Source organism: Anoplopoma fimbria, chromosome 8 (assembly GCF_027596085.1).
Source record: "Anoplopoma fimbria isolate UVic2021 breed Golden Eagle Sablefish chromosome 8, Afim_UVic_2022, whole genome shotgun sequence".
Classification (NCBI taxonomy): Eukaryota; Metazoa; Chordata; class Actinopteri; order Perciformes; family Anoplopomatidae; genus Anoplopoma; species Anoplopoma fimbria.
In genome coordinates this window covers 3,586,017-3,720,065 of record NC_072456.1, presented here as the reverse complement: position 1 = coordinate 3,720,065, position 134,049 = coordinate 3,586,017, and the positions used below count along the sequence as shown (strand labels likewise).

Here is a 134,049-nt window from a genome sequence, read left to right as displayed (position 1 = left end):
CCAGGAAAATAGCATGTATTTACCATATAGGACAAACATGAAAAACTGCCTCAATGTGGCCGAAAATAGTAAAAATAAAGCAAGGTAAACACCTAATATAATAGAATGATTTTATGCTGTAATGTCTGTGAGATCAAACTTTGGGGTTTTAATGAGTTTCAATGGGGACATTTTTGCTTCTGAGTGTCTGTATTTTTGCCTACAATGTTTATAAGACTTATTATAGGAGCTAAGGTTCAACTTCCAAAAATCTAAACAAAAGAAATTTTAAAAACAACTCACAACTCACAGCTCCATGCATTAACAGAACCAAACTAATAAACAAATCAAACACTTCAAAAGCCCCAAATGTTCTTGACCCATGAGTATCACAAGGGTCAAGAACAGCAACATTACTTTCCTCTCACTCCCCCCTCCATCACCATAGCGTCACCCATGCCTTGCTCTCTTCACATCCCCAACCCCCCGACCCATCTAACCCAGACACCCCCTGTGCGGCCTCGGCCCAAATCCCCCTACAGCCTTAAAACTCTCTCCTCCAAATCTCCTTCCTCCCAGCACTCTCCCTCTCCGCCCCCAATCACCGAAAAACTCCACTTCCATCGTGAACTTTTACATTTTCTGATTTCATAATATCCGTCTCAGAAAATAAGCATTAATAGTATTTTTTTATGACTTTGGTTAGTGGTCGATAGAGATGTGTAAGTGTGTTTGCTGCTACTTGCTTACATCCATTGTGAACCAGTGTAAGCATTTGTGTTTTACTGCGTGTGTGTGTGTGTGTGTGTGTGTGTGTGTGTGTGTGTGTGTACCAGTGTTTACATGACACATCCAGTGTATCAGTGTGTCAATCCCTCAGCTAAGCCTCTAGCTCTGCAGGGGTTCACTCCTTATTTAGGTCATCAGATGGTAAAAGAGTTAAACTCCTGTGGATTGGTCCACAGACTGTAAAAGACAAGAGTGGTTTCCACTCCAACAACCGGTCTGTCTGCGTGGCCTCAATCCTGCCCTCACATACAGGAGGTGGTGTCCTTCATGACCACACTGTTTATTGTACAAGGTTGTGTACATACAGTCAGGTCCATAAATATTTGGACATTGACACAATTTTCATCATTTTGGCTCTGTACACAACCACAATGGATTTGAAAAGACACAATCAAGATGTGCTTTGAGTGCAGACGTTCAGCTCTAATTTGATGGTATTTACATCCAAATCAGGTGAACACTGTAGCAATTACAACAAATTATATACATGGTCCCCCCTTTTGAAGGGACCAAAAGTAATTGGACAATTGGCTGATCAGCTGTTCCATGGCCAGGTGTGTGTTATTCCCTCATTGTTTCATTAACAAGGAGCAGATAAAAGGTCTAGAGTTAATTTCAAGTGTGGGATTTGCATTTGGAATCTGTTGCTTTCAATTCTCAATATGAAGTCCAAAGAGCTGTCGCTATCAGTGAAGCAAGCCATCATTAGGCTGAAGAATCAAAACAAACCCCTCAGAGAGATCGCAAAAACATTAGGTGTGGCCAAATCAACTGTTTGGTACATTCTTAAAAAGAAAGAAAGCACTGGTGAGCTCAGCAACACCAAAAGACCCGGAAGACCAAGGAAAACAACTGTGGTTGATGACCGAAGAATTCTTTACCAGGTGAAGAAAACCCCTTCACAACAGTTGGCCAGATCAAGAACACTCTCCAGGAGGTAGGCGTATCTGTGTCAAAGTCAACAATCAAGAGAAGACTTCACCAGAGTAAATACAGAGGGTTCACCACAAGGTGTAAACCATTGGTGAGCCTCAAAAACAGGAAGACCAGATTAGAGTTTGCCAAATAATATCTAAAAAAGCCTGTACAGTTCTGGAACAACATCCTATGGACAGATGAGACAAAGATCAACTTGTACCAGAATGATGGAAAGAGAAGAGTTTGGAGAAGGGAAGGAACTGCTCATGATCCAAAGCATACCACCTCATCAGTGAAGCATGGTGGTGGTAGTGTTATGGCGTGGGCATGTATGGCTGCCAATGGAACTGGTCCCCTCGTATTTATTAATGATGTGACATGTGATATTATCTGCTCATATTCAGCCAAATGCTTCAAAACTCATTGGACGGCGCTTCACAGTGCAGATGGACAATGACCCGAAGCATACTGCAAACGCAACCAAAGACTTTATCAAGGCAAAGAAGTGGAATGTTCTGCAATGGCCAAGTCAATCACCTGACATAAATCAAATTGAGCATGCATTTCACTTGCTGAAGACAAAGCTGAAGGGAAACTGCCCGAGGAACAAGCAGGAACTGAAGACAGTGTCAGTAGAGGCCTGGCAGAGCATCACCAGGGATGAAACCCAGCGTCTGGTGATGTCTATGGGTTCCAGACTTCAGGCTGTCATTGACTGCAAAGGATTTGCAACCAAATATTAAAAGTGACAATTTGATTTATGATTATGTTACTTTGTCCAATTACTTTTGGTCCCTTCAAAAGGGGGGGCCATGTATATAAGTTGTTGTAATTGCTACAGTGTTCACCTGATTTGGATGTAAATACCCTCAAATTAAAGCTGAACGTCTGCAATCAAAGCACATCTTGATTGTGTCATTTCAAATCCATTGTGGTTGTGTACAGAGCCAAAATGATGAAAATTGTGTCAATGTCCAAATATTTATGGACCTGACTGTATCTCTATCTCGACCAGTGATGCATCATTGTTAGCAGCCTAATAATGCCATATACAATAATGATATATCAGCAGCGGGGGCATTTTTGCATGAATAATAATTTGCTTTGATAGTAAAGTAAGCTGATAATACTGTCACTGAAGTATGCATGACTTTTACTTGTAATGAAGTGTTTGTACATCGTGGTATTGGTAATTTTACCAAAGCAAAAAATCAAACTATTTCTTCCACCGCTGTCCTTAATGACTGGATGTGTAAATTAGCAACTGAGTAGTTGACAAGCTCTCAGCTAAAAAGGTGATGATTTGTCAATGTTGTATTAACAAATGGTCTCTTTGTCTCAAGTAGATCAAATAATTCAGTTATTGCAGTGTCAAAGTGGGGAGCAAAGATCAGACAATATACAGAATTTCAAAGTAAAGGTTACATAAATGTTGAATGACTAAATAAATGCACTTCTAGAAAGGAGCCACAGTGGCAACAAAAACATGTGAAGAACATTACACAGCTGGTATTTATGAGAGAATCTCCATTGAAACTCAGAAAACAGTAGATAGCAATGTGCACCTTGATAAGAATATTTCATGGCAATAGTAATTTCATTGTTACTTTCATGTTTGATTTGAATTTCTTTGAGAGAGCATTTCGTCTATTTCATTTCAGTTTTATTACATTGTTAATCATCTGTAAGGCACTGGGAATTGCATTAACCTGTATGAAAGGGGCTAAACAAATACATTTTGATTAATTTAATAAATTAACCCGTTGAAAGGAGAATAAAACCTGGACCCAATCAGTGAAATAAAAGTAAAACGATGTCAATGCTTGTCAATCATTATTTTCTTTGCATTTCTGTTTGCTTAACACCAAGACATGATTTCAGCCTAAGTAGTTCTGTTGCATCACTACATGAGGGTCTGAATTCTGATCCTTTTAAGATTTTTCATTTTCAGCCCCTTTACAGTGTGTCTGGATTTCCCACAGTCCTAAAAATGTATGGGTTTTTTTTTATACCCAGTTAAAGTGTAGGGTGTAAACACTGGCCCCTATTAATTTATCAAGCTTCCAGGAACGCACAATGACACATGGTTAACAACCTAACGCAACAACATTACCCAACAACCTAACGCAACAACATTACCCAACAACCTAACGCAACAACATTACCCAACAACCTAACCCAACAACCTAACCCAACAACCTAACGCAACAACATTACCCAACAACCTAACCCAACAACCTAACCCAACAACCTAACCCAACAACCTAACACAACAACCTAACGCAACAACATTACCCAACAACCTAACCCAACAACCTAACCCAACAACCTAACGCAACAACATTACCCAACAACAACAACCTAACACAACAACAACACAACATTACCCAACAACCTAACCCAACAACCTAACGCAACAACATTACCCAACAACCTAACCCAACAACCTAACCCAACAAAGGAACTCAACAACATAACCGGACAACATAAACGGAAATGTAACGCAACCACGTATCACAAAAATGTGACGCAAAAACGTGAAGCAAAAATGCAACGCAACAACGCAACGCAACAACGTAACAACCCAATGCAACAACAACATAGGGCAACAACGCAATGCAACAACGTTTGTACCGTAAATGAACAACAACTGCCCCGAGTAACTTTCTTACGTAACATTATGTAACAAGCGTAACGTTGTTAAGTTAAAGTTTACTTTTGCTTCCACTCTGGACACAAACAGAGGTCTCTTTTCTTCCGTAACAAATGTAACAATGTTAAATGTAAAGTTAACGTTTACTTTTGATTTAAAATGGAAGACAAACAGCGATCTACTGGGTGTTAGTCCTGTGTTTGTTTGAATCATCCACCCGCCCTCAGTGGACTGTCTCGCTTGTTATATTGTTATTACACAACATAACTTTTAAACCACCTAACTCTTAGCTTGCAATAACAGTCGCTCCATATACTATGTCACTTGCTCTGACCAAATGCAAAAACGTTGACATTCAACGTGTCGTTCATCTGCAGGAAGGTACAATGGCAGCTTTTTTTTCTGGTGACTGGGCTTGAAGAGAACCTTTAAACAGTTATAGACATGGACTGTATATGGAGCAGAGAGACAATGTGATAACACGTGTTGATGCCAAACATACAGCAGGTAGTTTAGTCAGTATAAAAGAAGGCCACCAAAGCCGTTCCCGCAGTCTTATGAGACTATTAAAACCAATCCAATTACACAAAGCACAAATATGAAAATCTGGAAAAAGGGAAATTATAAGTGGATAACAACATATTTTGTAACTTTGCTATTGCAGTGGCTGTGTGAAGGGTAATGATCTCCCTATTGATCCATCACCTTGATCCAGACTGAAATATCGTCCACATCTATAAGATGAATTACCATGAAATCACACACAGTAAATCATGGATTAAGAGAATGAATCCTACCGACTCCTCCAAGTCAAATCCAGCTATTGGATGGATTGTCGTGAATTTTGGTGCAAACATTCGTGTTTCGCTCAGAATGATTAGAAACAACTGTCATCCAATCTTTTGCACACTCGGGGGTGCATTGATGGTCCCCCAAGTGTGATGGTCAGAGATTCTGGTGTATTATGAGGAGCAGGCTACATAAGTCTGGTGTCTTAAAGTAGGAATACTTACTTTGTCTAACTGATCTTCCATTACTTTCACTTTTATACAGATAATTAGAGGGAGGATCCCTAGAGAGGGGAACAGTGATGAGAGGAATGGAATGGAGTGAGAGGGAGGAATGATACAGCGAAAGATAAGCAAGAGAGAGGCGTGAGGATGGATGCTGTGACTGATTGAGTTTGGGCGAGACAGAAACAAAGATGCTGATGATAGAAAGAGAGAGAGAGATAGATGATACAGGCAGGGTATTACATAACACTCTGTCAGACCAGGAGAGAAGGAGGGAGGGAACAGGAGAAGGGTGGACGGGAGGATAAATGGAGGAGAGGACAGGCGGTGACGCAGTCCGTGAATGAAGAGAAAACCACCCCGACTCCCCTCTGCATGGACGTGATAAAGATGACGGCCACGCCCTCTGGTTTGAGTCATCGGGAGCTGCCGCTACAGACGGCTAGGAGAAGAAGTCAGACATGGCTCGGTTTAGAAAGCAGCTGAGAATGAATATGCAGTTCACAACAGGACTGGGTTAACTTATCAGTCCAGAGGGTTGATTTTAGAGTCTTTATTTTACATGAAGGTACCTGAGATTTATGATAACTTTATTGAAGGAGACCGGATGAAGTCAAAAACGGCAATCAGTACTTCAATACAAGATATATTCATCAATATCTTGAACACCAGAACTAAAAATGAGCTGACCCCACTCCGCTTTATGTCATTACCATTTTAAAGCTGCACAAATCAATCTTCATGTTAACAATGGAGGAGATGACTGATGTAAAGGAGGTCAACACGCGGATGATTATCACCCATAACGCAGGTCCCCTCGGCTCTGCGGTGCCTCAGCTATCTACCCGCTAGCTGCCAAAACCACAGCTAGCTTACTGTGATTAGATGTACTGGTTTGTCTGGGATTTCCCCCTGTTGAAGCCGAGAGTCCCAAGTTCAGACAAATGTCTATAAAACACTCCTAACATTCCCTAGCAAATTGTCCCTGTTTTCCCGAAATTAAATTAACAATAGCGATATGACACTTGTTTTTAGTGCTTACATCGTTAATCATTACATTACATTACATTACATTACAGTCATTTAGCAGACGCTTTTATCCAAAGCGACTTACAGGAAGTGTATTCAACATAGGTATTCAAGAGAACTACTAGTCACCAGAAGTCATAAGTGCATCTCCTTTCTTAAACAAGCATCTTAAAGCATAAACCAGAGCAAAAGTATAGTGCAGAGGCAAATTACTACGAAAACAATAATTGCAACAGACTAATACGAATACAATAAGTGCTACAAACTACTACGAATAGGATAAGTGCAGTAAACGAATACGAATTCAATAAGTGCAGCGAACTGATACGAATACAATAAGTGCAGCGAACTGATACGAATACAATAAGTGCTACGAGGAAGGCTCAGGGTAGTACTTCATCATGTACTTCATCATGTTGTGTTCCACTCACACTGTTACATAAACCTGATTAAATTATAAAAATGGCACCATGTGTCTGAAAGCAACACTGATTTGTCCGGGTTTGTGTCAATTAAATGAATGTGTCGATGTCAAGGCTGTTGCTATGACACTTGTAGCTTTACACACCAGGTTCCTTTTTTAATGCAATTAATTTGCACATCAATGGCATGTCAATTTGATTTTACGTAATTTGTTTACAGTGCAAAGTGTTATTCTTTACAGCACAAGGCTGATTAGCTTTTGCGCCCCGAATAAAGGCATCTATCACGCTGTGCAGAACAGACATTCAATACATACACTGTAGTGTACAGCAACACGGTTACTCTTTAGTGTGAACCGAGAAGCCAAACTTTGTTTCTACTTCAAGACTTGACAAAAGGCAGACCAGATCCACTGCTTTCGTTCTAACCTTTCACAATAAAAGCCCTGGACATTTACACTGCGTAATTGTTTAAAAGAGGTAACTCAAATTTACTCTGAGCATTTTGCTAAAAGGAAACTCAATTAAAGAGCTTAGTATAGCTTTAGGCTACAAAACAATCGACTTCAGACAGACTGTCAGACGGTGCTCTGAGTCAACCGGATCCTGGTGAAACAACTAGAACTTTTTATTCAACAAGTGTTGCAGCTGTTGAAAAATTCTTATTTCTGTCAGTATGAACAGTTTTGATGCAAAATATTTGCAGGCCAGTATATAGTGTGTCACCCAAATCACAACACTGCCATTCATTTTGGTATTTCAAATGACTGCGCAATACTGTCAGTCAGTCAAAACCCGAGCAGCATGTATAGTAAATGTATAGCTGCTGTATCTTACAACTTTATTTTCAGACTCAGATATTAAACTACTGCATGGGTATTCACATTAACGTAGTACAAAGCAAGTCGTGACTTGCCGCCAACTGCAACTCATTCCCCATATCAGCTCCAAATTTGATTTTCCTCTGCGACACCCTAAACTTTTTTTTTACCTCAATTTAATATATTTAATTTGATGAGTTATGTTCAGATAAGGTTGGGACATTGTGGTGCACCATGATGGACAGATTCATTCAGACCAGAGGCATCCAGAGGTGCTAAGAAATCAGCAGAAGAGGATCAGAACAGTTATTAAGGTGAAAGTTGAAATCACCACCGATCAAATGAGATTGGAGTTTGTCATCACTGTGGGGATTGATTCATTTTACTATAAAAAGAGGATAAGATGAATTTTCTGTATTTGCTCACTGTGATGCTGTGCTTGTGTACTGTAGACAGTATGTGATGTTGAAGAGATTATAAACAAACCCACCAAATCAAATGGGAGCAATAATCCCAAATAATCCTATAGAAACCTCTGCCTTCCTCACAGCCAGACAGTCATCTCGCTAGCTAGCTCCATCAGCCTGCAACTCTGATACAGTCATACAGTCAGTCAGTCAGCCAACCAGCTGCACCAGTTCAGTTTGTTCTATGAATATACGTTATGAAGCAACAAACTGATCACTGGAAGAGGTACAACCGTTCATAACGATGAGTTTTGATGAAAAAATATTACAAAAACTGTTTATTATTTTGAAGGCCCATTTATGGATAGGCATTTTAAATAAGCGATAGATGTGATATGTTGCATGCTATACCCTTGTCATATAAAAATGCACTTTAAATAGAAAATGATAAAATGAAACTCATGATATACCTACACAAAATAATTTTATATTTGTCCTTTAAATCTTAACTAAGTGTTATTTTTTGGGGTTTGAGTGTGCAAGCTGACTCACCTATCAGCTACTTGTTTCCATGTACTATTTGGTCAACACATGTCCAAAACCTTCATCCCAGTTGCAAAATTGACTCATTCCAATCCAGCTTTTCGCGCTACTTTTATGCTAGCACTGCTGCCGCTAAAGGTGCAACGTGTAATGGCTGGCCATGTGCCAAACAAACCCCTGCATTTTTACCTCCTCTTCTGGTTCCATACAATCTAAATGTACAAAAGAAAAATACTAACGAACAGCGAGGGAAAAATACGCAAAATTAGACTCATGCCGTCTGCCTATAGTTGACGTTAGCATCACTGTGTTTACTGTGACAATAACTGTGGACTGTATGATCTGTGTACGTTTTGAGAGTTTGTTCACTGGATTAAATCTAAAGTGGCAGAAACGGAAAAAGAACAACCCCACAGTGCAGGATCAGATCCCCTACACTGTGGTTTGCGCTCGCTGAATTTGAGTTGCTAGCTGCTAATTTAAGGTCGTTGTCTCAGAGCTGCCAACTGCCGTCCCCCCAGTTTATTTGTTTTTTGGTGGCAGGGGGTATGAAACAGAAAATATGTTTTCTCGTTTCTGCCACTTTAGATTTTAATCCAATGTGGTATATTTTCAGGTCTTGCACAATACAGCGAAGGCCCCACGTGTCTTTGTTTTAGATAAGAAGTAGATGTGCAGGACACCAGGGTCCAACGGGCAAAATGTGTAGAATGAGGGGCCCCATACATGATCTGGACTTCAGCCCAAATGTGAATAACATGTACTCTATATAAGGTGGGGTGAGAGCACGAAAAGTAGGACTCTCACATTCGACTCGAGACCTCCGGGCGCTCTAGATGTCCGTCATGACATGTGTTGCTTGTTTGTAATAAACTTCATTATACCAGCAAGAACAGTGTCCGCGGAGCATCCTTTCTCATCACTTCAACAGCACTGTCGCATGAAAGATACGACACCAACAATCAGAACTTTACCTTCAATGTGATTGACAAGCCCTCTGGGCAGCTCTACATCTTTGTCCTCTCATGTTGGACTGAGGACTGGATGCTAAAGTGTCTCACTATCGACTTTTGAGGTATAAGTGGACGGGTCGGGGCTAGCTGGTTAGCATGCTCATTTCAGTAGATATCTCTGTAAAACAATACACAGACGTCTTTAAAATAAAGTCAACACTGTAACCTCTTCACATTCCGTTGATAATGCTAGATCATTTATTGAATGTTTTAAACTAAAATTCTGACCTGATGTTACACATTGCACCTTTAATCCTCAATTCTTGCCTAATGCATTTCACATTATCTATATTTAACTCAGCCCAAATCCAACTGTAGATAATGGCTTCTTTTGCAATGTACATGTTTGAATACCTGCTTGATGTTTTCATTGTACATAGCATTCATGCTCTTCTGATTCTCTACCAACTATAAATATTATGGTGATATTAATGGCACATTTCATTTCATTGCACTGATTCTTACTGGTTGCAAAGACAAACAATTTTTAACATTTTTAACTGATCTATTTATATAATTCCACTAAGAAAACCTTGTTTTTTTGTATATAATATGGAAGTGGTAGACTTGAACCAGCTTTATAAATAATTATTCTCTAGAATGTTTGTGCTCACAAATAAACTTGGGCCATACTCAGCCTTTCATGAACACCAGTGCCCTAATATGTCACAGGCTTCATTAAATAATGGTCCTTAAAATGCGAGGAAACAATTAAAAATGAAAGCTAAAATTAAAGTTTTACATACAAAGTTGCAAAGATTTTTAATCAGGTAATAGCTTATGGTGCAAATGACAAAAACTATGAATAAATATATTGAGATATTTAGAGTCACAGCAGGTGAAAGAATGCTCACTTTTAGTATTTTGAACTACCCCTAAACCCTTCTGCTGAGTGCATCGTCGCCACTCAGTTGATTGGCAAGATTATATAAAAGACACACCTGGCAGAGTAGGTAAATTTGTACTAAAGTACTACATTGGTGTTTTAAAAAAAATATCGTTTTATATGTATTCGTCTGTTTTGGTCTAGAGTCCATTTGGAAATAACATGTCATTCCTGGATTTACCTCTATACACTGTGTACATGTGTTTATAGAAAGACATGAACAAAACAAATAAAAGCTTCATATTTACGGCGGTTCGTGAAGGCAGCAGCATCCCCGATGCCTGCAGATTCACATCAGAAGGTTTCTTCTTTCTCTTTGCTCCGGGCTACCTGATTGGCTGACCCGTCTGGGAAGAGGGCGGGGCTTGCATCTGATTCCTGGCACCAGTCTCTGCTCTGCAAGCAACGAAAGGTGGACAGATCTTCACCTTCACACACGCCGACTGTCTCTCTCTCTCACACACACACACAAACAAACAGAGATACGAGCAGTAAACGGGACACATCGAAACGGTGAGTAAAGTGTCTTATTTTACAATGTATACCGTTTTTTTGACATGTCATTGCTCCGTTATCGTCGTTTAGCCGACTGCGCCATCCCCTACTGAATGAACGATGAAATTCACGTCATATTCACCGCGTTATTTAGCTCTACCGCCGCTGCGGCAGTGATATGGGCTTAACCTACTTTAGCTTATTAGCTTATTTTATGGGGGACAGGACGCTGTGGTGTACGGTGGAGGATAGTGGGCGTGTGAAGGGGGGGACCTCTGTCTCATGCGGAGCTCCGTGGGTTCGAGTCTCTTTGTTATGGTGGTGCCGCAGTCGGGATGGTACACCCCTCCTGCTGGAAACACCACCAGGCTATAGTAATCCAAAGATGTTCCAGTGATATCCCTACGCGGGCTCATAGTACTCCTCGGTACTCATTAATGAGTGTATAGTGACCTCATTTCATCTAATGCTATTTTAGACTTTGCCTCTTTAAACTTAGTAGTCCTATGTATATCTTTGGTGCTATTTCTGCTCTTTAACATTTACTACAGGAGTGTAGTTTTCTCAAAAAGCAGCAGGTGCAGCTCCACAGCTTGGCCTCCTTGTTATATAAAGGCCTTTTTTTTCCCTCTCCTGATGTTACACATCCTTGCACCAGTTTATGGTAGAGTCTGTGATTTTCTATAGGGAGTAAGCCTGCCATTATACAATAATACCCCCCCACCCCCATACACGTACACACACACTCTACACAGCTACAGACACACACACACACACACACACACACACACACACTGCATCCTCTGTCTCTGTGCGGATTAGTACACATTGTTCTATCGATGCCCATGTCTTTCTCTCTCCGGGTGCTTCTGTTTTTGGTCTTTTTAGTCGGTCTAACGTGTTAAAATTCAGTGCCTGGGGTTTTGAGGATGACTAATGCATCGTAAACTCATTAATAAATGGGCCACCATGCACGAAACGCGCCGTGGGAATGCTGTTGGTGTAGGGACATCTTAATTCTCCCCTTAAAGTAGACGTGGCCCTAGTTTGAGTAGACATCGCAGTGTCTGCTCTTTGACTGCTTGTTGTAAGACTCTACAAATAGGGATGCAGCGATACCGATATCGGGGCCGATACTGACTCAAATAGCTGGATCGGATATCGTTGACAATAGGCCTATCTATTCAGTCCAATTCTTTGTTTTTTTTTTACTGGTATTTTTTCCTGATTATGTTGCTTCATTAAAAAGCACTTGAATTGTTATTCCTGTTAATTCTAAAGATTTTTTTACCAAGACGCAGGTTCACAATTTTTTTTATATTTAGTAGTGAATACAAAAATGTATACTTTTGTATTATATCTGTTGCATTTAGTTTTAAAAAGTTAGGAAAGCAGTGTCAAGTAAAGCCTAATGCTGATTTACGCCTTAAAAGAATGATCCAAGTCACTTCCACAAAGTGAAGCTTACAGCTTATTAATTAAAAACTGGAATCAGCCGATATCTGCTATGTGAAATCTAAACCCAAGAAACATTACATTACATTACATTACATTACATTACAGTCATTTAGCAGACGCTTTTATCCAAAGCGACTTACAGGAAGTGTATTCAACATAGGTATTCAAGAGAACTACTAGTCACCAGAAGTCATAAGTGCATCTCCTTTCTTAAACAAGCATCTTAAAGCATAAACCAGAGCAAAAGTATAGTGCAGAGGCAAATTACTACGAAAACAATAATTGCAACAGACTAATACGAATATAATAAGTGCTACAAACTACTACGAATAGGATAAGTGCAGTAAACGAATACGAATTCAATAAGTGCAGCGAACTGATACGAATACAGTAAGTGCAACAACTAATACGAATGCAATAAGTGCTACGAGGAAGGCTCAGGGTAGTACTTCTTGAAGAGGTGAGTTTTCAGCCTGCGCCTAAAGATGGGCAGCGACTCTGCTGTCCTGACGTCAGTGGGGAGTTCATTCCACCACTGAGGGGCCAGGACGGAAAAAAGCTGTGACCGGGTGGATCGGCCGCAGGGACCTCTGAGCGACGGGGCAACCAATCGCCCCGAGGCAGCAGAGCGAAGTGGTCGGGCGGGGGTGTAGGGCTTGACCAAGGCCTGGAGATAGGAAGGAGCTGTTCCTTTCACTGCCCTGTAGGCTAGCACCAGAGTCTTAAACTGGATGCGAGCTCTTACAGGGAGCCAGTGTAGAGAACGGAGAAGGGAAGTTGTGTGAGAGAACTTGGGGCGATTGAACACCAGACGTGCTGCAGCTTTCTGGACAAGCTCCAGGGGTCTGATGGCCGACGCCGGGGCTCCGCAAGTAGTGAGTTGGCTGCGTCGTTAATTAAAATGGACATATTCTGGAGTCCTGTGCCTCATCTTATAAGGTAATTTTATCCTGACACCTTTGGTTTGTTTGGAAAGTTTAGAATTTGTGGGTCAGGGGACAATGCTTGGCAGGTAGTAGATCAGGTTGGTTACTAATGGTAGGGTTGTCGGTTCATATCCCCAGCTACTACAACACGTCCAAGTGTCCTTGAGCAAGAGACTAAACTCACTGTGATAGGCCCTTTTTCACTGAAGATATTTTGACTTGTCACAGTAGAGAAAGAACTGGTGTAAATAACGAAATAACTATGGCAGAATTCCATTTAACTGTTTTGATTTCAGGTGCCTAGGTAATGTGCGTGCTGGCTCACTGTCACACTGACGTTGACTCTTTATTAGAGCGGCGCCTTCGTTAGTGTAATAAGTAACACCTGTGCATTTCCTACTATGACAAGTCTGCTTTGAGAAAGGCCTGTTGTTCCCAATGTATTGTTGTGTGGGAAAATAGTTGTATCATGTAGTCTAGAAAACATGAGAAAATAGAGGAAAATGCCCATCATCTGTGATTCCCTTTAATTTCCGAAAAACACTCCATAACACACGAATATTCAACTTTAGGAGTGTCCCCTCTTCCTTACTCAAATCTTAGCAGCAGTCCCTCTCAAACAGCATATATTTTATGGGAGATATCTTTGTGACAGATCAGTGGTAGACAGGCTTGTGAGAAAGACAGACAGACAGACAAGAATAAAAAAGAGAGGGAAATATATTATTAACAGAATGATGTGGTAATAAATGAACTTGGGGACAAAGAATTTACATAAATTCCATTACAGTGACAGGTTCAGATATGCAGAAGGACTTACAATGCATGGACAAGAAGAAAAAGGTTTCCTTTCATTTATTACTAACATAGCAAGATGCAAGAGGAAACAATATTTTACAATACCATTTGAATGAGTAAGAAGGGATATAAAGAAATGCTAGTTGCATTGTGTTTATCATAATGGTAACCGTGCTAGAGATTATTAAGTATTTGCGATGACGAATGAAGGCGCTAAATTTGAAATTCAGAGCATATCAATTATCTCAGCTAACGGTGCTAACAGTGCTAACAATTGGGGGGGCTGAAGGTGGGTGCTACGATTTGGCCTCAGCTAAGTCGTGGTTATTGTCGGTAATCATCGCAGTGCAGAGCAGCGACCATTAGCTAGCCAGTGGGGCACGCTCACAAAAGGCTATGTTGACGAAGAACGAGGAAACCCGGATTACAACACACACTGAGGGAGAGATATTTCATTTTCTGCCCGGGTAGATAGGGGTGGGTGATATATCAATATTATATCAATGTTGTCTTAGATTTTGGATATCGTGATATGACACAGGTGTCGTCTTTTCCTAGTTTTTAAGGCTGCATTACAGTAAAGTGATGTAATTTTCTGAATGTACCAGATTATTCTATCTGAATTATTATCTGCATTTGATGATATCAGATTACTGATGATTATTTATCAAAAATCGCATTGTGTCAATATTTTGTGAAAGTACCAATGGCCAACCCTACAATATTGTTGCTCAAATATAATGTGATATTTGATTTAATGTCCTAAAACATCAAATCAAATTAAATACATTACTCCAATACAACTTCACATAGCAAATGGTTGTTTGCTGCTCTATGTTGTGAGTATCATATAGAGAACGAGGCTGATCTTTGCTGAGACTACAAGCAGGCAGCTAGATGGATTATCAGAGATGTTCTAATGCATGGTTGATGTAATGATGATGCCATGATTTCTGCTTTAGAGATTGATGGGATTACGTACAATCCCTCCCAGATTACCAGCCAAGCAGGCAGGAAGTCAGGCTAGCAGTCCATCCAACCAGGTATGCTCAACATATTCAGTCCACTCGCCAGAGCAGTCGGCCATTCAGACACTTAGGTCACCAATGAAACAGACACTAACCACTCATCCAACCAGTCAAACAGTCACGGAAGAATTCATTTTACAACATAAAAATGACGGTTAATTTAAAAGGAAATATGTCGGCTCTACAGTCAGTCAGGATGTCAACATAGTCAGTGAAATGACCATGGTGGTGGCATTTAATGTTTACAAGTAGGACGTGTGTATGGACGGGTCAAACACAGGACTTTCACCGGGCATTCATGTCCCATTTAAAAACCTAAAAATGTCAACGCTGACTTATTTAAATAACGCACGCTGCAAAAATGATTTCAACCCAAAACTTTTCTTTCCTAAACCTAACCAAGGAGCTTTGTTGCCAGAACATTAATTGTTGGTGGTAGCGCGTCATTTTACACATTACACTCCACCACCATGTTAAGAGGAAAAGGCGATTTCATGTATAGATCAGGTTGTATCTAATAGTGATGGAGTCCCCCAGGTATTCTCTATGCCATGATAGTACTTACTACTGTAAAATGTAAGATTACAGAACACCTTGGGGGTCAAAGCATGAAGTTGTCTTTTAGTGTTTCTGAGAGATATATGAAGGAGCTCCAGCCATAAGGAGATCTTCCTCTAACAGTGAAAAAACGTTTTTTTTTTATAACCTACAGTGAGGAGGAACAGGACAGATGGGAATTAAAGGGATGAAGATTTTTAATTGATATATATAAAGAACTATATATACAGCTTGCTCAGCCCCTAGTCTCACTGTTATAGAATAACTGGCACAGTTTGAATTAAGGCAGTAAAGTTAAGTTAAGGTGTTGATCATTCCAACATAACAGTGATCATTAAACTCACTTGAGAGCAAAATTAAGAGGCTAGATCTAGGAAGAACTTTGTGCTATAGTAAACAATTTAATCATAAACCCATTGGTTGTTTGGATGTGAATGGTGATCACACGGTGGAAAAAGTCACAAAGCATACGAGTAAAGGAGATGGGGTCTGTGTTTCAAGACCAACATCGTTTGCAGACCACGCACTGGTCAGTCCGCCCCGTTAGCAAATCGTGCCACACGTTCAGTACTTTTAATGTGCAGGAGTAGCTTGTATTCATTATTGATGACCCTGGAGGATTATGTAAGATATGAGCTATCTGTTAGAAGCCATTTTTATTGCCACACTAGGATGTACGGGATGAAATCCTTACGAACGTTTACTGGGTCTGATAGACTAAATCATCACTGGAAGAAAAATCAAAGCAGCATTCAAACACTCCGAAGGGGCGTCTGCCTGCAAACGGACCAGCTGACTGAGAAAGGACACATTCTGTCTACAGTGTGGGGTGTTCTCCCTCCTTTATCGTATTTGCAGACAGCGCTCTTGTTGAATGGCGAATTCACTTTTTTCAGATAGCCGAACTAGAACAGGCTCCTGCTTCAGTTGTGGTTGCCATGGTGATCTTGCCCTGGTAAGAGTAAATCACCTTTGTGAAAATGAAAAGGCCGCTCACAAAGTTCACTCACTACCCCGCTGATCTTTCTGGACCAGACAGAATGTAGCATTAACAGAAACCTCTGCACCGACTCAATCCAAACAACAAAGCGGTTTCTGGGACGGCCACGTTTCAGGTTTGGGCTTTAACTAGACACAGTATGCAGAAATACACTTGGGACTTGGGCCGTTGATGTTGGATGGGCCTCATACTCTCTGTGAGTAAACAGCAAAATAAAATGTGGCACCTTAAGTTGCTAAAAATAGGTTAGAAAACGGTTCTGAATATGTTTTTTTTAATGTTTACTTTGTCAAGCTTCTATATTTCTCTTTTTGCAAAGAATCAACCATAAGATAGGAGGAGAAACTTGCATACTGAACCAAAGTTATGACATCACTTCCGGGCTATCAGAAGCTCTATTAGGGATGGGATTCATGAACTGGTTCCTGTTAAGACCTGATTCCTATCTTCCTTGGAATCGCATGCCTCCGTGACGATCACTCAAACATTGTGCATGCAAAATGATGTAACGGCCCCCGAATGTATATAAGAAGTGGATGTAGCACCGTGGCGTCACCAGTTGGTTTGTGGACTGCTGTTTTGAAGCCTTGAGTTCTGCATTTTAGCCGTCACCGTCTTGGTTTGGAAACCATGGCCATCTTGGCTTTTTGACACAAGAGGATGGAGCTAGTCACAAGAGGGTGGAGCTAGTCACAAGAGGGTGGAGCTAGTCCAATCAAATGCTGAGTAAGGCATTGGGGAGAACAAAAAGTTACAATTAACTTTCATGAACTGAAAACACACTGTGAAAGGGTTAAAGTTCTAAGACGAAAACATGGATGACTCCCAGACGGGACAACACTCTGGTAGCGACCTGTCAATCACAAGGTAGCTCCACCCTAGAGCATACTCTGCTTTATGGTCTGTTTGACTCTAAATGGACCATCATTTACTAAATGAACATCATGCTGTATTGAAGAAGACTTGAAATTACAGATTGAGAACATAAAGTCATGTAATACAGTGAGAAGTAGGGTCATTTTAGACTTCTATACAATCTGACCCCTGAGTAGTCGCCCCCTGATGGTCAATAGAAAGAATGCTAGTTAAGGCATTTCATTTCATTGGCTTTTCTTTTCAGAACCAGAGGTTGCCGCCTGGTAACGCCAGAGCCATGGCAGAGAGAAAAAACACATATAAACCATATAGGGTTTATACGCGGTGACACTTAACCCTCTACGGTACTTGCAGGAACTGGTGTTTGTTGAAGGCCACTAAACCAGAAATATAAAAGAAAAATCAAATGAAGTAAAGAACAATAGTAAAAAGTTTCTTTTTTATACGAGATCCATGTCTAAAGGGATGTCTATCTTTGAGGCAAATACTGACATAGATATTGGGCAGGTATAAAAATGGGATAACGATACACAGGACATACCAAGCAACGTACAACTTACAAAGTTTGATGAAAAGTATGATTTATCAGACGAGATCATTTGTGAATGTGACTAAATTAGGTTTTCTTCTGGAACAAAGGGTTCTGGTTTCACTTGGGCTTTCTATAAACACTGTAGGACTGGAAGGAGTGAAGTAAATAGTAGCATTCATTTGTGGTAAGCATTTCAAACAAATAAGTACTAAACACATCCTTCACAGTACCATTGTTGACTATAAGGGTAGCCCTGACTATGCTAGAGATGCAGTGATGAGATCAAACAGAGAGTTCAGAGGAAACGGCAAAAGGTTGTTCTCTCCTGCTGAGGGAGGGGGCTAAGATTCCGATCAGACCTGACATCATACGGTACAGTAGAGATGTCATCATCCTTTTCCAGCCACCGTCCATCGGCTTGTGTTTGTGATATGAAACAAGCAAAGGTCTCCTCCGTCCTGCTGATAGCAGCCGCTGAGATTCAGATCAGACCTGAGTGAGGGGAGGATAAGTACAAAATGTCCCCCGTCCGTCGGCTGTCTTTAATGCATTAAAACATCGGACCCTGTGCACAGGACAGCAGCTAGCGTTCAGGACTTCAGCTTTGGGTTCAGAGCAGTTTATTTCGTTACTATTCTTTTGAGTTTGAAAGATTATTTTTGGGGCATTTTGCACCTTATTTTGACAGTGACAGTGGAGTGAGACAGGAAACGTTACTCTTGTGTACCTTTTTATATTAAAACAATGTGGATTAACCATGTTTTCTCAGATTAAATTTCTGCTTTTGGTGTGTACACTTCCATCTAAACTGTTCTGTGTGTAGTTTACTGAACCACAGCAAGCTACCAGAATCTCAACACCTGTACTGGAAAGAGTGGTTTCAGATATGTAGTAATTTACACCAAGGGCCTCCAATCAAAATTCGAAGGGGTCCATTTCGAGAAAAATGTTTATAAAGCAAAGCTCCTGTGTCTAACTTTTGTTACGATTAAGTGCCATATTGAAGATAGATCGTTTATTTTCTTTGCCTACGGATCAGATTTGAGCGGTTATGCTGCTTTCAATTATGGTTACAGGTTTGGAACATACGAGACACACTGGTTTTAAACTGCCATGGGAAAATGATTTTCTCTGACTCGCCAGTCAAAGTGTCATCATTCTCAATCATTTATCGCGGCCCGCCTATTAGTGACCTCTGGAAAGTTTGGCAGAACAATTACAAGCACATTACTTGCACTTACTTTTTTTTTATTATTTTTTTACAACTAATCAACTCAATGGATGTGAAATAAATGTTGAGAAAACCTGACAGATTCATTGCTGTTAGCTGTATTTACAATGTATGAAAAGTTGAAATGGCACAAAATAATGAGGTTTTATTGTTTTTATTGTAATATTTTTATTTGGTTTTATGGTACCTTCACTGGGGAAAGTCTACCAGTATATGTACAGTATTCGGTAGCATTGTATAGTATGTATATCGTATAATTAAACTAGATTGAGGGCATTGTAAACGTATGGTGTCTGCTTCCTATTAGTAACTTTTTACGTGGAACATTTTTGAACCAGTTCTAACTCCGTATCGAGTCGGTGTTCCACATATTCAAAAGTCCTAATACAGTGCTTGATGTTTGACAAACCACCAGTTATACATGACTATAAAGATTTACAGTCAGGAGCAAAGTGCGCCTAGTGTTACCTTTTAAATTGTAGGTCTTGCCCCAGGAAACGTTGAGCAAAGGAAGTTGACTTATTACATTTCCTTTCCAAAGGACACATACAGCCTTGAGCTGCTTCCATCTGCTTCTTTTCGTGTCCTTTCTTGTGTCCTTTGTCTCTGCTCCCACTCTCTCCTTTGCATAAATAAACCATGCCAAGTGCTTTTGCTTTTGAAACTGTTGCAGTGTGGCGAGCTGGGAGAGAGAGTAAAAAGTCCTGCATTCAAGGTCTGACTTCACTGAAATTTACTTAAAGTACTAAAAGTAACAGTACTCATTGTGCTGAGTGGCCCATTCAGAATAATGTATATTTTTCGATTGGATTGTGTTATTGATGCATTAAGTGTTCATCACTTTAATACTTACCTCTGAGATGTAGTGGAGCAGAAATATAAATTAGCAGGACATGTATTAGTAGGCCTTTACTGTTAAACAGGAAGTGTTGACTGTGCTGTTAAAGGTTTACTTACTTATATAGATACATAGATATACACACATATACTACTACTACTACGACTGGTGCAACGCATTATAAAACTCACAGTTTGGATTGTAGCACAGTGATCTGTGAGTCAGCAGAAAAGAAAAAAGGAGGCAAATATGACTTTAAGAGATCCCTGATCACGTTTCTTATGCCGCTGATGCTAATTGCAGATCATTGATGATCCATATTGGCAGATACAGATCCCATGCTGTTTGATTATAGCAGCTGGTCCACAAGGCTCCAGACCTTCTTTTTTTTTTGCCACCAAACCAAACATAATTTCAACTGCTCTGAAGTCAGTGAACCATCAAAAATTCTAAATGTTATTATTAATGTGAATAAATAATATCATTTATAAAACCACACAATGCAAATGATAAGGAAATAAGGATTGTATTTTTTTTTGATTAAAACAAAACTTTATTTGTTAATTAGTAGTTTTAATGATGTATTATAAGGTGCTTAGAGCGAGTGTGAACAAGTGATAATTTATCTCTAATATCTATTTATGTTGTTGTGAAAACATCTCATCAAACAACTGGATTTATTCAAGTGTCTCACCAACACTACATTTTATGAGATTACATGTGAACACATCCTGATAACGTTTTAATTAACCTTCGCCCAATACTCCTTTTCACTGAACAGAGTCTGAACGCATCATAATGTAACTGAAGCGAACCTTCGCTCGTTAGCCATTAGCGCTGCTGCTAAAGTTACTAGCTCTTCTTCTGTCAATTTAAGCACAGATTGATTGTTTACAAAGTAACATGATCAGAGATCAGAGACTAGAAAAGCTTAAATGATGTCCTGAGCACATATTTTACTGAATATTGGTGGATATTGATCATCAGCAACACTTTATTTCACACTGTGATGGTTAAGGTTAAACTGTGTTATTGATCCGCGGTTTACACCTGTGTGGAACCATGAGGGGGGATCCGCACCGAAAAATGGTCCTTTACACCATTAATATGTACTTTTCCTAAAAATATATTTTTTTGTTTTTGTGAAATACATTTCATTAAAAGCTTGGTAAAAGCAAGCTGCTCAGTGAACAGAAGATAGCTAACCAAAAACCCAATGACTCTGAGACAACAGAACCAGAATTTAGGGCTCTGCGATAATTCAATATGATCATTTTTTGTCTTCTTATTAAAACATGTCATGATGAAATCATCTAACGAGATGCATGATCATGTCATCGGAATTAAATAACAAGCACATACTAACTCAAGTTTCTCAGAAAATCTGAATTGTTAAGATTTATTGGAACACCCCAAGGTAGTTAAATTTAACCATGAAATCGGATCACTGTATTTGTGGGCTCGAATGTAAAATATTTATTACATTTTTTCAAAAATAGTTTACTTAAATTTGTTATTTTTTGCACTGAAGGTTTTAATTAAATGAGAATTGGCTTCACCACGTGGTTACTTTATACAAACTATTCATTGACTAACCAGGGTATATGCCATATGTAGTTATCGTGATGCCATATCGCCCAGCCCTACTGGAAGTGCAAAAATGCCAACTCATTTCCAGGTTTTGGGACTTGCACTTCAGAAACTAAACAACATATAAATATATTACCAATCTGAAAAAAATCTAAATGTGTTATCCTTTAACCTCATTCCAATAAGAACACAAGATCACACTCAGACACTTGAAGTTCAGTGTAAACACAATCAGAGGAAGTGGAGAGGTGAAAAGATATGGTATCATTTACAGCAGATCCTGAACTGTTTGGTCTCCTTGACTAAGCGTTGTCTCTCATGTCGTCTCTTCCCTTGATCACCTCTTACTTTGAAAACACAGCACAGGACACAAACACAGCACAGAGCCACATTTGACAGATTTATGCAGTTAGTCATCGGTCTGTTGAGTAAGCCAACTGCCTGCACCTTTCTCTCATGTACCCAAGCCATGTTTAAGTGTGTGTGTGTGTGTGTGTGTGTGTGTGTGTGTGTGTGTGTGTGTGTGTGTGTGTGTGTGTGTGTGTGTGTGTGTGTGTGTGGATAGGTCGACACAGTATGTTGTCAGCAGTAATTTAAACTGCCGCTCATCAGAGACATGCTGTGTATCTGTGTGTCTGAGTTTGTGCCCGTCAGGAAGGAGACAGCGAGAAGCTGCTGAGTCACCATGGCAACTGGGCCGGGCAGCCATGACAGGGTTTTGTTAACACGTTAGATGTCTGAGTTACAGCCTTGGTGGTGCATTTACTTTTAGTTTCCCTTTGTCCTTAATGTTAAGTCACATAGAAGGATATTTTTCTCATGTCCATATAATCTATTTCAATCCTCTAATCAGAGAGAATCCCTGCCGTCAGTGTCGTATCTTTGTTATAAAAAGACAAAAAAAAGAGATAAGAGTACTTCTCCTGCATGCTTCTAGCCACAGATTTAAACAGATTTGACTGACGCAACTGAAACTTTCAGAGAGGACATTTGTGAGCTTGCTAATGGACTCCCAGACACATCTCCGCTGTCTAGACTGTTAGCTTCTAACCCAATCAGGCCACTCATTCGTCCTCTGGCGTCTGCTGGCGTTAGGGTTAGGGTTAGTCATCGTAAAGTTTGCCATTTTATTTTTAAATGTGTTAAAAATGTTTGATCCCAGCTTAATTACACATCCAGCAGTCACATAGCAACGTTACCATTCATTCATTTGCCGACTGGTTACATTTTCTTACACCTATTTTCCTTAATAAACTAATTGTAAAACTACAGTACACCTTCTGAATTCAAGATTCTCTTTTTCACCAAAGTTGGAAAACACACTCCATTCAAGAGTCGTCTTAGGCTCGTTTGGAGCTAGTTTGGTAAATGGACTTGTACTTGTATAACGTTTTTCTAGTCTTCCGACCACTTAAAGTGCTTTAACACTACATGTCATCATTCACCCAGTGACATCAATTCATACACTGATGGCAGGGGCTACTATGCAAGGACTAACTAACAAGGGCCAGTCACCCCATATCAGACGTTTTGTCCAACCACATTAGAAACATGTTTATAGTAGTTTCAAATAGCCTCTCTGGAGGACTGAGTGAAAAGCCTACTGTCAGAAAGCGACGGGGTCATGATATAGCCGATTGCATTCGGTTGTTAATTAAATGAAAAAGGAGCGCTGCAGAGCCTAAGCTGTTTTCTCACCTCTTGAAATGTGGCCAATCACTGCCCCCTTCAGTCCACTACTTCCTGTCCTTTTAGCTCTGTTATTGGTCTCCACCGTTCTCAAAAGAATATGTCTCTTTAGCTGCTAAATGCTCTGCTGTCTGTTCACCAGCTTAGAAATTTGATATATTGGTAAAATAAAAGCAGCTTGTCCATATTTTGTAATGAAATCTGTTAATTACCTCCCCAGTAAGAATTTTTAAAGTATACAAAACTAAACACTCACCAGCACCCATATGTGTTGTTACAAACCCATAAATATATATAGCTATCACACCTCCGGGTAGTTTTCCTTGTGTTTTTCATCCAGTTTGGCATCACCCATGACCTTATTACAGGGCACACACATTATGCTCCATCTGATACGTGTCCAGTGTCAGCAGGTTTACATGGAAGGGCTCAGCACTCAGTCTTTAAAGTTGCAGTGCAGCTGGTTTTAGAGGTGAGTGGGTAAACTTCTACATATAGTCTTTCAGCTAAAGTGTTAAGATATTGTTTTACCCACTGAGGTGGAGCTCCAACTCACACTTTGGGACTGTTCATAAAACATGACCTTTTTGAACTTTTAAAGTGATAGCTCTGTAAATCAGTACAATTAAGTGATAATGTAAGAGATAAAAATACTTTGAAGTACAGACTTTTGTTTGAATTTCTTCAGGTTTGCAGCTAGTACTATTGTCCCTCCACTACTGCAGAAGTTACAGTTCATTTATAATAAAATGCAGTAAATCTTGTGACGCAGCTTGCATTATATTTAGTTATGGGAATCTGCTCAGTATTGAGTTATGTCCTGCCTGAAGTAACATGATGATGAACGTTTGGAGTGACAATGATTACGTTTACATGCACAAAATATTCCGTTTTTTGCCCTTATTCCAAAAAAAGACAATAGTCCTTCTAATGTGTTTACTTGCCTAATGCAGATAATATTCTACTAATATTGTTGTTTACTTGCAGCCATGCATACTGGTATTAACGTTAAATGCCGGTTGTAAAAGTTCTCTGCCGTGGGGGGGGACATTTTTGACCTTGCAAACACAGCCTCCCTCTTTCATTTCTTCCACCTTCTTGAAAATGTCGTCGTTGCCATATTTGTTCATATCCAAAAACCTGCTGATATCCAAGTCCTTCATTATGTTTAAAAGAAGATGTGTTTCTCCTTCTGACCAGAAATGTGGGCTTTTCATTTGAGCATGCATCTGTACCTCATCCAATATAGATGCATTGTCCAAATATATCTATTATCATGTCCAAAGCATGCTCCTAACAGCAGAATCAAATCTGCACATGCCACATGTCTTATCCGGAAAGGCTACATTGAGAATATCCAAAGAATGAATGATGTTTACATGACCTATATCAAATGAAAAAATATTGTTTCAGTCAGAATAAGAATAGAATACTGGTGTCCATGTAAACGTAGTCAATGTCGTCAGGCAAAACTCACCCATCACTCTAAACTGTTTTTTATTGGTCAAATAGAGTTTACCTTCATTTTTAGGCCAAAATCTTTATGCTGCTCAGATGAGAATAGATCAGATAAACAGTAAGCCACCTTAAGAGACGACCCTCATGATACAGAGTAGAACAAATAACTCCTTGTGATAACATAGTTACTTCAGTGCAAGTGCTAGTGATTATCCCCGGCTACAATTTGACTTTGTTCTTCCTCTTGATGCCATTTATTTTTAGATGACAAGAACACAAACGCACCATGTTATTCTCTCCCACTCTCTCTCTCTCTCTCGCTGTTCTCCTGTCTTGAGTCTCTCTACCCCTTCAACTGTGCCTGAACCCTCCTCCAGCAGGCTGGACCACAAAACCCGAAAGCTGCCGTGTCAGCCACTCGCTGTCCTTCAGTGAATTCAGAGCTGCATTTATCATGTGTACACTGAGCTGGCAAAAGTCACCGGCCGTATACATGATACAAGCCTCGTAAACATCTAGCAGGAAACCAAGATGCTACGTCGAGAGAAAAAAAAAGTGTGTTTTCTAAACTAATCAGAGATTTATGGTTTGATTCCATGGATGCAGGAGGGGGGAGCGGCTCTCCATTCACTGCTGTTACATCATCGGCACAGACTCCATTTATATCGGACTGTGACTCATCACTGTGGCTCAGCTGTAAAGCCAACTTGTATCATACCATGGAGCAAAATCGACCTGAGCCCTGATTTCTTCTTGTATTACTGTCTTCAATCATTCAGAAATGTCGGATCAGTCAACGGAGGTCCTTTGACCTGCTCAATGGCACATTGGCAGTAGTTGAAACTGGTGTGGACAGACAAGTCCCATTCAAGACCCATTCATGCGAACAGAGTCATTCTTATGTAGCGAGTACGAGTGATATAAAGGTACAGTGCGTGTAATGCACTAGGGGGATCCAGAGGCGGATATGGAATATAAGATTATGACATATATTTTCTTTAGTGGCAAAACACCTGGAACTAAGAATTGTTGCGTTTTCGCTTAGAATGAACTGTTTATATCTACGTACGGAGCAGGTTCTCTTCACGGAGCCGGCCGTCATGTTTCTAAAGTAGCCCAGAACGGACAAACCAAACACCGGCTCTGGATAGGGCCATCCACGTTCTCCTACAGACTTGGCAACAATAAGAAATAATAATAAAAACACAGCAAAAAAAACACATTAGACACTGTTTAAAATCAGACTTGATAATATGCAATATTATTAAAAACCATAACATTACAAAGCACTACATTAAAGCCAGACTGAATAAATGGATTTTTGTTTCTGTTTCAAAACATCTTCAGCTACTCTCAGGTTGGAACATAATGGGTAAGAGCAGCATCACCAAATGCTTTTGTTTTTGTTCTGCTTTGTGGAGCAGCTGAAAGAGAAGAGGATCTGAGGGGCCTTTCTGAGTCATAAACCGAAAGCATTTCTGGTGCAAGGTCATGTCGTGCCTTAAAAAACAATACATAAAAGAAAAATCAATACCAAAACTAACAGGTACCCGCTGTCCAGTTTTAAAAATAGGCCTAATATGTGCTCTCCTCTTGGTCTTAGGTAATACTTGGGGGGTAGAATTTTGAAATGATGCGAGAACGTCAAATCCTACACAGAGTTTGTGGCATCGGCCAATTTTCTCTTACGTATGAACAAACGTCATATAAAGAATGTATAATAATCTAACTGGAACGTCCTACATATCTTTGACATTATTTTCCCTGTAATGTAAAAAAAAAAGGTTGTAACTTCAGTCAGTTTTGGACAAAATAATCACAACAGTTGCTACTAACTCTACAGCACAGTGAGGGGGGACTGGGGTGGGGGTTGGGTGCCGGGGGATGGAGCTTAATTTAGGTGACGGTTCATCTTCTCTCACACACGCATGAGCACATAAATATGATCACCCAAATCTCTTGTATTTTCATGGAACAGTTATGTGTTTGATGTCCTGCCAATCTCTGGCCATTGCATGTGTGTGTGTGTGTGTGTGTGTGTGTGTGTGTGTGTGTGTGTGTGTGTGTGTGTGTGTGTGTGTGTGTGTGTGTGTGTGTGTGTGTGTGATGAGATGATTATGTAGCAGAAGGCTGGGTTCAGAGAGGGAGAGGTGGCGGTAGCTGGAGCAGGGGATTGTGGGTGCAGATATAGTTTTTTAATCCCTCAGAGTGCAACAGCTGTATGTACTCAACAACCCTCATCATCATCATCGTCATCATCATCCCTCGACCGTTTTCCTCTACACTAGTTACATGGTAGAATAATAAATTCAAAGTTGCGTTGCTTTCTTTGATGCTGGTTTGGCCATAGTGACATATCTGCTTTAAAGCTGCATTAATGCATTTATTTTGTCCACTTAGGGGCAGTGAAAAACCTGAAAACCCAACATTAATAGATTATTGTCTTATGAAATTATAACATTTTTACAGCTAATGTTTTAGCAAAACAAATTCCCGCTACAGCAGGTGTAAAGGAACATAATCTTTCATTTGGAGTTTTGCTTCTGGCCACCTGGCAAACGTTATTTAAACATTTTAACACGTCTTCATACCTTTACAACTGAAGAAGTCTTTTGCCAATGAAACCCCCAAAACCACATAGTTGAAGACTGGCAAATACCAGTGTGCACTTTTCTCAGATTTAAACACGTGGTTAACGTTGGGCTGCTGTGGCGTAGTGGAGAGCAAGGTAGTTCTCCAATCAGAGGGTCGGTGGTTCGATACCCAGCTTCGGCAGTCGATGTGTCCTTGGGCAAGACGCTTAACCCCAAGTTGCTCCTGAAGGCTTGCCATCGGTGTGGACTGGATGATGAATGTTAGTTAGAGTCTGATGGTGGCACCTTGCATGGTAGCCTGTCATCAGTGTGTGAATGGGTGAATGATGTGTAATATACTACTGACTGTAAGTCGCTTTGGATAAAAGCGTCTGCTAAATGACTGTAATGTAAATGTAATGTTGTGAATTGAAACAAAAGTACTTGGTTAAGTTTAGGAAACAACCATGGTTTGGGTTCAAATATATGTTTGTTACGTAACTTAGGCGACACATGTCAGTTACGTAAATGACGCAAGCTGGGTATGTTAAATACGTTAACTTATGTAGGTGAGATAAAGTTAGTCATGTTTCACAAGGGACACAGACGCTGGTCTCCTAGGTGAAAGTCCTGTCTTTATTTGGATAGCAAAGTAAGCAGCAAAGTAGCATGTACTGTTCCAGGTTGCACAGGCTTTGCAGTTTATATGTTTTTTGTCCATTTCAAAGACGCCGTGATACTTGGCCTCCCAAGACTTCACAAATGCTCCTTTTGTTTTGCGTTCAGGTGCATCTGGTACTCGCGCACCAAGGCATGTGCAGCGTTGTCTGGTTCTGTACCAGCAATATTTTAATATCACTAATGCAACAAATATTTAAAAAGAGACTTATTTTTGGTTGAACATTTGGCTGTTTAGTGTCATGTTGAAAGTAGTTGCAACTGATGACAACCAAAGGCCACCAAGTGGTTGCCAATTACTCAAAAGGGTTGCCAAAAGAAACCTGGCAGTTGAGCCCTGGTATGTGATGTAAGGTAAGTAAAGTTACGTGCATTACTTAAATGAGGTACGTTATGTACTTCATTTAAGTAAGTAAACTGTGTTACAAATATACATATAAGGACTTAAAAAATCCTCCAAAATCTCTCATAAATCGAAAATTAAGGTCATTCAACGTTCCAGTGATACTGGGACTAATGAGAGGCAGAGTGGGTGAGAGAAAACAAAGAGCACCAGCTCCAGGCCACTCCGGCTTATGAAACCTCTCCAATGGAGCGATGAATATTGCAGAATAATACGCTGAGAGGGCAATAGAGGTTGGGAAGCCTCTATTTTGGATTGGTTCATTTTTGGAACTGGAGCTACGGAATTATTGAATGCATTGTGAGAGTGTGTGTGTCGGAGAGAGAAAGCGCTGTGGGATTACAAGAGGAAATGTGTGTGGTAGAGCATTTCAGTTAGTAGAATTTGTAGGGGAATATACCGGAGAGAAACATTAGACAAAATCAGAGACAATAAAATAAAGTCATTAGAGAGAAACGACAGATGGAAACAGAGAACAAGACTGTTAAAGAGGTTAAACACAATGTGAAAGTGTGTGTGCGTGTGTGTGTGTGTTGTGTCCGCTGTACTGTGTCCCTCCCCTGAAACAATGGCCTACAGTTCCACTCAAGGCCCGCTAGCTCTCTACTGTATGTCCCCATACTGGCTGCTGGCCACAGTGTGTGTGTGTGTGTGTGTGTGTGTATTTGTAGCTGTGTGTGTGTGTGTGTACTTGTACATGTATCTTTGTGAGGACCAATTTGAGTTTTAGACCGTCAGATTAGGACTGCAACTACTGATCATTTTCATTGTCTATTAATCCGTTTATTTCAAAAATTCATTGGTTGTTAGGTCTATAAAATATCAGAAAATTAAAAAAAAGAAAATGCCAGTAATGTCAGTTAAATGTCAGGCATTTAGTTGTGATGGTTAAGGTTAGGGTAAGGAGCTAGGGAATGCATTATGTCAATGAGTGTCCTCACAAAGATAGAAGTACTGGGAATGTGTATGTGTGTGTGTGTGGTACAGTTGCAAGACAACAAGAGCTTGTTTGCTGGTTGGCTGGATGGAGGGAACAACAGAAACAGAGGACAGGGAGAAAGAGGAGTTTGTTCAGGGGTCATGCTGTCTTAGTGTTGGGACATCGTTTATCTTTTTGACATTTAGCAGATTAAGTGAAAGGTGAATCCCACCCATACTCCATCTAAAAGGTTGACAGAATCTATCTAAGTTGATTTAGTTGTTGTTTTGATTTAGTTTAGTTTTTATTTATGTGTTTGTTTTGGATCTCTGTAGATAAAGTTAAGTGTATCTTCTGTTTATTTCCATTTTGGAAACACTAAACGCATCACAGAAGTGTTCCAATACCATTTAAACACCAGGCCGTCCACTCACTTAGGAAGAAGTCATCCGCATTCTTAGGTTAGCCGGCAATATTTGGCCTTAACTTACTTTGGGTTTTTGGATTCAAGAAGCTGACTCACTTTTTAATGGGATGGATCACTATGGTAACCAATACTTTTTTTAGTTAGTGTTTTTAATTCAGTCATCACACACAATACAATGTATACAGCCTATATATAATATAGTATACAATATAACTGAAAAGGCATAGGCAGAAGCATTAAGCTTATATATGCCTATCCTACCATCAATCAAGCCACCCTCAAGAAATCAAAATATAAAATAAAGAAAAGAAAATATATATTTCATTCAGACTTGTAACCCTCAAAAATAGTTTCATAAACTGTCCTTTTGAAAACCAAAAAAAAGAGTTACACATTCTTACATTTATATTAGAATTGTTCCATACCCCAACAATAGAAATGAATCTTCTTTTAATCCCTTTTTTAGCTTTTTGAACAGTAAACTTACAAACATCTCTCAAATCATATTTACACTCGTGTATTGAAAACAACCTTTGTACACAGTCTGGCAGTGACTTTGTTTTAGCTCCGAACATTGTTTACATTATTTTATAATATACCAAATTCACAAGCTATTTCACAAGCTATTTATGAATTTCCCACAAATGTCTGATTCGCTAAAATTATAAAGTGATGAAAGTTTGAATACAAATGGATTTAAACTGGAACTTGACTGGTTAGCGGAGGCATACACCCCCGAGGCCGTAAATCTATATTTCTATTTTTCCCAATGCAACGAGACAGTCCTTTAATACGTCTCTCTGGCTTTATTAGCAAGAAAAACCCTACAGCTAACACACACTCGAAGTGTATGGCACACATGAAAACACTGGCACCCATTGTTTTCTCGTCAGTCCACAAACTGGTGACATCTGGACGCCTGACATCGGCTAGTCAATGAGGATACATTTATTTCCTTGAAAAGCTAACGGGTATTATTGTAGAAAAAAAAGAATTAAGTAATCGTTTTCTTGACACTCAATGGGTTTATGGTGGCTTCTTTGAATTACTTATTTAGAGGCCATTGTTTACTCACCTTTGTGGTGTTAAACAGCTGCTGTAGCACAATGATGGGGGGGCCTAGAAGACACAGGACAACACAGCACACTCATTGTATTTTCCAGGCATACTTTAGTATCTTTAGTAGAGAAAGTACAACATACACAAAGAGTTTTGTTTTCAGTTTGTCTCTTTTTCTAATAAATAAAAAGAAGGAAAAAAGGGACTAAACTGACGTTACATTTTTAAAAAATTGTATCCGCAATTAATTTCACTTCTACTTAATCTTTCTACAGTTTACGACTTTATTTAGGACACGCAGGCAATAAGACTGTGAAGCCAATAAAAAGCAATAATATGCGAAGAATAGTAAATGCAATCGCACCTCTCCTTTGTCCCCCCAGCAACAGGACTATGGACCTGAGCCTGCGAGACGCTCTGGGTGGGGGCGGAGGTGGGGTCCCAGGCGGGGCCCCCGCTGAGGCCCTGCTGAAGAGAGACTTTGTTGCCTCGCTGGAGAAGGAAAGCTACGATGACAAGGTGGGAGAGACTGTCTCCAAGAGCGACTACCGACCCTTACTGGACGGAAAGGACACCAAGAGCGGTAAGTCCCCGTGAGCGAGAGAGGCTTTTATCAAACGTGATGTTGACCCCTGTAGGGAAGTTTCTCTTCTCTGGAGGAAATTAGAGTTCAGATGGCTGGTAGGCATTTCACATAATGGATATTTTTACATCACTGGACATGAATTGAGGTCGTCTGGGTGAAATTGTAAAGTTTCAAGATGGTAAACTGGCTGCAACAGACCATGTCACAGCAGTGTCTTTTAAAGGACCATACCGGTGTTTTTTTCATGTTTAAGCCAAAAAAACACTCTGTTTTCACCACCCATCTTTAAATTTAGTGCTTCAACCGTCAAAACACACATCTGCTTTCATGTTTCAATGTAATTATGATTCAAACATTCTGGTGGAGATGTACGTTTCTTCTGTGTAGTTCTGTGTCGGATCAGCTAGCAGGAGAAAAGTCCCCCTAAGAGTGGGTCTGGTTGGACAGACTCTTGCTCCGTGTAGCACGCCATGCATCTGGCCAAAACGTTCTAGCTAGGAGGGAAGAACGACTCTGTCAACTAAAATATGCGAGAGTGCCGAAAGTCGTATGGTTTGTCAAACATGTCGGTTCCTCCAGGACTGACAACCCGTTTAGCTGCTGCTATAGCTAGCGTTAGCTTCCTCAATATACAACTTGTAGGGCAATTAGATTAGAATGATGACATAATGTGCTCTAAAGATTGACATACATTCTGACACTATATTAGACCCTTCACAACTATATGGCTAAAAGCTAGCTACCTGTCTGAAAAGGTTAGAATGTGATCATATTATCGAGAGAAAGATCATCCCTATTGTTGGTGTTCTCTGAAAAAAACAAAAAAACTTTCTTTTCAAACATTTTGACAGTGAGTGGTGTTACTTTATCTTCAAAACCATCTTTGGCTAATGAGAATGCACGAGTACGAGCACCAATTTAGTTTGTGAATTTCAATGTTCCAATATCGGAACCCATCGGCTATCGGTCTGACGGCGTTTTAGCCTCTGGGTCCTCTTCCTTGCGCCAGGTCATTGTTACCAGTCTGATAAGCTATTGTCAGACATTAGCCTGATGGGTTCCAAGACTTCATTTCCACCAATGTGTTCCGCCTCTTCTGCTCTCAACACGGACTGTTTATCTGCATGTAACCAAAGCCAGCTGAAACATGATTGGTCAGCAGCCCACTAGACTACATTACTAAAGACAAAATGACTAAACTGAAGTCATCTACAGCTGGCTAGGGTTGACAGTTTAAAGCTGCCAATCAACTATCACCAATGCATCCATTTTACAGCTTGATTTTATTTGTGGTTTAAAATGAAACTTCAGTTCTACTGTCAGAGAATGGCAGTCTCTCTCTGATGATCTTCATGTTAACAATTATTATAATGCATTCATTTATGTTCATTTTAACATGCCCTGCTTTTAGAAAGCATTTTACTTTTGTTTAAAAGACATGATGTGTTAATAATGAATGTTGTTTTCTAAAGTAGGTTACTGCATATTGAAACATGTTTTAGCCTTTGGCTTAATTCAAGTGGTTGAAATGAAAAGATCATGGTGATTTCAATAGTAGTTATAGTCATTAGTAGTCCACTAATGATCACAGACTTCTTTTTTTTGGTTAGTATCACTGCCTAAAATGCAGACGCTTCAAGCTCCTCAGATTCTACTCTCCATAACAGTGTGTGTGTGTGTGTGTGTGTGTGTGTGTGTGTGTGTGTGTGTGTGTGTGTGTGTGTGTGTGTGTGTGTGTGTGTGTGTGTGTGTGTGTGTGTGTGTGTGTGCTTGGTAGATTAAGTGCACTTTTGCCAACCCTGTCTCGACTTAAATTAGCTGACTGTCTTTGTCTGTCTTGTTCTCTTTATTTTTCCTGCAGTTTTTTCGTTTCTTTTAGGCCTCATCCTGACTCATTATATCTCTATTTCTTTTACTCTATTTATTTTTTATTTTTTTGCTTTCTCTCTCTTTTGTCGTCTCTGTTCCAACCGTCCTCTCGGCCCTTCTCTGTCCCTGTCATTGTTCTGCTGTGTCAGCCTGGAGACAGTGCTGTATTAGCATCATTACCATCAACCAACACACACACACGCACAATAATCAGCCAGTGGCACAGCCTGGTCCAGTGAGCTGAATGGAAACCTGTCTATCCTGTCAGTGTTTGAAACGCAACGGTCCAGAGCTGTAGGGAACCAGAGTTTGTCAACAAACTTTAATTCATGGCACTTATGGGCTTGTTTGGAGATGTGAGACTCCTGACAGACAGAATAAAAAAAATGAATGGTCAACCTTTTAAGAAGCCGCGATATATTGACTTTCAGTCCCTTTTATGGGTCAAGATCAGGCGGCAACATCCGTTCTGAAAAGTAAAGCCAATGTGTAAGTGCCTTAAACTTGCATTCTTTCTAATGGCCATAAGGGGGCGACTCCTCTGGTTGTAAACTAAGTCTGGCTGTACAGAGGTCTATGAGAGAATGACACTCCTTCTCACTTAATTTATCAGTAAACATTGTAAACATGAGTTTATGGTCTCAGTTTCTAGTTTCAAGTCTTCTTCAATACAGCATGATGTTCATTTAGTAAATTATGGTCCCATTTAGAGTCAAATAGAACATAAAGAGGAGTATGCTTTAGGGCTAGCAGTACACAGCGTCTCTACGTCACCCCTCCGCAGACCAAATATGGTCACTTTCGTTCATTGGTTGCATTAAACCAAGATGGCAACTGCCAAAATGCCGAACTCAAGGCTTCAAAACGGCAGTACACAAAGCAATGGGTGACGTCACAACTACTACGTCCACTTTTTATATACAGTCTATGGTCAAGATCCAGGAATGCTGGATTTAGAGTAAAAGGCCAAACAAGTGAATTTACTCAATATTACAGAATGGACCGGCACACACACCATCTTTTATATTTTCAACGTTAAAGCGAGACTATGTATCTTTTGAAAGACGATAAAATATTTTTTTTCTTAGATAATGAAAAGCCAACTTGTAGCTCATAGCTAATGGTGGCTGATGTTAGCTAACGTTAGTAAATTCTGACGTAAAATTATAAATAATGTACTTATATTTCTAGTACTTTCTAGTCAGTAGTTTGTTATAAACTGTAAGTTGGCAGGTGAAGTAGAAATCTGTCTGTTATCATGCAGTAAGTATTAAATAGATGTGGTGCAGAGTGCAGTGTGCCACTGTGATCATCAAGTGTCTGTGAAGGTTGCTGTAATGCCACATCAATATGACATTATACATCAGTTTATTTCACACGATATCTTGATATCACCTCACATAATAATCAGAAGCTAATCAAAAGTTGACGTGTTATTCTATAGTTATGATGCTTAACACAGATGGCACATCGGACAGAGTCGCGTGCATGTCATTTTAATCCTTTATGATAAACCATCAGGCTGTCGTATCGTCACATTGTCTCTGACATGCCCAAGCACAGCTGGTGTGATAATGATCATTGAAAGCAGGCACACGTCCTCTGGCTGTCGTGTGTGTGTGTGTGTGTGTGTGTGTGTGTGTGTGTGTGTGTGTGTGTGTGTGTGTGTGTGTGTGTGTGTGTGTGACTTCTAAAATACTGGTGACTATATACAGTTGGACTATAGGCTACTTTCTCTATGTGCCTTATGGGAGTTCTTAGCAGATGTTTTTTTCAAATGTTTTCATATCACAGATCCTCAGTCAGATGCTTATTTCTTTTTATTAATTTATTGTTTTATCTATAAGTTGCAACACAACTATTGTATTTATATATGTACAGTACCAGTCAAAAGTTTGGACACACCTTCTCATTCAATGGTTTTTCTTTATTTTTATTTTTATTTTTTTCTACATTGTAGATTAATATTGAAGACATCCAAACTATGAAGGAACACATATGGAATTATGTGGTAAACAAACAAATGCTCAACAAGCCAGAATATGTTTTATATTTTAGATTCTTCAAAGTAGTTGAATGAGAAGGTGTGTCCAAACTTTTGACTGGTACTGTATATACTGTGTATATATATATTTTAAAGTTAAGTTGAAATTTACACTAAAATTAAATGAATGAATAAATAAATTAGCCTGCATAGAAAAAAGGAAGTGGGCCCAGAATTGATCTTGAGGGGTACCACAATGGTCCCTGGCTTGATATCTTATTGTAATGCACATTTGACTGAGGATGCATGACAATGGAGTTAGCTGTCAGCTAGATTTTCATAGACGTAAGGATAAATGCTTTTTGTTCAAATGCACACATCCTGCACAGCCGACTTGTGTAGCTCAGTCAGATAAAATCTGCTCAGACCAAATTGAACATTGAACCGCCAGTAAAAGATTAAAAGTTCAATTTTTAAAGTCCAGTTTTCTACTGATACTGTTTTAACTTACTCAAAAAATCCCTGAGCATCTTTACTTAAGCTGTAGTATATTTTTCATGGACAAAACTGAAACCTACACTGTACGTATGCCTCTCAACTGCTGTATGGCTTCTTCTCAACCCCGATAACCAACACCAACCACACACTGTCCCAACGCACATACAGTACGCACCGAGCTGTTCAGCAAAGAACACTACTCTTAGAACACGAGTCATCATTATCAACAAAGTTGTTTGTTTTTATCCAAGTCGCAGTGAAAGCTCATTTTGCGTTTCAACTCTTTTAGGAAAGACTGCCATTTCATCTCTAAAGTAAACAGGATAAATAGGTAAGATCGCTCACTGGTCACTTTTACTGGCCCGATTTCATAAAAAAAATAAATTACTGTACAAATAAAGAGTGACATTAATATATATGACTGAGTGAGATATATACAGCGGGTAAAATAAGTATTGAACACGTCACCATTTTTCTCAGTAAATATATTTCTAAAGGTGCTATTGACATGAAATGTTCACCAGATGTCGGTAACAACCCAAGTAATCCATACATACAAAGAAAACCAAACAAATAAGTTCAGATATTAAGTTATGTGTAATAAAATGGAATGACACAGGGAAAAAGTATTGAACACGCTTACTGAAATTGATTTAAAACTTCGTACAAAAGCCTTTGTTGGTAATGACAGCTTCAAGACGCCTCCTGTATGGAGAAACTAGTCGCATGCATTGCTCAGGTGTGATTTTGGCCCATTCTTCCACAAAAACAGTCTTCAAATCTTGAAGGTTCCATGGGCCTCTTCTATGAACTTCTTTCCATAGATTTTCTATTGGATTCAAGTCAGGTGATTGGCTGGGACATTCTAGCAGCTTTATTTTCTTTCTCTGAAACCAATTGAGAGTTTCCTTGGCTGTGTGTTTGGGATCATTGTCTTGCTGAAATGTCCACCCTCGTTTCATCTTCATCATCCTGGTAGATGGCAGCAGATTTTTATCCTTCCTTCAATTATATGAAGTTTGCCAGTGCCGTATGCTGAAAAACAGCCCCACACCATGATGTTCCCACCTCCAAACTTCACTGTTGGTATGGTGTTTTTGGGGTTTGACCTCCAAACATGGTGTGTATTATGGCATCCAAAGAGTTCAATTTTGGTCTCATCTGACCAGACTATACTCTCCCAGTATTTCACAGGCTTGTCTAAATGTTGTACAGCAAACTTTAAACGAGCTTCAACATGCTTTTTCTTCAGCAATGGAGTCTTGCGTGGTGAGCGTGCATAGCCACGGCGGTTGAGTGCATTACTTATTGTTTTCTTTGAAACAATTGTACCTGCTAATTCCAGGTCTTTCTGAAGCTCTCCACAAGTGGTCCTTGGCTCTTGGACAACTCTTCTGATAATTCTTTTCACTCCTCTGTCAGAAATCTTGCGAGGAGCACCTGGTCGTGGCCGGTTTATGGTGAAATGATGTTCTTTCCACTTCCGGATTATGGCCCCAACAGTGCTCACTGGAACATTCAGAAGTTTAGAAATCCTTCTGTAACCAATGCCATCAGTATGTTTTGCAACAATAAGGTTGTGAAGGTCTTGAGAGAGCTCTTTGCTTTTACCCATCATGAGATGTTTCTTGTGTGACACCTTGGTAATGAGACACCTTTTTATAGGCCATCAGTTGGGACTGAACCAGCTGATATTAATTTGCACTGACAAGGGGCAGGATTGCTTTCTAATTACTGATAGATTTCAGCTGGTGTCTTGGCTTTCCATGCCTTTTTGGAACCTCGATTTCTTCATGTGTTCAATACTTTTTCCCTGTGTCATTCCATTTTATTACACATAACTTAATGTCTGAACTTATTTGTTTGGTTTTTTTTGTATGTATGGATTACTTTGGTTATACTGACATCTGGTGAAAATTTCATGTCAATAGCACCTTTAGAAATATATTTACTGAGAAAAATGGTGACGTGTTCAATACTTATTTTACCCGCTGTATATATATACACACACACACACACACACACACACACACACACACACACACACACACACACACACACACACACACACACACACAAACGAATACAGTCCTGTCTATTTATGACATCAAATACAACAAATTTGCTACATTCAACAAAAAATAATATCAATGTGAAATGTCATTGAGGAATGTGGTTGGAACAGAGCATCGCGAGACCCTTCACACAATGTGAGGGTCAGAGAACTTGATTATCTTAAATAACTACAGCTTATGAATTTATGAAGACAAAAGGATCAGTTACATCTATAGAGTCCAGCAGTGATTTGAGATTATTCCAGCTGCGTGCCACGTCTCGTTTATTTGTCACGGGAGGAAAAAAAGGACACACCGGTGTTTCCTCGCTTCGAGCTCCTCCAGCAAGCGCCCTCGAGACGCACTTTAGAAATTTGGACGTCATTCAAAATGGAGCGCTGGGATCGATTTCTAGATCACAAGCCGGAGGAAGGAGGAACAGACTGGCACTAGGACCGAGGCTGCTTCAGGGCGGCCCATGAGCCGGTGGATGAGGGAGTCATGTGACTTGAGCAGGTGTAGAAGTCAGAGAGCGTCTGGTGGACTAGTGGAGAACAGCAATGAACGGATTTCAGGGAGTGAAGTGACAGTCCAACAATAAAATGATCTGAACTCAGAGGAAACGTGTTATCTGTTAATATAAAATATTTCTGACATCATAACTCACCAGACTGACATATTGGCATATCTGGTCTGATGGACTGGATACATGTCAGAGTCACTACGTATCAATGAGATCTACTGTCTGAGACAAGGGAGAAACAGCTACATCTCTGCTGTCTCTTTCATGTCTCCCTGAAACACTTTTACTCTCTTCATCCTCTGTCTCGTCCTTTCTTTACATCGCTCTCTTGTCTTTTACCTGGTTCGTCTTTGTCTCTAGAATCCTGCAGTGGGATGTTTTTTTCCCTTTCAGTTCAGCAGTGATCGAGGGCTGTAATAAACCTGACTCCTGCTATGTGCACTGAAGAGGAAACTGAAAGCTCATCAAGGACAAACTGTTTTTTTACTTCCTTGAGCTCATTTTAAGCAGGTCCTTCTTCTGTGAGTTTAACCTGATGAATTAGAATTCTCAGATGAGACAGAAGGATCTGTCAACCCGACAGTTATAATGGATACTCATAGTAACAAAACTGCCATCATTGTGATTGAACTGCTAAACTGCATACGCCGGAAGAAAACAAGAAAAGACTTCGAAGACGACACATTGTGTAGTGATCCTACAGCATGGTCACCGTTGGAGACGACGGAAAAAACTACAGAATCTCTTAAATTAATTTTGCTTCCCTGAGGTCACTGGTGCGGTGACGTTTTGTGTCCAATATGCGTTCCATAACCAACGATGGCTTTGTTGACAGAACAGCTACAGTTTCTGAGCCCGTTAGACCTCCCACGTCCTGGCTGGTGTGATCCCATCACAAGATGGTCTATACTTTTGTTCCCAATTGACTGGTGAGACAACTTGCTACTCAATTTGAAATATATACTGTTTTTAAATAGATAAATATTTAACTTACAACAAACGGCTTTAGAGTGGCATATTCCCCCCCAAAATTCCATTTCAGGTTTTATCACACTTGATATCATTTTCCTTTTAAAGAAGTTATCAGGGCATAAAACAGATGATATCTACGTATCAAGGCTCCATAGTCTAACAATGATATAGCTGCTTGAGAAAAAACTTTAAATAAAAAAAAAAACGAATTGAACAGAGTCCTCATGATCTAAAATGAAAACGAATAGTGTTTATTTGGAGAATTGTTTTAATAGCACTGGATGACTCACTCTGACAAAATAAGAAATCTCCTTGAAGTATGTCTGATATCAGATGAAGACTGTGTTCAACGTGAGAGTCTGACAAAATAAGAAATCTCCTTGAAGTCCTGAAAGTTGTCTTTTCTAAAACAAAAGGGCAGTAAGAATGTTTCGACTACTTTCCAATGCATATCAGAAGTTTTTTTTGAAAATGATCTCCCTTGATTTGAGTGAGGCAACCTGCTTTTTATTTAGAACTTCCTGAAAAATTATTTTGACCCTCCAGTTTATAATGGAACCAGTTCAAACTGTGCTGGTAGTTTTCTTTTTACATTTAGGGAAATAAGGTTTTTAAGACTCAATTAAAGACATAAATAACTTTATAACATGGATTATGTTGTAAGAGTCTAGAAGCTGTAATGACATTGGGGTGCTTTGGCAGGAAAAAAATTAAGAAAAACTATTTTAATATATATACATATATATACATTTTCACTTTATTCTGTAGTATTGGGTGGAACTCAGGGTACTTTATTTACCTTCATTTAAAACTTTAGTTGTTTTTAGTTGTAGTTTAAGGTCATCCAGGTTTAAATAACTACATTCACTACATTGACTGTGGGCTCACTGTTTGCAGCAGCACAACAAAGGTAGAGTTGTGCTGCAGTCTGCTCGTGTTCCTATCAAGCTGGGAAGGAGCTGTGTTTGCTGAGGCATGAGAACACATCCCTGCAGTGTGTGTACTTTCAATGTTCGTATGTGCGATAGAGGAGTGTGTGTGTGTGTGTGTGTGTGTGGGGGGGGGGTGTATTTGCTTTCCTGAGTGCACAGGTCTGCATTTGTATCTGTGTGTGTGTGTACAGTACAAGTCACTGCAGTCACATGTGACTGCAGTACAGTGGAGCATCATTCCCAGAAGCTCCACACACACGCAGTTCTGGTGAGGTAATCACACACACACACACACTTTGGCTGTCACTGCCAATAGTTTGGACGTGTGTGTGAGTGTGCTGAGCTCAGCAGATATGTTGAAGTGAATGTGATGTAACTGAAGCTTTTACAGCACTTCTGGAGTACAACACTGACAGGCCGACGGAGGATCTGAGCTGTGGAGGGATCAAGCTTAACTGGTTCTATGACTTGGAGTATAAGTAAGTTGTAATGTTAAAGGAATATAATTTGTGTTTGAGTTCTGCAGTTATGGCCATAATTTCTATAAATTACGTTAACTTTGTACAGATTAAATTTATGTCTGAGATATGGGAACATGGAATCATTACAACAAAGTCAGACAGGTTGTATCAAAAAAACAGTTTCATCATTTAATGTAGGAGTTAAACAAAAAGTGTGCACATCTGAAATATTAGTAATAATGTCTCATTGCCAGGAGGCAGACATCCAGGTCTGAAAAGTGAAGCCGGTGCAGAAGGGTCTTAAAGCTGCATTCTCTCTAATGTCCATCAGGGGGCGACTCCTCTGGTTGTATAGAAGTCTATGAGAAAATGACTCTACTTCTCTCTTGATTTATTCCCTCAGTAAACATTGTAAACATGAGTTTATGGTCTCAATCTCTAGTTTCAAGTCTTCTTCAACACAGCATGATGTTCATTTAGTAAATGATGCTCCATTTAGAGTCAATAGACCATAAAGCAGGGTATGCTTCAGGGCGGGGCTACGTTGTGATTGACAGATCCCTACCACGGCGTTGTACCGTCTTGGAGTTGTCCATGTTTGTCTTAAAACTTTAACCCTTAACCGTAATCCCGTTTACAGCAATTTGAGCAATGATTTTACAGTTCACCATTTTTAGGTCCAATAAATTCAGCCTGGGTGTTTTTTTATAAACCAGTTTTTTTGTGTTTCCTGACCTGTCAGACTTCTTTTTCATGATGTAGCCAAATTCTTAGATCTCAGCATTTAACTTGGTGAGTAAAATGTCATTATTACTGATAGAAGCGCTGGCAAAAATGACAAAAATAAGACCCATGTTATAAAATGTTGCTCCCTGCAGTTTTAAATATTCTGGAAGAGAGAGTTCTAGCAGAATTTAAATGTCTGTAACTATCCTTAAACATCTATGAAAAGTACAAAAGGTTGGTCTCAACGTTAGACACACAGTGGCAAAACCCTACAGGACAGACCTTCTGGAAGCAAGATCCAGGAAACTTGCTTCCAGAAGGATCTTCCTTCTGGGTCTTTTCTAGAACCCTGGCTTGTGTTTAGTAGCTTAGTGGGTAAGCAGTACCCCAGAGGAACCACCAGCTCCACAGTCTGCTAGTCTCAGTAACAGGATTTGCATCATGTATTCAATGGCCATGGGAATGCACCATTATCACAGAGCATCTGGAGTGTGCTGTCGGACCGCAGCAAGATCCTCAGCCAGAGGAGAGGAGAGTTTAGCTTTACCCTCCCTGTTTCTGTTTCCTCATGCCCACTTGTCAGATACATCTCTCTCACTTCCTCTATTAGATATTATTTTGTTCTACCTCATTGACCGTATTTCTAGTAAAGGGTGCTCACTTTCTGTGCTCCCCAGCATCCATCGTCTAAATGATAATATATCAAACTTATCTCCTGTCCTCCTCTGCACCAGCTGCTTTGTCTCTCCCCACCCTTTTTTCACTGTCAAAGTAGTATTAGCTTGATATAGGAGGTAAACATTGTATTGGTAACACCGGAACTTATTTATGGTCACACAAACCAAAAATGCCAAAAGTAGAATTTTTCTTTAAATGTAGCCGTTTCAAATGTCTTTCTTCATTGTTAACCAAATCCATGAAAAGACCAGAACCAACCTTGATTTGAGTCTTGGTAGGTAAAAAAAAGAAAAGGTCAGAAAAGGAAATTTTGTCTTTAACGAGATTCATATTTCAGTTTTTCATACAGCTGCTGACAGTTTAAATATTTGATTTGTGGTAATCTGCCGCAGAAAATAGTCCACAGCAATGTCCCCCAACATTTGCTAAAAACTACAGTGCTCTACAGTTGAAAATGAAAATTCTTGATCCTTTCAAAAAATGAAACAGTTTGTTTTTAGCCCTTTTTTAAGATTAAGATGGGAACCCAAATACAGCTTTACACATACTAACGCATTGTTGAGTTTGGTCTTGTCTTTGGATGTGTTGACTGTAAGAAAATATAAAGAATATAGTCGGTCTCACTCTTTAACATGTGAATGATTGTATTTTTGACAGAATTTAAACGAGCATCAAACAATACATGTGACAGAAAAAGATTAATGTTTGGAATATATCTCATACTGAATAGGCCCTTTCATTGAAAATCATCCCACTGCCTTCCTCATCCCTCCTTTACCTCTCCCCCCTTCCCCTCTCTCCCTCACTCTAAGTGCTTGTCTCTCTCCAGATGTAGTGACAGCTGACTGAGGATGGGATGCAGTAGTTTGACATTAACCTTCCCCTTGTCCTTGGCTTTGAGTGAAAGACTTTAGCGTTAGCAACATACACACACCAATAAAAACAGGGAGCGGGGACAGGCCTCCACCTAAGTGAACACACCAGTACATTTTGATGGAGGACTATGGGATTTCCCTGTGGTTTTTAATTTCTTTTTTTACATATCTTGGGGATAATATGGGGAAACAAAGAGGAAACATGGGGATACATGTTGAAAAGTAAATGGTCAAAGCAGTTTTTGATCAAAAAGTTCAGCAAAAATATCAGGCAGATGGGTCCACTTATATGCAATATTAGCCATGGATGCACGGATACACACACACACACACACACACAAACACAAACATACACACAACCGAATGCATGATCTCCACAAAGGTTTCCGCCTGGTTGAGTAAGTGATTAAACATATACCTAAAATACTGATATGATGACACCATTTAAAGTAAATAGAACTGTTTCTCACTGACCTTGTTGCTGTAAACTGACCCATAAGATGTTCATCTAAATATAGAGGCAGCAGCATTGCCCAGAGGCTGACTGATGTCATTTAGAAAGCTGTTCTCCTGCTGGGAGCTGAAGTGCAACTGGGTTCAGCCTTGGTAACCCCACACTATACGCTCCATCATCGCTGAGTGCCCATCAGCAAGTCCGTAACCACTTCGGCAGCACTGCACAGCACACAGCCGTGCACCCTGACCTCTGAGAAGAAATGTACGAGTTAGAGGCTGCGTCAGCACCACTTAAAGGGATACTCCCAACAATTTAGTGTTGGATTTCCCTAAATGTCACTCAGAGCAACAGAGTGGCCCAATGATGTGTTTATTAATTTCGATTTTTTTTTTGGGTCAAAGGGATATTCCTCTGTCAAAGTAATTGTGCACTATTCTCATTAACATCCTCAACATCACGCAGGCAGACAGCTCATAACTAGGACACAACCTGGGTTATCCAGGAAATGAAGGAACCCAAATGAACAGAGTAATTACAGTGGAGTGACCTTAGACGGTGGTTAATGACTCGGGGCCATTTTTTAAACCTAAGAAAATACTTTGTGTGTAGAAAAGACGTGGATTAAGGTTTCAGGAAAGACATATTTCTCCCAGAGCACACCTTTTATTATCAAATATGGTGTTACTAGCATGTTGAATGAATGCTAAGTAGAAAATAGCATCCATTCAAACACTTTCCAATGAGGACTGAAGTTCTGTGTACTAAACCATCTGCTGGTTCAGGTTACTGACCATTTTCCTTCCTTTCTATACCAACTGAAGATTAAAGCTATTGTTGTGGTGGTTCTCCACTAGCTCTTGTGTATTTTAACTGGTGTCTCCTGGCATTGTGTTTGGAAGAGCTCTCCAGTGCAGTGAGGCAGAAATGCCACAGTTGTTCAAGTGATTGAAAAAAAAAAAGAAAGGTGTATGACCTTGAGGCTCGATGCTGGCTGCTGTCCTCAGAGGACTGTCTGGGTTCTGACTGTGCCTGCACGCACATACTGTGTGTGTGTTCATGGAGACGTCTGAGAGAGGAAAAGAGCAAAAAGTAAAGGGCTATAAAAAGAGCAAACTTTTTACATGCCAAAGCACCTGCATTCAGAGTCCTTTCCAACCCTTCATTTACAGTGATACTATGGTCCTCTATTGCCCATACGTATGAATGTACAATATATAGCTTTTATGAAAAATGTCTGCTAGTGTTTTGTTGACAGTGCTAGTATATCTTATAGTCTATCTACTATCTACTTTATTGCTTGTCTACAGCGTGATCAGCAAGAGAAGTTTCAGTCACAGTGTCAGTAAGCAAAGTCAAATGTTTGCACTTGAAAAAAAGTCAACTTTTACACTTACTTGTTATATACATTAATAATTAATGTCAATGATTCTAAATTAAATCACAGGTCTTCGCATTTAAACTCACACCCTTTGTTATTGAGATTTGATAAAAATCAGTAAATGATTCAGCCTTTAAACCTCACTGTACTCTGTTAAAAAGATGTCGACACTACAACTTTTCGCTTCACTGTGTGTGGCATCATCTGTTTTCTTTGTCTTTACTGTAAAATGCAAAGTAGAGGGCAGTAGAGTCTTACAAAATGTATTATTTTGTGTCTTGTAATGCAAATTTCTTAAACTTAAACGTGGTAATGTTTTACGGTAATGTTAAAACTTATTGTGGCACCTTTAACCAAATATATACTGAAACTAAAATACTCTTTTAAGTGAGCAAAAGAAGGAACACAAAGAGATGCTGAGTGAAAGTAGGACAATGATGATGGACGATGGACGACTCAGCACCAGAGAATGGCAGCTGAAGAGTGATCTACGAGGATGAAGACGAGAGAGAGAACGAGAGAAAAGAATCTTGTTGACAGTCATTTCTGTCTGCTGTCTGTCTGTGCGTGTGTGTTTGAGTTTGTGTGTGTGTGTGTTTGTGTGTTTGGTTTTGTCAGGCTGTAAACTTAGCAACCCACGTATGCTTTACTGTTTCAGCCAAAAATGGAGACAGCCATAAAGAAACACTCAGAACTCGCCTTTAACGCGCGCTTGTTTATTATTCATGATATCCACCATTACACCGACATCGGCCCAGTGCCAAAAATGTGTTCTCCCCCCCCCCCCTCCCCCGGATACGTTTGGTGGAAAACAACAGCTTGAGTATAAAGCACTGCATTTACTTCAACAACTTTCCAGGAAGAAACCAGGCTGTGCTGGTGCTTACTTTTGTTTTTGAAGTATCACAAATATGTTTTTTTTTTTTTTTATCAAAGTCCTAATTGGGAGGTGGGGATGGATGGATGGGTCAAACAAACATTTACGTAACATTGCTAACAAATATACTAGCCAATGCAATTTAGTTGACTGAGAACGTCATTTTTATGATATGTCTGTGCAAATCCCCACATAGTTCATGTTGTATGCCTCATGTGTCCCCCTGGTGTTTCAGGACCATGGACAGATACATTATATCTGCTACGTAGCTGCAGCAGCAGGCTAATTCATAGTGAAAAACAATCTTTGTTTTGGGGCAGCTAAACTAATTATTGTCCTTTTATTAAAGAAGTCAGGCAATAATTGGTATTTTTCTATCATTCTGTAAACAACCGTAATCTGATATCATGCTGAACACGGGATTATTCTGTCAACAGTGAAAGTCAAGGTAGTTGGTTAGCTTGCTCTGCAACTCCTCATCTACCAGCTCATGATACGCTTCCTTTATTCCTTTTTTTTTGTTTCAGTTACTTAGCAGAGCATTTATCAACACGGACAGCAAGTTTGTAATACTGCAAATATATAAATATTGCAATACTACATCAGTGGGCCATAGGCTCAGTCACCAGTGTTACTTCATTCTGCAATGGGTAGTGATTTAACAGATATTTATTTAAATGAAAATCTTCAAGTAATGAATTTTTCTAGAGCTCAAACTTTTTAGTTTTTGTTGACAGGGTTTTATTGAATTCTGGGTCTTTTTTTTTGTTGTAAATATGGCTCATGTTTATGATCCCATTATGTTACAGCTTTTGAATGTTAAATCAGTGAAACAACAGTTTGAGTAGTGCTTAGCGTACATTGTCAGGTAATGGTGGACTTCCAAAAAGTATGTTTCTATAATTTAGTTGAAAAACATACTTTTATTGCTATAATAGCTGTATAGTTTGATATCTTCGCTGCTTAATTGGATTTAATATGGAGCCAGCAGTGCAAATCTTTACTTCAGTCAATGGATGCTATCATCCTTTTGATATCTTTTTATTATACCGCAACACTTAACTTTCCTTCTTCTACTAAGTGGAGATGAAAAGCTTTTTTCCCCCTTTTTTATTGCTCATGCAGATTACCATCTAATTACCATTTAAATATTCATCACACCAATACGATTAAACCAACAGCTTCGCTATTGACTTTGAGCTTGACGATGGTTTCAGTGTATTTCTACATTTTTAACAAACCTGAAAGATGTAGTTGAGTAATGTCTCCCTGAGCAGAGAATGAAGTCACTCCTCCTCTCTGTGAGGTTCTACTTGCTTAGCTATCATATGGCGGTTTACAGATGACGATGATGCTAACAGTGTTCCCCCTTCAGGTGAACTTCGTTAGCGCTGTTAGCACCGTTAGCCAGCAGCCAACGGCTCAGGCGTCACCCATGTTGGGAGCCGTGAGAGGCAATCAAAATGCTCCCAATCTCGTATCTTGTATGAAAAGAGACAAAAAGTATCACTCTCAACGGACTACTTGATTACTTTGAGCCAATCATTTAAACAGCATTTGTAAAGGCATGATTCTGTCCCAGGCTTTTTGATCCGTGACAGCGAGTTGGATTAAGAGTGTGTGGGTGTGTTTTGGGTGCCTCAGCATCGATCCTTTTAGACACATCCACTCCCACCAACAGCAAGCATAGCCCAGGGAGCCGCAGATGCTATCGTCCTCTCCTTGTGTAACCATGGCAATAGTCCCTTCAGTGACGTGTTTGTGTCTGCTTGCCTCACTGTCAAAATATGTAACACACGCACGCACACACACACACACACACACACACACACACACACACACACTGACGCACACTCACAGGCTGGAGAGGCTGGTTTTGGGAAGCGGGACCTGTTTGATGGATAAACAGCTGACAGAGTTTTCAGTCTGTGGAGTCTGCAGGATGTTTGTCAGAAATATGTTCGTCATTTATTCTGTAGATCTGGGGTTCAATTTTATTTCAGACACGTCAAACCTGGAAATGTGTTTACTAATAAATTTGGGCAATGAAAAGCTTGACAGGATAAAAGCTAGTGTATGATGTTTGTTGATTGGCGATGATGCTTATTATGCTTTTTTCTATCTCCTTTAGGTCCAGGGATGATGTCATCCATGATGTCATCAGGTGGACGCCAAGACCCACCAGGACAGCCTGCCTTCAGCTCTGACTACCTGTCTGGTGAGGGTGGAGGGAGTACTAGTTATTTATCAAATGCTCTTTTCACTGTAGTATAGAATAAGTTTGCACAATTGTTCAAGTTAGCTGTTATGTTGCAGAGGCCCATGGGAGTTTTAGGTCCCCCTGTATATCAGTCTGAAAAAACAAACACTCACCAGTTGTGACTCTTTCTGGGCACATCTTTCCATGTGTTTAATGTTTATTCACAAGTGAAAAAGGATCACGAGGACCAAGTAGAGTTTTTTATACTAACGTAACACCCTTGTGAGACTAGCAAAGTGGTCTCTGTTTCCAAAACTATAGACCCAACAATGTAAGGCCATTGGCACATTCTTCACGTGGTCACTATGTATACCAAAACGAGTGATGTTTTCATACATAATCCACACCACAAACATATTGAACACTAAATGTTAACAGAAGAATCAGTAAATCTCATTTAAATTTAGACCTTACTTGGACTATAGAGCAAAGACCGGAGGCATGACTTGGACTCTAGATCAAAGACTTAAGACTTGACTTGGACTTGTGACCACTCCATGATCATTGACTTTGACACCAGCTGAAACACTTGAGGCTTGACTGGGTCTTGCAGAAGATGACTGGTGAGCAGCTATCGCTTACGGTCCTTGTTTGTACTTTAGTTTAGTTTAGTTTAGTTTATTTGCACAATTGAAACATAACAAATAACATTGATAAATGATATTACAGTGCAGGAAGAGGCAGAAAGCCCACTGGGCTTATTTGAAGCCTCCACCTATATAATATTTAAAAAAATCACAATACTATAACGAATACAATACTATAACGAATACAAAAAGAAAATACATATGGTATGAAATATTGATATATTGTAGTAGAAAAAACAGATTTCACCAGTAACAATTATTATGGCTCTGTTTTATTCAGGTTTCCTAGTAAGCCATGACAGTGTACCAGGACACTGAAACAGAAGCAGCTTAATGGAATTAAGCCATCATTCATTTTATTATTTACTCCTGTGTTTTTCCTACTGTGACATGTCAAATTGTCCAATACTTTCAATTTAACTTAACATATGCAGATATTTAGAAAATGTCTAACATTAGCTTTTGTTTCTATGTTCTCCTGGCTCATTTCATTCTCCTATTCATCTCTCCTGATCATTCACCCCCTTTTTTCACCCCTCCCATTCCTTTTGACTTGCTCTCTCTGGCCCCACCGTCCTCTCTGATTCTTCAATTTCTCTTCCCTTGGTCACTCTTCCATTTCTCTCCCTCTTTCTATCTGTCTGTACGTCTGTCTCTCTCTATTTCAGGTCCTATGATGGGTGGGAGGACAGATCAATGGAGCATGAACAAGACAAAGGACAACAGTATGCCTGACTCATTTCTAGGTCCACTTTACTTTTTCACCTCCTGCGTTTTTTGTTTTTTTTACCCTTTTAAGGACATCATATTATCCCTCCTCACTCACTGTTCATGTGCTTAGAAAAACATTATCCAGTGACAAATAAATGGGTGCTAAACAGTGATGTGATTAATGAGATATCTTGTGAGGAAATCATCCTGGAGGGCAATCTATCAAAACAAACCTTTGACGCAAGATGCTGCTTTGTAGTTGTTCAGCACCGTTGGGTGATAACACTCCACACATGCTGCATACACATTTACCATTTAACAGTATTTTGAATCAGCTTTGCATCAAGTTTTTTAATTTCTAAAATCTGAAAATGTCCATAACTGACCCTTCGCTTAGCCCCGCTCTGAGCTGCTACTCTGTCTGAGCTAGCATTGAGCTCACACTGCCACTAACTGCACTACCTGCATAAATATCATCTAGTTTTGGGAAAAAACTAAAAGTAATTTGAGAGAGAAGCAGTCAAAAGGGTCTACAACATGTGTGTTATAAGGATATATCCAGGATGTCAAACTGATTCAGCAGTGAAAACAGGTTAAAAAGATGAAGATAGAAGCTAAAGCTACAGATCACAGTGTAAAAGTTAACCAACACATCACCTGGAGATAAAGATAGAAGACAATGAAATTAAGGAACAACACTGTTTGGTCTTTATTCACTGTTTATCATTAGAAAGCTAAAGCAGCACGTGTATACATTCAGTATACCTTTTGAAGCTAGCGTAGCATAGACGTGCTAACGGTAGTTAATGATCTAACATACTCTGCTGAAGTTCGCTCCACAGGTTTTTACGTAAGAGGGTGCATGCAGATCCTGGATTGCTAGTAATGGGAGACCCGTCCTATGCAAAGGAGATGTATAACCCCTGACACAACAAATAGTTAAAGCTACTAAGTGTAGAACTTCTATGTGATAATAGAATGTTTCAAAATGTTTCTAATGGTTTACAAATTTGACAATGAAAATTGGCTGTCAGTCTTTGATACGACCGCATGGGATGCTATTTAGAAATATTCAAAATCTATATAAAGAAGCTTTAACATTGTAATGCTCGAATTTATCAGTAACAATTATTTACTCATATTGTTGAAGCAGTATAGTGTGACTAATTGTAATACATTACTTTAACTGCTTTATTGTTATACTTAAAGGGACAGCATGTAGGATTCCAGGGGATCTATAAGCAGAAATTGAAAATAATATTCATAACTATGTTTTCATTGGTGCATAATCACCTGCAATTTCCAAAGGTTGTGTTGTCATTAGCTTAGATTGAGCCCTTCATATCTACATAGGGAGCAATTCTTCTTTACAGTCTGCCATGTTCCCACAGTAGCCCACAATGGACATACCAAACACTGGCTCTATTGAGAGCCTTTTGTATTTTTACGTTACCAGCAGACCACCGTAGTTCTCCAACAGGCTCGGAAAGGAACGGGGGAGCAGATGGATATTCAGTTGGTCGCAATCTGCAACCCTACCACTAGATGCCACTAAATCCTACACACTGTCTCTTTAAAGCAGTTATTCAAATAATGTCAAATCATTATTACAGCTACCTTGCAGTATATACATTCAAAAACAAGAAGTAGTATGTATAAAGCAGCAGAATTTATCATTTCCATAGTGGGATGTCGGTGATGTATCTCTGTGTTCCGTCTTTCCATCAGGCTTTTCTCAGTCTGGGATGGGAGGGACCATGGGGTCCGGCCTGCCACCATTCCAGACCAGTATGAGTGCGACTCTCGGCCAGACCGGGATGGGTTCGGCCATGGACACCCAGAAGAGTTCAGGCCAATTTGGCGGGGACAACAAAACCACCAGCAACACCGGTGGAAGCAGTCCGTTTAAAACCAGCGATGTGTTTTCGTCTGGCGGCCCAGGTATCCACTCTACAGGTATCGGAAAGAGGGGGGTTGCATGTTGTTACTGTGTGCTGGTGGCAGCAGGGGGAGGGTGGAGTCAGGAGAATGAGGAGAGAAGAGGAACTTACGGTACACGTAGTGTGGTTTGGGGTTACCAAAAGAGGTTACAGCTAAAGCCCTGACCAGATTGGAAAAAAAATAAAAAATCCTGCTCACATGCTCAATTTGATTTATTAAAATCTTAAATGTTATGCTTATTATTTAAGAAAGTTGCCATGGGTTTCTGTAGCAGGGCAGCAGGGGCGGGTGGTGACAGGATAAGATCATCACACAGGACCTGCTATAAGCAGCAGAGGGCAGCCTTCCCCACTGCAGGTGGAAACAGTTCCAGCTCTGCTATGGCGTCACCAGTCGCCTCACTGATTTACGCTCTGTGCACTTTGCTGTTCTCTTCATCTACTGACAGACTGGATCAACAGACAGACGGGACTTATGCAGACAATAATAAACACAGGACAACCCATAGTTAAATGTCTTCAATAGCTGATTCAATAGCAGTCTGATGAGAAAAAATGCCCCCCCACTAAATGTCCAGCTGCCTTTTATCATGTTTATAATAACCAATAGCAGCTCAAGTGAACGTTAATCGAATTTGTGGTTGCTGAGCAACAAAGACACAAACCCACAGGAGGATTTAACGGCAGAGGCTAAGAAGCTCGCCGTGCCATTCAAAATCTTACTGTGTCGTTTTCCTTAAAGCCATATATCAGATTCAGTAATAGAGACAAGCATGCGATGCTTCAAATAGTTATTTCATCAGCTGAACAGAATTTAACACTCTGCCCCTCCTCTCAGCATAAAAGCTTCAGGGCGAGAAATATAGATTTTAACCGCAGGGCCATCAACTGAACTTTAAAAATGACTCAGCATCTGAGTTTTGATAGTGCGGAACTTATTAAACATTTAGCCAGCTCTTATTCAGGGTTTTATTTTTGATCTCCTCTCCCTTCTGTTGTGTTGGTGGGCTAAAGATAGTCCAGTACAGGCTGGTTGTTATGTAACACTTACTATCCTAGTTCATTATAGGACATTTCAACAGACTTCTAGAAACCAGGGATGATTTGAGGAGAGATTGTTTGTTACGAAATTCTATTGGGTAACTTCTGCCTATAGATGAGAATTGTATTTGTTTGAGAATAAATATATTAGGTAGCACCTCCTAAGAAGCACATGTCTGTGATTCATCATAAACATACTTAGAAGTTGTAACAATCTGTACTGAATAGTATCATAATTTCATAATTATAGTGTGTTATAATGTCCATAGTTGAAATACATTGTATTGATTCTATAATGCAGCATACCTATTTTTAATGTACGACAATATTTTCACGGACCGGCCTTCAAGGTGTGGTGGATAAACACGACGAAATAAAATGATACGACCGGCATGAAAACAAATATAAAATGCATAAAAAATACAAATGACCATAACGCTGAATCAGTGGGAGCCCTGAGCTTGTTTCTCTGCAACGAGACTGTCCCATCTGGGGGCAATGGGAGACAATGACACCCGAAGTGTGTTCCTTATGTCCAGTTTACTCTTTAACTTTGTTTTGATTGCTGTCACTGCAGAAAATCCCGCTTCATTTTCGCCAGCTTGTGGGCTTACTTTTTGAGGTGACGTATCACGTGACCGAGACAAGCGTCTGGACATGTGTCAAGAGGCACAGACTGATGTAATTGGGAGAGAATCCGGTCAATTTTCAAAATAAAACATTTTTCAGACTGATAATCAATAAAATGGAAATAATAAGAAGTTATTTATTCTTTCTCTTCGGCCCGGTACCAAATGACCCACGGCCCGGTGGTTGGGGACCGCTGATTTACATTACATTATAAGGCATTGTAACTAGGTGTGTAACAATGTAACAATACATAAATCTGGATAAATATATATAGATTCAATGATCAACAATCCAATATAATTGATGCCCTGTGAAAACCAATACATAACAGCTTTAAGATTTATTTTATTTATTTTGAAATTCCCATGACCAGTCTGTGTCACCATTTCGGTCCAAGTGCACCTCTTTCCTACAGAGAACAGTTATAAAAAGTGCCTTATCATATTTTAGTTGCTTTTCATGAGTATGAAAGTAATTATAAATGTAATAAATTATCCATGAATCCTTGATTATAACAGTGATTATGATCTAGTGTTATGATACTTGACTTTATAAAGCATTAGATAATGCTTTATGATGTGTTATGATTATTGCTAATGAGTGCTTGTACCTATAATTATTTAGCAGATTATAACTCATTATAAAGTATGTTTATAAGGCATTATAGACATGGGCATCGTAGGAAGGGCTACCGGCTACCCATTCAATTTTCGGAGAAGAGAAGGTAGTGATGTAACCACATGCTGCTATTTTAAACTCCTGTGCTTTGCTAACTGCTCCATCAAACAAAATCCCTGCAGACATTCTGTAAATGTGCCAAATCTTTTACATCATCTGGATGACGACAATGAAGCTTTAAAAATGAAAGCTTTAGATAAGCAACCCCAATCTTTGATCTTATAAGAAGTTAAGAACAACTCTTTGTTACTTGTACTTTACTCAAGTATTTACATTTCATTTATGCTACTTTATACTTCTACCCCACTAAGTTTTGAAGACAAATATTGCACTGCATTTATGGGTTAACTTTATGGGGTAACCAAAATATAAATCAACTAATAATGTATCATTAAAGGTTAAGCTACCCAGTAGAATACAAAGTAATTGAAATAGTCTAAAGTGAATTACGCATTAATGAAACAATAATTATAATACAATAATATAAAATACATTATTCTAAAATGGGTCAAACAAATTTTTGGTACTTTGCGTGTATTTTGTTGCTTATACTTTTTTACTTTTACATAAGTACACTTTTGAATGCAGGGCTTTTACTTGAAACAAACATTGTAGTATTGCCACTTTTACTTAAAGCGGATATATCATGATCACTCTTTTTCAGTGCTTATGCACATACATTTAGGTATCTGTAGTGCATACCAACCCAAAACTGTGAATTAATACGACCCAGTCAGTTTATTGGTGGCTGCCTAGATTATAAAACATGTGACTCAACAAGCAATTCGAAATAATGTCTGAGTATTTCCATCCATGGCTTGAGAACTACCTTTACAAAGGTGCACCATATTTTTCTCACATGTCAATCAGAGCTTGATTTGATACGGTGCAAAGTATCGGGAGGAAGTGGTGGATGGTTTTGTACAGAACCTTTTGAGGATGTAATATAGATGTTACTAATAACATAAACTATGGCTCTGTTCTAGCCATGACAAGATCCAACAAAATCCTGGAAAAAGAGCCTCTTACGTCCCCAACAGTAATGTACTGAAGTATATACTGATACCATACTGATTAGTTATAGTCCCAGTTGCTTTTGGACATCATATGCGATATCTCAGGTAAAGTCTTAAGATATCTATACCTCTTATGGGGACTTTGGACATTAAACGGTGCGTGTTAAAAGATGTTTTAAGAAAAATAATTTTTTCTTTAATAAAACACATCAGTTTTATTAGATGTGTAATTTTTCCTCTTGATAACCCTTTCTTAAAGCTTTAATAAAAGTAGTTGAGTATGAGTAGCCCATTCCTGTTGGCAGGCAGAAAGAGTCATAACAGGTCATGTATTTCCGCTTCTTACGTCACACATCGATGGGTATCTAATGAAGCAAAGAGAACCATAAAACCTCTTATGAAAAAAGTTGTTGTCATCAATAAACCTTTTAACCTCTACTCACCTGCTCCCCTGTCTGTACAGGTGCTGGTGGGATTCAGTGAGAGGAAACCCCCCTTTGCACAACATTTCAGTCTAACTCTTGCACGCAGCTCTTTTGCATTGGCAACGTGTTAGAGGCAGCCAGTGCTCAGACATTAATGTTTCCCATGGCGGTTAGCCAGAGCCCAGATTACGATGTACTCTCCATTAAATACCTTATCACATTAAATATAGACGATAATGCCCTGGGCCCGTCTCCTCCTCGAGCTGTTTATAGCTGGGCAAGCATCGGAGGCCGAAGGCAGATAAATAGTTTCTTCAATCAATTTAGAAAAACAGGCTGAAGGTGGACGATTTAAAGGGAAGGGTGCACCTTTACTGGGATTCACATTAACATCCAGTGATATAAAACAGTTTCAAGAGATGTGAGGATGAAAACTGAGATAGAGGAATAGGAATTTAGACAGGAAGAGGACATGACGCACAGGCTGAGAGGGGTGGTGTAGGTGTTTATCCATACGGCCAATCCCTCTCTCTGCCCGTGTCTATCCGTCTGTTCATCTCTCTCTCTCATTCTCTCTGAGCTGATGATGTGCTTGTCAGAAATAATTGAGAAACATTGCCTCAGAGGGAAAACCATACCCCGACCGTGATGACTTCATTCCCCAAACAAGAGGAGATAGTGGGAGACAAACGAAGGGATCATTTCAGTGCAAGCTGATTTTTGTTTTCTTTGTTTGTTAAAGCTTGCATGTGCACAGTTTGTCATGGCATTGAGATTCAGACATGACATGTTCCATATGTTATCCTGCATGTTGGACAATGATCCATTTATTGTCAGGTTTCTTCAAACATGCATGTATTTCATTTGTAATCATGCATGCTAATGTGCTTGCTTCGTTTAGCTTGTTGAGTCACTTCAGAGCTCTACTGCTTGTGTTGTGTTTGTTTTGCTCTGCTGTGTGTGCCTGCTCTCTACAAGACTGGCTCTGCCCCCTGGGTCATGATGATGATGATGATGATGATGATGATGATGATGTTTAAAAAAGGTGAATCAAACATATTTTTTCCCCTGATGAGAGAATCACATTATTCATCTTTTGGGCTGAAAAGTGCTATCTAAAACACAGTCAATCCCAGACACCATTCAGAATTTTCAGCATTGAAAATGTACACAGTAGAATATGGCCAGCCAATTGATCTTTCAACTTTTATTTCCTCTCATTTTACTGCATTAATTGGTATAAATATACAGTAGAGTGATCCCATAATGTCCAAAAGCGACGGTCTTGAACCTGTTAGGACAAAGATGTAATATGCACATATGCAATAGACCGCCAGTCACAGTGAGCTTTAGCAAATTGGAATGAAAACACTGTTTTATATGAAATGTGAATTAACAATTTATTCAAACCACGCTGGCAGAGAGGAAACACAACCAAGCAGTTAAATTAAAGAAACTCTTCTCACTCGCTGCTCAGTGCTGATTCATTATGTTGCTGTAAAACAGCACCTGTCTTGATTATGCACATTCCAATCTAGAAAGTCTGTAACAGGTGAGTAAATGACACGTTGAATGTATTTATAAAAGAAGGCACCATCACATACACTGTGTGTTATGAACATTTGAAAGTTTGTGCCAAAAAGAGCCTAAAAGCGATTAGATTGTGGTTACTTTGGAAGGTAACACTAGAAGATCTCACACTAGTAGGACTGAAAGCACAGGTATTTCTCAAGCCAGGGGGTGGAGATACTCAGATGGTGTGGGAAATGAAATAACTAGTAGTTATAAGCTTGACAGACAAAACTTAACTTAAGTTCTGAAATAATCAATGAAGTTAAGCTGCTGTTCGCGGTGCGTAAATGCATCCAGCGTCTCTCTTGCCTGATGAAAAATGAAGCTGTCTGCTGCAGAGCTCCAGTTCCTCTCCACTGCTATGTTCACATATTAGATAATGGAATACATTTTTTCTTCATCAATGAATTATCATTTCACCCACCCCCAACCTATCCACTATTAATCGAAATGTGAAATTTTATGACCTGACCAGCACAGATACTTTCAATCCCATTCATTATTCAGAAATATATAGCTAAAAGCTCATTTTGGCTTTATACAACTTTGTCACATACGCAGTAGTGCTACCTACGACTGTAAACAGACTTTAATGGAGTACCTGTTTAAGAAAGAAAGAAATCTCAAATTTCCAACTACCTCATGTTTATATGTGCAAACAATTTTAGGAACTGGATTAAGCCTCTCAGTAAGCATCACGGACGCTTTACAAATACTGGTGCATTCACTAGGATTGGCCTCGTCCCAAGTACCCTTACTGTTCTAACTCTAACCTATTCGACATACCTTCAAACTACACACAAATGCAAAAAAAACAATTATCATCCTTCAGTTATTGGTAATTCTTTTAGCTACCTTCCTTCAAAATATCACCTCATCTGGTATAGACCTTCACATTTGATGAGATCAGTCTTTACAATAATTTAACTGCCATAAAACAGTAAACAATTTACACATGAAGTAGTGAAAACCACCTACACTGACCATAATCTGATGGCTTTTAGGCAGCTGATTCTCTGACAGAGTATGTGATTGGTTCCTCCTCTTATAAAAAAACCCCACCCCCACACCCCTCGGCAGCTCCCGTCCTCTCTCCCAGCGGCTCAATGGACGACAGCACTCCCACCTCCTCTGCCTCCGAACCCCTGAGCCCTGAGAGAGTGGGGCCAGGGGGCGATGCTGGCAAGGAACAGCAGAGGCGGCGGAAGAAGAAGAGGAAGGGCCATGACCATGTCTACGACTTCTTGGCGAGCCAGGAGAATAACATTGGAAAATCGGACAAGGATGGGATGCAGGATAAGGGCGGACCGGGGGCAGAGGACGACGAGGACGAGGACGACGAGGAGAGCTGGGAGTGGGAGATCAGAGAGAGTGGAGGAGGGGGTAGAGTGAAAGGCAGGAAGACTAAGAGTCGGGCAAAACTTCCAGAGCAGTGGGGTGTGCCCCAGCAGCCCAGCTCTCCTGCGCCGGCTACAGTCGCTCCCACCTGGGCTGCAACTGCCGAACCTGGTCCTTTTGACTCCAAAGCTCCAGATTCCAACCCCAGCCCTGTTTTGCACTCAGCCCCTGCACAAATACCCACCAGTTTCACCAACCGTTCCCACGCTAGCCTTGTAACAGATGCATCTCCACGCTCTTACGAGCCGATGTGTGTAGACGATTTCCCCTTGTCTCCTAAAGATGGTCCAAAAGCAAATCAAGAGAAAGTTTCGGCGAACAAACCGGAACCTAGCAGCACAACGGCAAGTGTTGCCATCAAGGGTAATAGTGCAGCTGGGGATGATAGTGGTAGTCTAGCACTGATGACCGGGAACAATCTGAGCCCCGTCTCCCAGACCTTCTCCTTCCTGGATTCAGTCCTCCAGACCCCTCCAGGCTCCACTCCTGACTCGCAGACCACCACCCCTGTCACCAACACCCCTACCCATGTTACGGCTCCCCTGACTAAGTCCACCCCAACAGAAATCGGCATCCCTGCTTCACAAGCCACTTCTGTTTTCAACCCCTTCAAAAGCACTCCAGACCTCCCTCCTACTTCCTCTTTGTCAACCAACCCATCACCGTTAGCTTCCGTAGGAACACGCCCTCCAACGACTGCAGCGGGATCAGCCCTCAACGTCGACGCCAAGCCTTTTGTCCCCTCGTACACACTCTTGTCCTCCACAGCCACACCCAGTACAACTGCAGCCACCGTGTCTGCCCCCACGTCAGCCACGCCCCTTATCCCCTCCGCTTCTCCCTGTAAGAATGAAGCCACCCCCACAGCAGTGTCAGACACTCCCCCGAAAAGTGTAGCCACGCCCTTTAGCTCAGCAACAGCCACTTCCCCACCTCCCATCACCCCCGCAGCCCCTCCTTCTCTCCCTGCACACTCAGAGCACCAGGAGTCCTCGCCGTCACAGCTCCCCCCACTGGAAGGTTGGTGAACTACAGGGAAGATTATGAATAACATGGGGCAAATTTGAATATAATTACTGTAGGCTAGCCTAGCAGGAAGTAGCTACTGTATGTCTTCCTCTATGCATGGCTCTTTGTCTGTGGATCGAGCACCAGGCCTGCTTGGTGCTTGATTCTTTACTATATGTATTTGTAATAACCAGGGCCCGAGACATAAATGCAGAGCAGCTCAATTTCAATCCGATCCACACTCTCACCATTAAAAAATCACTAAGAAATATTTTTTTACCAGAGAAACATTTGTGTCCAGACAAATCACTCCTCCCAATTTTTGGCAAGAGTATGGGACACAAATGTACTATGCTGGTCAGGCCCTACATTCATCTTATAAGTTGTCTCATTTGACTTCCCTCTGCCTGCCTCTGTGCTCCTGTTACCATGATCATAACAATGTTATCACTTGACCTGCTGCTTCTGATAGCTCTTTGCTTGCTCCACTGTCTACTGTTTCATATGATTGTCAGCTGCCCGTGTAACCTCCCACTATCTCCTCTCTGTCTATAAAAACACACACATGACTTGGGTCCTTGCATGGCAAAGCTAGTTTGCTAATGCCTTTTAGCTTCATAAAGTCGATAATGTTATAGTTGTTAAGGTTGTGGTAGTGTGGTGGCAGAGAAATTCAAAGTAGACATGGCCGTGACCAAGACAAGTAAATTGGTTTACCAATATTGTAAAACATAGTTGCACCTGCAATTTTCGTGATGCCTCTTGGGTTTATTGTGTCTATATTTGGTTTTTAACTTGCAACTGTTTCTAATGTATGTGAAAACATTTTGAAACTCAATGATACTTTTTCTGTAGAGCACAAATCCTATTTGTAAAAGATTGTAAGACATTCATACCCACTTTAAAACAGAGTAGAATAAGCTAATATTTTGCGAAACACACAAATCATGTGAATTTGTACATCCGTTTTGAATGCTATCAGCCAATTGAATGGGCTTTATCAGTGGTTATCACTACCTAACCTTCTAATGCCTCAGACGGACTAAACCTGCTCCTAAACTGAAAGTGAACGTTATGAATAGTAGGTTTAGGCAACAAGTACGCTTGTTAAAAATGACGTAACTTGGCATTAGTGAAGTACGTTACGCAAGACAAGTACGGTTAATGAAGTCTTTCGGTTTCACACGTGACAAGAACAGCGGTCTCCCAGGTGACAGTTCTGTGTTTGTTTGACCCATCAGTACCCACTGACCAGCTCCCCATGCAGTCTTTGTCGCTCTTTATACTGCCTCACCTGAGTTTCTCCTCTGATCTCGTCATAATTACAGTGGCCAAAAGACGTCGGTGGCGTCTACTTGCATTCGTATCGCTGATCATCCCTGTGAATAGACAATAAATTGTAGAAGGCCCCTTCAAACCAATAACTATGAGGCTGTTTATTCAATTGGCTAATAACATTTGAAGAGGGTGATTCTTTAAAGTATACAATATTTGAACCCATTAGACAAGAGTTGCAGTATGATAAAAATATATTTTAGCACAATCTCCCCTTGCTGGATATCTTCCAATATACAGTATAACCACCTGTCAGTGACCATAGTTCCATGCTTAAGTCAGATGATGACAACTGAACCACCTCCATAAAAACTGAATAAAAAACTACAAAATGAAAGTCACAAGATGTTGCTCAAAGCTATGGAAAACTTCCAATAAGAGAACTTTGAGTTAAGATATTTCTGTCACACTTTATTGTCAAGGTTAAGAATAAACCCTCAAGCTCAGGCTTTCCCCCAGTTGTTAACTGCAGACTCTTGACAAGTCTAAAAAAGTCATGTGTTTGAGATAACTGTGACCGATATAGCTGACCACACCCATCGGTGTACCAACCAAGTAGTAACCAGCAGTGTAACGTCTGCCCTTTTGGCATGCCCAGCCTCTCGTACGCTGGGTGAACCCTGAGATGACCTCAGTCTGATGCCTCTTTATCCTGATGATGCTTGGTTTCTATCCAGAGCACCATCTCTGGCGACATCCCCACAGTCTGCTGAATGAAGCTTTATTTTACCCTGTTATTCCATCTATGGTTCTCCTCAGCCTTTTCTCACTACTAAAACCTGACCCAATACTCAAAACTGTGCGTGAAATGTGCGTTGACTCGATCTAATAATCGAATGTGACTCTGTAGCCCTGACTTCCAAATGAAGACGCCGTAGTCCTTTATTATGAAATAGTAGCATCTCTAACGCGTCCTGTAGTCTCTAAAATGTCCCGTAGTCTCCGAAACACCCTGTAACTTTCAGGAATTCTAACTGGAGTTTTAAGCACTTTAATGATTTACATTTTCTATTAAAAGTTCTAAGGCATTGTTTGAGTGGAGTTTGAGTTAAAGTCTCTTTTAATGCATTGAAGCTGATTCTGAACTGGCTGACCATTGTCTTTTTCTCTCCCCCCCCCATTCCTTTTTTTCTGATTCATAATGCCACCAATCATGCGGCATTGAACAACAGGTAAGACAAGTTTCTCTTTTTCCAGTATGTATGTTGAATATGGAACTTTGTTTGACACCCCTGACTGTAGAGTGGTATAATATTAATGCGATTTTGTGGTGAATAGTTAATTTCATTTATTTACACCTTATTGTGTGGTTTTAACAAATATGGCAGTGATGGATATTCATCTAAAGTAGTAATAGGAATATAAAGTAAAATTGACTAAAACCAAACACAGACCAGGCTTTTGTTGTAACAGAAGTAAGAGAGAATTGTTTGCACTGTCTTATGATGCTATGGTATTAAAATACATTCCAGATGTCATCAGCATAGTATAACATAAATCATATTAAGTTCTTCTGGTACAAACTGCGTTCTTTCCCCCTGTAAGTGGGTAAAAACTGCTTGCATCAGAAAATGATCTGGACTTAACAGCCAGTATACTGGGTTTGAGCTACTTAAGGTTTCTTGGAATGGCAGGGCAGCATGGGGGAATCAAGCTCTAGACCAGTGGTTCCCAACCTGGGGTCCCGGCCCCCCTCAGCAGGGCACCAGAGATCACAGAGGGTTCGCCAGGTTTTGCCTGCTCTGGGGTTGTCAAAATTAGGTTTTGCACTCATAATAACACACTCACTGGCTAATTAATCCAAAAGTCAGTATATTAAACTATTTAAACCTGTTCAGGTTTGCTAGCTGAAGCTTTCTCTTGATTTGCTTTTGGACCATCTTTAGCAGATTCTATTGGTGGCTGCGTCGTTTGTGTTCCAACCCAGTTTTATCAAAGCATTTCCAATAACTCTGACAAGTTATATTCATTAAAGAAAGTTTGTTTACAAAAAGACTTAAGTCATTCAACATGCTTAAACCACTGTTCTGCACCACTTTAAACACAGTGTTTTTGCACGGTTGCTGATAAAGATCAGGCTACACTAATATTGTTAGTATTATTAGTATTAGCTTTTTTTAGATACGAGTAAGGGGGAGGGGGGCTTCAAAGTAAAACGGTTAGTAACCTATACTCTAGGGCATTAGATTTCAGCATGTAGCCGCAGAAAGATGAGTAATGTTGTACATTCTGGGAAACAGTGCAAATCTTAAAGAACTAGCAAAGGGTCTGTGCCTAAAGGATGTATTTGATCTAACTTGGCTATTTGGCTATTTGGCTCTGTTGGTGAGGTCCAATTGTCTTTTACAATTGTATCATTGCAATTATGTTACTGAGCTGTTTTTAACATGACATGCCCCCCACCAGATGGCATTACTTGGTTATACTTCACACCACACTGATTGGTGTTACACTATGGTCGGTTCAGGCCAATGAGAGGCATTTTATATTCAGCAAATGACCACTACTCTATGTTCCAATGGGAAATGCACCTTTAACTGCCACAAAGCAGCTTCTGTCTCATCCGTCCCAATAAGCAGAAATGATAGTAAATCTTTAGAGAAACTCTGCGGCTCTTCATTCACCTCGTAGCTTGAATTCCATATGTCTTTGTGTTTGTTGAGAGGCTGTGTCTGCTGCAGAGGACAGCAGCACTCAGGCTGTCCACTCTGTGTGTTCAGTCAGCACTAAGTTGTCGCAGGTTGAATCAGTTCTGTAGCTGGTCCTCCCTCAGTGCTGGACTTGACTGAGATCTTGTGCTGCTGCAGCACAGCCACACAAACCTCATGGGGTTTGAAAAAGAAGGTTATTAACGTCAATTGACATATGATCAGTTACTTTAAAGGGTTGTTCCTGAATCGTATCGTATTTGTTCACTTCATAGCACATGTGTGAGCTAACTTGCAAGACTTCTGCTCAAACAGTGCATGGGTATGGAGCTCTTGTTGTCCAGTGAGACTGGGAATCAGTGGATGGACTCTAATAGAGTTATTGATATCTGTCTGCTTCCTCGTTTTTTTAATGTTTGGTCTCTTTCTTCTGTCTCTGTGTGTCTCTATTTATAAACCTGCGTTCTGCCTCCACAGCTCCCCATCTCCTCTCACATACAATATTCATGTCTAGGACTAATTCGCACTTACATAAGGAAAGGACACCTTTTTTTTTTTTTACAGAAAATGGGCTGTCATGCCGTGTGTCTTTATGTAGAGGCTTCCGTGTGTGTGTGTGTGCCAGCAAGATAAACCGAACATGATAAACGGTGTAACTATGTGTGTGACAGGCAGAGAAAGCTTAATTGTAGGCAAAGAAAAAGGAGTAACCATCTTTTTGCCAGTGTGTGAAATCTGGAATCCAAACACATGCAGAGACCAGATGCATCGACCTGGTTTTGTCCTTGAGATTGAATCAAAGCGAACGCTGTAAGATAATCGTCTGGGGACAGACGTGTGTTGTGTGTTCAGGCTGCCCGCCACTGCAGATAGATCATTGTGTTGCTGTGTGTGTGTGTGTCGCTTGTTGAAGCATCCTGGGGGGGGGGGGGGGGGGGCTGTTGAGTCTCAGCGCTGCTCGTTGGCTCCATCCGGTGTCCTGCTGAGAGAACTGCAGCTCTGACCACAGAGCCGCTTGACTGGGATGCAGCAGGAGCTCATCAGATACCAGATTTTATGTGTTTATCGGTTTGAATCAATATTGGAATTTGGAAACTCCCAGATATAAGTATGGGCCTCATAAATCCAGCACAGGTCGGGCTATTATTAATCACTAACATTGTTTTTCATCACCTTGACAATAATCCTAAAAAAACTGATAATTGTATCAAAGCTTCTATACCTTATTATTGTGTTAAACAGCCTCCCTATAAATAAATATGTTCTATGGTGCGTTCATGTCCTGTGAGAGGTTTGAAAATCTGAGATGTGCGTGACAACTGATGGCTGTTTACCAATAGATTCTCGAGTTGACCCATAAAAGAGATTTGCACTTTTTAACAGCAAACTGTAAAGATGGAACCTTTAAAAGGTTTTTTGTTTTTTTAAATGGACACATGTTGGATAAATAACGATGGACTGTTCAATGCAGGTGATGTGTTCCTTCGAGGTGCAGGACATCAGCGGCTCAGCTCGGTCTCTCATCACATTGCTCTCTCGGTAGATATTAGACTGCTCATTCGTCATGAGGGCTCATTTCATTTCCCTGCGTGTGATGGATCCATAACACAGCTTCCTCCCCCCGCATGATACCGGTGCATGGTGGGTTAATGAAATCCTCTTTCACAGTCTCTTTCTAAGGTGGAATTTTCCTCTTGAGCGAGCCTAACAGGAGCACTGCAAACTGCAGGATTTCATTTAGGACGCCTTAATGGCTGGGTTGAAGGTTGACGTCTGTGTCTATCTCTATCTCTTTCACCTTGTCTTCCTTTCTGTGTATTTAGAATATTTTTGTTGTTATTGCCTTCACCGTTTCCTGTTGCCAGAATGCCTGAAAGTTCTTCTTCTTTCCTCCTGCTCTCCTGCCAAACCTGACTCATTAATTAATGTGTTCTTGAATTGAGGTCAGCGCACTTTTTTCTCTGATCTTGACTATTTTCTCTAGATTCTGTATTTGGGCCTTTATAACTAGACCACAGAGACACAGACCAGACAGATTAAAGGGACGGAAGGAAGAAGCTGGTCCTCCTTTTCTCCCTCCTTTCGCCCCGACCTCCATCTTTATCTCCACTCCCGCTCCTCTGTCTGCTTGTCTCTTTTCCTCTCTGTATTCATTTCATTTAATCCCCCCCCTCCCTGCTTCCCCCTTCCCCTTCCGTCCTGTGCATCATACCTCATCTGTATCTATCCCAGATTCCTCTATCTTCGTCAGTCCACAGGTCCCCCCCCCTCTCCCTCCATCCTCCCGTCTCTTTGCCCTTTTCTGTCTCCTCCATCCGCGTCACATCTCCCCCCCCTGCCCAGACTCCCTGTGTCGCTGCGGCACCGTGATAACCGCTGCATTGGAGATCGGGGGGTGGGGAGGGGGCGTCGTCAGGGAGACATGGAGAGGCGGTTACCGTGGAAACAAAGAGACTGGGATGGAGGGATAGAGAAGGGGTGGACTGGGTGTGACAGTCAGTGAGGTCGAAGAGTAAAAATAGAAACGCTCTGACAAGATCCTCCACCCTCCTCCTCCGCCTCCACCATCTTCCTCCTCTCCCACCCCTCCGCCTCCCACATCCCCCCCACCCCACCCCTCCCTGTCTCACTGCCCGGCGCCATGGGCAACCAGCTGTAGCATCCTCTCTCTCTCACTGTTCCCTTCATCTCCAGCTGATGTTCAACAATCTGTGACCTTCAGCAGGAGGACTAACAGTGACCTCTGTGATTCTTCTCAGCATCCGATTACATTCGACCTGTCATCTGCTCTTTCTAAATATATATCTTGTTATTTTGCTTCACCTTCTTTTGAACTTCATTCGTCATCCTCTATTTGTATCCCACAGAGTGCCTCCGTGGTCTACCTTGTTAGCTGCCAGGTTGCCAAAGTTGTAGTTTTAGAGGTTTTTCACTTTGGGAAATCTATCATTTATAAAAATGTATAATCATTAAAGTTTTCAGATATGATTTGCACCAGCGGCCATTTCATAGGTGAAATACAGCCATCTTTCATTAGCATACTAATGAAAAGACGTGCTGTGTCTGGAAAAGGATTGGAAACAGCTGGAGCAAGGGGATCTATATCTGTATTTTTTAAAAGATGGTTTCTGTTTCTCTGCAATGTGTGTTTATTTATTTATATATATATATATATATATATATATATATAAGAATATATAAAACATATATATATATATATATATATATATATATAAAGAAAAACCATTGAATGAGAAGGTGTGTCCAAACATTTGACTGGTAATGTATATATATATATATATATATATATATATATATATATATAAAATAAATAAAATTAAATAAATAATAAAAAAAAAATATATATATATATAAATAAATGTATATAAATAAATAAATATATATATATATATACAGTACCAGTCAAAAGTTTGGACACACCTTCTCATTCAACTACTTTGAAGAATCTAAAATATAAAACATATTCTGGTTTGTTGAGCATTTGTTTGTTTACCACATAATTCCATATGTGTTCCAATGAGCATCATCACTGTTGCACTGGGCAATGTAATCCTGTGTTTTGATACACACACAATACTTTCATTGTTTGTGGGATTTGTTGACAATAGAAAAAAATAGAGAATATGGACAGCCTTCATCTAAACATGATGGTATGTTAAGTTGGGTTAAACTTCAAACCGATACATAATGAGAAAAAAAGACCAGTGAAGAGGAAGAAATGATGGCATTATCAGTTGTACCTATGGCAAGCTGATATCATTTCAGTTATTGCAAAAGTTTTTTCACACTGAAACCGTGCGCCATACAGTGTTTGGAAGAAGAGTGTTTAGAACATATTAACCAGTGGAGAGGTGCATGAATGGTTTGAGTCATTTCAGTTATCAATAAGTCATTTTTATTGGAATCCACTGTCAAGACAACTTTGGACTTGTTGTAAGTTATCGGTTTTCAAACTCTGAGGCAACTAAAATACGCAGCTCAAGTTGTAACACACAGCAAACTCAATGAATCACAAGCAACCACCCCCCATGATTATCTACCAAATAAAAGTAGGAGAAAGAAAAATCAATTAAACCATCAAGGCTTTTCATGTTCCACTGTAAATGCCATTACTGAGGCTGTGAATGTCCCTTATTCTCAAAACCCCCGTTGCAAGTTGACCTGCAGTAATTGCAACTCTTAAAGCTGCATATTTTGTAGACCTTTTAGACCAAAGTTACCATCCCAGATACACGTTGGCGGTATCGCATCACTGGCAGAAAATGTCTGACATGACCATGATTGAAGACTCAATGATGGAAACAAAATAGCTGTTGAGTGTCATCTGGCTAGGACTTTCACTTTAGTCTTCAGGCTCAATACTGAGGCCTAAACAGTAACGCCACAACCTCAGCAGGATTAAACCCACCTGGTGGTTCAACGAGACAAATGCAAAAACATGAATAAAACCAATCTCTTAAGGAGATGAAGAGAAGCCTGTGCTAGCGGCGCCAAAGTCTCCAGTGTGAACTGGAAAGAGAGATGACATCTCTGGATGCAGGGACATCAGCAGGAGTATCATCCAAAGGTCACTGACACACAGGCCTCCAGACATGACAGTCCAACAGAGACCTAATGAACACACTGCTAGCTCCACCAGCTAGGGTCTGATGTGATCGTTATCACACGAAAGTGATTAGGAGAGAATTGGACAAGAAGGGAGGTGGTGACACGGGGGGGGTGCAGTGGTTTGTCTCTGAATTTCCAGAACCTCAGCTGTCAAATCTACAGATTTCTCTGCTTTAACCCGAGAACCCGTTTGAATGTTAGCACAAGCCTGACTCCGACTTTTCTCCAGAGGGGTTTTCTTGCATAACGCCCACCCCCATTCCAAGTCCACTGAGACGGAACAACACTCTAATGTCTTCCTCTTCGTCTCCCTCTGCGGTTACAGTAGACAAATTGTTTATGGAGGGATTATGTAATGATACTCATTCATTTGCGGTCACGCTTGACAGGCTGCTCTTGTTATTTTGGCACAGGCCTCGGGTGGGTTGGGGGTGAATGGGTTTGGTGCGAGGCAGTCAGCTGTAATGCACAGTGAAGAACTTCAGTGTTTATTCATCAGGCGTTTGTTTAAGATAGTGTTTCAAAGGCGGGTCAGGACCCTGAGTTGGTTCATTGACAGTCGATTACTCTTACAACTGTATACTCATTTATTCTTATTCTTCTACCTCTGTTTGGCTCCTTTTGTCTTCTGAGAGCATTAAACCTTTTCTCTCCTATTGTTACTTTTTATATTGCGGAGGCTCCAAGAACCCAATCTTGGTTCAAAATAAATATGGGACTATATAGGTTTTTATCCGGGTAATGGTGATGAAAAACACTCAAATAAGTTGATTGTGGTTCATTTGCATAATCAGGATAATCGTGAATATTGTCATATTAAGTGACTTTTATCATGTAAGAAAGAGCAGAATCACACAATGCTGCTTATTTATCCATTTAGACTATCCTTATAATTCATGATCATCTTATTTAAGATTGTTTTCTTTTTCACTAAAACAATGTTCACTAAAAAACACGTCTCCTATCTGTTTGTTTCTCAACAAAATAAAAGGTAAAGTAATACCTGTATGATTTAGTACAATTTTTTTTAGAGTTTTAAGCATATTTAGATGATTATCTGGATAATATCATGAATCGCAATCATTTTTGCCAGAAAAATCGTGATATGAAGCTTTCATACTGTTCCGTGCCTAGTTCAAGAGTAGCCCTCCTGAGCTGGCAATGCTTTTGATGGCATAGGACTTAAAGAGCAGAATACTACCATACTTAACATAGAGTTGCTTGTTATTATTTTATTGCTAATGTTAGTAGATATAGAGTCAAACAATAGGAGAATTCCAAGTCTGATCATTTAAGGAACACAAAATGCAGATTTTCATGTCATCAAAACAAATTAATTCCACACAATTACGTTTTTTATCCAGTTTTATTCCAAATTTAGATCCTAAATACAGATCTTATAGATCATGTTTGATTCTGAATAAGTTTTGAAATCGAGACTGATAGGTGAGGTAAGGTAGGTTTTTACCACATATTTCTGAGCATTATCCCTGTTAAACTTGACCTTGGTCTTTAAGCAACCAGACAAATTGTCGGTTCTAGTAGGAGGGAATACTGACTCCCAGATGGTGGCACTCCTTGAAGCCATTTTATGCTCTCTGCATCGAGCATGGAGTCGGTGATATGAGGGCTGCACGGATCGTCATTAGGTAACTGCAAAGCAGCATCAGTTTCTTAAATGCCTAGAATGAAGCTGCAAATATGTAGATGTAATGGAATACCGATAGTTAGCTCCTTCACACAGTTTCTCAGTCAAGTCCAGAAAGTCAGTGCTCTGCAAAATCATTTTAATCCTCCTTGCAAAGCTCCAGTACAAATCCAGAGAGGAGTGGAGAGGGATATTGTGCCGTTTCTTGAAGGCTCCGGTTCTTTTTAGGATGGAGGAGGCAGAAAGCTACATTGCACTCAGCCCACCGTAGCCTCCCATAGTCATCTTCTATATATTGAATGATGTGGCTAATTCAATTAGTGGTGTGTGGGAGGGGCATCATTACCATAGGAATTGCCTAATGCCTTGACCGTTATACAGCCATGCAGAGCCATCAAACCTAATGAATCGCAACGGATGACTCTTTCATCACAGACGATGTGTAACAGTTGGCAGTGGACCCACTTAGTTGAAGGCCTGAGCTGAGCTATATGTTGGGCCCAAAGAATCAGGCCAGACACAGAATAGTAAACCCAACCCCAGCCAGAATAGTAAACCCAACCCCAGCCAGAATAGTAAACCCAACCCCAGCCCGAACAAGGGCTTTATAGAACCAGCTAATGCAAAAAAAAGCCTGGCTTTGTCGAACTCACTTTGTAGCACGTCCCTTTTGTTCCTTTAGTCCTGTGAATAATCTCGTATTAGCTAACTTTGTGCTACATGTGAACAGTCAGCTTAATGCTAATAGTCGGCAGCTGCTTCCATTGTTCAATCAGAAGAGATTTTGTCAACAAAAACAATTAGCTAAACTGAATATAATCATTAAATCCAGGCTATACAGCCAGCTGAAAGTCATTTAAGTTGATTACCATCACCCCAGTTCAAAACTGTTCAGTTTTAATACATAGCTGCACAATGAGCCTGTTTTTATTTTTTCTAACTGTCTGTTATCTTCTTTGAGTTGCTGTGAAAACCCAAATATCAAGCTGCTAATTATAAGACAGCTTTTGTTGCTGACACATATCGCTACTTGGCAATCAAGCTAACATGATTCACCTTTGTGAGTCATGGCTGTTTTGTTCTGATTTCTTTTTTTACACAAAGTTAAACCCTTTTTCATATCACAAAGTGAGAAAATGAGTAAGTACACATTGACACATGCAGTTGTTTAAAATTTTGGGTGGTTCGGTTGAGATTTGTTTGTTTTTTTACTTATAAAGTATAGCACTGTAGCTCAAATATGAATTTGAGAGCATTGAACCCATTGGTTGGCATTATCTTTGTCAACGCCCTGCACTGCAAGCCTCTGTAGCTCCTCAGGAGGCTAATCTTTACCACATCCCAAGTTTTTCAATGAAAGACGAATAAATCCTCTATGCAGGATGCTTAGCTCTTTTTCAGAGCTTACAGAATCAGCAGTCAGTGTTAATCTGCACTGTGTCTAATCAAAATAACTGCGGTCGTGTCGGCATTTCAAACGAATGCTTCCATTGACATGATGGGTACCAAATTAGGGAGAAAAAAAGGTATCAAATGAAGTTGGTGGTTTTGGCATCACATTAATGGTATTGGTATCGTAGTTTATTACAAAATACCCATCCCTCTCTGTAACTCCTATCATCACAACTTAACTATGAAAAGAAAATGCCAAACTTAAAGCAACCTTGAAACTTTGAAAGGCTACAAAAAGACAGTGGAGCCACCACCAGAGCCTAGAATTTAGACTTTTAAGAAAATCTTCCCAATGATGAAATTGACCTTTATTTAATCAAGTGAATCAATGTAATCGACCACATGGATTAAGAGAATAATGGTAAGCTAGTGATAAAAGGGAACTTTGCAAAGTGAAAATGTGAAACTCACAAAATACATCCAGTGAAGACATAAATGAATCAAGCGTGAATCAAGACGAGAACACAAGGTTCAGGGCGAACGTGTTGTTTCATGCGCACACATCGTCATCTCATGACGTCTATGTGGTAAATTATTGCCTCAAAATATACATTTAGATTTTTTTTTCTTTGGGCATTTCATATCAAACTCCAATCAGAGTCTAGTCAGGATGATTACAGTCTTCAGAGATGTCTAACTAGTCTCTCACTCTGATTCAACATGTGAGCAGTGGCTGTCAAATGGCAGCTGAGTAACTGTGACAACCATTGATCTGTTTATGTGCTTGTTTGCCACTTTACATGTGTGTGCGTGACCATGGCTCTTAATGTGTGTATCACCGCGCACGTTTGTCGCTAGGGTGAGATGCTGGAATTTTGCTCCAGGGAATATTCCGGGCTGTCATGTGACTGTGTGATGTCAGAGAGAGAGAGAAAGAAAACAGAGAGAGAGAGAGAGAGAGAGCAAGGTGCAATTTAGCCCCACAGCTGATCCGTGCAATGCTCAGAGAGAAGCCGAGACGACCAGACACACACACACTCTCACTCTCCCTCGCACTCTTTTTTGCCTGTAAACACACATACACAAATGCACTCCACACATATCAGCACAGTTACAAACAACTCTGAGGCATCACCTTGAAAAAAGAAAAAAAGAAAGGATGTATTGCTTCCTCTACTTTCCAAGCTCATAACACTTTGGATACTGAGGACATTTCTGCCTCCAGTACAAGAGTAAAACGTCACTTACTGGAGACAGAAACGAACAGGAGGCAGCAGCAAAACTGAAGACAGAGAAAGAAGAACAGAGATTATTCAAAAAAGTCCAAGAAGGAGGAAATAAGAGGAGAAAGAAGAGACTAGAAGGAAGAAGAGCGAGACGAGAAGACCTAACAACAGAGCGGAAGAATGTCCTTCCTTTCTGGCTCACCCTGGCAGCAGCCTGGCATTATTAGTGGCAACAGCGGGTACGGACAACCTTCCAGTGGGCATCAACAGCAGCAGCAGCACAAACCCTCCGCTACCCTCTCTGGTGCCAACATCCCTCCGGTCCTGGCCCCCTCTGTGCTGTCACCCTCAAGCCCGGCCTCTGACCGACGCAGTGACCGGCACTGCCATGGCCAGATGGCACCGGGGATCCAGGACGCTGCTGCAGCACAGGTGGGGTCCGAAGTAACTTTGACAGAAGACAAACCAAAATCAGGGCGAGGCAGGACCGAGGGGACGTCCTCTGGGAAGATGGCCGAAGCGCTGGATGAAGGGTCCAGAGGGGGGAGGCCAAGGGAGGAAGGACTTAGGGTGGGAGGGGCAGGGGGGTCATTAGGGAGTGCAGGACAAAGCCCCAGCAGCCCTGTGCCTTCCTACTCTTCCCCTTCCTCTATATCACCTTCCCCTTCTATCTCACCCGGGAGATCCGTACCGAATTCTGCGCTAGAGCGTGAACCCGCTTCAAACTCTAACTGTGGACAAAATAATCTGCAACAAAACTATTCAGGCAACAAAGATGGATTTTACATCCAGGGATCTCAAGTGTCTGCCCAAGGCCAGGGCATGCTTCCTCCTTCAATGCAGGCCTCAAGGCAAGGGGAGAGAAACACATTGGGCCCTTGCTTCACTGGAAGTACCAGATCAAGTCCTGGAAATAAAGAGGATGAGGAGAAATCTGCTACGTCTTCTACGTCTAAAGGCCCACTTGGAAGTCTGAAAGAAAATTCAGTTGCAGTTGTTACTACTCAAAAGCTCAAGCCATCTTTAGGAGAGCAAAGTGTTGATATACAACCTACTGGTACTGCTCCTTCTACTGCTGAACGAACAGGAAGTAAAGATGGTGCCACTAGAACAGGCCTTCCTCCTCCCTCAAAGAACATTGATGTTGGGGTGGGTGGTGTATTGGAGAGTAGGGTGGAAAGAGAAAACTTAAGCCATACTGAAAAGGGAAGGACAGGGTCATGTAACTCACCTAGCAGAGGCTTAACAGGTGGGGCTGCAATTCATGGCCAGACACAGGATCTAAGTTACGTTGAGGACAACAGAATGGGATCATGTGCTCCCTTAAGCAAAGAGACAAAAAGCAGCCGCAGCAGTGAACTACCACAGCGGACCGCAGTGAGAAGGGCAATGTCTGACTGTTCACACCTGTCTGTTCCCATGATGATGGCCGGAACGTACCCCACAGGTATGGGAGGATTACCAGCGATGGTACCCAACCTACAGAATTTTGCCCTGTCCGGAACAGCCTTCCCGCCCACGGGGCCATACCCACACGTGGCCGTCCGGCGCTCGCTCACCGTCTCGGACAGCACAGAGGCTGCAGCTGCAATGGCAACAATGATGTCATCCCCATTAATAACGTCAGCTGTATTGCCATCATCCCCACCTCCCAGGAGGCATCATGGGAGCTGTGAGACCAATTTTTTACTTCCTGTTCCACTCCCTGCAGGAACGTCCATGAACAGCACCCAAGATAGCAAACTGACCACAACGGGTAAGAGTTTCCCCTTGTGCTTGTGTGAGTCTGATGGGATTGATATGAAAAAACATAGAGTAGATTTACCTGGTTAAAGTTTCCCTTTACCTGGTTCCAGACCTCTGAATCAGCGATTGACTTAGACTGTTTTGTAAGTCCAATTTGCAAGTAACAATTCTTAACTTTTACATTTTTCTTCAATCGGAGTGAAAAGTAACTGTAGGCTAACTCCTAGTAGTAGCCACTAGCACCGGTTCTAGCGTGGATATGTCTCGCTACTGATTGTTTTGAGCAAAACTAAACAAAACAAAAAAGACTGCCATGCAAACATGCATACGGTGTGCTTGGTTGATTCTAAGAAAGTGTACAAAATTCAGAGAAAATTTAGCAAAACAAAAAGTAGAAGAATATTTGGGGAAATTCAATTTTAATTCACGACACATGTAGGCCAAAAATAAACCCACATGCCAAACAGGGCCTATAGACATGAGTTAGTCGAGAGATGTCGGAGTGAGGGGGCTGGAACATAGTCGATGACAATGTCCACATTCAGTCCTTGGTCCACACAGAGACTTGGGGACTTGAACCGGCCATTTTCATTTCCATTATCTGAAAGGTTAAACCTATGTTGATCCTCATCTCCTCCTCTGATAGGGGTTTTAATGAGCTAAATCAACAGGAGAAAATGGGTTTTCCAAGGTTTCATTTCATGAATGTCAGACGGATATTACCACGTCCTTGTGTCTCGTTGGGTTCTTTTAATTGCCCCGTAGATTAATTCTAGGACAAATTTCAAGGAGATTTTCACAAATTGAGGTTGAAAGTGATATGACTGAAATCAAGAGGGTCAGTGTGTGAAGGCAGCTGCTGGATTGCTGGACAACCAGTTGCAGGGCTTAGAACTTAAAAAAATGTTTTAAGGTTGGGACTATTGACGTCTTTATAACAGAGTTAATGAGAGAGGAGCCAAAAGTATTCCTTCCCTATTCCCCTCATTGTGATGTCCTCTGTCCATTTTTTACTCGGTATACACTGTATGTGTCCCTGCCTGTGTAAAGACACATCCATCCATCCAGCCATGCGTTCTGTTTTTCAGACTGCAGCCGGCAGAGAAAAGCTGGGGCATTGATTAGACATCGACTCTGACTGTACTCATTCAGATATAGAGCAGCTATTTCTAGCAGAGCGCGTGAGCGTTCACACGCACGTGGGTACGTGTGTGTGTGTGTGTGTGTAGGTGAACAGCTTCCACTGACGTGAAGCATACAGATTTTTACAGTCACGCGCCCCCACAGACACACTGACAGCAGGCAGCGTGTTCCGTTAGCACAAAAAAAGATAGAAATACATCACAGCTGCACGACAATACACACACAGAGAAGAACACAGCTGTGAGGAGGGGGGGTCTCGAAGCTTGAGCTAACAGGGAACTCAAACAGTGATAACGCAACCTGTTCATTAAAAAGAAGGGCTCAGGTACTTGCAGTCCTCATTAACACACTGTATTGCTGGTATCAGTGATTTTTCCTGTAATATAAAAACACCTCAGACAGACTGTCTGACTCTGCTTTGGGTCAATAGGTCTGCTCCCTGCCCAATCTATTCCAACCTTATATTGAAAAAGTTCTGCAACTGTCACAATTTTGAATAACAGCCGGTACGAATGGTTTCGATCCAAAATATTTATTTAGCTATAGGATTTTTTTTTACATGCTGTTTATTTGTCATGCCCTCCCCCCGGTGTGTGAAGACCTCAAGTTTGTAATAAACAATAGTGGTAAACGCAAATGATGGTGGTAAATGCATTACATTTCCTGTGCCTTCTTTACAACAAGAGCTTTTTCCAGGCGAACACATTTAATTCTGAGAAGCAGCACCAGGACACATAACGAGGCTCTGACACGCTGTAGAGAGAGAGAGAGAACAAACAAACAAACAAAAGCTCTATGCAGATAAATCTTTATCATTATAATAAATGCCATATATTTGCACTATTTGGAATAAACACAACAGTGAAAAGTGAATGAATAATGAGTTACAGTGTGATAATAACAATAGTCGTTGAAGAGGGCTGACCAAAAATGAAACATAGTTTCTGTGTCTTGACTGGTGTAGCAATGTCACGAGGCATAAAATCAGATTGTGTTCAGTATGTCCTGTGATTTATTACTCTGTCTATCAGTCTATTGATTCTACTGTGTGATAGCTATCGCGCTAGCAAGCAGGAGCTATAGCGGTCAATACTCAGACTGGGTTCAGGAGTGTGCGGGTGAGTCAGAGGGAGAAAGTGTGTGTGTGTGTGTGTGTGTGTGTGTGTGTGTGTGTGTGTGTGTGATTTTGAGCAGGCCGCCTGCAGTAATGTATCCTTGCACCAGCTCCATGTCCGTGTGTGTTAGTCATGCTCTGATTTACATCGAAGTCAACTCTCTCTCTCTCTCTCTATGTATTTCCCTCTCTGTCACAAACACACACGCACACACACATACAAACACACACACACACACACACACAGCTGGTCGCCAGCAGCTGTGTATTGTAGCGTGGTATTAGATGGACCCTCTGTGTTCACAGCCATAAAGCTTCGTGTTGCATGACTCATATTGCCGGTGTTACAGTGTGGAGTGATGCAGAGATGTAAACTACTGTACAATGAGCAGTGGAGCCAGCGGTTTGCATCAAAGCTACAACAATGGAGCAGACCCTACTGTATGTATAGTGTTTTAGTCCAGTTTGACCTAAGGCTTCCTATGAGGAGAATAGATGTCCCCATGTGGTGTTTTCATAATCCTGGCACGCAGATAAACACTGAACACTGAAATCCTTTTTTACACTTTTCCTATTCAGATTGAAAAAAAATGAAGAAATAACACACTATTTAATAGAAAATAAAACTCTCACTTGCAAACATAGGTAAAATAAAAGTTTAACTACATTTAATTGATCAATCGTTGGAGTACAGAAAACTTCATGCAGCAATATAGGAATTGTAGAACTCCCCATCTTTGACCCCTACTTACGATAAACTTAAACTTTATCTTCTTTCCACCAACATTACGAGGACTAAATCACAGGAGCACCCCTTTAAGATGTACAAGCGTAAACTTACTTGCTTGGGTCAGCAAGATTTGAGAAACCAGCAACAGTATGTTAAATCTAAAATTTTCGGCTCAGTGTTACCAACTCTTTTCCAATGAAAGAAGCAAGCAGCACTAGCTCCAAATGTTGCTAAATCTAGCGAGAAAGTCGCCAAGTCTACAACACTGTCAGCCCGTCCTTTAAGACCTCCCTCCAAAGCCACTCCCCCAAACCTAGCATGAACCTAAACAACGAACATGGATACTTTCAGTACTCACAGCTGTCAAGATAACAGCTTGAGGAATACTCGTTTGACAAACGAGTATTGGGGCCGGATGAAATGATTGTTAAGGCTTATAACAGTCAACAGATATCAGATAACTGATTTATTTTCTCCTTTTTTTTTGTCAGAGCATTTCTTTCATCGATTGCTGTTGGGAGGTAATGAGACTTTCAACAAATATAGCAGAAAGGGTTTCTAAAATACATTACCCACCCTAGCTTTAAATGTCAGAAGGTATGTCGTCGACAAAACCCCAGCCTTCCTCAGGTTAAAGAAATTCACTCAAAGGCCAAGTCATCTAAAGGCCAAAACACACAGCTGCCCCTTTTATTTTCTGTGTACAAACCCCCATTCTACTGCCCCGCGACATTTATCACCACTGTCCTATTCCCAACCTCGCCACCCCTGGAAAAAATAACAATTTTTTTTCTCCACTCGCACCCGTCTTGCTACATTCTGCCTCCGTATAGCAACTCGACTTCCGACCTAATCACTCACCGTTTCTGTCGCTGTCTCTCACGTTTGTCATGAGTAGATGGGGAGAGACTAGTTGTTGAGGTCCACATTATCTCTGGAGGCTGGCTCCACAGTTGAAAAATCAAGTTTAAGAAGTGGGTGGAAGAAAAAAACGTTACTTAATTATTTTTACTTTAGTAGAAGTAGTATGCCTAACAACACATTGTAAGAACACTCATCCGCTTCCCATCTTATCAGGAGTTGGTAGTCAGCGTTAGGAAAAGGGACGCCATCTCTCAGCGAGAAAAGCGAAGACGAAAAAAATTCACAAGAAAAGCAGAAGAGACGATCTCGGGTCTCCTTCATTTCTATCACTTTTTGATTATTGTAAAAATAATGTAAAAATAAGGAGGACCCATGAAGTTTATAAAAGGCCTGGAAATAAACTTACAAAAGTAATAGTGATAGTGGAGGTCTGTTCACCTCCACTATCAGGGTTGGACGTGACCTCACTCACTGGTACAGATACAGCGTCACCATTGTGAGCACTTGCAGATTGCACGGCAATGGAGTAACTAGGCTTGTCCTGTCCATCAACAAGACCCAGATTGATCTGCTGGTGCAACCTACATAAAATCACCCACATGGAAGGTCAAATCTATAAATAACCATAGTGCAGTTGTAATTAGCAATGTTTATTTGATGTGATAGATGGTGTCATGAAAACGTTGTCTCATAAGTCAGGTGCCTGACTGTAGTTTATGCTTTGATGTTTATCTGGTAATGAAATGTGATTGTTACTCAACATGCTCTGGCTGCTGATACATATAACCATTAACCATTCCAGAGTTTAAAAAAGTGTTTTGATATGTTCATTTTTCTTTTTTCTTTCACACAACCATCTGGTGACCCCAGTAAACTATCCCGCGTCCCAAGAGTAATGTTTTTAAGTCTTTGTTTTTAAAGTATAAGTGGACTTCCTGGTTTTTATAGACCTATCTGAACTGATTTCACTTTTTTGCGCTTACAAAAACTGTAAAAGAAACAGAAAGGCATTGTCATTGATATAAATAGTAAACATGTGCTCTACTTATTCCACATGATCTATCAGATTTATTAACCAAACAAATTTGCCTCCGTCCCGTATTGCTCATATAACAGTGCTTGTGAACAGTAAAGCGTATGAACTGTAGAATTATGTTCATATGTGCAGTCAAAATTCTTGATGTAAGGCGACAACTTTGAAAAGATTTACAAGATTCTAGTGTAATCATGTTTTCCTGCAAATGTTTTGTAAAATAAACTTTGATGCTGATATTTACATTTTTCTCTCACAGTGAAATCGGACAACAAGGACAAGCAGGAGAAGACGGACATCATGTCCGGCAAGACGGACAAGTTCGACAACTTTGACAAGAAGGAGAAGGACGAGCAGCAGAAGAAGGACGAGCAGCAGAAGAAGGACGCCGGCCCGGACAAGAATCAGAAGACCGAGAAAATCCTAAAAGACGAGGTGGAGAAGATGAACGCGGAGAAGAGCAACAAGGCCAACGATAAGGCCGAGAAGGTGGACAAGCCGGAGAAGACCAACAAAGACGACAAGAAGGAGGAGGAGAAGAAGCTGGCGGAGAAGAAGGAGGAGAAGGGGGGCAAAGGGACAGCCAAGTCTCCAACGGGCAACGGGGGCAAGACCCTGCCGAGCCCCGACAGCAAGAGCAAGGTGGGTCACACACACACACACACACGCACACACACAGAGTGTTGTCCACTGAGGGTAACACAAACAGCCCCGTCACCCAGAGGTCGTTGACCTCTGCCACAGCCGGGGTGTCCAACGACAGCCCGAGTAAGTGTCCTTGAGCAAGGACATAAAGGACCCCCCCCTCCTCCCCACGCCTGTTCACACACATGGATGCATCAGTGCACTGCTTTTGCTGCTTCTACCGGTCTCCTGTGTGTGTGTATGTGTGTGTGTGTGTGTGTGTGTGTGTGTGTGTGTGTGTATGTGTGTGTGTGTGTGTGTGTCTTAAGTTCACAACTGGATTTTAAATGGGCAAAGCGTCTTTCTTTCGCCAATCCTCTGTAATCTCACAGGGACAAATTCAATCATTGTCTATTTGTGTCAATTTCAATTTTGGCAAACATCAGTAGCAAACCATCTTGAAGAAATGGAAAGCCTGTTTCAAAATGGAGGGAGCTTTCATGGCTTATTTGCTGTGTTGCACCATCCACTTTTAGTCAGGGCTGCAAACGAACCATTGTTTTAACTATGGGATTATCTGCAGATCATTTTTTTTAGTCTATAAAAAGACAGAACGGTTTAAAATGTCCAAGGTGATGTCATCAAACTGCTTGTTTAGTTTGTCCAGCTAAGAATAGCAGGGAATACCAATCCATAAACAGCAGGATCAATAAATTAATGGATTAATTGATTATCAAAATGGTTTGAGGTTATTTTCTCTTGATTGACACATCGATTGGGATTCATTGACTGATCTCTGCAGCTGTACTTTGCCTTTGTATAATCTGCACGACCATAGAGGCATGCTTGTGTTCTTGCCCAGTTAGCGACCAAGCTAACAAGCTGGCTAGCTGACAGCTAGCCTCTCTGGGTGTGTATTGCGTGTTTGCTGATTCTCCAATATCTGAGACCTGATTTCAATATCATATGCACATTTTTGACTGCTGCTCATTTCATCAGATTTGAGGCTTATAATTTTATTATTTACTACTCATGAGCTCTCAAAAGTGGCTATAAATTGCTAACTTTATGTAAGATTTTATTTTATGATTGTCATATGGTTGCGGGCTTTGCTGCCACATCACGCTGTCATGGCAATCAGTGATTTCATCTCTGCTTTTTTTCTTCTCAATCTCTATCTGTCCTCCTTTCTTTCTTTCTTTCTTTCTTTTTCTTTCTTTCCGTCCCTTTCTTCTTTTTTACCGTATTGTGGCTTCTTTTAATTCCATTATCACCAGCCTGACGTGGGTTCAACTAAACCAAACTCTACCAAATCCCGCCCATCCACCCTCTCCACCAATGGCGAGGCCAACTCGGCCAAACGCCCCTCCCCCACCACAGCCAATAAAAAAAGCCCAGTACCCAAGGCAACCACACCCACCGCCGCAAAGCGGCCACCGATGGCAACCGGCTCCGCCAAGGCTGCCAAGGTGAGTAAGATACACAGTAGATATATTTCTATATCTATATCTATATATTCTATATATTTCTTCTGTCTAAACCTGGTGAATGTAAACTGTTAGAGGTTCTCAGTCTGTATTCTTGTCTGTACTTGTGTTCTTGTGAAACATCACCACAATCCAAAGTCACAATCCAAATGCACTGAAGTGTTCTTGTTTATTGAGGAGATGACTTATGTGGACTTAGTGTATCCCAGCATGCATTTATGGTGTCAAATCAATTAGAGGTAATGATGGAGTATACGAGCTAATCTCACAAGTGTTTTTATTCTCATCTCGTCAACTGCTCTGTCACTAAATAATGTTTAATTGTTTAATAAAACCAGTCATATTGTAGGTTAGAACTGCAGTCTATGAGAACCATCAGTAATATAAACTGGATGTATTCAGCCTCTCAGTCTGATAAAAGTTGACCACACAACATTTATTCTGGAAACAAAACGATACTTCACAGTGCAAAACAGACAAAAAATATCCAAATCTCTCCAATTAAACAAAAAGTGGCCGTTTTCTATAACATGCAATGTTTTTAATCCAACATCAAAACCAATCAGCTCTTAGATCAGGTGACACCCAGGGGTTTCCGATCATGCCCCGAAGTTTTGCAAATTGAGCGTACGGGGTCCTCCTGTCAACTTTAACTCCCAAGGATGTGAGCTGGACACTGATAAACCCTTTAGTTCCTTTTGATTTAGACTTTTGATCCACATGTTTATATTTTACATCCATCTATTGGCTTCTGTGGATTTAGAAGCTCTTATACCTGCATGGTCCTGTATGACCTCTGACATGAGCGACCATCCCACTGTCCCAGATGTCTTTATTGCAGTGACTGTATTCGGGTTGGGTGATTGTTTCTATTTTCGTATCATCCAATGGTGGGGACTCGAGATCTTCAGCAGGCCATCCGATGCAGCAACATAGGACGAATCTTTGAAATGATCAAACCTTTAAGCTTTCTGCAATTTATGAATATTATAATATATATATATATATATATATATATATATATAATATATAATATTATTATAATTATAAAGTATCATTTAACATTATTACATAATCTTATCTTTTGATATCCGTTACTATGAAAGATCCAAAACTAGGGCTATAGGCTACCAAATAGTTAATTTATAATTCATAACTTTCGGATTATTATAATTGTTATTATTATAAATGAATTATAGAAAAATAGTGTTCAATAGTCCACCTTCTTTCTCTATTACTGTAACACACAGACACAGCGAGCAAAGTCGGGTCCAGTCCTCGTCTGTGCCTTTGTCTCAGTCTTCAGTCCAAAAATGTATTACAAAAAGACAGATGTAATCATGTGTTTATCCAACGAAAGATTCTGCTTCAATCCATCATTTTTGGTGTTAAGCCTTCGCAAACAACATTTCCATTGTTTTCTAAAAAAAAATTGTGTTGCGGCCCCCTTGTACTAACAGGGCCATCTAGCAGCTATTTAACAGCACCGTGAATTAGACTGAACCACCATAAATGTTTAGATAGTAAGTTAGTTAAAATCGCCTTAATATCGGCGTAGGAAAAAATTGTCGATCCAATCAGCACAAGCCTAGACTGTATCTCCTTAGTATCTGTTCTCTCCCATCCTGTTCGTCATATCTTCACATTGTTTCCTCTCTTTGCATTCCCGTCCTCTAATTCTGTTGTGGTTTGCAAAATTGGCCTCTCACCAGAGAACAGGATAACATTGCCTTCGCGCACACAGTACACACACACGGACAGCCGCTCACGAACTGTTGTGTCGTCCATTGTGATTTCCAGACTCCGGAAAATGAGAAACGCCCACCTGTGCCAAAGGTCGCGCCCACGCCCCGCACGGCTGCCGGCAAGAACGGCTCCTCTGCGACTGCTGCAAGTAAAACTGCCGGTACGTGGAGAGCGTCATCATTTCTATTACACTGTGTATCTGACTGTGTGATATGAACGCTGTCACAAACAGTATCTCTACTCTGCTTTGGCTACTTCATCGTGTTGAAAGTGCAACGTGACCTCAGCAACAGGACCTGAACTTTCAAAGTTAGCTGTAAACATGACTAACAGTGTAAACTGGCACCTCTCCAGGCAACGGGGCTAACTGAAATGCTACCGTATGTTACGCTTTATTTGATTCTAGTGCTGGCTTTTGAAGACACCAGACTGGTATTTTTAACCGCACATCACAAGCATTTTCTCACTTCTCCTAGAGAGGAAGCACTGACTCAGTCAGAGCTGTGCTTGTCAAACATGCTCCCTGCCTTTTATGCACTTCAGCTCAGCACCCCCCAGAGAATGTGCTTCATTCAGCCGGTTCACAGCGACAGGTGCTATGTAGTGCAAGGTACATATTTCAATCTAGCTGCATGAGTGAACTCCTTTACCTGTGTGGCCGTTGCCCCCGTGGCAGTAGTTTAATAATAATAATCAATCCTTTATTAGTCCCACAATGGGGAAATTACAATTCTCTGCATTTAACCCATCCCGGAGGAGCAGTGGGCTGCAATGAAGCGCCCGGGGAGCAACTTGGGGTTAGGTGTCTTGCTCAAGGACACCTCGGCATGTTGCCGGTAGAGGGGTTTGAACCACCAACCTTGTGGTTACGGGACAAGCGCTCTACCTCATGTGCCACAGCCGCCCCAAGTCAGGTTCCATCATGCGTCTGCCAAGTGATGGTCGCATTACCAACAGCACAACTTCATCAACATGACGGACATGCTGTCGCACATTTTATAAACGGGGAAATGACTCCTTTTCGCTCAGACTGCAAGTGAAACAATCTTCAAGTCAGTACAGTTGACAACCCTTGACAACTAATATGTGAGCAGCCAACCAAAGGATTTAGTTCAGCAGGAAACCTTGACGAGAGAAGACTTTGGATTGTCAGCCATCGAAAGCCAATCACCTGCAGCGTGAATTTAAAAAATCAATTAATGAAACAACTGAGGAGCAAATTCAGAATGGATTACAGCAGCTGATAGCAACATGAATTACACATCACTTGCAACTGCTAACTGCCCCGTCTAAAGGTCCGAATTATTTCCAAAAAATGACATGTAGGAGAGCTTCATTCATTTAATGAAATGACCCAACAGTCATTGCATCCTGTCTCTGCATCCCATAATTAACAGTTTGAGCGGAGCATGAGGATTTTTGCCGGCTACAATCACTGCTGCAATGATCAGTGGAAAGTCTTACGTAACACCCTTTATGAATGCGCTACAGTTAGCACCAACTCTATGAAGACGCTATTCATTTAACCGTACGGTGCAGCTTTAAGTGCTGATCTTTGTGAATTGGACTGTTTTTGCGATGAGGCTTATTTGCATAGAGATGAGACAATTTTCCACAACATTTCTGCATATTATCTAATTTAAATCGTGAATAGCACGGGAGATGCTATTTGCTTGGCAGCACAGCAGGGGCTGTATATCACTCTTTGAGAATCACAGTTTCTTTTGGTGGTTGTATTTGTGCAGACTGCACAATCCTTTCCGTTTCTTCACCAGTAAATCGCAAGCTTTATCTGTCTGCTGATAAGTAAGTTAATTGTAAGGATGATACAACTGGTTATACACAATGTTAGTACATTTTTGACCCCATATGGTCAACCCTGGTGCTTGTCCAAACCCCAGCAGTGTAGCTACGAAAGAACTACTTTACATCCTGATATGTATATATATATACTGCAAGATTATGGATAAACAAACAACAGCGCAGCGTGAACGTGTAGGTATTTGGTGTCATGTCATCATTGCAGTGTGTTTAAGGTTGTGTGCTGTGTTTCCTGTTTACAGCCAACAAGAACGACAAGACTGACAACAAGACGGGAGAGGCCAAGAAACCCAAGACTACAGGTAAGAAACAAGCAGAAATAAGAAAGAGAGTTCAGTAAAATTATTTCTAATCGTCACTAGAACAAAATAAAAGGTTATGGATAGAAATCTATACATGGTAGAGTAAAAGCTGCTTCAAGCACAAATAAAGCTGGGCAAACAGAAACTATGACTGTTCACACGTAAGGCTCCAGACCATCCTCCCCATTAAAAAACGTCTTTATAGTTTGTTGTTAAGTGTGTAACGTACCTAACTTACTTCGATCATTTAACTTTATTTTACAGATGTAACAAACTGATCTTAATTGACTACGTGGAGAGTAAAGTAACCTAAGTTGGATAACAGACCAAGCTTATTTCAACCCAAAACATGATCTTTTCCTAAACATAACCAAGTAGTTTTGTTTCAATTCACAACGTTAACCACGTGTTCAAAACTGCTGGTACTCTCCAATGGACATATATGTGGTTTTGGGAGTCCTTTGCAAAAGTGCTGTCTAGGTATGAGGACGTGTTTTACGGATCGATTGACTGGTCACAATGTAACAAGATGAAAAGGACAGAAAGGCAGCGTTATCTGTACAATTCCGCTTTGAAAAGGTCATGGAGTGTTCTGTGCGTTCTGCAGCAAAGTTCAGTTTTATGCAACAGCACTGTTTAGACTACCGTTTTAGCCACAATATGTAAAATACTAACAAAACAGGCTCACTACAGTTTATAACAGATCAACAGCAGCCCCCCTCCTCAAAATGCACATCGAATTACAGGCGACCTGGCAAAAAGTCTGCCTGATCCTAACATGGGGCGCAAACTAATTTTTCAACCAGGGCAAATAGACAATAAAATGAAACAATAAAAAGTCATGGAAAGAAGTAGATAATAATAAATCATATAAGTGAAATTTAAAGAAGCAAAAACATGAAACCATTATGAGTGACCTTATCACTGATCATTGATGTGTTGCATCACATTAAAGCATGATATGTTGATCAATATCTGTACCTCAGTGATGAATACTACGACCACAGACTATTTTACTATTCCCTATACTCTGTGTAATTCTTAATTTCTCTTCCTGTCTTTTTGTAGCCCGTCCTCGTCCGGCCTCCACCACCACTCCTGCCGCTTCCACCAATGGGGAAGCCTCTCACCGCCGCCGCGTCATCACTAAGCCCCCCGTGCCCAAGCAGACCCCGATGGAGAAGAAACCGCCGGTGCCCCGCGCTCCTCGGACCCCACGGCCCATCAACACTCCCACACCCGACCTAAAGAACGTCCGCTCCAAGATCGGGTCCATCGACAACATCAAGTACCAGCCCGCAGGAGGAAAGGTAGGAAAAATCAGACCGTACACAAGAAGGTTAATGAATACTAAACAGTGAAGAACCCGTCAAGGCTCCTGAGGGAATCTCTTGTATCGGCAAATGATTTGGCACTGGTTGGTTTGTTTGTCAACAGCTGTACATCATAATAACATGTTTAACTCTGGAACCAGGCTGTCAGAACAGATACCACTCCATTGGCCCTCCAGAAGTTAAATGTTGAATCTCAACTCTATAAGGAATATAAGCCTAATTTGCTTAAAAGTATTACTGCTGCCCCTTCACCTCCAATCAAATCACTATTTTATTATCAGAACATTATGTGACAAAATAATCCATAAATGCCGTTTAACGACAAGCTACTCTGATGCCTTACAGTCTATAATCACATAAATGAATGATCACAGAGGACACAAACACATTTGAAGATTTAAAAATACAAAAAAGGGGAATACAGTACAACACACATGGTTATATGTATTGCCTCTATGCATTTACTGTGTTCTAGATAAAGGGATAGTTTGGATTTTTTAAAGTTTGGCCTATAGTAGATGGAGTTTGGAGAAACAAACAGGAGTACCAGCACAGGAGAAAAGCAATGTACTGCTGTGGATGTATTTTAGACAACTAAAAGAATCAATATTAGTTTAAGCTTATGCTATATTTAGAGTATTTTCACTGTTTTAGCTTGCTGTCATACACTACTTTCTGATGGGGAACTGAGGATGTAATCTATACTCTGTTTAAAGCCACGAGACTCCTTTGACAAATACAATAATTTTACCGAACAGAACACGTTAGCTGCTGATCTACCGCTTCCCCATTCTGTTAGTTTGGATTCACCAAATCACACAATGATATACTATAAATATATAAACTTTGACATCTTTCTGTCACATCTATATTCCATTAACAGTCTTCAGAGGGCACAAATGTGGCAGTAGCTGGCTGGGTAGAAACCATTTCAGATTGGTCACACCCAGCACAGACGCTGTCTCCCCCACTATTTACCCAGGGAAACTGCATGCATGCTGCCTTTTTTCTTTTTAGCAGCACACTGTTACACATTCACAGTGACTCCTCACTTCCTCGACCCGTATCATTTAGAAAATTAAAGTGTGATCATTGCAGAGAGGGCGCCGCGGTTGCCTCCCCAAATTGGCTCAATGAAATTGGCCTGACCTGGTATTTCCCTGCACTCAACCTGGAAATGGTTGTTTTTTTTGGGCACCGTTCACCGTTTTGCAGGAGCTGCTCCGTCCCTGTCACGCCTTCCTTTTCAAAAGCAGGCTCCCACTCTTTTTGTCAGAGCAAAGCTACTTTCACACACACAAACACGTCGCCGCCCTGCATGACAATAAGTGGCGCTGACTCATTCAGTCTCTCCAGCGAGACTAATATTGGTTCGTCTGATATGTTTTCTAATATGTGCCCTTCAAGCTTAACAACCTTTCTATCCTCAGTAATTAAATCATTTGTCTGGAGTTTTTTTCTGCCTATGTTATTATTCCCACTCTCTTGTTTGTGCTGATATTTAAACCACTCTTGTGACTAACTGACAGACTGTATCGTCTTTCTGCTAATCTACTGTGATTCATTGTCACGTTTTGGAAAGTGCTCCATTGGTTCACTGCCATTTGCCGTTATCCATCTGACACAGTGTATCTGATTGGCTGATTCTACAAACACGCATCTGATTGGTCCAGCCGCTAACCCGTTGTCGGTTCCCATGTCCCTGCCCCTCCACCTTGTTCTCCCACCGCTTTGTGTTGTGGTGTATGGTTGGTTGGAGGTTGTATTGACCAGGTGGGGTGTTGTTGTCTCCACCAGGTCTCCTCCACCCCGAACAACAAGGCATCTGACCCCTCTACCCCCGCCCCCAAGGCCAGAGTGAGTCCCTACCAACTGCACCCTCACACCTCTCACACACACACACACACACACACACACACACACACACACACACACACACACACACACACACACAAACAGGTTCCTCGTCCCTCTACATTCACCACATACACCATCAACACCCCCACTGCTTAGACCTGTTAACACTACATGAAGGGCTTAGTAAATATCAGTCGTTTCACCATGACTATTATTACCAAACAAAAGCTTTATTAAAAGCAGACTAAAAGCAACAATTCCACATCACTGTTCATATCATATGAGTAATAAAATCTAAATTTTAAGAAAAAAATTTGTGGATATAATTCTGCGTAACCTTAGTTTAAAGGGACAGTGTATAGGATTTAGTGGCATCTAGTGGTGAGGCCGCAGACTGCAACCAACTGAATACACCTACAGCTCACTCGACCCTTTCTAAGTGTGTCAGAGAACTACGGTGGCCTTCAGTACACTTAAAATACATTAGATACACTAGATACATACACTAGAGCCAGTTCTGGGCTTAATAAAACATGGCCGTGCAATGAGGCGAATTCACTTCGCAGGGTTAGTTCTAAGCTAACAAATCACAACGATTCTTAGTTTAAGGTGATTATACACTGATGAAAACATAGTAATGAATATTATATTCTATTTTTGCTATATCCCCCATCCTACACACTGGTCCTATAACACATGCATATACAAAAGCAAGAAAACACAAACATGTCTTCTAGCAAGGTACTGTGCTTTTACCTTGTGATTAAGACATTAAAATGTAAAATCTTAAAAATCGGTTACCTGTTGAGGGAAAATAAATCATACAATGTAACTGAACCGTGCCAGTAATACTCTCAGCTAACATTAGCTGACCCTGGAAGTTAAACACCAACTGTACAATCATGTTAGTGGTGTTACATGCCCCTTAAAATCGATTTGAAGTACAAGGTGCATCAGTCAGTATCTTTCTTGAACATCGCCCTGTCACGCACTAGAAGCAGTTTTTGCGGATGGGATGCCAGTGAGGGATCATGACTTTGTCAAAATAAGTTGTTGCTCCTATAAACTCTGATGCGGTTTGTGATTATTTTTCTGCAGAAGATTTCGGTATCATAGAGACTCTAGAAACTCAACAATTTCATTTCATCTACATTTTCATTTCAATTTTCGAATACATTTGACTCCACCAGTATTGTAATCTACACATCCCTATATCTCAACACTTTCCAAAGGACACCCCAGCGGGGAATGATGACCCATTTTACAAAATGAAATTGATTGTAGCAGCAGCTGTGATAAGATAAGATAGAACTTGTTGTGCAGCAGTTGCAGAAGAAAATGTGAAATAACAATAGGGTGCAAATCCATAATATATGCAATGCCAAAAAACAATGTTAACAGTGTGGATATGGATGATGGGTTGCATATGTATGTGATCTGAAGTACAGGTAAGTGTGTATGGTTCAGAAAGTCCCTGATTATGTCCATGATATCGCACATTACGTCCCGTAAATCAGTGAGCTGTAAGGATGTAATCAATGAGAGACAGTAATCCAGAGAGGAAGAGAGTTGGTTAAAGACACAGAGCTGAAACATCTCTTCTGTCCGTCTCTCTGCATGAGGTAGATGAGTTGAAGAGTTGGATTGGATTTCCTCAGGCAACAGTTTAGGCTGAAAGTGCTCCTGTGCGTGAGCAGCTCATGGAGTGGAGACCCTCGCGACTCTCGTGGAGAGGGTGAGAGTCACTGTCAACCATGCAAAGCATCTGCCTCCTTCCCCTCTCTGATGCAGCCCTAATTTGCAGAGTCATCTGAGATCTTCTGCAGGTTGCAGTGCTTGGATTTGTATCTGGAGTGTCCGAGGTGTAGAGGGTGAACAGAAATGTTGACGGGTCCCTGTGGCAAACCGCGCCAGTCAGACAGGCATCTGTGTAGTCTGACATGTCAGGGGTCCGAAAGTATGTTAAATGTGTTCCCATGTTCTCTTTGGCTTGACCACCAATGCACATTGATTGTATTGCTACTAAATGCTACTCCCAGTGATGTCATTTTGAAACATACAAATGGCTTCTACATGCCTTTTGCACCAGTTTATTTTTTTCATTTCATGTCATTCAGGCTGAATGACATGATTGGACGTGCTATTTACAGTCGGGTGACAATCACAGATATCATATTTATTTTTTTGTCAGCATTTGACTTATTGATTGCTGTCGGTAAATAAAGAGAATTACAAAAGACATTTTAAAAGTTGCACTGGATGACACATCACTGGTTGCAGACGATGTGCACACAGCTGAAGGAAAGATATGCACGACGAGTGCACAGGGCACATAGGCACAAAAGGCATCCTTTTCAGTTAAATGGCCATCTGTATTCATCAGACTTCATGCGTTCCATGAAATATGGTCACATTTCCCTGGTTTAGTTTCACTTCGTTCTGTTTCTTCACTTGCACAATGGCAATACGGGAAAACATTTTCAGCATCCTGTGTTTTTGCAACAATCCTCACTAAAATTGAGACATGATAAACAAGAACCTAGAAGCTATAGGTGTGTATGTGTGTGTGTGTGTGTGTGTGTGTGTGTGTGTGTGCGCAATCATGCGTTAAGAGTATGTGTGCTAACTGCTCAGTGAGTCATCCTTTGCTGGTGCCACCTGCGTCATCATGCCACTTTCATCCTGGAGAAAGAGACTGAGACAGAGACGGAGACAATGGAGGAAGGCGTCTGAAGTCTGCTTCCAAGGCAATGAAACCAACACAAAGCAACACAACACAATGGGGATAACTTATGTGAGTGTAGGGGTGGGGTAACGTGGCTTGGCGCCCTCTTATCCCTCAGTGGTAGAATACAAACTGACCACTGCATAAATTTGAGCTTGCTTGATTAGGCAATACATCAAGTTCCTGAGAAAAAAAGCAGCTAAAATAGCCATTAGGGGAAGAGAAAATGGTGATTAAAACGGTCCCTGGTAGGATACTAGTTTCAATCCTGCATGCTGACTCCTCGGTGTGCATGTTATGAGAAGCAGTAAACAACTAGCATTATGTCAAAAGTGAGATCATGGATGATGCGTATTAATGATGATAGTTGGTTGTCATAGAGTTGCTGCTCTCGTTTACTCCCATCTTGTTTCTCAAGTGGAATGCACCAAACTCAAAACCTAACAACCCTGACTTTCCCAGATCTTATGCTTTACTGTTTTTACCATCTAGTTTTGGCTCAAAATAGCATTGCAAAATCAAGGAAAGTAGGTTTCAGCCTCCTGTTGTTAGTCTTCCTAATGCCCAGTCTCTGCAATAAAACTGATGAACTGCAACCTGCCCTTCTCATGATCTCATCCTATCATGAGATATTTAATGTTATCATATTTTGCCACTTGGGCAGAAGCACCCCCATGTGACTTTAATGACCCCGGGGGCAGCCTTTTAAATAGTATCGTGACACTGAAGGTTCGTGAGTTTGTTGCGAGACAGTTGACGTTAACATTGTAACACATGGTTAATGTTGTGAAACGTACGCGGTTAACATTGTAACACATGGTTAATGTTGTGAAACCTACACGGTTAACATTGTAACACATGGTTAATGTTGTGAAACGTACACGGTTAACATTGTAACACATGGTTAACGTTGTGAAACCTACACGGTTAACATTGTAACACATGGTTAACGCTGTGAAACGTACACGGTTAACATTTTGAAACGTACGCGGTTAACATTGTAACACATGGTTAACGCTGTGAAACGCGTTAACATTGTAACACATGGTTAACGCTGAAACGTTAAACGTTTAACATTGTAACACATGGTTAACGCTGTGAAACGTGGGCGGTTAACATTGTAACACATGGTTAACGTTGTGAAACGTGGGCGGTTAACATTGTAACACAGGGTTAACGTTGTGAAACGTACGTGGTTAACATTGTAACACATGGTTAACGTTGTTGAAATGGTTAACGTTGTGAAACGCGTAGGTTAACATTGTAACACATGGTTAATGTTGTGAAACGTACACGGTTAACATTGTAAACATGCAGTTAACATTGTAAACATGGTTAACATTGTAACACATGGTTAATACTGTGAAACGTGTTGTAACACATGGTTAACGGTTAACATTGTAACACATGGTTAATGCTGTGAAACGTGGGCGGTTAACATTGTAACACATGGTTAATGTTGTGAAACCTACACGGTTAACATTGTAACACATGATTAACGTTGTGAAACAGTCATGGTTAAAACACATTGGTTAATGTTAATTCTAACACATGGTTAACGTTGTGAACGTTGTTTAACATTGTAACACATGGTTAACTGTGAAACGTTTAACATTGTAACACATGATTAACGTTGTGAAACCTACGCGTTAACATTGTAACACATGGTTAATACTAATTGTAACACATGGTTAACGTTGTGAAACCTAAGCACGTGGTTAACATTGTAACACATGGTTAATGTTGTGAAACGTGAAATTGTAAACACGTTATTGTAACACATGGTTAACGCTGTGAAACGTGGGCGGTTAACATTGTAACACATGATTAACGTTGTGAAACCTAAGCGGTTAACATTGTAACACATGGTTAACGTTGTGAAACAGTCATGGTTTCGTTGAAACACAGGGTTAATGTTGGGTTTGCATTCTAACACAGGGTTAACGTTGTGAAACGTACGCGGTTTACATTGTAACACACGGTTAACATTGTAACACATGGTTAACGTTGTGAAACAGTCATGGTTGTCAACGTGGTTAATGTTGGGTTTGCATTCTAACACAGGGTTAACGTTGTGAAACAGTCATGGTTGTCATGGAAACACGTGGTTAATGTTGGGTTTACATTGTAACACATGGTTAACGTTGTGAAAGGGTCGCGGTCAACAATGTTACTGGTGGTAGATGTGAAATGGTGGCAGTTAACGTTGTAACACGTGGTTGATTGTGAAACTGTAGTTAAGTCGTAGTTTCCTTAAAGCCCGGTGCGTCTCACACAGACACTCAACGGTACCTTGTGTGTCGGTGTCAAGATGCCAAGACTTTATGATTCATGCTTCAGATCTCCTGCAGTGAAAACAGACACCAATCCACATTTATGCAATGGCACTGCTGAACTGTAAATCATTTTCTCCCTTCTGCTCACTTGATATTTATTTATCAATATTAATGGTGTTCCTTTGAATCCTGACTTTATTTATTTATTTGCTCATTCATTCATGCTCTTTCTGATGTCTTTTTGATATAACCATTGCTGCGAAATCATTCACCCTGCTTTTAGACGTAAAGATGAAGTATCAAAGACATGGCATTAAACACATCCCACATGAATTGTTTTGGTCATCACCTCACACTTTAGTTAACCAATGGGCTTAACTCTCTAAGTCCTCAAGTATAACTACAAGGAAATCTAGACAATCCTGACAAACCCTTTCATACAACATGTACTCACTGGTCCTCCACATTCCTGTATTAGTCGCTTGCAGTCGCTTCTTTGCTTAGAACGGCATGCATTAACACAAAAATCACTGACTGTTTGTGTAATATTCTGTTGCATGTGCTCCGTCTCCCTTTTCACTGTTTGTCCTGTGCTCAGTTTTTGTAAAGGATTATGGAAGCATCTGTTGTCATTCAGTCAGTAATCTCCATCTCTCGATACTTCAGCATTGATTTTTGTAGGAATTCACAAACCTTTCCTCTAAGAATCCGTCCGATCAGCTGCACCCTCTTTTTCAACCACAATGGTTTCATTGCATTAGGTCCCAGCACCATTTCTACACTGCCATTTGCTGATAAATTTATCACATAATGTAGATAATCACCAAACTCGTGTGCAGGAGGAATCTTTTGATTTGAATGACAGAACCTCTTCCATACTTACAGAGCAAGGCCACTCTGTTTCCTGTTAACTTAAGCTGCCAGCTGATCTGCTCTTCTCTGCTGCTCTTGTCTGTCTGCCTTTCATGCCATTCTCTCTTTCTTTCTTTCTTTCTTTCTTTCTTTCTTTCTTTCTTTCTTTCTTCCTTTCTTTCTTTCTTTCTTTCTTTCTTTCTTTCTTTCTTTCTTTCTCTTCCCTTCTACCTCCTCACTCTCCTGCTTGTGTGTGTGTCTGCCTGCCTGTCTTTAGGTTCAGATAGTGCACAAAAAGCTGGACTTCAGCCATATCACGTCTCGCTGTGGCTCCAAGGACAATATCAAACATGTCCCTGGAGGTGGCAAAGTAAGTACTGCTGGAGCTGGAGGGAAACTCTGGTGAGGGTGGATGCGTATCATATTCCCAGCTAAAAGAGCCTCAATTGCTCAAAAATTTTGAGCAATTGTTCAAATCTACTTTTTCATCCCAGCCACTAGAAGATCAGGAATTTGTGCTCCTAGTATGTAATGTTGGTTTACCATGGCTGGAAGCATGTTATATCTCTCAAAACTGATCTGGCTGTATTTGCCCAGAAGCATCATTTTTAAAGCAACTAAGAAAGATTGCACTGTAATCATCGCATTTATGGCTCCCCTCTGTTTGCATTTTGGATTGATTTCACTCAAAGTGACCCGACCACAGGTCCCTCTGCCCACCCTTCCAGATGTTGCTCCCATCTGCTCCAAACACCTGCTGCACTATCATATTCCATCTCTTGGCTGCCCTCACAACCACCACTTTGCTGTCTCACATCAATATAAACCAACCGCAAAAGGTATACAGGGATCGACTGATAGTGTCCAAGAATGTGACATCAAATACAGCTATAGGCTGGACTGATACCACAATATTAGCAACTGTTCAGTTTTAAAGCTGCAGTTGGTAACTGTAATGAAAAAACCTTTTTGTCATTGCTCAAACTGTCACTATATCCTGACAGGAGTACACGACACAGATAATCTGTGAAAAAATCAGGTTCTTCTGCCTCCTTTTAGTGTTTTTAACGGCATTTACAAGATTCCATCGCACTTGAAGAAAAACAAAAAAAAATTTGTTTTAATGCAGCTGTATTGTCATGTTAAAATGTCCTCATGATCCCACCAATGCCTCTCAACCCCTTTATTCTTATGCAGTTGTTTATTTAAAATCTTTACATTGTCTTGTCCATTTTTGTCCCATTTCTTTATTTACATTAGGTACTATGTACATTTTTATGTATTTTGATTTACATATAAATGTGGAAAAACACTTGCACAACACATGTGAAAGTAAATTGAATTATTAAAGGGGAACACCACCTAAATAAAGTATTCAAATAAGGATATTTTAATATTTGTGAACATGAGCTTCTCTCTCGGCAAGCCAGAAACCAGAGGAGGAAGTCTTAAAAATGTGATATCATCAAGTATGAAGTGTGGAGCTGCTCCATACACAATTCATGGGACACTGATTGTCTTTCCTTTTTTATACCCAAATGAGCTTAACTCTATTGTATTGTTCTCAGTGGTGAAACATAAATGTAGCCATATACTCAGGACATTCCCCTTGATGCTCTGTGTCATCTATAATATCTTTCCCAATATATTATATATGAAGTAGTTCCAAATTTGGGTTGAAACACTTCAGTTTTGGGATTTGGGAGAGAGTTGTTACTGTTAACCAATATTTTGGACTGCCTTTGACCATAGGAATAATGTATGTGTATATCATAAAAACATTCTTTTGTAAAGCCTGTTCCACGTAAAGTGAGCAAATTCGAACACAATACACCATCATGTAAGGTTTTAATACCACATATCAAAACTAACTCACGTGTATGCACTGCAGTAGGCTTAACACACATGTACATTTTCACCAATATACAAACTTTCTATATTCACTGAGGTCATGGGTGTGTTTCTCTGTCTGAAATGACATCATGAATATTAAGGTTAGCTGCTCAGAATTCAAATATTTGTGTTTGTATTATAAAATCCAGGGCGATTCATATTAGAACCTGTAAAAGAGGCCTCTAATGAGGGTTAGCTCTAATGTCAATCGGCCAATCCGAAAACCAATCATGGCATCAACAGCACTGAGGGTCACAGTCAGCCGACTTTTTTGTCCTCCTGTCCGTCATCACAAATGTTAATAAGATTTATGTCATCACACGGTGTCAGGCAGGCCACCGTCTCTTAAAATCCATCAGCGCCGGCTGCCGTCAGATTACTGCCTGTGATACTGAACGCACACTGTCATGATGGGGCGACGGTCTAATAACTGCCTTCTGGCTTCCTCCAATTATAGCCTCTGCTGATTAATAAGCATGCACAGAGCATCGTTTACCATGCTAACGATACATAAAAGCACAGGCCACCGTATGAAGCATGGGGCAGGTAGTTCAGCATCTGCTGTGTTGTGTCCATTCCCCCACATACACCACCGTATTGTACAGAACGTCATCCTCTCTATGAATTAATCTCCTATAGTGGACAGAGTGGAAGCTGAAGTGTAGCTGCATTGCACTGGATTTGGCCTCTTTGTGAGTTTGTATGATTAGACTACATTGTGATCTCCCCCCTTCAGGTGCAGATCCTGCACAAGAAGGTTGATTTGAGCAAGGTGACGTCCAAATGTGGCTCAAAGGACAACATCAAACATAAGCCAGGTCGGACTTTACCCTTCTCCTCTCCTCTATTTGATGATTCTATTTCAACTCTCACACTAACCTCTTTTTTTTTTTTATCTCAGGTGGAGGTGACGTGAAGATTGAGTCCCATAAGCAAAACATTAAAGCTAAGTCTAAGATTGGATCCATGGACAACGTGGGCTCAGGCAACGACCACACCAACGGACACAAGGTCACACTTTAACACCGTCACTCATTTTATCAGTCACCTGCTGACTCATTGTGCTTTTACTGGCCGACGCCACAAGATGGTGTGGTAGCATGAGATATTGCACTATTAATAAAACCTTAGTATATGTGTGTGTGTGTGTGTGTGTGTGTGTGTGTGTGTGTGTGTGTGTGTGTGTGTGTGTGTGTGTGTGTGTGTGTGTCTGTCCCCTTGTGTGTCTATATTTGGCCACAGGAGGAGAAAACAGAGGAGAAGACATCTTCACCCCCGAGTGGCGCTCTGACAACAGGGCCAGCGGGCGTTGCCAAGGCAACAGCACCAGCAGGTGTTTCCAAGGAGAACGGGGTGAAGGAGCCTACACCCACTCCTTTCGGGGGAGACGGACTGAGGGAGCATAGCACAGACAAACGCATCACTGAGACAAGTGGGTGTGAACACACACACACACACACACACACGATCAGTTCTAAAAGCATTGAAGTGCAAGTCTGTGATTGTAGCCAACTGACCGCTCGCTAGGATCCGCCCCCCCTTACTCCCTGTTGCTTGAAGATTTCCGTTCGTGCACAGCACATGTGCAGTTTCTGAACTAGCAGATTTACTTCAAGGTTAAGGAAAAGATCATGGTTTGGCTTTAAATAAGTCAGTTTGTAAGCAACGTTACGAACGGGATGGATGTGAGTATGTTAGGTAAGATAAAATACATGAGTAAGTTAAAATAGGTTAACTTGTTTTCACACGGGACACGAACCACGGTCTCCTCGGCGAAAGTCCTCCTCCTTACGCAGACTTTGTGGCTCTTTATACCATGTCACCTTACTTCCTCCTTTATATAATTATATAATTGTCATAATTACTACGACCACTAGAGGCAGCCTTGCACGTGCAAAACTGACGCTGCCGTATTTGACGAGTAGGTACTGAGAATGCAGAGGCTAAAGCTACATGTCCTATGCAAAGGTTAGCATCCTCACCAGCTGATGATCCACTTAGAAGACATAGAAATAAAGCAGGAGCACTGTTCTTGTATTGTACGGCAGAGCAAGTTGTACCAGTCCTGTACAGATATTTTTCTAATGTTACCTGTTATCCTCTGTAATGTTACAGTCAGCTTATTTGGAAATAATACCTGTAGGTAGTATGCTACTTAGCTGGGCATGTAGCTTATGTCAGCGCTGATAAAAGCATTGTTTACCCATTTTTTACACTTTATGTTTTGGAAATATAAGAAGAAAAAAATTCAGACACAGAGTATTGCCCTTTCCACAACCCTTTGTACCCCCCTTTAACATGACAGACCTGACATGGCTAGTTACAGTTGCTAAGCTCTGATGGGACAATCGCTGCTGAGGGGTTTAGCAATAAAGACACACAAGACAATAAAGAGATATTGTGTGTGCATGCATGTGTGTATGCCTGGTCCCCGCTACGTGTCTGATGGAGAGCGATGGTAAAAATAGCTACTAAATGAAATTATGGCGAGACCTACAGACTGAAGATTAGCTGGTTTTAGTGGATAAATTCATCCCTGGCACTGCAGCCGGCTTCCAGACTCCCTGAGTTCAGAGGGACGACAGACTTCTGCCACCCGATGCTGTTTCAACACTGGGTCTAATTGATGGATGGCTGTTGTGCTAATTCAATAAAAAAACAGGAATGGTTTATAATTTGGTCCATAATTCATATGAACCTGTTGCAGTCTGTTAGCTAAATTAACACACCATCTGGCTGGTAAAAAATGGACTCTGGAAGTTTCCATCCCTGTCTCATCCTCTTTAACTTTTTTTGTTTGTTTCCTCCCTCGTTTCTCTATCCAATTTCTTCCCCCCATACAGATTGAGTCCCAGTGACCAGTAGATTTTGGCGGGACACGCATGGCGCTCGCCGACCTGTAAACCGACCGACCAACCAACTTACCACGGCGCAGTCACCTCCCTTTGGCCCCGCCCTTCATCTCGCCCACCGCAGCACCGAACTGACCGATCGCCTCTCAGTGTTTCTCTGGGGTTGTCCACCCGCCGGCTTCCTGCTACCAACCCCTGACCTTTGACCTCTCAACGGTTGACCTTTGGCCCAGCCTACCACAGAGAAGAGCACTTCCTGTTTGTCTGTGTTTCTATGTGTGGGGTTCCACCAGCTTCTCGACTGATAAAATTCCCTTGTGAGCACTGATTTAACGCGTAAACCCACTATTGTAGTCATTGCTAATGGAAGTGTACTGAACATAGCCAGTCTTATATGAATATTTCCACCTATGAGTCTTATACTGTTTTAATTACATGCTAATCTACGGTCCCTCCTCACAATTTATATCCACTTTGATCTATAAACCTTGTCAGCAGACATATGCTGCTGCTACCCAGACCAGACTAACCAGCCGAAAGCCTGGCTAGTCTGCTTTAAATCAACTCATTCCAGCCTCCCAGCCAGCCACCAGTTATTTACACATCCACAGTATCTACAGCCCTGCAAGTCATAGGTTATTCTACAGCCCATGTATCAAATATTATATCCCATTACATCTGTTGGTATCATTGAACCAGTTTGTCTCACCCGGTGCATTGCCAAAATGCGTCTTTATCTTCACCAGTAGCAGCGATCAGCGCAGAGGACGAGGGATTATGTGAAGTAGAGCGGATACAATTAGAGATGTTTTGGAAACGGATCTAAAGGTCGAGTTCCAAATCAGTCCAGAAAATCAGTTCAGGATGTCAGACGATTCCTGTTTTAGGTTTTCAAGAAAGGATGCATTCAATGACAGTACAGTACAAAAATGTAGAGGCTATAACAATGCGGACGGCTTTTGCTACAATTGGAAACATCATTTAATGATGTGATTAGTGCATGAGATTCATCAAGAGGCGTTAAATGAAAGGGCTTCTCTAACCTTGGCTCAAGAAGGATTTGGCACAGAACACTGGTATTCGATCTTGAAGCCAGTGGTCAAGAAAGCGTTGATGCACCGTATACTGTATGTAGCACTTCTGTTTATTGTGGACAGCGTCAACCATCATGTCACACAGGTTGCTGGGTAAAGGCCCGGTCATGCCTGCACTTGAAACGCCATAATTTATCAATTTGTGACAATGGAATATGCACTATCTGTGATTTCGCTCACGCAGTGAAAGTAAAACCGTGTGTGTGTAAGATAGTGAACTTGGACGTGCTAATTTGCTGTTGGGGAGTAAATGGCCAAACACAAAGTTAATAGCAATTTTTTAAAGAAACCCTGAGAGCTGTTGTGATTTACGAGGCTAGCATGTCTTCAACTTGCTAGGGTCTTAGCAGTTAGCTAGCTACCTAGCTGCCATTGATTTCCAACTAGCCCTGTGATAATCCCTACGTCACCCAGCTTCTAAAGCCACATAATTCGGAAAGACAGGCGGATGAATTTCACCACGCCACTTCCTGGTGCGACCTGACCCATCATCCGGGGGGTTATTGCGTGTGACAACTTAATGCTGAACCTGTAAAACTTTGATTTAGATCAGTTCTCAGGATGTTCCAGGACTACAGAAAAAAGTACCTTTAGCAAAAGACCGTTTCATGTGTAAGACTTATAAACCCCTAAATCTTTATTTCTTAATAAGCTCATACACTTGTATGTCCGACCGGGCACTTAACCCTTTAGTCTTCTCAATAAGAGTATTTCTGATGGCTTAATACCAAACCTCCCTTGTGTCCTTCTGTCCCACAGTAGATCTCTCGTGTCCCCCTGAGCTGTGTCCGGTATTCACCGTTCACGTGCGGCTATCAGAGACAGACAGACAGACAGCGCCCTCTTTCTCTTGGGCATATGGTACTTCCTGGTCATGTGGCTCACCCTCAGTGGACTGGGGGTGGGGCTACAGAGCCACATCTTAGAATCCTCTCTGTGAGACCCACAAACACACACACACACACACACACACACCAACAAACAAGCAGTTATATACAGGAAAGCCCAGACATGCTTGTTGGCATGCATGCCCACACACACACATACACACAAATAACACATGTACACATACGGTATATTACAGACAAAAATAGCACCCTGAAATAAAAATGGCACGCTGTCCATAGGAGCATTTCTGTTTATGGAACCAACTCTTTATTATTGTATTTTTTGGTGGTCTACGCTGATAACGTTACAATGATGAGCTGTGTCGGTGTGCCCTTCCTACCGTTGTCATTGTCTGACATTGTCATCATGGGCTCCCCTCATTCCGGCCTCCTTCTCACCCGCCTCCTCGTCTCATGTTTCACTCCGACTCTCTGACAGCAATACAGTGATTTTAGTCGGGTATGACTCGTGTTACACGCAGGGCGCACGCACACGCACACGCACACACACGCGACGTAGACAGAGGACGGCCACAGAAGTTACCGGGTAGTGAAGGAGGTCACTTGAAGGACGGAGTGTTAAATATAAGGGAATAATGTTACATTCATGGCAAGTCTGAAGTTGGCATTTTCTTTGCAACTTTAAAGGGACTTTAAATTAATTCACTGAAGAACGTCTAGTAGATTGAACCAACTCCAGTACCAAGCCACTTGAGGTGACCACTGCACAGTAACAGATGATCAAGTTTCTAGGTGTCTCTTTCATATATTTGAATCACTTGTAGTGTAAATAGATTGAAGTAAATTGCTTTTTAAAAGCATTTTTTTTTACATTTTGGTCCAGCATTTTCTTGTTCTTTGTTTTGTATACGATAACACTGGATTTAAAAAAGAAAATCTTAAAATTCTGAAAGGTAAAAAAAAAGAAGAAATTATAAATTGTTTTACTACACTGGACAGGAGGGACTGTGCAGCTCCAAAATGCCATGAATGCAGCAGTATTTCAGCACAGGCACTGAAGCAGGGACCATCCAGAGTTTGAAGTTGTCTTTATAGCAAACAAATCTGTACTTGTCTAAAGACATAGGGGAATTATTAGTTTTTCTTTAATTCCACAATTGATAAATGTCTTTAACGATCTGTTATTTTTTTTCTTTTCTTGCTTGTTTGTATTATTATAGGAAATCACCTGAATTCAGTGCAATGCATTATGTCGAAACAACACTGTGATGTGACTTTGATTTACAAAGCGTTGTGTTATGTGTCACGGCAGATAGAAATGAAGCGTCTTATCTTTACGGAGGAGTGCCCTATCTACTGGCTGTAATTCTATGCATCGTGCTGGGGATCGGTCTCTGCTGTAACTGTGTCATTTGTGATGTGTCGGTGGGCTGCTGCCGTAGTTGTCAGATGTGTGACGTGTTACTACTGCATCCATCCTGTAGAGAGCGCTGCTCAGCCTCTAGAACACTGATAGTCTGGCTCTGAGACTCAACAAAGGCCGACTGAGTAACACTACATCAGCATTAGAGAAGCTTCAGGCCAGTTTTACGCTGTTCTCATTGATGGCCACTCTATATAACTGTATCTGGAAATCACTAAATACCAACAAAATCCTATTCATTATGTACAGTTCCCCTTAAAACTCAAAAAGTCTTGTGCACTTTGAACACAGTCTTTTTCATGTCTTGACGCAATGAAGTGATATAAAAGTTGCTTTGCTGTTTATTGGTGAAACCTCGTCAGCTGTGTACTTTACGTGTGTGCTTTTGGGAGCAAAGCAGTCTTAGTAGTTAGATAAAATTATGATGATCAAAGAGCAAGCGATCAAATAGTGAACAACAAAGACTAGGCAACTAAAAGTATTATTTAAGCATATTTAATATTGTCCCGTTCCCTCCAAATGATCATGCCCATGAGTTGCCTGAAAGTAAATAAACATATGTGAAAAGCGACAATGTGAATCTGTCTTCGGGAATAGAAGAACAAAAAGGGATGAAAGCACTTTGATAGGTGTAGACAGTGGGTCTGTGCATATAGCAGAGGAATAAGTTGTAGTCTTAATGTGTTTTGGAGCTTAATGTAAGAGTTTGTTGCCGTATGACTGGATTGACCTGACGTGCATGTTGAATGGCACATCGGTACCCCTTTGTCTTGGTCGGCTTAGTGGATTTTAGTGGAACGTTGGTCATCGGCGTTGTGCTTTTGGCCACGATGGTTCAAACAATCACCTCCCCAGTCTGCCCTTGTGTTGTTCCTGTCAACATTCACTGGTTATTACTTTCTGACTGAGCTACAATAGTTTTTAGTTCACAGTCAGTTAAAGGACCAAAACTGAACTTTTAAAGGAGCCTCATTTGATATGTTTTGAGAGGACTAGCATCAAAGCCGTCTTAGCTATCGCTATGTTGAGAGCCGTGTGAAGGCAATCCCTCAATCACAGACTACACAAGCACTGAATTTGGAATGTAGCATCTTTAAGCTAAACTGTAAGTGATGTGGAATTTGGGTTATACCTTTTCTTTGAAGGAGCATTTGTGCCTTTATATATTTCAAAGATAGGAGAGAGCAGACGGGAAATGAAAGAGGTGATGACAAAACTCCCTTCATATGCTTAACATCTTAAACCGCATTGCCGCCAGGGCGACGCATTGAAGACAGTGAATCTTCAGTCGTTGCGTGAGATTTATTGTGACTTCCAAGAGAATCAGGTCTATTTCAGCCAGTGTTAGCTCAAAGCAGATCAGTATCCGTGTATTTGTTAAGAGAAAACAAATAGCTACACATAAATGAGGAAGAAAAAACGTCTTCAAGGTCGTGCTGAAGCTTTAAGAGAAGGAAAGTTTATTTTCAACTCTAAAATGTCCTGCTCACTGCAAATATTGGCCAAAACTCTTTAACATCATCATTTAAGGGATAAACACATTGTTTTAAAAATTTTAAAAACTCTATATTGTTATCTGAACCCTGAAAAATCTAGTATGGGTCGGGCTGTATTTTACATGCTGATGCAATAGCACATGCAGCAGTCTGGTTCCTGTCTCCTGTTCCCTTAAAGTTCATATTTAATATAATCATAGAGGATATGAAGAGAATACTAGATTTGTGGAATACAGCTGACGTTGCAGCTTTGCAGCTTGGACAAAAGGTAATAACCAGATTCACTCTGATGTCCGTTTACAACTGTCTGAGTCCCCACTTTTAGCGCTTGAACACCACCCTTCCACTAGTATCTCACACCGTCCCCTGTATATAGTCTCCACCATGTTTTTATCACTCCAGAATTAACTCAAATAAATAAAATAAAAAAGAAGAAAAAAAATCGTACTTCGTAACAGGGTGTTGTGGATGTTGACAGATGAGCTTTGATGTTCATAAACCTGTTACCGTCAAGATTATTAATGGTATTATTATTATAAGATTGAAAAGTATAAGAGAGGAAAAGTGTACTTTTTCTTTTTTATTTCAGAGCCTTGCCTTTTTTTTCCCCCGCTAAGAAAAAGGGCTGCTGAAGTCTCAAGAATGTTTTTAAAAATGTATTAAAGGGTGCAAGATTTACGAGTACGTGTATGAGGTTTGTCTCTGTTCTGTTTTTTGAAGATAGATCACATACGTAAAAACACTATTTGCCCGCATCCAAATCGACGGGCAGGAAGGGAGGCAGCGTGTGTGTCGGGTTTCATACCACTTAACGAGCATCGAGAATAAAAAAAAAAACTTGGAGTCACGAAGTAAACCACACATCAGAATCAGTTTGGCAACGCTGAGTTCCTTAGAAATGGAAAGAAACAATGTTTCCGCTTATTGGGGTTTTGGAATGCACTGCTGTACATGTAACACCTGACACACACTGGTCAGCCCTTTCTCTCGCAGACCCCCCATCCTCCCCCCCTCCCTGTTAGACTAACCAGACTTAGTCTTTTGGCATGTGGTAGAATGTCATGTTGTGTATTAGACAGCTCCTATATAGACACCTCGACATACCTACCAACACGGGACTGAATTATGGGATGTCTCGCGGGCCTAATTATCTTTTCGGGCGTCGATAGTGAAGGCCGAAAATATAAGAACATTTTGGAAACTTTTGCACAATTGAATAAAAAAACAAAAAAGCATGAGATATATCAATAAATACAGCAAGCTCAGGCCTGAACTGTACCTTTTAAGAGAGACGGCTAATTGACTTAAATTAAACTGTGAAAATGGTAATATGAGAAAAAAAAAAGAGTGTTGGTAGATATGCACCTGGAGTCTCCAACTGTATCTCCCACCTACAGAGGCTAGTCAGCATCACAGCACTGAAAAAAAAGCTTTTTCCTATTTGTGTCCTTTACCACGCAGACAGCAGTCTGTTTATCAAGGCGAGCACAAAACTAGAACTCTTTAATACCACTTTGTAGATGATACTTATTTTTTAACAGTATTTGTTAATGAGATTTTTTTTGTGGTCTTACCTGCTGTACTTTGGTCGACGGTGTTAAGCTACATGTTGATATCTGTCATTACAAATTGAAAGCAGAAAACAAGCAAAAAGAATGTGCTTTTCAGTGCCGTGTCGTGGAGCCACTGTAGCGTGTGCTGTATTATTCTGTAGGGCACAACACCATAGCAAGAGCATGCAGAAGACAACAAACAATCTGCTGGTTGTTAGAGGCATCTGTCCTGTTAGATAGAGCTCACCCCCCCCCCCCCAACCCCTTCCTTCAATTCTGAATATTTGGTATGAAAGAGATGTTCATTGTGATTCATTGTTAACCAGTGATGTGAATATTAATCATGAAATAATAAAAAAAAAGATGAGCATAAGATCCGTCGCTGTCAGAGCTGTGTTATTTCTATTCTACACTATTTGCTTTTTACTTATGTTGTGTCATATTGAAAATCAAAGGCTGGAACATTTACCCGTAGTAGACCATAATTAAGCAGTTAACCCAAACATCACACTCTAAATTTTGGTGTAATGCAAGCAACTACATTCGGATTTATGACCTTTAAGGTATGGTACTGTTTTAGAATCCTATCTCAATCCATTATTCTTGCTAGCTGATAAGTGTATTTTTTATTCAATTCAATTCAGTTTATTTTCAATAGCCCAAAATTACAAATTTGCCTCAGGCGACATCTTCTGTCCCAGAACCCTCACATCGGCACAGGAAAAACTCCCCTAAAAAAACCTTTAACAGGGAGAAAAAAGGAAGAAACCTATGGGAGAGCGACAGAGGAGGGATCCTTCTCCCAGGATGGACAGAATGCAATAGATGTCATGTGTACAGAATGAACAGCATAACAGAGATACAACACATTCAATGTATATGACATAAATGATTCATATAATCACAGTAGTAAGCAGAGTAGCGAAGGAAAAAAGTAAGACTACTTATAAAAGCAGCAATGAATAGTGGGATTAAAATAATGATAAAGGGAATAGTATTAGTAATGTGACTAATAATAATAATCGAAGTAGCAGTGGGTGTCAGCTGGGTCACAGCAGGAGGCACGACCACGGTCCCGGGACCGCAACGATTCGTGGAAACCTGCGAGGCGAGAAAGCAAAAAGGGCTTCAGGGTGGAAGCAAAACTAATATGCGTAATGGTTCAAGTAATAGTAATAGTAATGTGACTAATAATAATAACCGTAGTAGCAGTTGGTGTCAGCAGGGCCACAGCAGGAGGCAAGACCACAGTCCAGGTAAAGCCTCGATTTATGGAAACCTGCGAGGCGAGAAAGCCCAAAGACTCCAGGGTAGAAGCAAAGCCATTAAGTGTAATATTACAGGGATTAATAATAATAATGTGACTAATAATAATAGTGGTAGTAGCAGTGGGTGTCAGCAGGGCCACAGCAGGAGGCACAATGACAGTCCAGATATAACCCCGATTCCTGGGAACCTGCGAGGCGAGAAAGCACAAGGACTCCGGGGAAGAAGCAAAATCAGTAATGTGCATAAATAGGAGATTAATACATAAAGATGGAGGGAGAGAAGAGGAGAGAGGAGCTCAGTGTATCCTAGGTAGTCTCCCAGCAGTCTAGGCATATAGCAGCATATCTAGTGGCTGGACCAAAGGAGACCTGAGCCAGCCCTAACTATAAGCGCTATCAAAAAGGTCTTAAGCCTGCTCTTAAAAGTGGTGAGTGTGTCTGCCCCCGGACTGAAACTGGAACCTGGTTCCACAGAAGAGGATCCTGATAACTGAAGGCTCTGGCTCCCATCCTACTTTTATATACTCTAGGAACCACAAGTAACCCTGCATTGATGGTGCGCAGCTCTATAGTTGGGTTATATGGAACTATAAGTTCCTTAATATAAGATGGAGCCTGGCCAGTTAGAGCTTTGTAGGTGAGTAGAAGAATTTTTGATTTAACAGGGAGCCAGTGTAGAGAAGCTAATACCGGAGTAATATGATCTATTTTCTTAGTTTTTGTTAGAACACGTGCTGCAGCATTCTGGATCAACTGTAAAGATCTAAGAGACCTATTAGAGCAGCCTGATAATAAGGAGTTGCAGTAATGTAGTCTAGAGGTAACAAATGCATGAACTAGTTTTTCTGCATCGCTTTGAGACAGGATTTGCCTGATTTTCGAAATGTTACGTAAATGAAAAAAAGGCTGTCCTTGAGATCTATTTTATATAAGAGTTAAAAGACAAAGATAACTCCAAGGTTCTTAACGGTAGTGCTGAATGCCAGGGCAATGCCATCTAGAGAAACTATATCTATTTCAAAGGTGATCTGGGCCTAGTAGAATAACTTCAGTTTTGTCGGAGTTTAACATCAAGAAGTTGCAGGTCATCCAGGTTTTTATGTCCTTAAGACATGCTTGAAGTTTAGAGAACTGGTTAGTTTCGTCTGGCTTAATCGATACATATAACTGGGTATCATCTGCATAACAATGAAAGTTTATTGAGTGTTTTCTGATAATATTCCCTAAAGGAAGCATGTATAAGGTGAATAAAATTGGTACAAGAACAGACCCTTGTGGAACTCCATGACTGACCTTGGTTTTCATCGAGGTTTCATTGTTTACATATACAAACTGAGATCGGTCTGATAAATACGACTTAAACCAGCTAAGTGCGGTTCCTTTAATGCCTATTAGATGCTCCAATCTCTGTAATGAGATCTGATGGTCGATGGTATGAAACGCAGCACTAAGGTCTAACAATACAAGTACAGAGACAAGTCCTTTGTCTGAAGCTATTAGAAGGTCATTGGTAATTTTCACCAGTGCCGTCTCTGTGCTATGATTCACTCTAAATCCTGACTGAAAATCCTCAAATAAACTATTGTTATGCATAAAGTCACACAGCTGATTTGCTACTGCTTTCTCAAGGATCTTAGAGAGGAACGGAAGGTTAGATATAGGTCTATAGTTAGCCAACACCTCTGGATCAAGAGTAGGTTTCTTAAGAAGAGGTTTAATTACAGCTAGTTTGAAGGCCTGTGGTACATGGCCCGTCAGTAAAGACAGATTGATAATTTCTAATAAAGAATTGCTAATTAAAGGTAAAACTTCCTTAAGCAGCCTAGTCGGAATCGGGTCTAAGAGACAGGTGGAAGGTTTAGACTTAGAAATAGTTCAAGTAAATTGTTGAAGGTCGATGGGTGAAAAGCCATCTAAATATATTTCAGGTTCTATAGCTGTTCCTAAGGTTACTATATTTGAGGATCGATCAGTACTGGTTGAGGGCAGTAGATTATTAATTTTGTCTCTAATAGTTAGAATCTTATCATTAAAGAAGTTCATGAAGTCACTACTACTGAGGTTTATAGGAATACACGGCTCAACAGAGCTGTGACTCTCTGTCAGCCTGGCTACAGTGCTGAAGAGAACCCTAGGGTTGTTCTTATTTTTCTCTATTAATGCTGAGTAATAGGCTGCTCTAGCATTACGGAGTGCCTTCTTATATATTTTAAGACTGTCTCGCCAGACTAACCGCGCTTCATCCACATTGGTGGAACGCCATATCCTTTCAAGTTTTCGTGGAGTTTGCTTTAATTCGCGGGTTTGAGGGTTTACCATGGAGCAAACCTCCTTTCTTTTATTAGCTTCTTTTTTAGAGGAGCTATAGAGTCTAGTGTCATTCGCAGTGAGCATGCAGCACTATCAACAAGATGGTCAATCTGAGACGGACTAAAGCTAGCGTAGGAGTCCTCTGTTATATTGAGCAATGGTACTGAATAAAACCCTGAAGAAATCGCTTCTTTAAATTTAGCTACAGCATTATCAGATAGACATCTAGTGTAGAAACTTTTGCCTAATGGCGTACACTCTGGTAGAAAAAATTCAAAAGTTATTCGATAATGATCTGATAAAAGAGAGTTCTGTTGAGAGACAAGAGTTCTGTTGAGAGTTTGTTTATGACATACTATATCATTCTTTTTGACATACTATACTATGACATTTTAATGACATACTGAATTATTCATTTTTATGACATACTATATTTAATTTTGTATTGAATACGATATTACAATTTTTTAGGACAAACTGAACTGTGACATTTTTATGACAATATGTTTTTGACTTTAATTTGTTAGGGCATAATTTACAATGAAATTTGTATGACAAACAATATAAAAAAAACATAAAATGATACATAAATATCTATATAATTATCTTTTATACTATGACATTTTTATGACATACATAATAAAATTATGGCCCCAACAGTATGTATGGATTTTTGCACTAAGGTTGTGAAGGTTTGTTACCCATCATGAGATGTTTCTTCTGGTGAAAATTTCATGTCAATAGCACCTTCCTTGTTCCTGAAATGTTTTCATAAACCACCCAAATGTGTCACACCATAATTTCCTGTTCAAGCAAATCAGTGATTCATTTGGATATTTTTATGCAGACTTACTGTTCGGTGGAGAAGGCATGCATTAATATACAGTAGTTTATGTAAAATAAGGATTATTTGTTTGGTTCTCAAGCATTCAATGAAAAATATTGCGTTAGAAGTCATTGATCAATGAAAAACCATACATTATACAAAAATACATAATAATAAAATCGTTTGTTTTGTTGAAATTGTATTTATTATTTATTGTAATTGGTTTAGAGTAGGTGCTGTGATAGCAGAGCTCTGCAGTTGCCAGTTTATGGACAGATGACTGCAACATGCAGGTGGGAATCCTGTAAAGAATCCAGAGCAAAGATGAACGCATGACCCGCCCTACTTTGCCTCTGATTGGCTAGTACTCTCTCCATTCGTAGTTGGATTGGTTGTGTTAAGGCTGGGTAAGCCAATCAGAGGCAGAGTGGGGTGGGTCGCCGAAGTGCAGGCGGGAACACGTTGAGGTTCGTGTCCACTGGCGGACAGAAGAGGAACGGCAGGTAATAAACGTAAACGACGGAGCGGCGAGTCAGGAGGAATGCAAGTGTATAGCGTCATGAGGGGGTGCTGTCGCTACAAGTACAAGTACCTCAAGTTACTTTCCACCCCTGTGGAGGTGTATAGTAGTCAACTCACTTAAATTGAAAACATTCAATGACCTGCTGGTTGTTTGCTAGATAACAACGTTTTAGCTAGATTAAGCAAAGGTCGAGTAGCTGTCCTTCTTGTCTCTCTTCCTAGCAATACATGTGCTAAATACACGGCGACAGCCACCTGCTTGTATTTCGCATGGCTATAATACACATTCTTATATTGGAAACAGTTTGGCGACAACATTTGGACATGAGCTTTCCCGCACATTCTTTTTATGGTCCTAGTTAACGTTGTCATGGCATTGTCCTGCTCTGCCCTGAAGTCCGAATAATAACGTTACTCTTTACTTTTTCTTTATTTTAAGTTGGATACCTTGTCCTCATTTAGTAAACCAGGTTGAATAAAATCAATAGCCTTAAACCTGAATTAAAATGTATTCAGTAAAAGTGGCATATTAAAAAAGGGCAAGAAAGCGGACAGTGCTAATCGCCATACTAGCTAAGGAGTGTTGGACATAAAAAATGACTCTTGATAGAAGACTATGAGTTAGATAAAGACATGAGGTAATGCTCAATACAAGCTGTAAATTCTTGCTCTGGTTAATTTAACTACAAGTATTAAATTTAGCTTCCCAGAATGACACACAACTTGGGAGCACACATGTTGGGAGGGTAGGCTATTTGTCTTCAGAATTCGGGGTTGGTACAGTAAGTCATCATATTTGTCATACCTTCTTAGTGCTTGGCTTTGTTGGGTTAATTTTAGTTGCTAAGAAATTTCTCAGACTAGCAAAGACATTTTCTTAATGAGCTCACCAAAACCTATCAATATTCACATAGGTATTTATGTTTGTAGCCCATTGTTAGCATTTTTAACTGTAGTTACTAAAAACGGCTTATTTGGCTATACTTAAACTTGCCGTGCAGACAATAACAGTTGTTTGGCAACGTGTAATGTTAGAGTGGCTATGGCTCAACTATAATGGGGTTTTAAATGTGGTTTTGGGTGAATAGAAGTTCTTATTGTCACAGGCCATGTCCTACAGTAATTCATTTCATGCCTTTAAATCCTACTCTATATTGAGCTATTTTGACCACTATTCCCAAAAGCACACTTAAAAGAAGAGACAGTGCCACTGGATCAGTTATGTGTTTGTTGCCAAAGCAAGCTGTAACAATTGTGTTTTGGGTTAATTGTTGACCATACATAGGAAATACACCCAGCCAACTTTTGCTTAAGGTATTGAGCAAACTTTTGTTGAGCTGACTTTTTTGAAATTCAAAATTAGCTTATGTAGAGACTAGGACACAATGTGCCAGCAGCATCGTCCTGCAAACATATTTATTACTGTATTTTATAAGTCACATAAAGTAGTCAGTTGTGAAATCGGTATTATACCACCACGTTTAAAAGGGGGTTGGTACCCTTGCTTCTTGTCCTTGAATCCTGGCTCGCCGTTGTATCCTTGAGCCCAAAGATAACCTGTGAAATTCCTGCTGGCTGCCTTCACGGCACCAATGATTAGGTGGACAGCTTGTGACGCAGGGCAGAGGAATCAAGTTTTTACATGGAGAGGAGCAGCAGCAGATGACTTAGCAACAGACAGCCAATCATTTTGTTTACAGCCATTGGAAACAGTAAACAACAGTACAGCATACTAGCAATCACATCTCAAATCTAATGCCTTAAGAAACATTTTTAGTTTTATGTGAAACTTATTCAGACATTCTTTGGATGCAATGCATCTTCCATGGCAATTTTGATGTTAGTTACTTTAGTTTTCTGTGCAGTTTTTATCCTTTGAAAATCCATACATGTCTTATTCCAATAACATCCTGTTAAGAATATTGTTTCATAGGAAATATCTCTGCTCATTTACGTCAGGTGAACGATCCTTTTTCTGTGTCTCCCAGGGCTGATTAGACTAAATTAAAATTGTATCTAGTATTGTATTTAGCAACTGGGTGGGAAGGGCGAACGGAGAGGAAGGTCAGTACCAAGGACAGTGACTTCTCCCACTTCTGCCAAAGGGACCACACCTGAGGTTTAGCAGCCCAAATTCTGTAAGTACACTTCCAGTAACAGTTTCTCCATGTTACATCCTAAATTACAGAAAACCCCTCTATAACGATATGCAGTATATTCTTGAACCACACCAACCAACCATGAAGTGAACCATGCTAGTGTCTAACCCATGTTTATGGTCAAACTGCGGCCCAGGGGCAAACCATGGCCGTAGGGCAAAGTAGAGTGCAAGTCCACGCAACTTCCATAAGCATTAGCTGTTAGCTCTGTGCTGTTCACAAATGAGCCGGTCACTGCGATCACTCTGAGCTGCATGCATAGGAATGAATTACAATATAATAAGTGTCAGATTCAATTAGTTGTCCCAAATGTTTTAAGATGGTTCTTCCACTACTTGTCTTTGACTTGCAGTCAACAAATTCATACCGATGTGTTTTTTATACCTTTTATACCTTCCTACCAGATGATCAGGGCATCTCTAAAAGTTAAACTTTCTTCCCCCTTTTTTCTCTTTTTGCTGATCCTATCCGTTACTCAAAACCAGGCTACGATCAGAACCTGTTTTGTGAAACCGCCTCATCCCTACAAATGATCTATTTTTATGCATCTGGGCCGGCGACAACTGTGGCTGGTAGCAAAATGTGTTCCAAATGTCTGTCCGTCCCATTCATGTGAACACTGTATTTCAGCACCGTCTTGAGAGAATTTCTTCCAAGTTTACATGTCTACTTGGACTAAAGAATCAACTAATTACATTTTGAAGGTCAAAGGTCAAGGTAAGTGTGACCTCAAAAAATGCGTCTTTGGCCATAACTCAAGAATTCATATTCTAGAAAAAGCCTTCTCCTGACAGGTGTTTAAATTAGCTTTTCGCTATAAACACTAAACATTGTGCACATGGTCATTGCTGATAAATGTATGTTACAGTTCCAATTCTACTGTTATTTACACAGCAAATAAACAAACTAGTTATGACAACTTTACACAAATGTCGTACACAAAAGGATAAAATACTGAAATGATCACATTTTGGACAGACATGGACGTAAACTACAACTTGAGTGGTTGGTGGGGGCATAGAACCACAAAGCGCAAGTTTAATTTTAAGATGAGTTCTGGTTAACTGGGTGGTAGGGAAAAGAGAGGCTGATGATGGTCATGATGAAGGGGAAGGCAGTTTTTTTGTCTCCTTTACGTGAAATGTGACAATATCTAGCAGGGGTTATTGGACTTCATTCTTATGGGACGCCTAATCAAAAACTTCTACTTTACCTTATGTATTCCATCATTAGACAGAATGACAGGTAGTACAGGTGAGACAGGAAAGAATGGAAACAGAGGAGAGAAAGGAAAGAGCCAGAGTAGAAGGATGGTAGAGAGGAGGAGAGGCAAGAAGTCTTGAAGCATTTTATGAAATGTAATACATACACATCTACAACTGTTTACAAATATGTGTGCCTGAAGCCCTTCTCATGTCAGTGAAAGCCGTAAATATAGTGGTGCAAAATAAAACTCATGCACTTCAGCAGCGCTGCTGGAAAAACTCCTTGGGGACACACTGACCATCCACAATCCTTTCACAGACTCTGAAGTACATGCAGGTTATTCTCTTTGGACTCGATTTCTTCCAAGCCTCTTGCAACTCAACAAGCTTTAGGTACAACACAATTCCCACAATCTATGTATGTAAATACTTGTCAAGTTTTGAGCTAAAGTGAAGATTCTGGAAGCGTGGTATGATTTCGGTCCCCTTTTGCTTTAGCTTTATATTTCAAAGCCTGACTTGATGTACGCAAACGAAGGTGCCTCAAAGTTTCACAAACGTGGTAGCATCGACTGTGGCTCAGTGGCAGAGCAGGTCGCCTTACAGTCAGTGGAATCTGCTGTTAGATCAGCGGCTCCGCTAGTCCATGTCAATGTGTCCTTGGGCAAGACACTTAACCCCAAATTGCTCCTGCTCCCACTGTGTATGAATGGGGATGAATGGTTAGATTGTCCTGATGTGCAGGTGGAACCTTGCATGGCGGCCACTGCCATCAGTGTATGAATGGATGTAATGTTAAAGCTTTGATTGGTTGTAGGACTAAATAATCCCTAAAAAGTACAAGTCCTTTCCGTTCTGTAAATCCACCCGCCTGTAGTGTTTTTCCCCTGTAATCAACGCAATGCAGTTGTTTATGAAGAGCTCTTTGGATTGTCCTAGGGCATCCAGCTTCTGTAAGTACTCCCATGTAATGCTGTGATGTGCAAGGCTGTCCAAGCACTCACGCTGGTACCTTCTAGAGCTGGAGTCCTATCAGTGGGCATTGAAGGCCAATTTGGGTTCTGTCAGAACATCGGCTGGTAGGAATTTTAGCCATTCACATTGTGCATAGAGTTCTTTGCCAGGGTTAACTGTAAGGTGCCATTCACATATGGGTGCTTTGTATGTAAGAACATGTGGAAAACGCCAGCCATGCTGATTTCATCCTTTTTACCCAAAATGCTTAGAAGGTAGCACTCCTGTCGCACCTGCTAGCCGTTATCCAGACCCCTTTCACATGGTTGATACAAATGGCTTTATCAGCTCGTGTAGTTTCCCATGGGTGTCTGAGGCTTAAGTTTGTTGCTCAATGGCTTAGTTAGGAATTGCTGTTGTGAAAAATTGTGAGCTTGCTGTCTTCTTTTCTCACCGACACATATACTGTGTGTCTGTGAAGTTATCAGCCTCAAACGGGTGGCTGCTATCGGCTGCCGATTGATTGGTGCATCTCTAAATATAACTACTTACTTTAGACATGCAAATCAAGCAAACATTTTCTATAGGTAACCGTTAAACTGGAACGAGCATATCGTTTGTAACTCAATGTCATCCATGATAGACTTTTTGAAGGATGCAACACCCTAGGCAGGCCCTGATTTACCAATACCCTGTCATTGAAACTTGCTTAATGATAAGGTAACAACAGTACGTTTTGAGGACGTCCTCCATACAATGGACATGTGTTTCCTTTCATACCACAATGGTGAACTTCCCTACTTAGCTCTTATCTATTCCAGGCGTTAGCTTCCCACTCAGTCCTCCATCAAAGGTCTCATTCCCAGCTGTCCTCAGTCCTTGTAACTCTGACTTCTGCGATCACATGTGCACACACAAGGGAAGGTGTGAGGCACCTTGTCCCTCTTAAGTCTGAAATCTGAGCCCTTGTGGTTTCAGATGAGGTTGCTATTGTTAGAATGCCTGTTACTTTCTGAGGGTCACTTGAGGAGGTGTTGAGTTTTGGACCCTGCCTCCATGTGTCCTTCTCTTGTCTTACCCTTCTCCATTCCGAAAATGAAGTTAGTGGTTGGTGCTTTAGCACTGAGATCTGGAAGACTCCTACAGATTAAATGTTTCTTCTGCTGATGAAGACAGAATTTTGCACACAACAGAGAGGGCGGAAAAGGTAGGGTTTGAATTACATTATATTTTATTGCATTTTGCAAAGTAACATATTGGACATTATGTAGTTTGTTTCAGTGACATATGCTCAATCTGCAATTTGTGCTCATAAAATAGTTGTAAATATAGTAACATTGTGGCATAAATGCTTCCCTTTGCCTATTCCTCTTGTCATGGCTATAAGTGTTTACATTGGCGTGATTAATTACTTCTACAGTATGTCTGCTAAAAGTGACAAAAGCTTAAAGTTATCAGATATTGCATTTTATATTAGTGAGCTTACTTGAATATATTCTTATATACTTAAGTGTAGTTAATATAGTTTATAGCAAGGCATTTCAATAATTTGCTAATCTCCTAATCTGTATTAATATTTTATGTTTGAAGTTACATTTAGGTGCCTTTTGTCATAATTTCTATAGCTTTTCATGCTCTTCTTTAAAAAAAAAAAAACATAGGCTTTTATTGTGAAACGACACAAAGCTTAGGAATGAGACACCACCCGCAAGAGTACCTCTGTATATCAGGTGAGCCTATAAGTTAATTGCTGCTTTGTATTGCAAATACTATCTGTTATGTTAATGACATTGTAATGTGATCATAACATGTAAATAATCAGACAATTATCCATGACTGAAACATAAAGAGTTCATGATTGTTTGGCAGCGTAAATCATGCTGTGGATGTAAATACTGTTTATATTAATGAGCACAGTACTGTTTTACTTTTTGATTTGAACGTCTGTGTAACCCTTACAGCTGTGATCAGCAGACTAATTGTGTCCTTAAAACTAACAAGGGGAAAAAGGCCTGTCTAATGCCCAGCATCCACTGAAATCATGCTTTAGCTAACCCTATTGCAGTGATGTAGAATTGTACTCCTGGATGTGTCCCTACTCTGTGACCTCACTCCTGGGTGTGGTTACAAGTGTGCACTTTTGACCATATCGAACTCCCCAACCCCCCCTATCGGTGTTGCAGGGTATTATCAGAGGTCCTTTATATGATTAGTGATACTAAATGATAAAAATATAATATAATAATATCTCCATAACTAATCACTGTATCCTTAATGTATAACATTAATTATTGATTCAAGGCGTATTTGTGCTATAGTTCATTTAGTAGATGTTTTTTTTTATTCGACACTGTTCATAAATTCAAACAACTAATGAACATTAAACTATTCTAAAGCGGTTTTGATGAATTCCTGAAACCATTAATATATTAATCAAGTTCTTAACCAGGCATTAATTGGTATATGCTTTTATAAGGTCATAATGGAGTTGGTACTGTAAACACAAATGCACTGTTCTGCCTGAATGTCCAGCTATGCGTCACTTCATACATACAAATACTCAAATTTGCGTTTTAACTAGAAAGGTGCAGACGCTGCAAAAGTTTATATGAAGGAATACAACCAACAATCAGGGCTGATTTGCACATTATTCAGGCCTCACTCCACAGATCCACTGCCACTGTAATCTATGTAGATGTCTGCACAGGATCTGTGCAGGCTTGCGTCTCAGCTCCATCTCATGGCCACTTGAAGCACTTATTTAGACTTCCACACACAACTGTGGCAGAGATGATAACTATTTGCACAAGAAAAAATCCAGATTTTTTTTAATGTGTGTTGGAGTTGTTGTGCAACTGAGTGTGTAGGTACAATCCTACGTTTTACATACAGGTAGTAATTTGGAAATAGCATTGTAATTATGTAATCAGCCATAACTAAATGTATTTGTAGGCTTCTTCCACATATTCTATAATACCCTGTTAACTTAAGTGTAACTTAATTTCCTTAGATTTTGTTCTAAGTACTAATATATGGTAAAGTAAATTTAACAAAAGAAAAGCCAAGGCAAAGTTTGAGATGCAGATTCATTTAATTCTACTGAACAACTGACATACTTAGGGAGACACCATTATTCAAACATGAGGTGCCTCAGACACAAATCAACACGTATGCATTCCATGAGCTTCATTCCTCATCGTGTCCTTTCTGAAAAAGTAAAAACAACAAGTAATCAATTAATTAAAATGTTTGGTTTTTTTTATTCATTATAAACCGTGAACCTTTTAAATGTAGTAGATTCACTGTCCTACATATTAGTTAGAAGGTTATTTGCACACTGTACACAATTTAACCCGTGCCATTAATGGATTTGGGTCGAAAAATACTGACCTTTGCCCCCACATCACGGCTCTTGGCACGTAGCTTGTTGACCTGAGACTCAGCGATGTCCGCTCTCTCCTCAGCTTCATCAAGATCATGTTGAAGCTTACGAAACTTGCCAAGATTATTGTTGGCCTGTTCCTCCTGTAGTTAGAAGTACAAATATAATATTACATATATTTCTGCACCAATAACATACCTTGTATAATGAAGCAATTTCATTTGTAACATTGAAGTTATTATTTTGCCATATTGCCAGCTTTACCACATGGCTTTTTACTGTATTGAGCTGGACATGAACCATGGTATTGAATAAGCACACAAGTGCTGTGGGCTTGGACAGTATTTATGTTTTTGATCTGTATTAGTTTCTCTTAAATAATAAGAGTACTTACAGATTCCTCTGCAGTTCTTTTGTAGGATTTGACCTTAAGCTGCAGCTTATCTACCAGATCTTGCAGACGGGCAAGATTCTTACGATCCTCTTCTGTCTGGATACAAAAAACAAGCAAAACAATAAGAATTCAAATAGAGAAAAACAGTCTCAGTGTTCCACAATCTGGTGTATGAAAAGAAACTTGCCTGATAGGTCAACTCTTTGATTCGTCTTTCATATTTACGTATTCCCTTGACAGAATCACTGGACTTTCTTTGTTCAGCCTCTAATTCACTCTCCAGTTCTCTGATCTGTTGAGGGAATGATTTGAAGTTATTTTAATATTTATTATGAGTTTGTAGGCTTTTTGAATATGGTGAAAAACAATAGTTCTAGATTTTTTAATGGTGTATGATTTTGATGATTTAGTGATTACATTGTTCATTTCAAACAATTATTACTAACCCTGGCCTCGAGCTTCTGCATCTGCTTCTTGCCTCCCTTCAAGGCAATCTGTTCGGCTTCATCCAGACGGTGCTGCAGGTCTTTGATGGTTTGCTCCATGTTCTTCTTCATGCGCTCCAGGTGAGAGCTGGTGTCCTGCTCTTTCTTCAGCTCCTCTGCCATCATGGCGGCATCAGTAATGGCCTTCTTGGCCTTCTCTTCAGCGTTTCTGCACTCCTGCACCGCTTCCTCCACTTCACTTTGAAGCTGGGATGTATCAGCTTCCAGCTTCTTCTTTTGGTTTATCAAACTGGTGTTCTGGTCGAAAACAACATTTGATTATAGAATTCCTCAGTGAATTGATAATAGGAATAAACAATGACGGCATCTTACCTGTGAGTGCAGTAGCTGCACCCTTTCACTAACGTCCAGCAGCTCTTGCTCAGCAAGTTTGCGACCTCTCTCAGTTTGCTCCAGAGCAGCTCTGAGCTCCTCCACTTCGGTCTGAAGCAAGTTGCTGCGTCTCTCGACCATGGCACTGTTTTCCTTCAGATCATCATTGGCTCGAAGAGAGTCATCAAGCTGGAGCTGAGCATCCTGGAAGAAGAAATCACGAAGAATTTCAATACGAGTTATTTGTGTGTAAAAAATTGGATAATCATTAATATTTTAATATATATATCATTCATACCTTCAGATGTGCATTTACAGCCCTAAGTTGTTTCTGGGCCTCAGCTGCCTGCCTGTTGGCCTGGCTCAGCTGGATCTCCATCTCATTGAGGTCTCCCTCCATCTTCTTCTTCAAACGGAGAGCCTCATTCCTGCTGCGAGTCTCTGCTTCAAGAGAGCTCTGAAGAGTATCCACAATTCGCTGTTGGTTTCTCTTTGATTGCTCCATCTCTTCATCTTTCTCGGCCAGCTTGCGCTCAATATCGGCCCTAATCTGGTTGAACTCAAGCTGGGCTCTGAGAATCTTCCCTTCCTCATGCTCCAGTGAGGCCTTTCATGAATTTAAGAATAAAAATTAAATATATGACAAGTTATCACAAATAACAAAGAAATGTTCATGAGGTCCCCAGTTAAACTTTGAACATACCTCTGCTTCCTCCAGGGCTGTTTGTATCTCAGACTTCTCTTGATCCAACTGTTTACGAATCTTCTCAAGCTCGTGAATACTCTTTCCGCTCTCACCAAGTTGCTCAGTGAGGTCAGATATTTCCTCTGAGAATCAAAATGCAATTTAATAATAATTTAATTGGTTTGGTCATAATAACAAGTTCTTTATTAGAGGCGTAAGCTGGTTATACCCTTACCCTGTAGATTCTTATTCTCCCTCTTCATGGTCTCCAGATGTTCAAGAGATTCCTCATAGGAGTTCTTGAGTTTGAAGAGCTCAGTGCTGAGAGACCTGGCTTCCTTCTGAGAGCTCTCCAACTCACACTGAGACTCTTCATATTTCTGTTTCCATTCTGCCAACACCTGAAATATGTATGCTTAAAGGTCAATTCTACTCTAATTCTCAGTATAAAAGAGCCAAGGTGCCATATGTGTTTTAAGTCCAACCTTGTCAAAGTTTCTTTGCTTCTTGTCCAGAGCAGCAGCAGCAGCATTAGACCTCTCCACATCCACCATGAGATCTTCAATCTCATTCTGCAGCCTGTGTTTGGTCTTCTCCAGGGACGAACATTTAGCGTTTACTGCCTCAACAGCCTCCTCAGCATCCTGCAGACGCTGAGCCAGCTTCTTCCTGCATTTTGATATAATTGATTTAGGGTTAATTGCTTTTAAACTTTGCTGAATTGCTCTGGTCAAAATACATTTTACTTACTTAGCCTCCTCCAGTTCCTCGGTTCTCTGGATGGCATCAGTTTCGTACTTAGTTCTCCACTGAGCCACCTCAGAGTTGGCCTTAGACATGCCACGCTGCAGTTCAGCTTTGGCCTCCTGCTCCTCCTCATACTGCTCCCTGAGGAGGTCACAGTCATGACGAGCTGACTGCACTGCATGGGCTAAAGCATTCTTGGCCTGAAATGAAAGCATATCTTGGTGCATCTTCATTTACCACCATCAGTACCAAGTTCTCTCTGGTATTTGGTTCCTACCTTCACTTCCTCCTCTAGTTGTCTTTTAAGGTCTTCAATTTGTTGAATGTAGGACTGTTTTCCTCTGGTAAGTTGAGACACCAGGGATTCCTTTTCCTCAAGCCGCCTTGAGAGTTCCCCTAATTTTGATAGAAGAATAAAATAAGTATTTCATAATATCCCAAACAAAACACAGACTGTTCAAATCATATGCACACCATTCTCAGTTTGAAGCTTTGCTTTCTGCATGCTGAAGTCATTGATGGAACGCTGCCCCTCTTCTGCTTTTGTTTTGTATTCATTCATCTGGTCCTCCAGAGACCTGCACATTTTCTCAAGATTATTCTGAAAACAAAAGGCATTGACAAGAATTGATGTCTTTGTCTAACAGAATAAAACGTAAATCAACAAATAGTAAAATATATAAATAAAAGTATTTTACCTTGGACTTCACTATTTGTTCCATATTGGAGACCACGTCATCCAGCTCCAGTCTGAGCTCACTCTTCTCCTTCTCCAGTTTCTGCTTGACTCTCTGCAGGTTGTCAATCTGCTCTCCCAGGTCGGCCACACTGTCGGCTTGTTTCTTCCTGAGTGTGGCAGAGGTGGCTTCATGTTGCAGAGTGGCCTCTTCAAGGTCTCTGCGCAGTTTCTGGAACTCTGCCTCCCTTTTCTTGTTCATCTCAATCTGGGCGGACGTTGCTCCACCGGCCTCCTCCAGCCTCTCACTGATCTCCTCCAGCTCTCTGGCCAGGTCTGCTCTCTGCTTCTCCACCTTGGCTCGGGCAGCTCGCTCTGCCTCCAGCTCTTCCTCCAGCTCCTCAATGCGGGCCTTGTACAAAATTATTGCAAATTCTTTATGGAATTTCTATTGCTCCTATCATTAATTGTGGTCGTCGGATTTCACAATCATGCACCAATTTACCAAAATGTCTTTATCCTATCGGAATTATTACCTGTAACTCCTTCAATTTTTTCTGGAGCTGGGCACTCATCACTTGCTCATCTTCTATTTTACTATTTAGTTGGCTGATTTCAAAATCTTTCCTGTGGATAGAAAAAAGAACTTTAAGTATACCTTCTTACACATAGTTTAAAATGTTTTTATGTTTTTCCAAGTGCAGTTTTCACATCACTTTTTCAGCCTCTCTTCAAGTTGCTGCTTGTCATTTTCCAGGTCCATGATACTCTCTAGCGCTAACTTTAGGTCTCCCTCAAGCTTCCGCTTTGCTCTCTCCAGATCCATACGCACTTTCTTCTCTTGCTCAAGGGATCCTTCAAGCTGTGGGCCGTAATAAATAACAGTCATGATTTCACCTTACAGACAAATCCACCTTATCTCCTAAATACTTACATCATCCACTTGCTGCTCCAGCTTAGTCTTGGCCTTGGTCAGAGTGTTGACTTTGTCTTCTTCACTCTGCAGATCATCCAGCGTTTGCTGATGAGCTTCCTGTAAGGCTTTCTTTTCCTTGGTCAACTTGGCAATGATTTCATCCTGAGCAGCCATCTCTTCGACCAGGTTCTTCACCTATGGCCAGAGGAAAATTTCATCAAGGACTTAAATTATTTGAAAAGCTTTACAGTAATTAGTGTATGTAGTACCTTGTTCTCAGTGGCGTGCTTCTCTTTCTCCACTTTAGCCAGAGTTAACTCCAAGTCATCGATGTCTTTCTTCAGCTCTGAACACTCATCCTCCAGCTTCCTCTTCTTAGCAGTGAGTTCAGCATTCATCTCCTCCTCATCATCCAGTCTTTCAGTCACCTCTTTGATTTTGGACTCCAGCTGAATCTTGCTCTTGATCAGCCCCTCGCATCTTTCCTCAGCATCACCTAGATTATCTTGCTCCTGTAGTTATTTTAAAGGCACAACATTAGACTTTGGCAGACTTGGTTTGATTTTAATAGTATGTGTGAAGCTGACAGATTTTAAACGTACAGATTGAACTAGGAGCTGCAGGTCGTTCTTCTCTTGAAGAAGAGAGACCATTTTCTCCTCTAGTTCCTTTCTACGAGCTTCAGATTTTGCGTAGGCCTCTTTCAGTTTCAGGAATTCTTCCTTCATGTTGGCCATCTCCTTCTCAGTCTCTGCTGATTTCAACAGAGGCTTGATCTTGAAGTACATTTTCATCCAGGGCCAATTCTTGACCCCCATGAAGGCACGGATGTTCCACTGGATCACAAGTACTGAATCCCTGCGGACAACAGATCATTGTCTTTAAAGCAGTCTCAAGCAGGGACAATACTTTTTTTCTTTACTTTCTTTTATTTTGAATTGAAAGAAAAATACGATCAATGTACATACGACTTAAATCGATTCCCATCTCTCACGATGCTCTCCTGTGTTTAATATTTATTTAAACGGTAGTTGTTTTGTCTGCATGTAAGGCAGAGTACATGTGCATTATGAGGTACTGCTTTTTGTCATAAGATACGATATCTTCGTTTTGATAGGTAGGAGTTTTTCCATAACGAATTAAGGGTCTACATATTGAAAAACCCTTTGAGGCAAATGAGGAATTTGTGGTATTTGGCTATATTAAATAGAAATAACCTTACTTTACTGACAGAGTTTGGCCATGCTGTGAGCAGTTACCTGCGTTCAACAATCTTCTGGAACTCAATTCTTGCCAGAAGGCCTCGTGACCGGGATTGGATACCAGTGATGATTAGTGCCAGTCGGTCATCACGCATCTCCTCTAGCAGACCGAGCAGTCCGGCTTTGAAGAACACCTTTTTTTATAGAGACAGATTAGATTTTCAGTAATAACATATAGATGTTATGTAAAGTGCATCTATATATACTACTGACCTTGGTGTGCCCCAGTTTGTACTGGTTGTGGTCAATATCCAGAGAACCCAACAGTTTCTCGGCAGCCTTCTTGTTGTCGATGAACTGTCCCTCAGGAATGGCATTTGGGTTCAGAATACGGTATCTTCAAAACCAACACATAAATTACTTTGCATCTTGGGGAAATAAATCATAAATAAGAACAATCATTTGTTTTCAATGCTAGTTTTAAACGTGGCTTTGTCCACCACATGCAAACCTCTGTTTGAAATCTCCATAGAGGATCCTGTTGGGGAAACCCTTTCTGCAGATCCTGATGCCTTCCAGCACACCGTTACAGCGCAGCTGGTGCATCACCAGAGGGTTCTCCATGGCCCCAGGAGTCTTGGTCTCATTGGGGATGATGCAGCGGACAAAGTGAGGGTGAGTAGACCTCAGGTTGGTCATCAGCTTGTTCAGGTTCTCCTGTAAGTTTTCAAAACATGGGGAAATATTTACACGGTATTGTTGGTAAATGTTTAAATTTCTGTGTTGGTTAGCTTCGATCCTCTTTTAATCAATGCGGTTTTGCATAGCCTTGCGTTTACATATAAACAATATTTGAAAATGTCAATGAAAAAGACAAACATTAATATTTTACCCTGTGCAAAGCTGATACAGTTTGGAAGGAAGAACCTTTCTTCTTGGTACCTTTGCCCTTCCCAGAGTCTAAATAAAATATAAAATGTGTTCTCAGCTGACAGAAAACTGTACAGTCATGTAAGTCATTGTTTCACATTAATGAAAGCTTTAATTAATTTGCATTAATGTCAACTAGTGTCAACATACCTGCATCACTTCCTGTATACCCAGCAAAAAGAGTAGACAAAAGCTTGAGATTAGACTTCTGGTAGAGTCCTACAACGGTCTCATTCAGAGGGTCCTTGTTCTTCACCAGCCAGTTGAAAATATTATAATCAACAGTTCCAGCATAGTGCATCAGGGCAAAATGGGCCTCTGGTTTTCCTTTGATAACTCTGGGCTTCTGGAAGTTTCCAGATTTCCCCAGATGGTTGTCATAGAGCTTTTCTTTAAAGGTGGCATCAGAGGCTTTGGGGAACATGCACTCCTCTTCAAGGATGGACATGATACCCATGGGCTGAAGGGACAAAAATATAAGGGGTTTTAAAATACCACATTTTTAAAAATTTTGTATTCATGAACATGTAATAGCCTAGTTTCTCACCTTTTCAATCAGGTCAATACAGGCCTGCAAGTCCATACCAAAATCTATGAAAGTCCATTCAATGCCCTCTTTCTTGTACTCTTCCTGCTCCAGCACAAACATGTGGTGGTTGAAAAACTGTTGCAGCTTTTCATTGGTGAAGTTGATGCAGAGCTGCTCAAAGGTGTTGTACTGAAATGAGATCAATAGTAAACAGAAATGAACTCAGGCATGAAAATGTTTCTTCTGTTAATAGCTTTGTATTCCATTCCAAACTCACGTCAAAGATCTCAAATCCAGCAATGTCCAGTACACCAATGAAGTATTGGCGGGGCTGCTTGGTGTCTAGGGATTGGTTGATCCTCACCACCATCCATGAAAACATCTTCTCATACACTGATTTAGACAGTGCACTAACGGAATAGGACACCTTGGGAAAAAATTATATGTGATAATTGTAAAACTGTATGTTTTATTTGATCAAACTTTCCTCAAAGGGTTCCATCCAAGTCATTACCTGAGCGACATTTTGTCCCTTGGTGACCCACTCATTTCCTACTTTGACTCTTGGGTGACAGAGACCTTTGATGAGGTCGGCAGAGTTCAGGCCCATCAGATATGAAATTTTGTCAGCAACTGAGAAAGTGAAGATATTTATAAGTCTCTCATACATGATTATTTTTCCTCTTAACCTTGACACTGGGCATGCTCTTTCAGCTCTTATGTCTTGAGGGTCTCTTGAGGGTACTTTGACGCACTTAAAGGGTGGGTCGGTGGTCGAACAAACGTGGTAGAACATGCAAAGGTGGGTCATGTAAAAAGTGATTTTCTTTGATACTGTCCCACCTTAATTTATTTTACAAATGGCTATTCCAAGGGATTCTTTTTTACATGCCTGCTTAGTGCATCTTTAAAGTAACTTCAGATTGAATTGATGCTGGGACTCATGTGTGGATGTCATGTTGAGCATAATGATAATGATTATTAATTATGTTTTAAGATGGTTAAGAATGTTGGATCTGCGCTGCACCAAATCTCTAAAAATAATAATAATGATAATACCCATCAGTACATATGACTACCTCTCTCACCTTCAGTGCCATCAGCCTCTGCCTGCTCCTCTCGCTGCTTCTGCTTGAACTTCATGTTGCCATAATGCATGATGGCACCAGTCAGCTTATAAATACTATTCTTCTCTTCTTGAGTGAAGCCCAGCACATCAAAGGCATCCTGAATTAAATAAATGATTATTAAAACTTAAAAAAATATTACATGCATTTCCTTATATTGTTCTTCATTGATGTTTGATTTTTAAATAAATGTTTGCTGCTGCCAATCAAAGATTGAGCTCACATCAGTGGCATTCAGCTCTTCAGAGTCATTGATGGAGGCTACTGTTGTCTCTCCTTGGGAGATGAAGGCGTAGTCATAGGGGTTGTTGGTGATGAGCAACATTTCTAAAAGATATATATTCACAAAAAAGAAAATGTTTTATTTATAATGCATGATACAGTACAGTATAAAACGTTAATCACATGTATATTTTCTTACCCAGAAGTTCAGGCTTACACTGAGACAAGATCTGGTAGAAGATGTGGTAATCCCTCTCAGCTTTGAGCTGATAGGTCACACGGGACTTTTCCAAAAGGTCTGTGAGAGGTATAATATATGTTATGTTATTTTGTTCCAAATAAATAAATTGCTATCGGTGAAGGCTTAGCTATTATAACTAGCATCCTGGCACTCATCGATGCAACAATACAAAATTGATATGTAAAGAAATAACACATTTACGGAAACAAAATGGTCAGAACTGCAAATTCTATGTTATCAAACATTATTTAATTACTTCTTATGAATTCATTTATACTTTACATGTGTGGCAAATTTTCTAATTTGCAAGTCCTTTCTGTAAGGCATCTGTGTGTTGGCTCTTGTACCAGTGTCGCTTCCTTGGGTCGCTCTAATTTACCATAAGCAGATTGGGCAACTGGAGACTTAAAGTAACGCATCGGTTTAAATTGGAGTAGAAATTTGTGTGTCCCTGTCAACCCTGCCTCTCACATGCAGGGATTGGCCCCCAAATAACAGGTGCACTAGGTAATGGATGAATGGATTTAGTTTTACTTACAAGTCTCAATGTCAGCAGAGGCCAGCTTTCCTCTGTTGTCGAAATGAATTCTGATGAATTTACCCTAAGAGGAAAAGAATTGTTCATCTATTTCTAAAATGAAAAAAGAATGACTATATCAATGAAAATCAAGTAGCCCCACTGCAGTTACGCAGACACTCACAAATCTAGAAGAGTTGTCATTCCTGATGGTCTTGGCATTCCCAAAGGCCTCCAAAGCAGGGTTAGCCTGAATGATTTGATCCTCCAGGGTACCCTGATTTGGTTAAATAAAGATACAGACTTTAGGTTTTAGGCCAATTTGGGGAAAAACATTTGAGAACAAATCTTGACAAACAAACCAAATTAAACTAACTAACTTATCATTGATATTTTGGTTGTATCATAGTAAGAAATAAGTATGTAACACAGACCTTCTTTTCAGCAGCTTGATCTTTCTTCAAACCTGGGGCAGCAGCGATGCTGGCAAAGTACTGAATGACACGCTTAGTGTTGACAGTCTTTCCAGCACCGGATTCTCCACTGAGTGGAAGAAAGACAGAACATTTTATTCCAAGACCCATAACCCTGAACTACTGAAGTGATTTTTCTTCTTTGGCTGTGTGACTTACGTGATCAGGATAGACTGGTTTTCTCGGTCTGTCAGCAAGATGGATTTTCAAGGTATCAGTCGGAAATCAAATTGAGTATATTTAAAGAAAATGAAGAATAAAATATATGATTTACCTGACAACATGTACTGGTAGCCATTGTCAGAGATGGAGAAGATGTGAGGAGGAGCTTCAGTCCTCTTCTTTCCTCTATAGGCATTAACCACCTCTTTGTTGTAGACCGGCAGCCACTTGTAGGGGTTGACGGTCACACAGAAGAGCCCAGAGTAGGTCTGTCATAGTAAGAGAGGGGTAGACGATAGTTGTTTCAGATGCTGAGATGTCTTACTAATGGAGGAGAGTTACATACAAGGAAATAGTCTTACGTAGATCATCCATGCTGCGTAACGCTCTTTGAGGTTAAACAGTACAGCAGGTTCATGAAGGAAGGTCAACATCGCCATGTCTTCAATTTTATCAAACTTTGGCGGGTTCTGAGGGTGTACATCACAATCCTTCACTGTGACAGTCTGCAGAAAAAGATAGCGCAGTCTTAAACAAAAGTCAAAACTTGTATTGGGACACATTTGAACTGAACTCCATTGATATGATGTGCATACCTTTCCAGACTCAGTATTAACAGTGACTTTGTCACCGTCACGACTAGTGACGGATGCCTTGACGAACTCAACCGCGGGATCAGGAACGAAGCACTCCTTCTTCATGTCAAATATACGGGTCTGGGCCTCCAGACGCTCCCTGTCTGACTTCCTAAGAAAAGAAGCAGCGATCCCAAACTCTGCCATGACGGCATCGCCCATTTTTCGACCTTTTAAGAATAGAACATCTTTAACGGCCTGTGATTTTCTTTGCACACACATGTATTACCCATTGATTATTCAAATAAGACAAGACAAAGTCGTTAAAAATTAATTTGACATAATGACTGAAACAATTTACAAAAACAGTGTTTACATTCATTGTCTTGTTAAAATATCTGTATTATTAAAAAATATATTATAAATGGATGCACCTCTAATATTAGAGTTACAGAGACATGATAAGATAGGTATTTTGATATGCAATGACAACATCCCCAAAAATGGCAGAATCAGAAATTACATTCATTTGTTGCTAACATATGCATGTATCAAAAGGACCCCAAGATGCTTAATAATTTGCTTAACTTTTGCACTGTAAAAATTGCACTTAAATGTAGCTGTGGATTTTACCTGATGTGTTTCACTCCACAGGAATTTGAGATCTGTGGTATTCACATTTAATAGACAGAAGAAAACGAAATGTCATATTATCTCATTATTTAATTAAGACAAATCAAATGATATAAAAGTTGCGGTAACACAATGCTTCTACTCAACCAAAATGCGTCACTAACTTCTTACAAAAGGTAGCTAGCACCAACAACTGTCTATATATAGCTGAGACTAAGTTCGACTTCTTAAACAAGCAACATAACAGCGTCTCACTTGAGTGGATGTTGTTCTTACCTTTGACCGTCAACCTTTGTCTAGTGAAATGGATCCAGTGGCTGACAACAGGCTGCCTCTCCAGTAATAAAGGTTGTTAGTCAACCAAATATGGGGATGCATCATCTAAGATATGGCATCCAGGTTGCCAAAAAGTATTCTCCAAATTGGGTAGCGCCCGGGGCTGCTATTTGTTGCTCTCACCTTTTGAACAACAGACTAATACGGTAGACTGGTCATGAAAAAAAAAAGAAAGGGGAAGGCAGGAGGTGGGGAAGCAGGGACAAGCTGCAATATATCAGGTCATCTTTAGTCCCCTTTATATTAAGCTTATAAAATTAATTATGATAAAATAAATTAACATTAAGTAAATGCGGGTCATTTCATTATTTTAAGTTTCTATGCTTGTCGATTATACTACATGAATCATTGCATTCATTTAAGGGCACGATTATTGTAAAGGTAGTAAAAAATCCCCATCCATCTATAACACTTTGAAATAATCTTAAATGTATTATTTATCTGTTTCAATCCGTGACCAAGACATGATAGGACCTACTCTACTATAAGCTCTAAAACACTAATTCTTATTGTCAGTTTTTGCTAAGAAAATAGATCAACTGTGCTTTATAATAATTTATGTCTGTCATTTATGACATAAGTTTTATCATAGGCTGTGTCTCTGTACTCAAACTAAATAAAGTAGGCTAGCAGACAAGCAGGATTAATGGAACATCAAACTTGACATCTCGAAATCTCAAGCTCAACAATAGTCTGTCAAGTGATATGGTGTGAAATACATTTCAAAAGGGAGAATAGAAAGCTGCAGCTGTTGTCAACCGATAGGCAAGACAAGGCCAAGGTCACAGCTGTGAAATCCCCTTTTCATCACTCATCACTTACCAGCAATAATAGAAATGTTCTAACACTGTGCAATCCAACTTGTGTTTACCTTACATGAAACTAAAGTTACATGAGCTGACCTTTTGAGATGGACACTTCTCAATGACCGGGACCAGAGCTTGCAAACACATGGGCTTAAAACAAACCCAATGTCTTTATTGGGTTTGTTTGTTTCAAATGTTTCAAATTAGTTTTTTTCAAATGTCAGTGAGACGTTTGAAACAAAGCCAAAACCATAAATCTGTAGGAACTGTCACTGACAGTGCTTTCCCTGCATGCCAATACAGATACCATCTGCAAAACCCACAGAAAGCTGAATAATTATATTGCCTTTTGTATTTATTCAGTATATGATGTGTAATTGATGAAGGTGTAAGATGATTTGTTAACATAGAACACAGTACCAGCGAGTCTTACAATATTGTGAGAATCCAGCTTTGGTGCAAGTTAACCAAAATGTGCTGTGTCATAGTTAAAATAATTTCCCACAATCATCAATTCAATCACAATCACAAGTTGTTTTTACGATATTAAACCCACACACAACTCTACGAACTGGAGACTATGTAGAAAATGTAAGCTGTGAGTGTATTTTATATGGGTGGCGCCAAAGAAACATGTCATTGTAACAAGTAAACAGCTAAGCTTCATTGCACTTCATTTGGTTTTCATTATTCATGAATGGATCGAATCAATTATTTAATAAGGGTCAGTTTTAATGGTCAGCTTATAATACTGCGTGGCTCTATGGATTTCTTAAGGAAAGACAGTGTGTCGCTTCTATTTCTGCTAATAACAATAATTATAACTACGGCTGTACTGAATAGTTTGAAGCCTCATCCATAACGTTGACATTCAAATTAATACTCTTAATCACTTACAGAAGCATGGCTTGCAATGGTCCACCTCCCGTGTTCTCTTACACACAGCAAGTGATGCGGCGCTCAGTTTTTTCCTTTTCTGTAATTGTCTCAGTCAAAAAGCCAACATTTAGAATGATAGATGAAATCATTAAAAAAATTCACATCGTTTTTATCTAACAGCATATTCTGCTTCAATACATAATTGTTAGCCTTTCAAAGACAGCACTTTCAAAAAGCAGTTTGGAAACTGACTACATTTATATTCATAAGCACAAAATAATATTTTTTTCGGTCATCAACCTCTACACACTCTAAGATCCATATGCTTAGAATGTAAAACAACAACATTTTGGTACAGCCCTAATGGTAATTATGTAACACTATCACGTATCCTATATGGTCAGGTTTTTATAGAGTATAGGCTAATTTTCAAAAAACTAGTTATAATTTCTGAGACGCGTAATGTCCATAGCATACATTAGCTCCATAACAAGCACCATAACAAGCAAGTTCAACTGCTTCTGGTGTGCTTTTCATTATCTTTCCTTTGGTTGTCATATTTTGCTAGATCAATATACATCCATCCGGTTATGTTTTAAGTTCTTTTAATGTCTGTGGTGGTATTAACTGAATTGTTTTTATCATACTGCACTGCAAAATACGAAAGTTTCAGATTTGGCATGCATAGGTTCATAGAGATAAATTAATTAAAACATTTTAATTGACGTGTGATTTATACCCGCAATTAATTTGCGTTTGGTCTGAAAAAGGAACCTAATGGTGGCAAAAAGCTATATTGTGCACATTCTAGGTTTTGTAGATGATAATCTTTTCTTTCTATGTGCAGATTTAATTATCATAAAAGTACTTTTTTTTAAGTAAGTTACTTTGCCTGGGAAGCTTTCATATAGTTCTACAGGGTATAATTATGCTCATGACTAACGTGTAAGGCTCGCTGTTCACTGTTTTTACTGGTTTTAGAAATGAACAACTGGATTTAAAGAGCAGTTGAGTGCATGATCAGATCAAACAGCTTTTTTTAAGTTGTCAAAATTTGCTTTGTTTCTAATGGCAAAAAAATAATAAAATATTTAAACAAATGTAAGACAGAAAAAAAATTGAAATACTGTTTTGTTATTATTCTCACAGTGTACTGATACAGACAAATTCCCATTGTTTGTTTTATAATAACCTAAATACCCAACATATGTTTGTGCACTGACACATGTTCACGTTGTTGTGACCTATACTCCAGGCTTCAATCCAAACATTGAGAATGCTGTGAGTAACCTTTGTTTTCTGCTCTCTATCCTTGAGCACAAAGATAACTTGTGAAATTCCTGCTAGCTGCCTTTGGGGGCTTGGTGGTTCAGAGGAGCTTTGATCAGCAGCAAGAAGTGATAAGCCCACGGGAAACCCAATACTGTCATGTGAACAACTCATGCGTGTCATGCCACAATGAAGCATTTCGACCTGAAACTACTATGAATAATGACATAATATGATTTTTTTGGCCTGACAAAGAATTTAGAACCAGGTTGTGAAACTTTCTGGTAAAAATGGGATCATACAAAGCATGCTGGCCAGTAATGCAACAGGAACCTTCACATTACATCTGACCAGGTCTCTTCCCCGCTTGCTTGCCTTCAAACTAGAATTGTCAACTCCTTTACTTATCCCTCAATCTATTCCAGGCTCTAGCAGAGCCCTCAGCCATCCATTAAAGGTCTCATTCCCAGCTGTCCACAGTCCATGGATCTCGGACTTTTGCAATCACATGAACACATAAGGGAAGGTGTGAGGCACCTTACTTCACTTAAGTTTGAAACTAGAGTCCGCAAAGCTATTCTTAGTATTTGGTTTTTTGTTGTTGTGAAAGGTCACCTCTAAGGGAGTGTTGAGCTCTGGTGGAGGCAAGGCATCTATTGTTCTCTTGCCTTGTTGTCTTTCCACTTATTCAGACTGTGGACCTCTGCGTGGGCTCATATCCTTCCGAGTACTGCTTGTCCGGGACAAAATAATAGAAAGGTACTGTTGATGATATAAAGCTTTTATTGTCTACTTTTCTCGATGCAAAACGTTTAATCTGTTGGGGAGTCTGCTAATAAGGAAAGCTGATAACGAGTGATTTTTGCCACGTATTCTCTACTCCCAATGTTCTATTGTGATTGATGAAGCAGTGTTGATTGAATTCACTAGGTCTCTCTTGGAGCACACTACACAGGAATACACAGAGTCTAGACTATTTGATGTTGGTCAAGACCTTGAATGACCCTCCTAGTTTGTTACCAGAGAAAGACCGACCTCCACTACTGATATGAAGGTTGGTAATTTTAACTTTACTAGTCTTGATCTTTTGACATTTGAGTTTGTAATCTTATCAAAGTATAGGGAAATGTAAAGAGTTACAGTTATGTAAATAGCAATGATTTCCGATTTTCTGGGTAGAATTAAAAATAAATTAAAAAATGGTTATTTTTTTGAGCTGCAATTACCTTGCATAACAGTTATACGATATTAAAACATTTCATTTATTAATAGTTCACACTACATCAGTTTTTAACAACATTCTGTACTCTGTTCTCTTTATTACATTGTCACTTGTGAGGCTTCTTCTCCCAATGTTTTTTTTACTATTATTAAAATCTGATCTCGACTGCAGAAACCTAGTAAAGCATTAAATATTAGGATTTAATTTGGGAAAATACTTTTTGGGGGGTTTATTTTGAATTGGAATATTGTAAGAAAAATATATTGTCACACTTGGATTTAAAAGAAAAGGTAAAACCAAAAACACCTAACTAATTATTTACCAGCTTTGCAGTATTAATAATGTTAAATAGCACAATAGGCGTTCAGTATGAAAGTGTTAATTGTTTTTACTTCAACAAGACTCCTATTCCAACTATCTTATACCTTCTTAACAAAACTAAAACATAGAATGTTTCAGCGCACTCTGCTGATCATGACGCTGAAACACACTTTAGCAACATCAGATAAATGAGGTTGGAAAAGTCAGGTATATTCACTTGGCTAATGATGAACACATGAAGTATGTGAACATGGAGTGGTTTATATTCCGTCATAGAAGACAAACGGTTTGAACATTGTATTACATTGTCTTCACTAAGACAATTTCATTTAAAGTGTCACTGACAACCTTGTCAAATTGCTCTCTTGGAAGACCGAGGATGACATGTGCGGAAAAATAATTACATGAAATTATGTATGAATTTTTTTTTTCACGTTTTACGTTTTTTTTAGGATAATGATTTTTCCTTAAGCAGAATAAATTTACCTCAACCAACGGTGTAATTATGTGAATAAAACCGTAACAAGTTTCATATATTTGTTTTGCGATTATTTATTTATTTGTCAAACTAAAGTTTGTCTTCGAGGAAATTACAACAGGTGAAATTGACTTTTTTTTTATCTGTTTAATACATGATATTTGCCCCACACGTATACAGTAATTACAATTATTGAATTGATTGAGAATTAACAAATCACTGAGGAAACAACTGAGGAAAATCTGAGGAATTTCAATCCCAATTTAGAGGAGTATGAGTAGCATAATCATATTTTGCATATTGGAATAAAGCACTAGACCATTCTGCTGAAGGAAAATACATTTCTTGAATTTATTTAAAAAATAATTGTAATTTAGCATTTCATTTATTTGTTCTTTGTTTGTTGTGCAAAAATGTATTGTATTTCTC

At 40.3% G+C, this 134,049-nt stretch overlaps 2 protein-coding genes across 2 annotated transcripts; one reads left to right on the top strand and one right to left on the bottom strand.

Moving 5' to 3' along the window:
* The first annotated feature begins 31,402 nt into the window (after positions 1-31,402).
* map4l (microtubule associated protein 4 like) lies at positions 31,403-98,469 on the top strand. The gene is made up of 16 exons (XM_054602477.1): positions 31,403-31,592; positions 48,011-48,097; positions 49,395-49,472; positions 51,166-51,393; positions 57,820-59,157; positions 78,913-79,295; positions 80,555-80,746; positions 82,565-82,670; positions 84,574-84,633; positions 85,702-85,943; positions 87,765-87,824; positions 93,955-94,047; positions 96,307-96,388; positions 96,472-96,581; positions 96,813-97,002; positions 98,414-98,469. The coding sequence occupies exons 1-16, from the start codon at positions 31,403-31,405 to the stop codon at positions 98,416-98,418; spliced, it is 3,444 nt and encodes a 1,147-aa protein (XP_054458452.1). The 3' UTR covers positions 98,419-98,469.
* An 18,797-nt stretch (positions 98,470-117,266) lies between these two features.
* LOC129094149 (myosin-7-like) lies at positions 117,267-127,898 on the bottom strand. Its single transcript, XM_054602188.1, has 37 exons — positions 127,698-127,898; positions 127,464-127,607; positions 127,214-127,370; positions 127,099-127,126; positions 126,901-127,009; positions 126,651-126,743; positions 126,488-126,551; positions 125,908-126,006; positions 125,710-125,813; positions 125,448-125,586; positions 124,874-124,992; positions 124,637-124,786; positions 124,378-124,548; positions 123,981-124,290; positions 123,793-123,860; positions 123,412-123,617; positions 123,174-123,297; positions 122,958-123,094; positions 122,301-122,556; positions 121,968-122,210; positions 121,717-121,893; positions 121,499-121,644; positions 121,319-121,409; positions 120,805-121,194; positions 120,581-120,707; positions 120,384-120,502; positions 120,110-120,306; positions 119,845-120,028; positions 119,595-119,760; positions 119,378-119,502; positions 118,973-119,281; positions 118,675-118,878; positions 118,303-118,599; positions 118,044-118,148; positions 117,857-117,952; positions 117,471-117,605; positions 117,267-117,287 (listed from the first exon to the last, which is right to left on the bottom strand). Exons 1-37 carry the CDS (start codon positions 127,896-127,898, stop codon positions 117,267-117,269), a joined length of 5,811 nt encoding a protein of 1,936 aa, XP_054458163.1.
* Positions 127,899-134,049: the final 6,151 nt, after the last annotated feature.

Coding starts and splice junctions, on each gene's coding strand:
- map4l (XM_054602477.1), top strand. CDS start 31,403: ATGGACCTGAGCCTGCGAGACGCTCTGGGTGGGGGCGGAGGTGGGGTC. Junction 84,634..85,701: donor CAAGAAACCCAAGACTACAG/GTAAGAAACAAG, acceptor GTCTTTTTGTAG/CCCGTCCTCGTCCGGCCTCC. Junction 94,048..96,306: donor ATGTCCCTGGAGGTGGCAAA/GTAAGTACTGCT, acceptor TCCCCCCTTCAG/GTGCAGATCCTGCACAAGAA.
- LOC129094149 (XM_054602188.1), bottom strand. CDS start 127,898: ATGGGCGATGCCGTCATGGCAGAGTTTGGGATCGCTGCTTCTTTTCTT. Junction 124,291..124,377: donor GTATTGACCTGATTGAAAAG/GTGAGAAACTAG, acceptor TTGTCCCTTCAG/CCCATGGGTATCATGTCCAT. Junction 123,861..123,980: donor GTATACAGGAAGTGATGCAG/GTATGTTGACAC, acceptor TATTTTATTTAG/ACTCTGGGAAGGGCAAAGGT.